This window comes from Rousettus aegyptiacus, unplaced genomic scaffold, assembly GCF_014176215.1.
Source record: "Rousettus aegyptiacus isolate mRouAeg1 unplaced genomic scaffold, mRouAeg1.p scaffold_m13_p_8, whole genome shotgun sequence".
Taxonomy (NCBI): Eukaryota; Metazoa; Chordata; class Mammalia; order Chiroptera; family Pteropodidae; genus Rousettus; species Rousettus aegyptiacus.
The window spans coordinates 30,606,209-30,750,387 of NW_023416311.1; the positions used below are offsets into that span (position 1 = coordinate 30,606,209).

The following is a 144,179-nucleotide window of genomic DNA, read 5'->3' on the forward strand; positions in this document are numbered from 1 at the left end:
AGTTCACATGCTGGTGACCCAGCAACTTAGGGAAACTTTGCAGGTTCCTTCACAAGCTGATACCCGCTGGGCGCCAAAAGTGCAATAAGGTGTCACCAAGCCAGCCAGCCAGCCAGGTCCCGCCCTCCCGCCCTTTGTGTCTTCAGTACAAAATGGGGGTGCTGGCCCCGGTCAGGAGTGCACAATGGTGCCCTGGCTGACTCTGGCTGGTCCAGCACCTTCTCTCAGTGCTGACTTCTTGGCCCTCAGTTGCACTGTGTCTGCTTCATTCCTTCGTTACTTGGCTGTGTGTTGCCTCCTGAATTTGGGTCTTGGGCCATGTAGTCCCCAGGAGTCTTTCCATCTCTACCTTCTGCCTCATCAATGGAGATGTGGTCCCAGGTGGCCTTGCAGATGGAGGAGCTCTGGTGAAAATCCTGCACGCTCTCAATTCACCAGGTTCCTCTCCCTAGGACTGACTCATCTTACCCAGATTCAGCCAGGCAGCAGGCAGCAGTAGCTGGGGGTGGGTGGCTTCCTGGGCACAGGAGGTCCAGAGCTAGACTTCACCCTGTCAAGTGTAGGGACTTTGACAGGTGCTGTTCTTCCTGCCTAGCACACTTTTCCCACCCTGTCCTTACCTGGCCAACTTCAGTTTATCCTGCAGGACATGGCTGAATATCTCAGATCACTTTGTCCCTGACCCCTTTCCGATTAGAGGTGTCCACTGGACTCTCAACAGGATCCTGTACTCACCGGTCCCAGCCCTTACTGGGTGGTTGGGAGGATTACATGTACCCAAACATGGGGAGCACTTCCAGTAGCAAGCACAGAGTGAGTACTCAGTAAACTTGAGCTAAGTTTTATATGATCCTGAGCCTTCCTGGCTCTGAGGAGACACTGAGGGGCTGTTACCAAGGCTAGATGGCTTTAGTCTAACCAGCAAAGTTTCAGATGGTCTGAATTGACAACCCCCTTTCTGTGGGGACAGGTACAGTTGTAGGGGGACACCATGGGATACCTGTTGTGTCCCTGGCTACTGTCTTACCCCTCCACAGCTTTGTATATGTCCAGGGAATGACCCCAGGTGGAACTGCCCCCCACCTCTGGTGTTGGCCCTGAATGCTCTAACCCAATCAGCGCCTAGTATCCACTGTCCTGGACTCGTGACCTTAGATGGCCAGGTCAAAGCAAAGCTCAGGACTTTGGATGATGGTGGAGGTGAAAGAAGCCCCTTCCGGAGGAGCTGCATGAATCTGAACGTGAAAGTTGAACAGCCACAAGGGAAGCCACCTGACCCAGTTAAAGCTCAGATGGAGAGAACGGCAGAGAAATGCCCAGAGCCCTGATCAACCTGACTGATTAGTCTGAGCCCAACCTGCCTCCAGAGGTTTCAGATACATGAGCCAAAGAGTCTACTTTTTAAGCTGGTTTGAGTTGGGTTTTTCTTTTACTCATCTCTAAAAGCATACTGACAAATATGCACACTTGAGGACTCCCTTTTCCTCATTGTGGAAACCAGCCTGATTTAATGAAAAGATGACTCCTAAGTTTAGTGTGAGCAGAAACCGTGTTTGTATTGCTTGCTGGTGCCTAGAATGGTGCCTGGCATATAGGAGGCACTGATTGCACATCTGTTCCATGTGTGAATAAATGAACACGTGGTGTTAGAAAATTGAACCCAATCTTGGCTCTGCCACTTCCACCTGTAGTGTAGCTTCAGGCAAGTCACTCTCCTACAGCACCAGTTTCTGCATCTGTAAAGGGAGGCTGGCTCATAACAGGCACTGCTGCCCCCTCACAGGCCTTCACTCCACTGTGGGAAGGAACCCCCAAAGGATGGGAAAGCACAGCTCAGACTGGGAATCAAGGGGGGTGTTATTTGAAATGGCTCCTTTGGGGGACAGTTTTCTAAGCGTAAGTGAAGCCACTCCTTGGGTGAGGGGAGCCTGGGGGTGGATGAATTTCATTTGCAGTTCCTGAGAATAACTTGAGAACTTTGTTCCTGGAATCTGTCTCTCTTTGTGGTGCATTGGGACAAAGATGCTGCATTCTCCCTTCTTTTCTGCCTTCTCAGGTACCCAAGAAATGCAGCCACACACCCTGGCTGCAGGGCTGGCTGACTTGAAGGAGGGCAGTCAGTGGGGAGGGCGGAGCAGGATAGGGGAGGTGCAAGGGGGAGGTGGAGTTGGTGGTTGCTGCACTGTCTCCAGATCATCAGGGTTCTTTGGCTTTCTGCTTTTCTCCTCACCACACTGGCCTTACTGCCTCCTGGTCGCAAGAGGGCAGCCAAGCTCCAGACGTCTGGACTCAGAATGTGCTGGGCTGGTCAAGGCAGTGGGACACTAGGGATGATAATGAGCACAGCATGATCTCCTTCTGCCTCAGCGTGTGACCACGCCTGAATGGGGATCATGGATCTCTTTCCCTCAGATTAGGGGATTGCTCCCTGATTCCCTGTGAGCAGGAGGGAAGAGGGGAAACCTTGTGCCTCCTTTCCCATGCCACAGGCAGGGAGGGCTCATGTCCACCAGGGCTGGGGCCCAGAACATGCTTAGCATTTCACATCCTCAGCTCTGCTCCAGGGGGCAGGCCTTCCAATAGGTTTGGCACCTTGTTGCACACTCTCTTCCAAGCCACACGCCTTTATGTGGCAGTTAAGAAATTTAGGTCTACAATGAAACTCCACAAGGTATGGTCAGAGGGTCCCCTCCCATAAGTTCCAGTGGTGTCACCCTGCTCCTCAGCCTGGGCAAACTGACTGGGCTTGACCACTGAAGCACCTCTATTTTTTGCTCCCCCTGGTAGGGAGCATCTCAGAAGTTACCGCTGGGGCTCTGAAGATTGTCATGTTTCCAACATAGGTTGTCACACTCTCACTCTGGACTTGAGTTTTGTCATCTTTAAAATATGGCAATGACAGTTCCAACACTACAGGGTTGTTAGCAGTTAATGCCTATCCATTGCTTACCTCGGTGACTGGCACAGGTAGCTATTCTTAAGGTCATGTATCAAGATGTGGCTAAAGTTTCCTTCCTCATGAGGCCCCTCAGGTGACTATCTATCTTGGTGGTTTTCAATTTTGTTCCTCACAACTCAGTGATATATATTGCGACCTAGTACAAACCCCCACGTGTATCTGAAACTTACGTATCATGAAACAATAATCTTTCTTACTATATGAAATGCAAAATATATTTTCTGCCTTGTTTTTTAAAATGCCAGTCATGACCCTACTGAAGTGATTTTAAAACCCTTAATGGGCTCTGACCCTCAATGTGAAAAATACTTTCTAGATTATACTTCCTTCCCTTCTGACCTAGCGTATTAGTTTCCTATTGCTGTTGTAGCAATTACCACAAACAGGGTGGCTGAAAACAACACAGATGGATTCTCTTACAGTTCCGGAAGTCAGGAGTCTGCAATGGGTCTCAGAGGGCAGACATGCGAGAACTTGTTTCCTTGCCTTAGACTCTGTCCGTATTCCTTGGCTCCAAGGCCTTGTAACACTTCAATCTGTAAGTCCATCATCATATCTGACTCTCATCTTCCTGTTTCCATCTTATAAGGATCCTTGTGATTATATTGGGCCCACCAGGATCATCCAGGATACTCTTCCAATCTCAAGATCTGTAATTTAATCCCATCTACAAAGTTCACCAGTTCTGGGGATAATTAAGATGTGGACATCTTTAGGGGACCATTCCTAGTACTTAAATTATACACGCACACAACTTAGCATAACCTTATAATTCACACTGATCTGTACTGACTCTTCCACATGGGATAGCTTCATGGCCTCAGCTACAGAGCAGGCACCTAGGGGAACTCTGGGCCTTCACATCATTGCCTCCAGGGTTGGGCACACATGGGGCTAAACCACTTGTGTGATGATTGTTGGGCCAAACTGAAGAATCATGTGTAAGCGATTAGTATGGGTTCTGAAGCCGACCTCAATTTCTTTAGCATAATATTCTGGAAAAAATTACTGAATTTTTTCTTGGTTAGCAGAATCCTTCACACACTGCTTCCCACCCTATCCCATGCTGTTATTAAGGGTATCTAGGCCTACTATAGGGCCAGTGCCAAGCCTGAAAGCAAATCTTGGTTTTACTGAATATCTAAAAGGAATTACCAATCTCGTATCCTTTATTACCCCCCAGTTTACAGGTGAGGATACTGAGGCTCAGGGATGTTAACTGTATTGCTCAAGGTCACACAACTTGGCAGAACTATATTCTGACACTGAAATCCAAAGCTTCAAGTCAAAGGGCTTTCGCAGTCACCCAAAACCCCTTCAGATGGGTACAATCACTGTGACCTTAGGCCTGGCCTGTGTCTCAAAGATGAGATGAGAGGAGGGCGCCTCCATAATTTCACAGGCCCCAGCACTGCAGTACAGCATGGAGGGTTCCCGGCTGCCATGACTAGGATGGGTGTTCTTCCATGGGTGAGAAATGGCCCAAATTAAAAAACGACAACAACAACAACAACAACAACAAAAACCGAAAGACCACTCTGGCTATTAAATTCTTGCAGGCAAAGTTCATAAATTTTGGGGTTTTCTTGTTGCTGTTTTCTGACATGGAATACATTGTTTCTCTAAAACTTAGCTTGCTGGCCAAACCATGTGATTTAGTGAAACTAAAAAAATTTTTAGCTAATTCCTATTTTTTGGCTGGCTTTTGTCTTTTCTCTGTGACAACAGCCTTGCCCAATGCACTTGTGCAAACGTGTACGCATAAAGAATCTCCTGCCGTCAGGTCCCAAGAGGACACTGAAGGAAACAGGGAAGATGACACCCCAGGCCATCTCTCCTGGAGGGGATTAATGCTTCTATGAGTCACCAAAAGGGCCAAGTGACACTTCTGAGACTATCATGATATTCTCCGTGAACACTTACCAGTGTCCTAAAACTAAAGTTGTGTTTGAATCACTGCTCTACTTCTCTTGGACCAGTGAGATCAAGAACATGGCCATGCTTGAGGCTACTAGTATTTACTTACTGTTCATTTATATTTGCACCTCTGAAGATTCTTAGGCTTGGAATGTCAAACTTCATGTTTAATTATGTTTGGGCACAATCATTTCTAAACCAAAATAACATGTCCCTTTCCTCTACCCACCTCACATTCCCTCACAATACACCTCTGGGGGTGCAGTACTGCGGTAGCTACCTCTCCTGTAGGCACAGGGCCCAGACCTTGGGGTCTCAGAGCAGGCTCCCATTCGGGCTTGGCTGCTTAGGGGTTGTGGGTGTCCCTGTTGTCTCATGTGTAATATGGGAACAGTACACCTACTTTGTAGAAGTGTTGCAATGCTAAAGGATAGCATTCAATAAGTGGTTCTTTTGGTTGAAAAAAAAAACCACATTTGTATTCAATTTAAGAAACTAAGGTTTTAACCTAAAAACAGGTCTAGTGAAGAACTGACTCAGATTTTCTAGTAAAAATGAAAATATTATAAGAAAACAAAACCAAAAGCACATTCAGTATTTTTATTTAATTATTTTAGCAATTTATACCTCCCCACCCTTTTCTTTAAGTTAGTGTGACAATTTTCCATAATAAACTACTAAAAGAGAAGCTTTGGTCAAGAATGGAATGAAATAGCAAAAAACCAAAAACCAAAAACCCAAAACACAAAAACCAACACCCTCCCCGCAAAAAAAAAAAAAAAAAAAAAAAAAAAAAATCTCACACCCAAAACCCAATAACTGCTGCTTTTAAAAAACCAACACTTTCACCAATTATATTCAAACAAAAATACACAAACAACATTTGTGTGATATTTGTCTTCAGTGTTTCCTTGTGGCTGGCTCTCCTCACCATCATGCAAATGGCGGAGCTGCCATCAGTTTGTCAGTCTGTCATGCTGGATGTGGGAGGCTCACTCAGCTTCACATTATCCGAAGGCCCTGGATGGAAGACTCTAGAGTCTTGAAAATGACAGGAAGAACACTGATGGTTACTGATGGCTGTCCATCCTGGCGTTTTCCCTACAGTGCTACATTACTCCCTCTTCTCCCTGGCTGAGGTGCAGGCCCCTGAACCCCTAAATCTAGCCTTACCACGTCTCTGAGACATGCTCCCCCAGGACTTGGCCCAGGAGAGACTCTCCAGGACTGCTGGCCCTTCCAGGTCATGTGCTCCCTTGTTCGTACCGCCTCAGCCCACAGGCTCTGGGCACACTTCTCTGTGACCTGGGGAACATGCCTCCCATCTGTGTCATTGGCCCTTACTGATGAGGGACATCTGTGCACATGTCCCTTTGCCTCTTTGGCACTTTAGATGTCCTAATGGCAGGCATTTCTGTTTCTGTATGCCACAAAGCAGCCAGCTTACTGCACAACACAGAGCAGGTACTCAAAGGTAGATGGATTGAAGAGAAAAGTGCACTGGGTCTTTCTACCTTACACAAGTGCAAAAAGAGAGAAAAAGACGTGGTCTGAGGGACCAAAGAAGAAACAGCGGAGCTGTAACTGCCCAGGTGGTGCTAATTAGACAGGGGCCCTGATGCCCATGACATAAAGACACGAGTTAAAAAGGGGAGAAGAGACTTTTAGAGAAAGATAGTTTGTTCCTCTAGTATATTCTGGAGGCTTTTCCATACTATGTATTTGACCCAAAAGGGGGGGAAAAAATCAAACATCATGGAACTTCACAATGGCAAATTCTGTGAACAATGGCCTGTTTTGGAGTTTCACAACCAGGAAAAGTAAATTCACAGATGTCCACATAGAAGGTATCTTCTCTTTCTCTCACCCCTGCCCTTCCTCCCTGGTTCCTTATCTCACCCACCATCTTCCCAATCCCCAAGTTGGAGTGTGCAGAGTCCTCCTGCATTTGTCCTTCACTGTCACTACACCCTTCCCCTGGGCCTCCTAAGTCTCTCTCCAGTCCAGAATCTCCTGGCCACACCCCTGCCACAGCTGGAGTTCACATCCTCATGCCTTGTTCACTGGACTCAATCCTGTTCTCAGAGCCCCCGGTTGCCCAGGCTACCCACACCTGACAGCCTGGTGCTCTTCTACTTCACTCCTGGAACAGCTCCTAGCAGGGTGCAGACAAAGACCAGTTCCCTCTCCCTGACCATGACATGGCTTTTTTTTTACTTTTCATCTTATGCTTCTGTAGGACCCACACCACAGCCCAAACAACCAGCAGTGCAGGATGCAGGATGTGTTCTCTGAGCTCCATGCCTGGTCTGCACATGCTACTTTCCTGTAACTTTGAATGCTTGCACACCCTTTTGTGTGCCAAAATCTCACTGCATCCAAGGATGCAGCTCAGGTGTAACCTCCTCTCTGTAGCACTGGCAGTCCACACATCCCCACAAATTCCTCAATGTACAAACAGAGGCACTGGCTTCTCTTTTGGAGTGCCACCTAATTCCCTCACCCTCCTCTCCCTTTCTACCAGATGAACACCTCAAAGGCTCCTTCACCTCAATACTCTCCATGCCTATCACCATGCCTAGCACCCAGCAAGTATTTAGTGAATGTTTATTAGATTAATTAGTGCAACCATAAAAATAATACCTAGATAGTTAAACTTAGACTAGTGCCCAACACAGGGCTTACTACAAAAACAGCACTAAACTTTTCCCTCAATGGACACTTAGAAAGAAGTATGTATTCCATCTCACTGGGAGAGTGTGGTTTTCTCCTATTAACAACTTTTAGATTTTAAAGACAGTTATTGTCTAATGTCCTCCATTTCTGATTTACATTAGCTTTGATATTTTGTTCCAAGAAATGAAAAACATTTTCCCACAGGGGGAGTTTTAACACAAATAAGATTCAATTCTGAAAGGTAGAAAATACCTTAAAATCCCAAATTGTCATGGCTCCATCAATGCCAGTAGTGCAAAATTTGCGACAATCTTGCTTGTCCACCTCATAAATAGATACTTGACTGAAAAAAAAGCAAAACAAGAGATTGTAAGGTATATGGTAGAACTGAACTCCTAATTTCCTAATAGTGTAAGGGCATTTTAAGGAGATAAATTACTTATTAACTCCTGAATATCAAGTTGTTTATCAATATTAAGCTGTAGCAATCTCACTCAGAAAATATAAAAATGCCTTTTATTAGCAAGTATCCAGAAAAGAAAAGATTGAGAAGAGGGAAATGTTACGAATTTGCATTAATCAACGATGTGGAGGAATAGGACAATGCAGCCGCACAGCACGCAAACTGCTCAGGAGCGGGGTGTGGGTAGGACTACAGCTAGGCTGAAATGGAAACTCTGAAACATGACCGAAATCCAACTGGCTCCAAACGAAAACTCCCAAATCACTCTCCAACAGCCAGAGCATAAAAGCCAAGAGCTCTCCTTGCATTTAAAATGAATCATTTTAAATGTTAGCAACAGTCAGACATGCCACAAGATTTCGATCAGGCAAAGCAGAGGAATAAATGAAACAACTTGTTTCAGCCTAATTATATGAAAAACTTTCAAGGAAATCAATTCTGTAGCTCTGATGATATTTTTCTTTCTCCTCTGAAATGTCTAGAACATTCCTTCTAGGAAAGGGGATGGTAAACTACGGCACACATCGCCTGTTTCTGTATAGTCTGAAAGCGAAGAATGTCTTTTACAATTTTAAATGGCTGGAAAAAAATAAGACTATCATCTCATGACATATGAAAATTATGTGAAATTCAAATTTCGGTGTCCATAAAGTTTTACTGAAACACATTCATGCTCATTATTTACATGCTGTCCACGGCAGCTTTTGTACTGCAATGGCAGAGTTGAATAGTTGCTATGAAGACTGCAGAATCCCTCAGAGTCTAAAATATTTACTATAGGGTGCCTTACGGAAAGTTTACTGACCCTGCTCTAGGGCAAAGAGGACTTAATATCTGCAAATAAAAGTAAACATGTCCATCTGCAAGTGTCTGTCATTTTATTTTTAACCTAAAAGTATCGAAGAGGCAACGAGAGATGTTTCCTTCCTGGCAGCAGAGTAGCTTAAGAAAAATTCATAAGAAATAATTTTGAAAGTCATTCAGAAAGATATTTGCACACCGATGGATGTTCACAGCAGCATTATTCACAGTGGCCAGGACGTGGAAGCAACCGATGTGTCCTATGATAGATGATAATTGGCTAAAAAAGCTGTGGTACATATATACAATGGAATATTACTCAGCCACAAGAAGAGATGAAGCCATTCACAACAACATTGATGGACCCTGAAATAATCATACTAAGCGAAACAAGCCAGACAGAGAAAGTTGAAAATTACATGATATCACTTACATGTGGGATATAAACCTAAAAGCAACAAATGAACAGGACAAACAGAGACTCATGGACATGGACAATGGACTAGTGATTACCAAAGGGCAGGAGGCAAGGGGAAAGGGGGAGTGAATTTAAATCATTTCTTCAATTTATTTAATTAATTAATTATAAAATAAAAAGTCATTCAAGACAGAGAAACTTGATGAGTATGGAGAGTTTTTTTCTATGTTTTCAAATTATTGCTTTTTATAGAGCGTAGACATTTTCAGCCTATTTTAACTCTAGTGGCCCTTTCCATTGAACATGATGAAAAGCACAACCTGAATTTAATAATTCTCTAAAAGAGAAAGTAAAGAAGTTTCCATTATTCTTCCTGTTACAATCACCACAATAGAAGTCTCTTAACACAAATGGGCTAGTCAAAAAGAAAATCTTATGGTACCTAACTCTGAACACGAAAATTTAAAATATCAAAAATATACTGTATTTCCCTTCGAGATTTAAAAAAAATCAAGCTTTTTGGACAAAACACAATTCTTATATAACTACATATGTCTGATGAAAAATAAGAAAAGAAACCCCTCAGCTTGTCATAATGATACTAAGAAATTCTGTTTCTCTAATTAAATAATCTTACTTGTATATATTACTTGAAATCCATGGTTTAAATAATAGCTAGAAGTACCTTTACAAGCAGGATATAACTAATCTTCCTGTTATTTGTTCACTACCAAAGGAATATGACATTCAGGAAGGTTTCCTTTCCTTTCATTCTCAATCAAGTCTGTGAGGAAGCAAGTCCTAGGAAGAGGCTGCACTGACAGGGCACACCAGCTCACAAGTCCACAAACAATAGGATCTGCACTCCTCACGTGGGGAGCCTGTACCATATGCACCTTGATGGACAGAATGATCAGGTGGGGGCACTGTACTCTCTATCATGAGCCAACAATGGAAACCTGTAGTTGGGAAGCTACAAACTTCTTCCTCTTGTCGATGAAGGGATGTCTGGGCTTGCAGTACATAGAACTTTCACAGAGACCTAGTCAGGAAACAGAGGGGAAGAAGGGCATCTTCGTCACCTAAAAACTTCTCTACAGATGGCCCTAGCTATAGGTGGTGTCTAGGAACTCAGATCCCAGTCCAGGGGGCGCCAGGTGGCTGGGTGGCACATACGTGATGCTATTCTGGTGTAGTGTCTCCAAGGCTGTATTGCGGTCCTCAGTCGTGGCCCTCTTGTCCATGTTGCGGAAGCGTTCCATGGCAGACATGTTGCGCTGGATGCTCTGTTTTGGAATGTCTAGCTTGGAGACGAAAGTCAAGCAGCCACGGTCATCGTAGTTAAAGAGCATTGGGCAGCAGTCATGGCCCTGAAACAAGATCTCAGTCAACCCCTGGAGGGTATGTTCCCCACCTACCAACCCCTCAGCAAAATGTTCACCATCAAAGGCATCTCTCACTCTTAAAGGCTAACTCTGTTTCTTCTAAAAGGCTATTCTACTTTGTGCTACTGCACAAAGTCACAAAGCATGCATTGTTCCTGTTCTGAAGAATCATATACAGTATGCTACAAGGAAAGATGAAGAGAAATACTTACGGCAGCTACAACGCTATTCTCAGAGACAAATGATACACTCAGGAGGGGCAGGAACTCCGTTTTCAGAGTTGAGACCCTGAACACAAGAATACTTGTTAAATGGAGATAAAGCAGACTACTCAGCCTCTTTATAGACACAGAGGATGACAAAGGACCCATTCTCACAGGGGCTTTGGCGATATAAATGACCACTTATGTTTATAAAGAGCTCCGTGACCTAGCTTTCCAGTAATCTCAAGCAGGAAATGACCCTGAGGCAACCTGCAGAAACTGGGGCCTTCAGCTCTCTCTAGCCTGTGCTCTACTCCCCTCTGAGGGCCCCCAACTCACAGCGAACTGGTCTACAGCTTTATTCCCAGTGGGCCCTTGTTCTTTCCCACCTCTGACTTTGCTCCTATGACCCTTTATGCACTTGCTGTCTCTGTTCCTCTTGCTTATCCAAAATTCACACTGGTTTTGAAGCTCAGCTCTAATTTGATCAACTCCATGAAGCTTTCCTGGACATCAGCCTAAAGTAGGTTCTCCTTTCCTTGACCTTCCAGAGTTCTTACTGTCACTCAACACTGAATGCCTTATTCTGCTATTCTCTCCTCACCTGTGCTCACTGTGGGCTAGGGCCACAAACAGTTACTAGAGCCTATTCTCTTTCCTCAACTAGGCTCTGGTTTAACAGATAGAGTTGCTGATGAATAAGACACAGTCTTAGCCAGCCAGGAGCTCACATGCAGTAGGTGTGTGTGCACATACATGCACACATAGTATATACCAAGTATACAACTTAGTAGTTATCTGCTCCAGCACCTGGCTGAGAAGTTACACAGATGTGGCAGGCAAACACCTTGGTTGATGAATTACGATCATATATGTTCATGTAGAAGATGATATGTTTTGAAAACTATGTCTTAAGATACCCCTCACCCCCTAAGACTATTGGTATTGAAGTCCTAATACCTCATCTTAAGGTCTCACTGTGGCACACTTGGCTTTTACTACGTGAAATATTTATCTTTGAGAAAGGGAAGGAAGGAGATCATATCTGACTTGTAGGACCATAAAAGCCAAATGCAAATTAATAAGAAGGTAGACAGGGGCTTGTAATAAGCATATGCTAAGAGCTTATTATGCATTATATAAGTTGCATACAAGTCAAATAACTATAACATCAAAACATTGAATGACAAAAGGCAAGTTACTATACAAAATGTATAGCATAATACCATTTATGTTAAAAATGAAAAGCTATATAAGTATCCATGTACAGAAATCTCCTAGAAGATTATATTATTTATATTTGGGAGTGTTTTTAAAAAATAAAATTAAAAAAAATTCAATCCATTAAGAAAATATCCTCTCTAAAGTCACTTTGTTGTCACAATGTGGCAGAGGGAGTCAGAGTCACCTGATGTGACCAGTTCTCAGCACATAGGTCGACAGGGTGGGTTTCCTTTAGCTGAAAACGATGCACCAGGAAAGAAGAAAGATTTGAAAGAGGAAAAAATTCCAATCATCTCTCTTCCTCCATCATTTGATGAATATGAATTCTGATGTCCGACAAAATGCCTAATGCTCTCCTGAAGGCTGAGCAACCACCTTACTCATAAATGAGTTATCGCGATTTGAGTTCTTCCAGCATACACCAGAGAAACTGGCTTCGAAGCTTTAAGTATTACTGAATAAAGTCCCAAATTAATGGAGTCATTGTTCACTAATTACACAGAGCAAGAACATACCACCTATTTAATTTAAGGCTGGTGGGTGACATTTACATGTTGTAAGGAATTCATAACAACAGACTAAACAGACTATTTGAAGGAAATCTTATCAGTAGGGTCCGTCAAAGGAATCACTATCAGCACTTCTATTAAAAAGTGTTTCTGGAAGTGAGACCTAACTCTTTAAAATTTCCCCAAATGGACAATCTAAATATGTGTCTCTGACTTTAAAGTCTGCCTTGCAGTTCTGGATGCTATGCTTTCTTCCTGTACTTATACCCAAGGAAGGGCAGACTTTGTCCAGCTGATAAGAGATCCTACCTGACTCTCTTACTGTAAACAAAAGGCAAATACTCACTGCACACTTTTTGAGGCATCGGCAACGGACACAGTGCTGTCGTGGCTGACCCAAGCCAGGCGGCTCCCACTAGCAGAGAAGCTAACCCCGTGCACCCAGCCACCAGTGCCACTGCCACCAAACTCTGACATCAGCTGACCAAAAGGCATCTTGCTGCCCCAGGGTGTACTGGCTGGCTTTTCGTCCACTTCTTTAATGTATGCAGAAAACACTCTGCAGGGAGAAAAGGAAAAAGTAAATGAAAATATATATATATGGAAACAGGCCACAAGCAGCTGTCGTAAGGTGTCCCAGAATATAAACAGACTGACTCATAAAGAGCAAAATATGATGGACAAGTTCAGATGCTCAAGACTCTTAAGACACAGAACAGGTCTCAGCTACCTATAGGCCAATTCAAGTTTGGCAAATCCATAATTAATGGATATTTATAGATCAGTTCTGATGTGTCAGGCACTATTCTAGGAATACGGTTCTAAAAGTAATGAACACAAAAATCCCTCCCTCCTGGAGTGTACATTCTGGGGGAGAATTGTGCTGTTGCGCCCTCCCTTGCCCGTGGGAGATCTGACTAAATGAGTACAGCATTCTTTCCTGTCTACTTCACCATCATTCTCAACACAGTATTCCAGGAAGCCCACACAGTCAAATGGTAGGAAAAAGGAAACTATTTGCCACCCTGCAATAAACCATTGGTATGAACGCAATTAAAGAAATAGGACCTCCAAGGAGAAAGCCCGAGGAAGCCATGGGAAGAGCGAGCAGACTTTCCTCAGAGCTGCCAGGCAGAGGGCCAGGTTCACTCTACCCTCAGGCCCAAAGTCCAGCCTTTTGGCAGGCATAGTCTGGGAGGAAAGTGGATCCTTTACAGCCTGTTGTCATCAGCCTCTTCCTCTTCCTCTTAATTCTTTGATACAGAGGCAGGAAGCAAAAAAGATAAAGAACAGCTGGGACTCTATCCTTTTATTCCCTTTTGCCCTCCAATGCGATGGACAGGTTCCCTAAACAATCTGGAATATTTCCCCCCAAAATGACAATGGCACCAGTAGCTCTGGAAAAGCTGAAGGGCTCAGTTGTCTGTAAGTTAGATACTATGTGACCTCAGAATCCCTTTAAGTCAGCATCATAATAGCTATTGCTTTAACCATCAGGGTCCAGGGAAGAACAGGTAATTCTCAGCTGCCAACTTAAGAGTGGATCAGACCCATACCCACAGGACCACAAGTCAAAGCAAAGTTACTTCTGAAAATTATTATCAACCAATGAATTGTAACCTATTTTTACAAACCAGATTTTTAGACAAAGATTGATGATCCAGGTGGTATGGATCAGTAGCACTTACTTCTACCTTCTAAGGGAACTAGAATGACTCTGGGTAACATCACAAACAAAACTCCTGAATAAGAAAAACTCTAGGTAATGTCTATGTATATTTACTGCTACACTGGTTCTTAAGTAAGAGAACCAATATTTTCCCCCAAAGTGGCTTGATATTATTGTATCTCTTTCCTACAGCCAAATTTCCACACACATATTTTTTTTAAAAAAGGACAAAAAACAAAATCCCTGGGATAGTCTGAAGATATAAATCATTAGCTAGGTTTTTCTGGAAATTCTCCACATAGCCTACTAAAGAAAGACACATCCTATTTCCCAACTGCCAACATGAAGCGACATTTATTTGTTTTTCTTTTTGTTGATAAAGAACAACTTTAAAAAACAATTATACTATATGATAATTAAAGTTCTTAGCAAAGTGGCTGTGTTTCTTCTAGTCTTGTGCTAAATGACAAAAGGCTTTAACTGAAAAAGAATAGCATGATAACAGCTCAGCAGAGCTACTATTGTTTTGTTGATCTTAGTTTCACTCTGGAATTTGCCAAGTCTGCTGCCTGGGTTATGAAATGAGAAATAATACTGGGGGGTGGGGAGATGGGGGGTAGGAGAGAACAATATACTCCCACTCTAAACCACAGATGCTCTGCCTGCTCTGCCGCTCTGCCTAAGGAAAACTTCCTGGCCCCACCCTTGCACCTCCCTCCTACCACACTTCCAACTCTACTTCTTTCTACCACAGTGATTTACATGCTCGCTTTAGCTCCTTTTCTAGATCACAAGCTCCTTTCATCTCTGAGTCCCTCACAGAGCCTAGCACAGTACCTTGCAAAGAAAAAGATCCTTAAAATATCTGTTGAAAGATGAACAATGAACAGCTCAAGTGTGTCCACCAATTCTCATTTGTTCTTACCGGCATTTGAAATCACATGATCCAGCTGCCAGCAAAACATTGTTGGGATGCCAATCCAAGCTGAGGACGGTGGACCGAATTGGCTTTTTAATGTGTTTGCTTACCCACCTACAAAAGGAGAAAATCCACTTTAGTTTATCCACACTAAAAACAATAGTCTCCAAATGACTTACAAACGTGTCAGGTGAAAACACCAATGCATGGTTCTTATGTGGTTACCGGGTCTCCTGTCAGAGAAGTTACATTTTTAAAGGATGAGAGGAAGAACCACAGTCTCTTCCGCTTTCCTGTCTTTTAAGCTTTGACACTATCACCGGGGCAGCCATTTCTGAACTTGCCTGGCTACCAGGGGATCCTTATTAGTGAGTACATTCACGGGTTAACTCTGGTATGCTCCATAGAATTCCAGATTACCTGTGACTTTAACCTCTGAAATACAATCTGAGGTTTGAAATAACTTGCATTTTTATTATAACTACGCATCGATTTGTTTTTTCATTTTGGGTAAAGTTTGGGTTTTAAGATAGCTTAATATTCCTAAGTTTCCAGAAGGTACAAATTCTTTTTAATACTCCCCCCCGCCCCGCCCCACCGAGAAATCACAACCAAATTAGCAGAACCTTGTGTTGGAGATTAGTTTCTAATTCTCTAGCTCCACTTAAGAGTTTATTTATGCCTAAAATCAGTCATTATTCTAGCTTAACTAAATCAATTTCTGCCCCCAAAGTACTAAAAACCAATCATGTTCTGCTGTTCAAGATGAGAGACTTAATACTGTGCCCAAAGGCCCTTCGTTGAATGCTAAATAATTTTTCTTAGGAATCTATATGAAAAATTTCATTCTGAAAAACAGACAATATTCTGATTGATAATGCAGCTATTTTAAAGGCTTTTAGAAGTTTAAAAGTACTCACATCATATCAATGAAATACTGTTCCACAGCTGAGAAGCTCTCCTGAACATATAGCTTGTTCAAATGACAATACTTTGTACTATAGTAAAGCCCAATTCACCTATATTTGAGACTATTTTAATGAATATAAATATGAAAAAATCACTGACATTGAAGGTTACCTAGGAAGAAAAGTTGTTTCTCATCTATTTGTTAGTGAGCCTTCTAAATGATTTTTAGCAAGCAACATTTTGTTAGCTTTAATTTTATAAAATTAAAAACATGCTTGAAAGAAAAACGCATGTTTTAAATTCTTAATTCAATCTTGCTCCAAATTCACTTTCTTTTCAAAGAATAAAAATTTCTGAGGTTTTACTAAATTACAAAATGTAATATAATGCCTTCCTTACATTGTTTCAACATAAAGCAAACAGTACACTAACACAAAGAATAATGTGTACTCTGCTGTTTTTAGTGCAAATCCATAGCCATTTACTAAATGACAATTCCATGTTGAAGGGTATTTACTGCCTTTTCTAAATGCATGCCAGGTAGAACAGAGTCATTTTCTTATCAAAGTATGCAGGAAGGAGTAAAGTAAGTTACTTAGCTAAAAAATAAACCTCTGAATTTGACTGGCTCATCTACAAGTGATTTATTAAAAAGGTACAACGGGCTGATTATATTTCCAAGATCCTGGTCAATTTTTATTTCCAATGGTTTAAACAAGCAAAACATTATACCAAGCACAGATTTGGTTAGCAAATAAACCTGAAAGAAAGAACACTGTTATCTGTAAGAATCCTAGATATTTTAAGTGGATAAAGATAGTGAAGAAAAAAAATTATTCCTCAGGACCCTGGAAATCTTTTTTTTTTTTAAATGCCTATAGCACCTCGTCTTATCCAAGTACTAACCAGGCCTGACCCTGCTTAGCTTCCAAGGTCAGACGAGATCAGGCACGTTCAGGGTGGCACGGCTGTAGACCCTGGAAATCTTTCAAGTTTATCATCAGGGTGAGAAAACAGCAATTTGGAAAGTACAGAGTCAGAAGAGTAGTAACATCTCACAGAACAAACAAGTTAGAAAAGAACATGGAAACCACAGCTCTATATTAACATAAGAAAGATGTGAGAGTTGACCCAATATGCGCAGAAGGAAAAATGTTCAATCACAGAGAATGGAGAATTTCGGAGGAAAGGAAATTTCCAGATGAAGAAAAACTGAAATTATATGTAAGCCTTCACTCAGTGACTCAAAAAGTCACCAAGAACACAATGGTCCAAATGTATGATTCTTTAGAGAGAAATAAAAAAAATACTCAGATGTTGCTCACCAGTCATTTTCGGACTCAAAATAACAAACAGAAATGAGTCGTGCTCCACTTCCCACAGCAAATTTATTCTCTAGCGGGGACCACTTGACAAAAGTGGCTGCACGATTAATTCTCAGGATCACCAGGGTTGGTTTCCAGACACCATCTTTCTGACTCCAGACATAGGCATTGCGGTCTGCCCCACAAGTGACGATGCGGTCGCTCTTGGGAGCCCAGTCAATACCTGCAAGTGAGACATGGAGACAACTGCTTTGCCTGGGCCAAAGACAACTAACATGGCACAGGCAGGTTGGCAATGGCATGGTGGGAACATATGTCGTCCTGATCATCACCTCCTACACAAAGGCCAGATGTTTTTCTGTAACTCAGGATCCTCCATGAGGCCAGGCAGAACAGAGCTATTTTAAAATCGCGGAGGTTACGAAACTAAGCAGGGACATTCTCTTTACTCATTCACAAGTTTCTAAAGCTATCTGGTCTAATGAGCCTTTACACACACACACACACACACACACGCGCGCGCGCGCATATACACACACATATATATGTATATGTATAGTTGTTGTTTGAAAGTACCTTTATTATTCATTCATTCATTAACACACTCCAATCAATATTAGCTGAAGGTCTGTTACGTGACATCCAAATAAAACAACATTCAGGGTAAATAAAAATAATCTTCAGTATATAAATAGGAAAATAAAAATTGTGATTCATTACACATTATTCTGAGGGTCACTGTCATTTAAATTAACCTAAATACCTTTTCGGTATGATGTAGGTTCTATGAAAGAATCCTGGAGTAGCTCTGTGTCTAAACTAGGAAGAGACCTATATATGTATCTAAATGTAAGGTTTAGTTTTCTTATTTGACCAGACTTACTTATTTGGTGCCTCAGTGAAGGATCCTAAAGTTAAGGTCAGTTTTAATATACCAAGAGTAAAAGCTGCTATGACTCGGTTATTTTATTTTTATATCTATTAATGACGTATTTTCTATAAAAAAATACATCAAAGGCACAGAAATATTACTAATAAATTTTTATCATAGATATCTTCCTAAAAATTAATAATTAACATTCTTAGCATTCTTATGGAAAAAAGTAAGATGAATATAAACTAAAGCCTGCATTAGTCGTAAACCATAGTGACTTAGCAGTATGAAGTTTATTCATTCATTCACCTATAGAAAATGTCAGCTCAATTTATTTTTGTACCGTCCAAAGGAAATGATATGGGAGAATGTGTTCTAAGTGATGTGTATTTTGATTTTAAAGCCATTTGTTACCGGATTGTTTTACAGCCCTCTTTATTAGATTTAAAATTTTATTTTTAACTACAAAAGCAATACCCACACATTGTTATAAGACAAACATCACAATGGGACGTGCAGAAAGTCAATAAAGCCCTGCCCCTGTTCTTTATGACCACACACATTTCTCTCCCCAAATATTACTATTATGGCAAACATTTTATCATGCTTTTAATATATTAGTAATTATACATTATTTCAGCATATAGATCTTATAATAATTTCCCCAAACATCCTATTGCTGAATGTTTTGTTAGTTTCTAATCACAGATAAAACTGGAGTAAACATTTCAGGCATGTACATTTTCGCTCTGGTTAAAATTATCTCTATGAGAAAGTCTCAGAAGTATGATGCAAAATACTGTTATTTTTATGAATGTCTTGTTTTCTAACTTGGCTACAAACTTCTTAACAATAGGAAGCAAACCTCTGAAACTACTGTGATGGGTGGTCCCTGTGATCCTACCTGTTGGTGTTCATGCCTCTGACATCCTATCCCCATGGGTGTAGGTAGGACCTGTAACTCAATTTTAACCAATGGAATACAAGAAAGGTGATGGGATATACATGATTACTATACAAGATTCCATAAGAAAGTGGCACTAGCACTTGCTAGAGATGATCACACTCTTTCTCCATTGTTGGCTTTGAAGAAGCAAGCTGCCATGAATCTTACAGTTGCAAGGAAATTAATTCCTCTACTAAAAACCTGAGCTTGGAAGTGAATCCTTCCCTGGTTGAATCTCTGATGAAAACACTTTAAATGACCCTTGTTTATAGCTTGTGAGACCCTAAGCAGAGTCCCAGACAAGCCGTGCCCAGTCTCTTGACCCTCAAAAACTGTGAGGTAATAAACATGTTTGGTTAAAGCTGCTAAGTTTATAGTATTTGCCACACACCAATAGAAAACAAATATATTTTCTACTATCTAGAATATTGCCTTGTACTGAGAAAGCTCAGTGATTCTGTAATGATTCTGACAATCTGAAATTTCACCCCTTATTCCACGAGACCACCATTCTAATTAAACACACACGTTTTATATGAATTCTTGAGGTGCTTAAACATGAGGTGCTTTAAAAAAAGTCAACAGATCCTCACTCTTTAAAATATAAGGAACTACTTTCAGCTTGGCTTTATAGTTCTAAGTCTACTTCTGCAGCTACATCTTTCATTTGAATACAGAAGCTGTTAAACCATAGCCATAGCCCCAAACTATTTTAGTTAACATTAGCTTTTAGTTATTCTTAAATGCATACTTGTTAAAAAGAGGAATGGAAAAAACAAATATTCAGTAAAAGGCAAATTTTCATCTCTTACTAATTAAGCTTTGTATTTTGTTATTGTTGTTTTTTTTCTGCCATCAGAAGACTTGAAAGGAGGGGAATCAAGCATCTAACCTATCTTTCCTGTACTAACTATATCTCAGGGTGACCAAACAGTAGATGAAAGTAAGTGTCTTTTATAAGTATATTCTAGCTAATTTTTAGAGAAGAAATGATAGATTTAGAATATTACCATGTTGCAGCCATTACTAAATTAATGGATATGGGGACTGATTATCAGCAATTGCTAACATCAGAAAGAAAGATGACTAGACATTATGTGCCTCCCTGATGAAAGAACATACCACTACCTAACTTCAACTAGCAATTTACAGGTAATACAGAGGACAGAGGAATATGTAAACCACCATGGGCTTCCAATTGGTAAAATCTAGGCTCTGGAAAACACTATAGGACAAAACAACCTGATTTCTCAATTTTCTTAAATAAATTGCAAAGACAAAGAAAGACAAGAAAGGGAACCTATAAACAAAAGATTTAAGAGATACGTCAACTAATCACAACTGTGTGTACCTTATTAAAATCCCAATTAAAACAGACTACTGTATTGGTTATTATTGAAGAGTCCTTACCTTTCAGAGATAAATGCTGAAATATGACATAATACAATGTCTGGGATGTGCTTCAAAATAGTACAGGGAGTTGAGAACAAGATAGGCTGTGAGTTGATAATTGTTGAATCTGGATGATGGGGACACAGGGGCTCATTACAATATTGTCTATTTTTGTTATCTGTTTAAAATTGTCCATACTAAAATGTTTTTTAAGAGACAGTGATTAAGCATGATACAAACTAATAAACTCACAGAAAAAAAATGCCAGGAATCTGATAACCCTTTCATGTTTATCATACTTTTTTCCCATACTACTTAGACTGACTAGTCTTTTCTTTAAGAAAGCTTCAGATGATAATTTTTTTTCTGCAGTTACTATCTTTCTGAGAAAATGTTTGATCCTTGGTCTCCTGCCAGAGTTATATTTAGATTTTTCCAACAACAGTTTTCCAGATATAAAAAAAATGGCATTTGAGCATTTGGACAGAAAATAGACCCAGGTTCAAAGGACTCCAGAAAGAAACAGGGGAGAAAAAGGACACAACTAATCATTTCACTTTTTTGACTATTTCCTTGGTCTTCCACCTTAATTAAAAGTATTTCCTAATGCTAAAATTCCAATTTAAAATGAGTGTTCTTATTTTTTAGGCTGTAAGGCCACTTGCAAAGGGACTTAAAGAAAATAGGCCAAACCTAATAGAAATAAGGTTGTGGGAAAGCAATAGCAACAAAAATAGAAATTATGTCTTTGGTGATGGTCTGGTAATACATAATTGTCTCACTAACATCACATACAAATCTTGGTAAAAGCAAGAAAGGATGGTCACAAGTTTTGCTGGTGTAAAATGCGCAGAAGGTCAAAACATGCTGTTTTTCTCTGATTTGGAGGAAGGATATTTTTAAGCTAATCAGTATATTAGAAGATTTGAGGCAAAATTCCACAGTCTCAATTAAAAAAAAAAAATCACTATTAGTCTCCTTTGCTGCCCACTTAAGTGCAAATTTCACTGTGAGATAAGGGGAAACCCAAGACCACAGTGAAAAATCTGTAATTAAATTATAGAGAATAAGTTTTTACGTGCTTGGCTAAATTAAAGCAAGAAGTTGAATCAACTGACAGAAAATAGGATAAAAAAGAAACTAAAATAGTAAAAATCAAAGAATAAGAGTTCTTTCTAAACAGAGCAATAAATGTTTGTTAAAAAAAAAAAAGCCAGACATAACAACAGAGCAATACATTCTCTTGAAATCTGGTATCAGGACATGGTTCACCAAATTCAGAAAACCACTGTAAAAATTCTTCGTTTTTCCATTTTCTCCTCCATAATTTGATACTTGCTAAATAAAACTCAGCATTGCCCTGTCACCACCTCTAACCCTCTAGTCACTGATAGTTTTTGCCAAAGACAAAAGTTAATGTATACTCAGGAAATCTGCCTCAGAGTCAATGCTTTAAGATTTGGTCTTCTACGAATCAACAAGAAAAAGATAAAAACTCAATGGAAAAATGGACAGAAATTACAAATACAAAAGTCACAAAAAAAGAAAACCCAGATAGCTAATAAGCATCTGAAACTATGCTCAACCTTTCACCCATCAGACAGTCTGACCATATCAATTTGTGTGGGATGTGGAAAAATAAAAGGCTAGTAGAACGAAGGTAATCTGAAGATACCTAGCAGATGTGAAGATGTGCATACCCCTGAGGTACAAGGCTACCATGTACGCACATTCATACATGTACAAAGAGATCTGCAGAGTAATGCTTGACTTAGCACTTCAATGTAATATGGAAAAACTGGAAACAACATAAATGTCTTTTAGTGAAGGAAAGGATAAATGAGGCATGAAACACCAAACAGCAATTAAAAGGAATAAACTTAATCTAGATACACCTATATAGATAGAGCTTAGTTAACAATGTGGAATGCAAAAGCAAGCTGTAAGAGATGTATGATATGATGCCATTTATACAGCATTTAAAAATACTAGCCAATAATACTAAAGATTGCTTATTTGAGAATGTCTTCCTGTCCCCAAACAATACAGGAAGCTTTTGGAAGACACTGAGTTCCCTCAGCACTTGGGAACACAGCTTGGCTTACATTTTCACACAGCTGACATGCTGTCTAGTTTTCGCTTTCACATCTCATCTCCCAATTTAAGTTCTTTAGTTCTCATAATAAGTAGGTTAGGGTTTCCATAATACTAGTAGAGTGCTGTGTACTAACTGGGCTAAAAGAAGAACTTAAAAATTGAGATCACTATTATGCTATTTTCCCAAACTTTCTAAAGAAATCTCAGTAAATGCTACACAATTTTAAATGTACGGTAGACTTACTTTATTAGGCTCTTTATTTAAATGGAAGAATGTTAAATTTGGAAATATTGTACTAATAAGCTCATGGTTATCTTCCCTTACCTGTGATGTGTCCATTGTGCTCCTTGAGTTCATGAGCTTTCACCCACTGGCTCCCGTTCTTCTTATAGATGTGGACTTCATGATTATTGGGGCTAAGGGCAATCTCTGGAGAAAAAAGTCAATAGTTAACACTTGAACTTGAAACTGTCACACAAAAAAAGTTATGTTACAGTTGGCATTTTAAAATAGACTGAAGGAACATAAAAGCTGTTTCAAAAAACTGTTCTCAATATTCACCTCTGAAGAATTCCTTTTATTATTTTTATCTCTACTCAGACCCCATTTTAAAAATGTTTTATAGAAAAACTAAATTTAAAAATCCAGTTTATCAGAGACATATACAACTATCAATTAAAGATTCTAGCCAGTAAAAAATAAAAATGTTACTGTACTTAGCAGATATACAGCTGACTCGTGAACAACACAGGTTTGAACTGAGCAGATACACTTATACCAGGATTTTTCCCAATAAAAAGACCTCCATATTCACGGGTTTCACATCCACATATTCAACCAACTGTGGACTGAAAATAATATTTTCAATCCACAGTAGGGAATCTGCAGATGCAGGGGGCCAACTGTATACATTGTTCTACGCCATTTTATAAAAGGGACTTGAGCATCTTCAAATTTTGGTATCAAAGAGGGGGTTCTGGAACCACTCCCCCTCACATACCAAGGGTTGACTTAACTATAGTTTTTGGGGAGCCAAAAGTTATACATGAATTTTCGACTGCACATGGGGTCAAGTGTCCCTAACCTTTGCATTGGTTCAAGGGTCAACTGTAATTTTAGCCTGTAGTAAAGATACTCAACATTTTAGCTCATCTATACAACATTATCGATAAATATTTAATTTGTTAGACTTTCTGAAATGCTGAAAACTATCTCATAGGCTCTCTTTACTGTTAGTCCCAGGATGGAACCACCATAGTTTATCAAAAAACTTGATTCTGCTGATAAAGCATATCAAAATTTTCCTTTATAAAAAAGCCAACATAAATTACAAAATATAATTCAACAAAAATCTCTTGGACCAATCTAAAATATTAAGAATATACACATCTACATGTTGAATTTTTTTGAAACATAACTGATTTTTTTTCCTTTCTAGGTCATCCTTTTTTTAAAAAACATTGATTTCTTAAAATTAAAATTAGGACCTATGACCTAAACTTTAGGTCAATCATTTAATAGTTTTCCCATCTATTATATCAGCTTTCCTCTCTTCTTTAGAAAAGCTACATCTTTTTCACAGATAAACCGTGGAATTAGATAAATATCTAGCTCTAAAATCCTAAGACTTTCAGTGCTTTCTGGAAAAGTTATAAATTTCTCTAAATTTCCAAGATGCATATAGGGATTTTGAAAGCCAAATCCACAGTTAAACCTGGAAAATGATATAAATAAGGACATTTATAACTTGCATTTCTATTAAAAATATCTTGGAAATACTCCAAAAACCTATTTTTAGATGGGAAAGAGAAGACAGAAGATATAGAAACTCAACTATGAGGCTCTAGATTCAGCATCTTACATGTTACATATTTTCGAATACCCAATGTAGAGGCTCTACCTAGGTTTTCACTTTACTCAAAAATCTGGAGTGTACTGTTTATGTACTAAGGATTTAAAAATAAGAGTGAACCAGTGTCTGAATTGCTTTTTAAAAAAACAGTGACTTATAGAGTCAAAGAAATCACTATCGAAATCTCAGTTGTCTTCTTTGCAGAAATTAGTTAAGCTGATCCTAAAATTCACATGGAAATGCAAGGGACCCAGAAAAGCCAAAACAATTTTGAGAAGGAAGTACAAAGTTGGAATTTACACGTCCCAATTTCTAAACTTATTACAAAGCTACAGTAAGCAAGACAGTGGTCCTAGCAAAAGGATAAACATAAAGATCAATGGAATAGAATTCAAAGTCCAATAAACCTTCACATTTTCACTCAAATGACTATCGACATAGGTGCCAAGATAATTCAATGAGGGAGAGAATACTGTAGTCTTCAACACCATACATAAAAATTAACTCAAAATGTTTCCAAGACCTAAAATAAGAGCTAAAACTATAAAACTCTTAGAGGGAAACAGGTATACATCTTTGTGACTTTAAACTAGACAATGGTTTCTTAGATATAACGTCGGATGAATAAGATCAAAAGAAAAAAATAAATTGGAAATTTTAAAAATTAAAGACTTTTGTGCTTCAAAGGGCACCATCAAGAAAAGAGAAAAGACATCCCACAGAATGGGAGATTTTTTAAATCATATATCTGATCAAGGACTTGTATCCAAAATATATAAAGAATTCTCACAACTCAACAATAAAAAGACAAATAACCCAATTTTAAAAATGGGCAAAGAATCTGAACAGACATTTCTCCAAAGAAGATATACAAATAGCCTATAAGTATATGAAAACATGCTCAACATCATTAGTTGTCAGGAAAATGCAAATCAAATCTGTAATGCTAATAGTGGGTATAGGGTTATAATCAAAGATGCAGATAATAACAAGTGTTGATGAGATTGTGGAGAAACTGGAACCCTCATATACTGCTATTTCCCTTTGGAAAATAGTCTGGCAGTTCCTCAAAATATTCAACATAGTTACCATATGACTTAGCAATTCAACTCTTAGATATATACTCAAGAGAAGCAAAAACATATGTCCACATGAAAACTTGTCTGTGAATGCTCAAAGCAGCAATATTCACAATAGTCAAAAACTGGAAACAACCTAAATGTCCACCAACAGATGAATAAACAAAATAAGGTACATCTATGCAAGATTATTCAGCTATAAAAAGGAATGGAGCACTGATACATGTTACAACATAGATGAACCTTGAAAACATTATGCTCAGTGAAAGAAGTGAGATGCAAAAAGCCACATATTGCATGATTCCATTTGTACAAAATGTTCAGAATAGGCAAATACATAATACAAAGAGTAGATTAGTAGTTGCTCAGAACTGGAAGTTTTGAGGAAAACTGGAAGTGACTACAAATGGGTATAGCATTTCTTTTTGGAGTGATGAAAATATTCTAAAACTAGATAGTGATGATTGTTGCATAACTCTGTGAATGTACTAACCACTGAATTGTACACTTTAAAAGAATGAATTTTGTTATTCAACTATATCTTAATATAGCTGTGATTTAAAAAAAAGATAGTGAATGTAATTCAAGTTTTTAAAATAACTCATGGGCATAATACTGCACTTCTGTTTCTAGACTTTTTTTTGCTTCTTCCTTGTCTTATGTCATTTTGTTTATTGTAATGTGCCTTCTTCTATGAGTCTCTTCCATTCCTCCCTGGTTTGCTGAAACCAGAAAACAAAAACTCAACCTTGTTATGAGAAATATAGTGAATAATCATTAGTACTGTTCTCAATACTTCAGGAATAAACCATATGTTTCTGAAATAGCTTATTTCTAGGTCCTAGAATTCTGACTAAAGGCTTGGATGAGTGTAGTGTTACTGTACAACCATTCCAAACACTGGGTTCTTAGGGCATGAAAGATGTCTCTGATATAAACTGTCCTTCAAATAATACTATAAAAAAAGAAATGGACAAGGAACCAGAAGGCTTGGGTGCTAACAATGGCTCTGACATTAACTTGGTGTGTGACCACTAGAAAGTCTTTCCAACAGTACAGGGATCAGTTTCTTTATCTGTAAACCAAAAGATTGACCTAGATACCTTCTAAACCCATACCGGTCCTGTTCACATGTGACAATGTAATATGATTCCTAAAAGTATCTAAATCTAAAAGTATCAAAATACCAAGATAAAGGCACAAAATTAATAGCATACTTACGGGTACGATCCCTGTTCCAGGCATGACAGGTAATTGGCTCTAGCAAAAACTGATGCAGGGACATTGTTCTTAGTGTTTTCAAAGGATAGAACGCTGCAATGAGCAAACAGAAAAAAAGCATTTAAAATGGCAGGCTACCAATATTTAAGTTGTCTGGGGGATCTTGAACACTATTCTCCTATTAAAGAAGAATCAATCTCAATGTCAAAACTTACTCATTTAAATACGACTAGTATTATAACCATCAATGCATAATTTATTCTGTTAAGGTCATCAAGAGACTCTAAAACCATGAGTTAAAGTGCACATTATTACTTATAGTGATCATTTAATTCACCATCCTGACCAGAATACTTTTAAGAAAGCAAAAAGGGATACTAGCAATAATTAGCTGTGACAACAGGTTAAAGCAGGGGTCCCCAAGTGCTGAACCACAGACCGGTACTGGTCCGTGGCCTCTTAGGAACCGGGCCACACAGCAGGAGGTGAGCAGCAGGTGAGCATGTGAAGCTTCATCTGTATTTGCAGCCACTCCCCAGTGCTAGCATTACCACCTCAGCTCCACCTCAGATCAGGTATTAGATTCTCATAGGAGAACCCATCTCTAGTGCCAAAAAGGTTAGGGAACGCTGCTAAAACAATTGGCTTGGATTATTTAAAACAGGCAATGAGTGGGGGGGCTGTGTTTAGATTAAAAAAGCTATGAAAACCAAATTTTATATAAAAACTTGATTGTAATCTATATTTTTAAAATAACCATAAAAGACATATTTTGTACAATAGGGAACATTTGAACTTGGGCTACATATTATATAATAATACACAATTATTTTCAATTTCTTAACTATGATAATGGTTTGCTCTTAGGTAGGACAATGTCCTAATTCTTGGAGGATAAAGATGATGAACTGCTTAGGGGTAAAGTGTCATGGTGTCTTCTGTAACTTATTTTCAGTCCTTCAGCACAACAAGTAGACAAAGAGTAAATGTGGCAAAATGTTAACAACTGGTGAATCTAGGCAAAGGGTATGCAAGTGTCATATTACTCTTTAAACTTTTTATTGTAACTAAATGAAAAGCAGGAATATATGAAACATCATTAATTTAAAAATCAAATAAAATTTTATAGACATTCAAATCTAGATCTACTGAAGAAGCAATCATTACCTGAAATTGGAGAAATTTTTTCAAAAAAAGCACTCCATTTAATCATTTCTAAGAGGCACTCTCACAACACTCTGAAGTTTCAATACACTCATGTTAACCTAGGGTGGAGACTGAAATGTGATATAGAAATTCTGATGCAAGCAGGAAATGAATGGAAGGTCCACCAGAAGGTTGTGAAGTGAACAATTACAGTTTAGCAGACAAAGTAGAAATCAATCTCAGTGGAAAGCAGATGAAATGTCTCTGCTAATTGTTGTAAAGGGACCCGAAAGTCAAAAAGAAATACATACACACTCAAATAAAAACAACTAATATCTTGAACTGAAAGAGAAACGTCTGTTTCACACATTATTCTAAGGGTGAAGATATTTAGGTCATTAATATTTTACTTTTGCTTGTTCTAGAAAGCAAATTGCAACTCACAAAGGAAAAAATCTTTCGTTGGAAGTTAAAAATATTTTAAATGAATTCAAATGAGGCTGCTTAATTTGTTTTTTAAAAAATAAAATTTCAGATGCTCATTTCATGATTTTCCTTATCTCTGATATCAGATGCTTACCCAGTACAACAGGTTTTATCCAGTTACTCAAAATAACATGTTGTGTCACAAATATCTTTTAATTAAAATAAATTTAGTTCAAAAGCCATACTTCATAAGCTCATTTGTTAACTGAAACAAAATTGGTCTGCAAATTAACAGTTTAATGCAAAAGCACATATTTCATCTATCATTACAAAGGAACAGCTGCAGACAAAGGCTTTCTTATTCTTCAACTCAGTTTTATAAGCAATGTAGCAAAGCCTTCAAAAGAGGTATAATTACTTCTAAAACTGCATTTCTAATTTTGTTATATAATTTAAACTCCATATTTGGACACGCGGACCTGTAATTCTTTTATAATCATGCGGCTATTGTAAGTCTGTAGGCCAAAACAATGCTCATATTTGTCAAATTTATAAGGCATCCAGTAAACATAGCCTGTATTCATCTAACTTAGTGAACACAGAAGAATAATAGCTTAAATTTAGTACCAAGAAAAAGATATCTTCTGTTATAGGGTGATAATTATAATTTCTAAACTGTGATTAATATTTAAGTGAAATCCGAAAACCTTTGTCTTAATGAAGGTAGTGAGAAAAAGAGACAGACAAAAAGGTAGTGACATTAAATTTAACAACTTCTACTGATGACCTTTTATTGTCCAGCCCTGAGAGAGAGATGATTTATAGCACACCATAATTCCGGGATCTCTCCCCATCCCAAACTTCCTTTTTTACCTATCACTTTGAGTACAGAGTCATTCCGAGGTTTGGTTAACTATAGGATCTGAAGCCAAGGCCACCTGGGTTTGAATCTTGGCTTTGACACACACTAGCTATGAGACCCTGGGCAGAGTACTCAGTCTCTCTATATCTTATTTTTTTTTCTTCTGTAAAATGGACATATTACTGACATCTCAAGGCTGCTGGTAGGAGGATTAACTGAGATAAAATGTAAAAGTATGTAGTGCAAAGCCTAGCCCAAAAGAGATGCTCACAAAGTTCCCTTTCTCCATCTGACCCAAGGCTTTTGAAGTATCTCAAGAAGTACACACCAGTTAGTATCCTCTGAAACCTGGAAATGTCTACATATGCTTTAAATTCTTGGCCCTGGAGCCTGAATGTATTTGCACAGTGGGAATTTCAGTTCCCTGTTCAGGGTCAGTTTTCAAGACTGTGATTCATCTAGCTTCTAATTGCTCTCACTACCCAACCCAGCAATACTAGGTACTCCAACAAGGTCACCACACCTTCCACAATGTTTGGAGACAGGTTCCAATTCCAGGCACCAGCCTCAAAGGCAGACCATTTTAAACCTCTTTATGCAGAATTTGTTTCAGTATAGGGTTAGTCAACTAGATCAAAATACTGTCACTCTCCCTCCAAGCAGTAGTTTAAATTTTTTCAAGATGATCCCCTCCTAAAATTGTGATAACTAGATGAATTAACCTCAGAAATTCTCTGAATACTTTGTGATAGGAAGCAGCCAGTCACAGCCACTCCTTAACAAGGCCAAAATATCCTCCTGTTAGCCTTTCCTGTTTTTATACACTTGAAAAACACAAGGCCAACATGAAACCAAAAGGTTAAGCAAAATTAATAAAACAGGAATTAGGATAATTTAGGTAATTTAGGCAATGAGCTGAGGTAGATAAAACCAGGTTCCAAAGCTGCAGTATGAGAACAGATGGCTTTATAATCAGAGTCTAAGCTACAATATTTAGTAAGTGCCCACCATGTTCCCAGAAGTGTAGTAAGTACCAAATTGGGGGCAGAAACATAAATCAATCTGACACTTTTCTGGTCCTCAAGTAAGAAGTGAAAGCATTTAGGAGAGGAAGGGAAGATAGATATGCATAGAATGCCCAGAAGCAGTAAGTACTAGCTGATATATATTGGGTACCTACCTTACTCTAGGTCACTAAAAACGATTCTAAACAATTTATTCAAATAAACTCCCTTGATTCTCCAGAAAGTCCTAAGAATCTTCTTACTGCAGGTAAAGGGGACTCAGAGAAGCAATCTTTTCAGAGTTATCCAACAAAGTGTCCGGTGCCGGGCTTGGAACTGTGGCAGTTCCATTGGAGGGATGGAAAGTGAAAGGTGCTACATCAAAGGTTCCACGGAGCCAGTATATACAGTTTTGACTTAAGAGACGGGATCACTCCAGAGAGGGAATCTTAAGGATCTCAGGGGAAGATTTTTTTAGCGTTCAGAAGGGTCCCCCAATAACTGCAGGGTTGAGGGTTGCCCCAGACAGAAGCCAATCTCCCACCAGTAACCACCGTGTGCAGGGACCTAGTCTACTGGGTAAAGAAAGAAACGACCGGTTTCTCTGACGCCTGATTATGGGGATTATCCCACTTACTAGTTTCACAGACTGTGATAAATGGCTAAAATAGAGATGAAATAGGGCTATAGAAGAGCACAAAGACCCGTTAATTTAGAGGAGCCCTGGAGCTCGAAAATTTTGAGAGAAATGATCTGTATGGGGGCCCAGGAGCTCAGTGGGTCCTATGGAGAACTGGAATATCCCGCCTCCTCCGGAGGCCGGTCAGGAAGACCCGGCTCGCCCTCAGCCTCCGGGCCCTAAGCCCCCGCCTCATCGCGCCCGCGGGTTCTAGTCCGGTGCAAGGCCACAAAGCCAGAAGCTCGTTCCTGCTGTCCCTTACCTGGAGTCGGGGAGTCTGGACCCGCGCGGAGCGGAGAATTCGCGGACTCTGGTCAGTCGACGCGAACAGGCTCCGGCGGCCGCGGGCGGAGGACGGAGGCCCAGAGGGAGCGGCTGACAGACCCCGGAAACGGCCACGGCGCCTGCGCAGCTCGGCCGCGCGAGCGTTCAGCGCACGCGCACAGCTTGAGCACGCCGCCGCTGCCCTGGGAGGGTGGGGCGGCGATGCAGGGTCTTCTGTCTGAACGAGTGTGCGGCCCCTCTGAAGCGGCTTCTCACACCAGCTGTAGTGTTGAAGCAGCGTGGATGTCTTACTCATTTCCTTGAAAATTTCCTCAGACTTGCAGACCGAAGTATGGTGCCTTGGCGGTTCACTAGCGATTTTGTCTGGAAGTCGATTGCTGAGAATTCAGGCTTTTCCAGCCACGGGGACCCGAGGAACGACTTTTTCTCCGTTAGGAGAGCCCCGGTTAGAGCCAATCGCCCAATCACTGCTCCTTGTTCCCAAGATGGCGCTACAGAACAGAGAAGTTGGAATTCAGCAGCTGCATTTTGCCTCTTAACACAACATGAAGACAGTGCTTGCTGTGCAGATGGGTCTCCTACTTGTAAACGAAAAGGGGCGACTTTGTTTGGGGACAAGCTTAGGGGAGCTACTTGGCATGCCTGGTAAGCTCAGTGATGGAAAGTAACCACACTGATGGTCTGATCATGAATTCCTAACTGGGCAGGTCATGGTGGGTAGTTTGTTCAGGCCTATAGTTTCCTTAGCGAAGGTCAAGCTTTACCTTAACTGAGACTTGTCCGTTGTCCTTATGCATTTAGATTAACATACGGTTGGAATGTTAGGGTAATTTTCTTTTTCAGACATACCCCTCCAGCACAGAGCTCTAGACTATGAAGCTCCTCATTGTTACCTTATTGCCAACATACCATCTCCACTGTAAATGGTTAATGTCAACTGCCCTGTACCCACCAATGTAAAAGAAGTGTGTTTCTCAATTTTGCTTGTTATCTAATCTTAGACATTCTCCTGCTTTGCTTACTGCTGCCTCCTTAATCTACCACCCATGTATTTCATGTAACCTTCCTTACATTTTCTCCTTTAATTACAAATGTATAAAATAAGTTGCAAAACTGCCTTGCTCCAGAGCCTTTTCTCAACCTGTTGAGATCTTGCTTCTGGGCATGTCCTCAAAATTTTGGCTCAAATTCATATAAAAATTTTCTAGAGATTTGGGTGTTTTTTCATTGATGTACAAAGTGTCCTGAACCCCACTTCCAGCTAGACTTGCTGCTCTTGAAGCCATAGAAATTCAGGAGCAGCACTCCTGTCCTCAGGGTCACTGCAAGTGGACAACCTGTTGCCTATTTCATTTCCTCTGGTGGTTTACAAGTGTGGCCCTAATTCTTCACTGTAAGGTGGTGGTCACAAAATATAATTTGTCAATTTCCTGATTTCAGAGCCACCTCGTTTTCTGGGATTAGTTAATCCAGCTGACCATGGAGCACTAATGCAATGGAAGTAATTGGTTTTACTTTGTCCCATTGTTACAAAGTCTTTGGTTCTAGGGAGATCAAGGACAGATTGAGAGACTGGAATGATTATTTTAAATTAATTACTCGCTCCCTGGGACATCTTGGCAAAGAAAGGATAGCATCAATGGAAGCAAAGATTTCTGCATCTGTGAGTTACATGAACCAATCTGGAAGTATGTAGAGTTGGTACCCAGAGTCAAAATACCAACAGTGTTTTTTTTAGATCCCATCTCTTTACAAAGGACAGTTCCTTTGAAGGAATTTATAACCCAAGTAGATGAAAATAACTACAAATCGATGATCCAGATTCTTTATAATAAATGACAGGAAAAGAAATAACTTTAGAAAAGAAACAGACATTCAATATTAATTTCTGGTTCAATCTTTTGAGTTAGTATTTTGCATTGCAGCCTAAACAGAACCTACCATTTTATGCATTATATTTCATATTTTATGAGTCATTCCAGATGGTAGAACCTTAGTTCTAAAGGAGCTCTTTAAGTGAAACCACCTTATTTTGTATTTTGAGGAAGCAGGACCAGAGGATTTTGAGAATTGAAAGTTTTGATACAAGCCAGTGGCAGGGCTGGCCTCTTGATGTCTATCCCAGAGCATTTCCCATTATGACATCATGCTCTTGTATAAGAGCCATTGGAGTTCCAGAGAGGGTGAATTATTTTCAGTGTTTGTTTTTAGACCTGTGTAATGACACTGATCTGGTATCCAAAATGGAGACTCTGTCTTTTAGAAAATTAGTTCCAGGGAAGGTGGTACTTAGAAATGAAAAATGGGAGGAAGAAATGGGTTGGACACTACCATAGGATGATTTTGTTGATTTTAGTAATTTGCTTGGAATTGGAATAGGATAGAATTGGAATCTGATCAATTTCAAGTCATCGAATACTTAGTACTTACCAAGTGCCAACTATTGTGTTAAGTATTTTATGCAGTGTACAGAAAGTTGGGTAAGATCTGTGTCCTCAAGGAACTTAGAAACAAGGATAAGATCAGTTCATAGGTAATTTTAAATATGAAGAAATGCACAGTACCTCAAACCAGGAAAGGCCTAGTTAATAGTATAGTTAGATGAAACTATGAGTGAATGAAAGATAGTCTGGAATTTCAGAGAACACAGAGGTTACCACCAGTTATGAATGGGAGTGAGGCTTGTACAGATAAATCAGAACATAACCAATTATAGGAAAAATTATGTGTTTGCAAAGGCCTAAGGAATTCCTTCTGCTCAGGAGAGCTTTGATTTAGTAACTGGAATGTGGAGAGTAAGATTGGTTCTTGCTTGTGCCAAAAAATGAATAACAGTTCATGCTTACTGCCCATCTGCCCTCATTTCTGTCTTCTTTTCCATGGGTTAATGCCTGCCACCTACTCATTAAAAAACTTTTGGAAACGTTATTTAACCAGTGCCCATAAAAGAAGTAAACAAAAGGACAAAAGCGTCAATGCATATTTTGTATTAATACTTAATAATCTTTATGCTTTCGATATTAACCTAATTACTGTCATATGGTCCTAAGGAGAGGTTTTTTTTTAGAAAGGGTCTTGTACTATTCAGTGCCAAAGGGACTGAAAATCTCATACAGATTTTTCCACTCTAGGCTTCTTCCCCAATTCATTTCCATTGTGCAGAGACTAGATCAGTTTATGGAGTATTTAGGGGCCTAAGGTAGTCTCAGATGGTATGTAAATAGCATACTATCAAAAATACCATACTTATAAGACAAGCACACAGCATACTTATGAATATCAGGCATTGTTTTCCTAATTTGATAAGTGAAATCTGTAGCCCACTAGCCTATAAATCTCCAGGAAACCAGGGCCACTTATACATTTTGTTTCTAACGCATTTTGGCATGCTGTAATGCAATCTTAGATTATTTTAATAAAAAGGCGGTATGATGGAGTGCTTAAGAGGGTTCATTGACTTTGGGTTCAAATACTGACTGTAGCCTACTGACTTTGGCAAATCAATTTCTCTAAGTTTATCTGTTAAATGAGGATAATAGTTCCACCTCTTAGGGTTGTTCTAAGGATTGAAGTAGACAATGCAAATAAAGTGCTTGACAGTTCTTGGCACATTAAAAACACTCTATAAATTGTGGCAAATATTATATAGACATACTATACCAAGTTGATTGTTAAAATTTATTACCTCATTATATTGTATTTCACTTTATTGCACTTCCCAGATACTGCATCTTTATTATATTGAGGCAAGGCCCTATACCAGCAAAAAGATTATGGCTTGTTCTAGGCTCAAGATAATGGTTAGCAATTTTTTTATTTTTTATTTTTTTAGCAGTAAAGTATCCTTTAATTGAGGTGTCCACATTGTTTTTTTAAACAATGCTATTGCATACATAATAGACTACACAATAGTGTAGATATAACTTATAAACCCTTGGGAATCAACAAAATAGTCTTTGTGGCTTGTTTTATTGCAATATTTGCTTTATTGTGGTCTGGAACACAGTATCTCCAAGGTATGCCTATAATCCCCAATTGTTTTTCTCCCGGTCTGTGGCTTCTCTTCATTCATTCTCTTAATGTCTACTAGCCTGTAAATCTGGAGGCTAGGGCTACTTCTTATACATTTCGTTTCTTTGTGCTGTAATTATGCATGAAGTAGAAGTTCCTAATTATGTGGATGGCAGTTTATCTGGTGTCATGTCTAAGAAATCTTTGCCTAATCCAAAGTTATAGAATTTCTTTCTCTCTTTTTTTTCTTAGAAGTTGTGTCATTTTTACATTGATTTTAGAGTGTTAAACTAAACTTGCATTGGTGGGAGAAGGCCTACTTGGTCTTGATGTATTATTCTTTTTATACACTATTCTATTCAGTGGCTAAAATTTTGTTGAGAATTTAACAATTTAAAATCTAATTTAAAATCTTTACATACAAAAGATGTTTTGTAGTTTATTTTTCTTGTAATTTCTTTTCTAGTTTTGGTATCAGTAATTCTGGCTTCCTAAAATGGATACAGAACTGCCTTTCTCTTCAATTTTCTGAGAGTTTGTGTAGAATTGGCATTTCTTAATTTCTCAACGTGGGGGTTTTAAGTTGTGTTTTAGTTATTGATTTATGCTTTAATTACATAATTTCTAGTGTACCGATTTTTTGCTTATTCTTTCAGTTATGAAAAATGATGTTAATATCTCCCAAATGATTATAAGTTTGTCTATTTCTACTCTATTTTATTATTTTTTTCTTTATAGTTCTGGTGTAATCAGCTTTCTTTTGATTAGGGTTTGCCTAGTATATATTTGTCTCTCTTTTTACTTTCAACTTTTCTATTACCTTATGTTTTTAGATGTTTTGCTCATAAACAACCTATAATTGTTTTTTTATAGTACGTTTCTTTTACCTGAAATATCCAGATCATTTACATTTAAAGTAATTGCATATATATTTGAGAGTTTAATTCTATCGTCTTTATGCTTTATTTTTGTCTTGACTATTCTGTTTCTTTTTCTCTCCTTTCTTGTCTTCTTTTGGATTGATTATTTAATTTTCTAGAACTCTTTCAGATGTATGCCAGAGCTGGCTCACAATGGCTCAGGAGAGCCATTTCTTTCCAATTCCATGTTCATTAACCTCTTCTTGGTAGCTTGCAATTGGCCGTGGTGGGAGCATTTACACAATAAAAAGAGCTTTCCTCCTGTGAAGAGCTAGTGGTTAAACATTTACCAGCACACCAATTATCATTACTTTCTCTTCCTGGATAATACAAAAGTCTTCCTCCACAGTTATATGCTATTCTTGTCATACATTTAAATTCTATACTAAATATCATATATTCATCATTTTTCTTAAGTTTCTGTGGGATCGGTTTTATTACCAACATGTTAAGACTGGTTCTTATTTATATTCTTGTCCTCTCATATGCTTGGTTATCAGTGTTGTGTCTAACATTTTATTTTTTAAATTGTGTAGGCATAATTTTATACCTAAAATGATTGTATCTTTGCTCAGACAAGATTTTTGTTTTCATTAGGCGTGGTGCCTGAATCTGTCAGCAGTCTGGGATCACCTTACCCTAATTTTAAGATTTGAGATTTTTCTAGGCCATCCAGATAACGCAAAGCTGAGCTCCAGTCCTTGGAAAGAATGTTCATCTTTTAATTCACCCCTACACCTAGTGTCCTAACCCAAAGCATAGGCATGATGGTTAATTTTATTTGTCATTTGATTGAGCCACAGGATGTCCAGATATTTGGTCAAGCATTATTCTGGGTGTTTCTGTGAGGGAATTTTTGGATGAGATTGATGTTTTAATCAGTAGATTGAATAAAGCAGTTGCCCTCCATAGTGTGGATGGCCCTCATTCGATCAGTTGAAGACTGGAATAGAACAAAAGGCTGACGTCCCCCAAGTAAGAGAGAATTCCTTCTGCCTGACAGCCTTTGAACACTGGCTCTTTCTGGTTCTACAGCAGCTCCTGGCCTTCAGACTTGAACTAGGACATCAGGTCTGCAGATTTTTTACTTGCTAGCATCCATAATCATGTGAGTCAATTCCTTACAATAAATCTCTTTATATCTATGTGTACAGCTATCTGTATATCTATATCTATATCGCTATATTTCTATGTCTATGTCTATATCTATCTCTATCTCTATCTCTCTATCTATGTCTATATATCTGTCTTCATTTATATATCTGTATCTATCTAATTTCCTTTTGGTTCTTTTTTTCTGAATAACCCTAATTTGTACAACAGACATTTACCAGGACCCTTGTCCTTGGAGGACCCTGGATTCCAAATTTTGTGTCTGTAGTTATGATAGGCTGTTAAAAGTACTACTCAGGCTCTTAATCACCTGTTCTGGAATCAGCAAATATCCCTTGAGGGTAAAGCAGTTCTAAAAAGCTGAGTTTACTTTCTGATGTTCTCTTTTCTCTTGGATATTGGCCTGGTATTTACTACCTTATTAGCTCTCTCTTATCTTTGAATACATGTGTTTTGTTCATTTTGTCCACTTTTCTAGTTATCATTAGTGGGAGGTTGTCTGTCACCCTTGTCCTCTATTACCAGAATCATTTGGTAAGTAACAATTTAATAAAATTACTGTGTTTATCTATTTTATTTTGCTAAATCCTATTACGTTAATTATATATCTGTAACACATTATTACAGTGTTTATTTGCTTTGTAGTACGTGTTTGTTGCAGGTTAAAGGGAATATTTAATTCTCATCCAATGTAGTCAAATCTCGTGTACTATGCACAGATGTATTCATTATGGAGTTCATTAAGTGTTAAATAACTAGGTAATTAGTGTTTAAAATGTTCATATCATACAGAAGTGTCTGGAAAATTGTTTTATAGGTTTTTAAGAGGATTTTAGTGATATTTAGAGAAATTGGAGTTTTTCAGCAGGTGGTGAATGCATTCTTATTTTCTCATTTAAAACAACATAATATAGGCTCCTTCAATCTTAGAATTGTCTTCAGAAATGGATTACCCTGGATGCCTATAGTTCTAATTGTAGCATATAACATTTGACATACCTCTGATTTGGTGTGCTTGTATTATATATATATATACACACACACATATACATTTACATGTATATTTATATCTGAAGAGCAAGGACCTTCTCTTATATAACCATAACACAATGATCAAATTCAGGACATTTAGCATTAATTTAATATTATTATTAACTATAATAATAATTATAAAAATTATATAACACATAATTATAAGTTCATTTTAAGTTTATATTCAAATTTCACTCATTGTTCTAATAATGTCCTGTTTGGCAATTTTTTTCTTCATCCCAGAGCCAATCCAAGACCATTTGTTGCATTTAGTTGTCATGCTCCTTTAGTCTAATCTGAAACAGTTGCTCAGTGTTTTCTTTGACTTTCGCAAATTGACAGTCTTAAAGAGCTTGCACCAATTATTTTATAGGATGTTCCTCAGTTGGGGTGGACACCAGCTAACTGAGTGATTAAAGTTAACATCACAAATAGTAGCACAAATTGACATTATACAGTGGGTCCAAAATGCATAACTTGAATCGAATCATGATGAATATCCCTTGCCCTCTGAATAAAGTCCATGCTCCATAACAAGTCATCAAGGTCTCTCTTGCTCTGTCACCTTTGTCTCTCACCATGTGTAATGCAAGAGCTCCAGGCCAGGACTTGCACCTGGGATATTCCAGAAAAACCACCAGGGAGAACCAGAAGGGTGTGACGTGTCATTTATTACTCATGGGACAGGGAAGCTTCAGTAGTGGCTGGTCAGAGCTGCAGGAAAAGGCACCCTGCCAAAGGCAAGCAATGTTTTTATGTATACAAGCAGAGGGAGGGATAATCTTATTGGGGGAACAGCTGCTTTCACAGGGCAATGGGAGCAAGATGTGCTTGGTTCTTGGTTATAGGAGCAGATAACGTCTAAGGGAGCAGCAGAAAATGTCCTTGGGAGCAGGCGCTGCTGAAAGCTTTTCATGTACTGCCTTCTTTGGCTCCTGGCTGGGCAGCCAACAGTCTTCTGAGTATGTGGAGGGGCTATATTCTGAATTAACTTCGTACCATGTCTTCTTTGTGCACTCTGGCTATCCACACATTGCCTTTCCCACCTTGATTTCCTCACTTTTGTTCAGGTGGCTCTTGGAGAAGCTGGGTTCTTCCCTAGTCCAGGGAATGGACCACAGTTGGTCCATGTCTTATGAGGCAACCCTGTTACCACTTGCTGCTAATTGGTTTACAGATGGGTTTGTGACCCATTCCTGACAATCAAGACACAAGAAGAGGTCTCCTAAGGAGTTTCTAGGAAAAAATATGCTCGCTGGTAAAAAGGGTGGCGAGGAAGTCTTTATCTGTTTTCTGTCTTGAACATGGTTGTGGGAAGATATGACGGTTAGAGCTGTGGCAGCTGTCTTGACAGACCTATGGGTAAAGCAGCGTGGAAAGGTGGAGACCTGGGTTCCTCACATTGTATGAATTCTGAAACCATTTGTAACTGCAGGGGTTGGTGTGTAAAATCATTTAATGTCTCTGTTGCTTGTGCCACTGTTGGCTCATATGTTGCTTCTTGCCACTAAGCACACTCTTAGTTGGTCCTTCCTACCCCCACCTTTCATTCTGGCATGCTCTCCCTTACTTTTTGTCTAACTCCTGCTCATCTTTAGGCTTCGGCAAGGCATGATTTCCTCTGTAACACCTTCCTTTATCTTCTAAGACTGGACCGAGTGCCTCTCCTTTAGCATCCTGTACCTACCCCCATAGTCGCCTTCCTAATCCCTAAACCTAATTCACGTAATACAGTTTTCCCCTTGGTCTAGATGTCTGGTTACTATTTGGTGCCTATATATAAAAGTTGGTTTTTTAAATGTCTGCAGAGAAAAGTTTTATGGGGTCAATGCTCCAAAGCCACAGGAAACATTTTTTCCTTAGACTAAGCCAAGGTTCAGGAAGTAGAGGAAAGAACAGTCCCTTATGATAGCCAGCATGTTCTCCTCTAGTCTTGTGATTCTACCACAATTTGGGGTTGGCCGTTTCACAACAGATCTCCAGCCCCAATTCCTGATAGCTTATAAGTGGAAAGGTTAGGGGTCTTTGTGATGATTTGGGGATATTTGGAAACACTTAAAGGTTTGCTCCATGGGGAAAACCAGGAACCTGCTGGCTTCCCTACAAGGACTAGGATTGGTTCATATGTGAAAGGAACGGGAAGCTAATTGGTGTTTTAAAGTGTACCTAGGGTTTGTTTTGATCAGGTATGGTAAGACACACAGACATGGAAATGATTGTCATGAAGGAAGAAATTTATATGCTTGACAGATGTTATCTCTAGAAGCAGGAGGCTTAACATGGCATGCCACTCAGGGCCACAGGAGGAAGCACAGGGTTGGTCAGGAGACAAAGTGTTGAGGGGAAAGCACAGGCATGAACCTTTATTGTGATTTCCATTGTAGGGAGTAGGGGAGGCAGGGTAATCAGGTTTAGGATTAGCTAATTTGAATAATTGTCACAGGCTGTGGGATATAGGGACTGTCCCTAGTTGTCTGTCTGGTATCTGGCTTTATGTGAATAGGGCAGGGGAATATTGCCTGCTAGAGCTAGATGGGATCCAGATTAGTTACTCTGTGTATGAAAGCTGTTTGCTATCTCTAAGAATTGGCTGTCCTTGGGAGAAGCAGTGTCTCTGCAGTCAGGGAGGTTCCAGATGCCAGAGCACCAAGGATACAGAAAATAAGAAAATATCACTCATTATATATATACAATCAGTGATACGAAATTTAGCAGCCTTGAAAGCTAGCCCAAAACATTTAGCAAAACCATTTAAATTGTCTTTGCTCCATTTACTTTGTAGAACATGATACCAGAACATAATTTCAATGATCATGGATACTAACTAATGTTATTATTTTGAAAAGCTATAGATTATATCATTTTAGGCCTTCAGGCTATTCTGAAATTACATGTCCTTAGTCAAAAACAGCATGTGTGACTAAATGAGAATTTGTAGCTCTGAATGGTCTTGGGCAAGTCAGTGAGCTGTCTACAAACCCCCCACCCCCACGCCGTTACCGCAAACTGAGAAGTTGCTCTGGAATTCTGAGTTTGGGGAGACTACAGGAGGGACTGTCCTTCAAGAAACAATGATGAAGTCTTAAACCTCATGGAATGCCCTTTGCATTTCTCTAGCAAGAGATCAAGTGTTGAGGTGCTTACAGAATGCTAGAAGAAACTTGGCAAGAGTCCAGGTGTCATGCATAATAGTCTCTGTGCCAAGTTATCTTGTATAAACATTCCTATGAGGCAGATGCTGTTATTATTCCTCATTTAATAGTTAAGTTAAATTGCTCAAGGTCATATTGCTGGGAAAGTGGTGTATCTGTCTGACTTTAAAGAGTAAGAATTAGATTTATTTTATGTAATTACAGAGGTGAATACTAGATCAAAATAAGGGCAAAATATAGGGAGACATATTCTGGTTCAATATTAGGTGAGACTTTTGAACCAGATTTGTCAATCAAAACTGCCATGGGCTGCCTTTTTTTATTGGAAGGGTTCAGGTTCAAATTGGATTACCATTTTTTCAGGGATGTTATAGAGGGGAATCCCAAATTGGCTGAGAGTGGGAGTAGACACCCTCTGAATGTCCCTTTGTGTCCTGAAATTCTAATATAAATCTAAGATTCTGGTATTTGGCATCTCCCAGGAAATTCACACAGAGCAGTTGGAGACCCTACCACCAGAGGGCAGTGTCTTCACACTTGGTCTGTTTGCACAGAAGGAACCAACCTTTATTCTCTCTGGAGCTGCCTAGAGAGAGCCAAGTTTAAAACCATCACAGGGTGATATGGGCCCGTGTGAAGATGGAGAAGGAGCCAACAACAGAATATCACTATCCCTTCCACTATCAGCCCAAACAATGGTTTCTGTCCGCCAATAGACTGGAGAGTGGTCAGAGTGCTCGTAGTCAAAGAGAAGACACCATTTACAGAGAGCTGAGGAAAAGTGTGTTCTGAGGGCTGTGAACTGGCAAAGAGCTCTCATAGTGCTGCCCATTCCGCCTCTGCACTCTAAAGACTAGGAAAATGAGGAGAGGAACAGGGTCAAGGAGTGTTAGGAGGTGACAGTGGAAACCCTGCCACACTTGTAAAAGTTGAATGACTCAGGAATATTTAGCCTAGAGAAGAGAAAACTGTCTTCCATTAAGGCTGTTCTACAGGGTCCCGGGTGTCAAAACCAGGGTTAGCAAGTGGGTCCCACCAGGGGGCAAGTCTCAGGTTGATTTAAGGAAGAACTTTTGGCAATGTTAGGAAGGACGACCTTGGGAGGCAACTCATTCTCCATCATTCATTTACTCCACACATACTTACCCTCTGCCTGCTTCAGGCCTGACACCTTCTAGTTGCTGAGGATATAGTAGTGAGTAAAATATACAAAACTGCCTGCCCTCATGGAGCTGACTTGCCTGTGTTGGGACATTCTGGAAGATGCTGAAGGGGATTACTCAGAGGCCTCATGGGTTGGTCGTTAACCTAGATGGATCTTAACATCCCTTCAGGGGATTCCATAACTTCTTGAGCTTTATGAAACCTAGATTATCTTTATATCGCTGGTATACCCTTTCAAAATTTGCAAAGAACTTTACCAAGACTGCATAGTTTTCATGGTTTCCAATAAAAACAAGCCTGTGAATTAGGAGATAGGGACACAACAGCACTCTGGTATATTGTAAAAATTTCCTTTGAATTTGGAATTCTAAGAAAAATAAAATTCTTCACTTAAAAATAATCTCCAGTCAGTGTATTTTTCATTTTTCATTTTTTTTTTTTTTAATTCAAGCTGCATGGGGACAAGGCATTAAAATGTCCACATGAGGAATATCTAGAGAACAGCCAGGTCACACAGACATTACATATTCCGTCCTTGACATGAACATGTAGGATCTCAACTAAAACAGACCCACTGCTACTGTTATGCAAGTGCTTACACAGCTTGATACAGTCTCGAGGAAGCCATGCTAATTTTAATTCCTCTAATGGTTGGGTATGTACATTCCCAAACTCATTACCCCCATAGCTATCTTTATTCTTTAGCACTTGTCTCTCTCTGGCTTGCACTTTTCTTTGCATAGTAAACATTCTCAGGATGGACCCAGTTTTCCATTTTCACATATTTTTCTTCTCAGTGGTATGCTGTTGAGATCTGTGTCATCCTACAAGGTAAGAGAGAGAGGATGAGAAAATACTTGTGGGCCAGAGCTGGGAGTTCTGACACCTCTGTTCTCTTCTTGCTAGAGAGACAGCACTTGGAGATGCCAGGGCTGCTTCTACACAGGCTTCCCGCTTTGTAAGGACACCATTGGGTCATACCTGGACCATTCTGTGTGAGGTTGTGAGCGTTTAAAGAAACTTTTCTTTAGGTTTGGCTTGCCCAAGTAGGCCTAAATTCTACTCAGGCTATTGAGAGAGCCAGAGTGCAATCCCCTGGGATGCAGTGCTAAGAGTCTTGTTTTGCTGTTGTTATATATCTTCTCAAGAAAGAAAAGCTGCTGCTCATCGCATCCTACAAATGGATTTTTTATTAGCAAGATTTCCTTATAGAGATTATGGAATACGTATACCCTACTGGGCTCTTGACAGTCTCACCCATGCCTATCCTACTAGCTTCATCTCTTACCCTGTCCATCACTCTCACCCTATCCTGGGCCTTCTCCTCCAGTCACACTGTACTCTTGTGTGAATCCCACCTCTGTACTTTTGCATGTGTTGGGCTTTCTATCTGGAATTCCCTTTTTAACTTCTCTACCTGGTGAGGGATCAGTTTTATTTATTCTTTTTACTTTCCATTATTTTTTATTTTCCTTTATTTTAATTAAAAAATACTTTTTCAAAAAACTACTTCTCAATTTCTATACCTCTCTTATCTTGGGCAGGTAACAAATAAGTACCACTGATTGAGTGGCATTGCTCTAGACTCCTGTATAAGGTCACATCCTCCATGGAGCTACTCCACCCATCCACCGTAGGTTGAGCCAGTTGCTCCTTCCCTGTGATTTCCTCCCATGAGATGCAAACACGTATCATGGAACATTTGCTCATAGCCTTGTAGTGATTGGTGTGTGCATCTACCTCTCCACTGGATTCTGAGCTCCCCAAGGAAGGATGTTCTTTCTTATTCATTTCTGCACCCCAGAATATAGGTCTAGCCCATATTCAGAGCTTCATCGATATTTGTAAACTGAATATAATGCCACTTTGGAAAAATAAACTCTGGGTTCTTGACTCAGCGCTGACCTGTGTACTAGTTTGCTTAAGACATCTTGTGGCTACTGCTAGCTTATCTCTGGCTCTGTGACCAACAAGGGGAAATGGAATAGAATGAGGATGGATCAAGACATGGAGAACAGACCCCAGGGACCCCAGCCCTTGTAACCTCTGTACTTGGCAGGACTGCAGCCCAGTGGTATGGAGAGAGAGCAATTGAACCAGGTCAGCGGACCCCAGGAATAAATAGTCACCAAACCAGGGCAGGGGATTTGCTTTACAAGGTGTCTAATCCTAGAGGCTAAGACTCAGCAGGTAGAAGGAGCTGAAACACCCACTGAGACTGGGTAGTACAGAAGCTTTACGGGTAACCTCTGACGAGGTGAGAGCTTAACAGAAGGGACTCTTTTCAGGTTTTCGCTCTGAAAAGAGATGGTTACACATTAATCATAGGACTCATCCAGAGACAAGCCTCTAGTTTCCTTAACTTCCTGTTAAGAGTTAGAGATTTAAGAAAAAGGTTCTGTGTCCTGTTTTTTGTTTCTTCCCTAAGGAAATGGTAAGAAAAGTCTCAGCTTGAATTCATGTGTCAACAGGATTATCACTTTTGGCTAAAACCTCAATTGAACCAGTCCTGAGAGATAGCTATAAATGAGTAGGGAACCTTATTCTCATTGAGGGTTGATTTATTCAGATGTTTGAATATGAGGCCAGAAAAACATTCCCAGAATCCATGGAAGTTGAACATTGGCACATTAGTGCCAAGACTTCAGCCTCCTTCCCCTCCCAGCCTAACCAAGTCCTTGATCTTGAGTTGTTCTGATTAATCCTAAATGGAGGTCATCTTTTTCAATCTTCACAGTAACTAAGACATGACATGGGGCTTGGATAACCATGGGCAAGTCACTGAATTTCTCTGAGCTTATTTTTCTCACCTGACAGGGAGATTTATACCTATCTCATAGGATAAATAAGTAGAGAAAAACTTGCCATGTGCCTGGCTCTTGTAGAAGTAAGAGAAACCTCTGTTTCCTGTCTCAGTAATTCTATAATGATTTCTGCTATAGCACTGATTCTCAAACTTGATCATACGTCTGAATCACCTGGAGGGCTGATTGGACCACAGATGCTGGGCCCACCCCAGAGCTGCTAATTTAGTAGGTCTGGAGTGAAGCCTAAGAATTTGTATTTCTAACTTCTCAGGTGATGCTGATTTTGCTGTTGGCCCAAAGGATCATGTTTTAGGGAACTCTGCTATAGAATAATGTTCTTTGTCTGTCTCCTCACCTCTCCCGTGGTCCTCTCATAGGAAGAGGAATGATTTATACTATGTTTGGAAGAAGGAACCAGGAAGGCAGGGATGAAGCCCATCTACCTGCAGGGTTGATAAGTTCTGGTCATTCCTCCCCTTCAAATAGGGGCTCCTCCTCAGAAAGCAGGGTGGTGGTTGTTCAGGTATCTTTAATTCTGGGGTGAAGTACAAGGGTGCCTGTGATGGATACCCATTGAATTCTCAATCTAGAATCATAACATAATAAAACTAGCATTTTGATTTTTATATATTTGTCTCCTGTGTTCTTTTTAATTGGTTCTGAATTAAGGAAAACAAAAAAGAACTATTTTAAATTGTCTCCTTAAAATCCCATCTGCCCTCAGTGCTCAAGAAATGGTAGCTGTGATTATTATTATTTCCTTAATGTTAGAAATCTGAATTCAACCAGTATTGATGAAATCCTTAGGAATAATGTCATTGTGTAGGATGTGAAAGATGAATACACACTGCCTATAAGCTTGCAAATGTCCCTAAGTTTCTCCAGTGAAAACAAGCATGTACTTAACACCTATCTGTCAGGCCTAGTATCAAGTGGTGTTGATATGGAACTTGCCTTTGACAAGCTTCTACTCAGATGGAGAAGCATCGTGGCCACCAATACCTGGTACAAGTGGTCAGCACCACATCTGAGAGCTTTGAGAATCTAGAGAGAGAGTGTTGCAACTGAAGGGACATGGGAAGCTTTAGGGTTCCCGTTTATGTGATCAGGGCATGGCAGAGAAGCATAGAAGTCAGAAGGAGGAAAGCAGGAACAGGGAAGGGGAACTTGGAGCATGGCAGTAAAGAGGAATCCACGTGTACCAGAATCTACAGCACACCTACCTGGGCTGGGACACAGGGAACCTCACTCCTCTGAAAGGGTTTTGGAGGAGCCTGTCTTGGACACCTGAATGATCTCCACAGAGGTGATGCCTTTGCCGGCCACACGGTGTCTGGTGCGCAGCTTGTTCAGAGCAGTTTCCGCCATGCCGGCCCGCTCCTCCGCATCATCCAGCTCATGGACTGTCTTCCTGTAGCGAGCCAAGGTCTGGTTGGCTTGCTCCTCCTGCAACAAAGGCACAGTGGAGAATGGGATGTGAACCTGACTTGTTCTGGGTAAATGTGCTTTGTTATCAGTTCTGCATGGACACCTAAGAGTGCAATTGTCCTATAAGGCTGGTTAAAAAATACAGCAGTCCTGGGTTGGGGCATCCTCCAACTCACCACAGACAACCACCTCAACACTTTTAGCTGATTGTTTTTGGCCTTCATATCTGTATTTCTAAATAAAATGTGTTTTATTATTGCTTCTATAATGTGGCTTTAGGCATTAGTTATTGGTGACTCACTATGGAAGATGTGGATTTAGTGCTTCCCTTACCCCCACTACACATTTCTGATCCCCTCGTCTTCCCAGTAGAGTTGTAGTATTGTTTGTTTAGACCATATTTACTGTATGCCTGGTCCTTGTTGAGCCTTTTAGGAAGGGCATTGGGTGCATGGATGGCTGATGGATTCAATGTAGTGGCCCCAGAACTAGCAGCAGATGATAGCAGAGCCAAATAGCTATGTCCTGAGTGGTGGTGGTTGTGGTGGTGGTGGTGGTGGTGGTGGTGGTGGTGGTGGTGGTAGGTGGTTGTATGGTGTAGGGTTGAGACTTGAAGCCACCATTTGCTAACCATTTGACTTTGACTTTAACATTTACTAATATAACATAGATGCCCCACTCTGGACTGTTTCCTCACCTGTGTAATGGACTAAGAATGTCAGCTTTCCTGCCTTGTGTTGGGAGGATAAAACAAGGGTGGGTCCTCGTGTTTGACAGTATGACCAGGAGAGAGAGGTTAACCTGGCAGAGGCCACTGGGGCAGTGGAAGCAGTACAGAGGCAGCTAAGACCTTCCCCAGTTTTAGAACACACCCTGCAGTGGGTGCTTTAGTTACCAGGGGTGTTCTTAGAGCATACTTTTGTTTTTAATACGTTCTATCGACACTGTGTAGTATCCAGTCCACTTTCTACAGATAGCAAGGATGAAGTGCCATGGACATGAGGTTCACAGGAGTCATCTTTTGGCCAATACGTGATTCCTTCCCTGTAGTTAATTCTAATCAAGACTTGAGACCTGCGTTGGGAACGATGGGAGAATTAGGGACACATGGCGAGTACCCACCGCCTCTTCGATTTGCCGCTTATAGACCTTCAGCTTGTTCTGCAGCTTCTCTACCAGTTCCTGCATGCGCTGGTTAGTCTTGTGGTCCTCCTCTGTCTGGAAGAACAGCTCTTTGAGGCGGCGCTCATTCTTCCGCAGTGTCTTGACCGTCTCCACGTGTCGTTTTTGCTCGCCGTCCAGCTCTGTCTCTAGTTCCTTGATCTGAGGAAGGAAGAGAGGAATATAGCTGAGGGAATGTATGTTTTTGAATTTTCAGAACTCAGTGGCCTTGAGTATGGGTGTAATGGCTACAGTGTCCACCTCCTACCCGGAGGTGAGCAGGTGAGCCCTGGACAGGAGGGTCAGGCAGGCTCTGCTTTTCACAGGCCCTGCTACGGTTGTCAGGTGGTCACTCTCCCTGAGACTCAAATTTCTTCCTCTGGGATATGGGGGAGGCAGAGGTCAAATAAGGTGACTGAAATTGGGCCCTTCCAGCTCCGACATTCCATGAGATAAAGACTAAGGCTTATTTTAAATCAGTAATAAGAAAGAAATAATGTAGGAAACCAAGACTAGGAACAAAGACAGAGGAAGAATATTGGCAACTGCTCTGCTTAGGGGCTAAGGACATTTTGGGGGAAAGATGACAAGAAGAGGAGGAGGAGAGGAGGCCTTTGTATAAATAAATTAGAGCCATAGTCTAATTTTCTTTCCTGGCACTGGGATAACCCAATTCCCTATCAAATGCTGGGCATGTTTTTTGGGAAAAGATGCTCCCACTCCCTGCTCTGGCCTTGCCATAGCTTTGCTTCCTCTCCTGTCTTAGCTCGATGTTGCCCTCACCCTGGTTTCCAGCTTCATGATCGTGCGCTTCCCTCCCTTTAGAGCCAGCTGCTCGGCCTCCTCCATCTTGGCCTGCAAGTCTTTGATGGTGATCTCATAGTTCTTCTTGATCTTCTCCAGGTGCATGCAGTGGTCCTGCTCTTGCCGGAGTTCTTCCGCCATGCGGGCGGCCTGCGGGAGGTGAAGAGAGCATGAGCTGGAGCTGGGTGGGTCCCCATCCAGGCTCAGAGTGGCTTTGAGAGATGAAGAACAGTGTCTTCAAGTCTCTGAGAAACCAAATGTTGATGCAAGGAACTGGCTGACAGGCAGCTGGGATTTTGTGGAAGGAGCCTCAGGCTCCCTTGTCCCTTGAATGAAAGGGGAGGAGGCAGGCTCATGTGCTTACAACCAGTCCTCCTAATCCTGTGGACTCTGCCAGGCTGGTGACCTCCAGCCAAACTCTTTGCTATCCCCTCCAAGGGGAACACAGCACCAAGGGTGGGAAAAGCATAGATCTGGAGTAGGAAGATGGTCTGACTCCTGCGTAACCTTCGGCAAGTTGTTCTACCCACTCATTCTTATATTCATTCCACAGATATTCATGGAGGGCCTACTGTGTGCTGATTATAGGTCTATATGCCAAATAAGGACATAGCACCAAATAAGACCAACCATGTTCCTGAGATCCTGGCCTTTCAATCAGGTGTGGGGAGCCTGACAAGAAAATCTGCCCTAAATGGGATACATTGTATCTACCACTCAAGGTCGGTCAGTGTGAGCACCCAAAGGAATACTGGGGTGAAAACACTTGGTGGTACATCTTGGTAACATCCACCCCTGAGCCCTTGGGCACAGCACCCGTCTTTGTAGGAACCCTCCCCTCAAGGCTGGCTTGATGCTCCTCCTTGCCAAAAAGTCTGCTCAGATGAACCCACGTTGATGGCACCTTTGCTATACGTTTCCAGGCCACATGCTCTAATCTCTCACACGATTGTCTGTAGCTTGTCAGTATTCCTTACTTTCATGTGTTTGGCTTTTCAGAAAAGTCTCTGGACTCTTTAGAGCAGGACCACATCTCCACTGGTAGGGTCTCATGACTCCATAGTGACTCACGAAGGGAGGGAATGGCTTTTCCTGCCTACGGTAGCCTGGTCCTCACAGGCAGCCTGGGCTAGGGTGCCCAGGCCTCCTCCCACCAGCAGCAGGCAGTGCACACACTTACATCAGTCATGGCTTTCTTGGCCCTCTCATCAGCTGAGCGGAACTCACTGATGAGCTCCTCATGCTCGTTGGAGATGCGCTGGACATCTGATTCCAGTTTGCGCTTGACCACCAGGAGGCTTTGGTTCTGGAGGAGGAAATGAAGATATCATTGTGAGCCGAGAGTCTGCACAGCCCTTCTGTGTCCTGGAAAGAAAACGATCTTCTCCCAGACATACCTGCCAGACCCCCAACAGGAAATGGCCCTGGCCCCCTGCTCGGGGTGAGGGTTTCACCCCTATATTCTTCTCTGGGTTTTAGAGTAGAACTTGCATCATGAGCAGCCCAGGAATAACATAATTTAGGCTGGGTGAGGATGACAGCTCTAGAACAATCCTGAACTCAGACCTGGGAAAACCCAGGTCCAAGATTGGGTACTTTCACCTATGTGGATAAATTCCTTACCTCTTGGCTTTGGTCTTCTTATCTTTAAATGAGATTGTAATTCCCATATGTCCCATGTACATTTTTTCTTTTGGTGTATTCATTCACATGAGATGATGAGTAAGCGGGGGATTAAGCCATGCTGGTAAAGGCCTGCACTGTGAGCAGTAAGCAGTACTGATGTTTCCACTAGTAGCAGACAGGATGCCCCAATACTGACCATAGACAAGCCACTCAACTCTCTGGGCCACAGTTTTTCATTTGTAAAATGAATGTCAGACTTTGGAAAATTCTAGATCCCTTCCAGTTCTAAAGTTCAAGCCTAAGCTACAGGGGTCCTTAAAATTGATCTAAATCATGAGAATATTCTAGGGAGTTTCTAAAAGTTTAGATTTCTGGGATTCCATCATAGATCCACTGGATCAGAATCCTCAGGGAGAGTCTAGGAGTATGTCTTTAAAGACATTGCATGTAGTTAACATACTGCACTGAAAAATTGCTGAGATGGTACATTTTGTGTTACGGGTTTTTTTTCCCACTACAAATAAAAGCTCTGTAGGTGAGTTCTGAGGCATTGACAAGTGGGGGCACTAGCTGCCTCTGAGTTTTGAGGGGAGCCCATAAGGTTTGGGCACCGTCCTGGGCTTACCCCTGTGCCCTGAGTGTGAGACCACATAGCGCCCCCCAGAGAGCCGCCATCATACCTGGATGTTGATCTCGTTGTGCCGCTCTGTGATCTCCACCACCTCCTGCTCCAGCAACTTTCGGGAGCGCTCGCTGCCCTCCAGGGCCGAGCGCACCTCTTCCAGCTCTGTCTGCAGCAAACTCAGGCGTCGCTCCTGCAGGTTGTACTGCTCCCGCAGCTCCTCGTGCTGCCTGGCGTCCTCATCCATTTGGACCTGCAGGTCCTAAGGTGCAAGAGGACATGGCCTGAGCCCATCTCACAGGCCCTGGCATAGCCTGGGGCTGGCCAGGCCTGAAGGTGCTGTGACCTTTGCAGACTGGGCTCAGGAGGGAGATGGGGTGGGATTGGAGAGGTGGAGGCCACAGAGGAAGAGAGTGCGAGGTGGAGACCTGCCCTCAGGGAGTTCACAGTCTGGTTGAGGCCTAGTTGGGCCAGGGCCCAGGTGTCCAGAGAATTTTTCTGATAGGTAGTCAGCATGATGCCAAGGCTTTACAATGACCATGATGCCAAGGCTTTACAATGACGGAGCACCTGAGGTTTCAGTAGGGCCTTCTCAAAGAAGCCTTCCTCAATGGCCTTTGATGATTACATCCTCAGTGGCTAATTCCCTTCTCCCTTTCTCTAGCTTGTTATTTCTCCATAGTACTAATCACCATTTTAAATACTACAGTTTTATTTATTTGTTGCTTATTTTCTTTCTGCAGGAATGTTTATTATTTCGTCTATTCTCATACCCCTAGTACCTAATACGGTGCCTGAGCAGGGCAGGTCTCCAATAAACACATGTAGAATTCATAAATCCATCTATGCATGCTTTAAAGACCAGCCTGATGATGAAGAGTGATAAAGGAGGACTTTGACTCTATGTTTATTTCTTAAGGTCAGTGAGTGTTGGGTACATGGGTATTTATATTCTTTATTTTTTTATGTCTGACATAATTTATAATAAGTCAAAAATGATTTTAAAAATCAAGACAGACCCAACTTCCTGTTTCCCTCCTTTTTTTTCCTTATTCTAGTGTCTAGGATATGGACTTTGGTTGTTGAGCTCTCTCATTTATACAGTCTCCAAGTATCCTGCTCCCCAGACTGAGAGCCACCCCACGTTCTTACTCTCATGCCTTTATCCTGGCTGAAAACATGCATGAAGTTAGCTCTCTATGAGCCTGCAGGCTCAGGGTTGGCTTGCTTTGTGATTAGTTCTACCTCCTTCCAGATTGCTACCTTGATTTGTTGCTGCAGCCTTTTCAGTGTCTTTACAAGTTCACTGTTGTTCTTGTTGGCATGGTCCAGCTGGATTTCCATCTCATTCAGGTCAGTCTCCATCTTCTTCTTGAGCCGAAGTGCCTCTGCCCGGCCCTTGGCCTCTGCCTCCAGACTGGCCTGCAAAGACTCAATTGCCCGCTGGTGGTTCTTCCTGCAAGTCCAAGCAGAGAAGGCCTTGGCATACTGGACCCACTGACCTGTGCTAAACGTCCCTAGATAAGAGGTCTCTGGACATCAATGTGAATGTGGCCACCATGTTGTGAAATTAAACCATTTTCCCTTAAAGCATTTAAGTGAGGGAGCATCGTGCTTTGGGAAAAGAAATAGAAGGTTAATGTTTACTACCTCAATTTATTTAACATACAAAAGAGGCCTACAAGGAAACTAAGCCTCCACAATGTTGAAAAATAGGCCAAAGGTCATCCATTTAGCCCATAATGAAGTCAGTATTCAAACCCAGATTCTGAGGTCCTTGTTTTTTGTTACAAAATGTGAGTTTTGGCTATGCAAGTTTATATATATATATAGCTCTCTTCAAAATAGCAGTCATTGATTGATTGTATTTAATATATATTAATTATATTGTAATCAACATGATAAACATTTCCATAAAGCCCTCATATAAGCTGTATTAATCTCCTTTTATAGAAGGGGACCAGAGGAGGTAATTTAGACATTCAAAAAACATTTGTTTCATTGAGGGAAATAAACGATTAGCATGTAATGATCCTGTCACCTGCCCCACACTACGTTCACCTCTGCTTCACCCCTGAACACCCACTATGTGCGGGCACATTGCTGGATTTGCAGCACCTTGAGATGTATTCAATTTCCAGATATAGGCAAGAGTATCGTGACATTCTCAAAAGTGAACAAAATTGGGATTCACTTTGACTTAAAAATAAATACAAGCAAAAACTACAAAATGTTGAAAGAAATTAAAGAAGATCTAAATAAATGGAAAGATATTTATATTCATGGATCAGGAGACAATATTGTTGGGGTGGAATTCAATGCCATGCATTCACAAAGGACCATGTACTATATGATTTCATTTATATGGAATGTCTAGAATAGGCAAATCCAAAGAAACAGAAAGTAGATTAGTGGTTGCCTAGAGCTGGGAGTGGTGGTGGTAGTAGTGGTGGGGAGAAATGGGCATGACTGCTACAGGATATGGGGTTCCTTTGGGGTTGATGAAAAGTTTCCAAAATTATAATGGTTGCACGACTAAAAACCATTGAATTTTTTCCTTAATATGGGTAAATTGTATGGTATATGAATTCCACCTCAATAAAGTTGTTGCAAACACACGCGTACCACATAGTGGCATAGCTGGATTTTAGGGTGAGAATCAGGTTTAGCCTGCTGGCTGTAGCATCATCAGGCTTATCCTTTCACTCTGCTTTCATATCTATAATTTCATTTAATCTTTACCACATCCCAGAGAGGTCATGAGGAACCAGTCATCATGATCACTTGTTAGATGGGAAAATTGCACCTGTCTCATAGGTGTTTTCTTTACATTTTTATTTTGGCAAAATACACATAACAAAATTTACTATCTTAATCATTTTTAAGTACATTTTCGTGGTATTAAATACATTCATAATGCTGTGCTATCATTACCACCATCCATCTCTAAAACTTTTTTCATCTTGTAAAACTGCACCCATTAAACAATAACTCCCCCATTTCCTCCCTCCTCCTCGGTCCCTGGCAACCACCATTCTACTTTCTGTCTCTATGATTTTGACTACTCTAAGTACTTCATATAAGTGGAATTACACAATATTGTCCTTTTTATTATAACTGGTTATTTCACTCAGCATAATGTCTTCAAATTTTATTTATGTTGCATCATGTCAGAATTTTCTTGCTTTTTAAGACTAAATAATATTCTATCATATGTATATATCACATTTTGTTTATCCATTCATTTGTCAGTGAACATTGGGTTGCTTCCATGTTTTAGCTATTAGGAATAATGCTGCTATGAACAGGGATGTACAAATATCTCTTTGAGACCCTGCTTTAAATTCTTTTATGTCCAGAAGTGAAATTTCTAGATCATATGGTAATTCTATTTTTTGAGGACTTTCCACACTGTTTTCCATAGCAGCTATACCATTTTATATTCCTGCCAACAGTGTACAAGGTTCCAATTTCTCCACATTCTCAATAACACTTATAATTTTCTATTTTTTTTCCTTTGGTTAGTAGTCGTCCTAATGGGAATGAGGTGATATCTCATTGTAGTTCTGATTTGCACTTCTCTAATGACTAGTGATGTTGAACATCTTTCTTTGGGCTTACCGAGCCATTTGTGTATCTTCTTTGGAGAAATGTAAATTCCAATCCTTTCTCCATTTTTGAATTGGGTTATTATCTCATGGGGTTTTGTGATGAATCACTAAAGTACTACATTTCAAAATGTTTTTAACCAGAGAGTGCCCCCATCAATATAAGGTACTATCATCATTCCCACTTAACAGATGAGGAGTGTGAGGTTCTGAGAGGTTCTCCTAAATTGCCCAGGGTCACTTACTAGTGGGTCTTACCCAGACTCCCGTTCTGTTAGCCCCCATACCTTGTAGCTTCAAATTCCTCCTCTTTCTCATGAATTCGCCGGTCGATGTCAGCTTTAACCTGAGCCAGTTCCAGCTGAATTCGAATCACCTTGCTTTCTTCAACCTGCCAGGAATGTAAACATCAGTCTTTCTGGCCAAGTAGGCATGTGGTCTCTGGCCAAGAATTTGGTCCCAAAGGAGATAGCCACAAGTTTACCTCCAAGGAAGACTCAGCTTCCTCCAGGGCCACCTGGAGTTCTTCCTTCTCAATCTCCAATTTTTTCTTCAACTTCTGCAGCTCGTGCACACTCCGCCCTCCCTCACCCAGTTGATCAATCAGTTCCTTTATCTCCTCTGAGAAAAAAATATTCTTGTTAATAAGGCACATGAGGACTACTAGCTTCTCAGGGTTGCGGCACATGGCACAGACATTCCTTTATCGGGGCCAGAAGCAGGTACGATTAGCCTCACTGTATCAAAAGAGAAGCGATATACTCCAAGTTGTAGATTCTTGGAGCATCAGGGCTTGGATGTTGGAGAACAGTGGGTCCAAGCTCCTTTTTTTGTAGATAAGAGGCAGAGTCCCAGAGAAGAGTAAGCAAGCACAGAGTAGCTTTAGAGCCAGTGCCCAGGACTCCCAGGGCCCGTCAGTTCTACATACGAGGCCTTCCTTTCTCAGAGACACCTCGCCCCCTCAACCCTGCCTCCCACATCTCAAATTCTAGCCCCAGACTCCAATATGTAAGAAATACATGCATATGTGTATTATTTATATATTACAGGTGTAAGGGCCCAAGTAAAATCTATTGAGCCCTTATTTGTGCCAGCTACTTTACTAAGTGAAGATACGTTTTACCTTATTTCATTGACACAACAACCTTACAAGGAAGGCAGTATTATTTCCTTATCTTATAGATGAGGAAACAGGCATGGAAGGTAACTCACCCGCCTGAAGTTATATTGCTGAATGCTCGAGTGCTACAAAGCGCTTGTCAGCCAGTCAACAAACACTGTGTACCCAGTGCTCAAACCCATGATGTGCCCAGAAGGGGGCCTAGCTGTGTCTTTGTACCCGTGGGCCCACTGCCTGCCCTCAGACTCACCCTGCAGGGTCTTGTTCTCTTTCTTCACTGACTCAAGGTGTTCCAGGGACTCCTCGTAGGCAGTCTTGATCTTGAAGCTCTCTGTCATGTACATGCGACACTCCTTTTGCGAACTGTCCACTTCCACCTGCAGCTCCTCACACTTCTGTTGCCACTCAGCCAGCATCTTGTCAAAGAGCCGCTGCTTCTTATCCAGGGCAGCAGCTGCAGCATTGGCCTAGGGAGAGGAGGGGATGGCCTCCAGGGGTCTGACTTCCTTGCCCCTCTCCCCTCCTTCTGCCTCCCTCCCTTTCTTTCTTCTCCAATACAGTGATACTGGTGACCACAGATTTCTTGGCAATTGGGATACAATTCAACATTTATATCACAAGAACAGAATAGGGATTCAGAAAAGAGCTACATTCCACTTCTAAAACTTCTGCTACTAGATGTGTGACCTTGGGCAGTCCGCCTTATCTTACTAGTCTGGAATTATCCCAGGTATTAAATGAGGAATCTGGGCTGTGTGTGATGTCCTTCCCAGACTTATGACTTTCACTTAACACCCCATTTCTTACTGTACTAATATACATTATACATCATTGTCCAACCAGAGTGGGTTTGGTACTATTTTTCTTGTGAATCAACGCTGATTATTTTTAGACGTTATTTTTTCATAGACCTTTTATCTTTTTCATAACATCCTGGCAACTGTATATTTGCTGCTATGCAATATTAGATTTTGTAAATTTCAACTTGATTCCTTAATTTTGGAGAAGAAAAACCTTTTAGGATTTTAGGACTATTTGCCTGAAATCTCTCACATGGACATGACCTTTTTCCTGTGTGTCCCTCACAGCTGGCATGAAGCGATGGTCCTATCTAGACCAAGACCAAGCTGCTGTGTGCCAGTGGAAATCTCATTTAATTCGATTGGAGACTGGTAAATCAGTCTGAACCAGAGATTCAAACAGAAATATTTAGCTACACAAAGTGTGTGGGACATGGTTTGTGTGAGAATAAAGGGAATAGGGATAATGTGTTATAGGACTTCCTGGGACAAAGTTTTATCCTTGTCACAGACCTATTTAAATAGTGGTTGTTGAGTGTTAAGATCTCAGAATTATGAATATATGTAAATATGTATTCAAGCAGGAGCTTGTGTCCAGTGAGTCTGTATACAAACCCTGTGTTCCATCCTCAGGGGCCACTGTCTCTTCTCACTCGCCCCAGACATGTGATAGTCTTATCCCACTCTCTGTGGTCCCTTAGACCTGGCATTTGATCCTCTGACCTTCTCTAAGTCGATGGTGAGGTCCTCAACTTCTGCCTGGAGTCTCTGTTTATTTTTCTCGAGGGACGCAGCCCGGGCCTGGGCAGCTTCAGCTGCCTCTTCTGCTTCCTGGAGCCTGGCGGCCAGTTTCCTCCTGTGGATAAGAGTAAAAGGGGCCATCAAGGAAACATAGGAGCCCACAGGCAGGGGCGCCCGGGGTGTGGCACTGAGCTCTGATGTCACGATGTAAACGATGCAAACAAAATAGAGAGTGTTTAGAAGAAGCAACCGCTGTTTATTTATTTATTCAGCAAATATTTATTGTTTCTATTCTGTGCCAAGTATTGTCCTAGGCGTTAGGGAAATAGCAGTGAATAAAACAGACTAGGATCTCTGCTTTCATGAGAGTTCTGTTCTGGCAATTCTGTTCAGATGATACACAACGAAATGACATATACAAGCTGAAGAAAATAAAGCAGGGAAGGGAACACATGACCAAAGGCCAGAGGGAGGGGAGGGCAAGGGCCGATGGTGTCTGGGGAAGAGGTTCCATGCAGAGGGATGTGAGGAACTGAGATTTAGGTTTAGCCTTGGAGTGGGAGCAGGCAGCTTCCAGCAGCAATTGTAGAAAATGGAAAAGGGCTGGAGGGAAGGAGGTGGAAGCTGCAGAAAGGCAGATTTAGGCTCAATGGACAAAGAGCTTTAGATAAAAGATCTGTGTCAGCCGGAAGGCACTGTGCTTTTTGCTGTCCTGTCACCACAAATTCCAGTGGGTGGAAGGCACAGCAAGCAGGCCGGGATACGCTCCGTGCCTGGCAGAGTGGCTCATGTGCAGGGCTTCCCTGGGTATGTGGACCCAGGGGTACCCAAACAGCCTCTTTTACGCTAGAGGGCAGCTCAGAGCCACATTCACTTGTCCACTTTTATTTCCTCAGGCCAGTCAAGCTGAGTATCTGTTAGGTTGGGGGTGGGGGTGGCTGGGTTGGGGCTGCCTAGAAGCTTCCCAGCTTGACATTGGAATTGGGACAAGGGCCCATCCTAAAGCCCTGGTGCCACAGTCCTAATCTGCCACCACCCTAATCTGGATGCTCAACTGACATTCCCCATTCTATACCCTACCCCTACATAACCCTATAGAAACTACACCCTTCTGTCCCAGGGCACGACTTCTCTGGCCCCTCTCCTCTCTGGACCAGAGAACCTCGCCTGGGAGCGCTCTCCCAACAAAGGCTTGCCTTTAAAACTTCTCTTGGCATGTCACGTGTTTACCTTACAGTATCCACTTCTCTAGTTGGTAAATGAGGAAGAAAGCTCAAAGGATATGGAGGCATTTACTATATAGATCTGGGAAAAGGCAGAGGGGAGACCTTGGCTACCAAGTGTGATCCGTGTCCAACCAACATCACTGGGAGGCGTTACCCCAGACCCAGCAGGCCTTTGGAGGCTTCCTGAGTACTTCAGAGGCAGAGAAGCACTGCCTGGAGGAGCCACTGCTCCTGACTCCCCTGTCTGAACATGTTCAGGCAGAGGATGTAGGTAAGAGAGCCCTCAAAGGTGGAACCTGAAGGCTGACCGTGCAGGCAGTGGGCTCCTCTGACCGCACACTCATCTTCCCTTTAAGAGATGCCAATCTTCTGGATGTGGCCCTGGTCTCAGCTGTGACTGGCAGTGGCAAGACTCCCAGCACCCACCCACCCTCTTGGCCTTTTCCTCTCTCCTGGCACAAGGTGAACTCACTTCGTCTCTTCCAGTTCCTCAGTCCTCTGGATGGCATCCGTCTCATACTTGGTCCTCCAGGTGGTCACCTCGGTGTTTAGTTTGGACACAAGGCGCTGCAGCTCCGACTTGCCTCCCTGTTCCTCCTCCAGCTGCTCCTTCAGCAGGTCCAGGTCATGCTTGGTGTTGGCGAGACTCACCACGGCTGTGCTGCGAGACTGGGGACCACATGAGCCTGTCAGGGGCCCATCGGTCTCTCCAAGGCCCCCCAGGGCCAGCAGTTAGATGTATGTTATGTTGGATCAACAGTGTAGCAAGGGGGAAAAGCACACATGATTCTATAAACCCTAACCATCATGGTTTATTTTCCTTGTTTTCTTCCAATTACTACCTACAAAGATATGTAATTTTACTTAGTCATACACATAGCATACTACAGTTTTATAGTGAACTTTAAGGAGTGAATCAAATATTTTTAAAAGTCTTTTAAAATAAATTTATTTATTTAAATTAGTTTCAAGTATATAGTATGTTGGTTAGACACCTATAATGTTCATAAAACTATTGTCCCAATTGCTCCCTCCCTCCCCTGGCCCTCCACTTAGCCATCACATTGATGCTAACTGCATTCCCTCTGCCATGCTCTCCATGCCCAACTGTCAACTACTAATTTGTACTTCTTTAACACTTCATCCCATTCTCCCAACCTCCTAACCCCCCTCCCCTCTGTCCGTTACCAAATTGTCCACTATATTTGTGAGTCCGTTTTTGGCGAATCAAATATTTTTAATGTTCCTTCTACATCTTAACCTATAATTTTCTTTAAGGAAGCAGCTCTGTCACCCCCACTTCACCCCCCAACAAACCTTGGACTCTTCATCCAGCTGCCTCTTGTAGTCATCCACCTGCGATGTCAGCGATGTCTTTATCCGCAGGATTTGATTGAGCCGGCTCTGGGATTCTTCATATTCCCTACTCAGTTCACTATTTTCAGCTGAGGGAGAAGGGAATGGGAAAAATACTGGATGAAGAACTGACTCCCTAGGCAGATTCTAAGCTCCCCCAGGGCATCACTCATGAAGCACCCATTAAATATGGCAGCATGGCTGACTGTACTGGAATGGGGAGCACAGTGACCACCACACCAGCTGCCCAAATTAAGTTGGTGTAGAAGAGGAGCAAGTGCCCAAGGTGACACCCAGTTGACTTACATGGGGTAAGGGCTTCATTCAGATAATGAAGGCCTGCCCCTGGCAGGAGATACAGCAAAGAAGTTTGGAAAAAACAGTGGATCGGAGTGTTTACTTTATAAACTGCATTTGTCACTGTTCCAGAGCCTACACTCCTGTCATCTGTGGACTGATTACCTGGGCCAGAGGCCAGGGAGAGGTGTATGAGCCAGAAAGGAAGATCAGTGTTTCTAGTTCTGCTGTGTAAGTCATTAATAAGTCATATGTAAGTCACTTCATCTCACTGAGCTTCACTTTTTTCATCAGTCAAATGAGGATATTGATTTTGAAAAGTATTCAGGATGTGAGAAATAGGGCCAAAGGATGCTTGCAGGTTCTCTGGTGTCTGTCACACTGGAGCTTCATCTAACTGGCCCACCTAAAAGGAGTGTTAACTTCTCTCAGGAAATGCACTTTTGTTTGGCTTACTGTTTAGCCAGGTTAGAACTCAGCCTATGCAAAGTTAGGTGTTAACTTGTTTAGTGATAAGTGGAAAATTATTTTTGTCCTAGAAATGTAAAGGAGTTCTTCTGACAGAAAAATAAAAATAAAACCAAACCCGTAGGTTGTAGTATTATCGTCCCATAGAGCATTAACCAATTTTGCATTTAATTTAGCAAAGTCACGTAAGCCTTCCTTTCCCTATTGACTATGTAAATCTGTGTCCCTTGTGCTCTTCAAAGGCAACATGACTGTTTTTTTCTGGTTTCCTTATTAGTGACCCATGTTCGCTTTATGTCATCATGAGGGTCATGTTTTATTTTATTTAATTTTATTATTTTCTTTAGAGTCAAAAGGAAGGTTTATTAGAAAAGGGGTAACACTCCACAGAGTGTGGTCTCCTCTCAGAGGCAGAGAGTGAGAGGGACAGTGAGAGAGACAATGAGAGACAGAATAAAGGCACTGAGAGGAAATGTTTTAAAATGTTTGAAAGGTGTCAGTATGACTGCTTCTCCTGCTGATCTCACAGGGTAGTTGAGAGAACCTATACAAAAATGCTTTGAATAGTGTTCCCTGTTTTACACTGTAAAGACGTGGCTTGGAATACTCAGTGGGTGGAATACAATTTCCTTGTCCCATCACAGGGCACGCGAATTTTCCAAGACCAAGAAAGCTCTGGGGAGAGAGCCCAGGTACTCTTTCAGTTTCCTTGTGGATTCCTGTTTCATTTCACGCACTGTTCTTTAGGAAGCTGCAGGGAGGAGTGAGCTCACCTTGGAGGCGGGTCCTGATGGCATTGATTTCTGCCTGGTTTCTCTCTAGCTCAGCCACCTTGGCATTGGCTTCCACTAAGCTGTCTTCCAGCTTTCGGACATGGGCTTCGGCATTTATCTGCTCAGGAAGAATGCACTCAGTGGGGAAATGGGGAGGCCCAGGCAAGCCCTCCCTGCTTCCCACCTGGGTTCTCCTAGTGCAGCCTCTCAGGCTACCCCCCTAGTTCTTCTAGAATGTTGTTGTCTCGGAAACCCCCCAATCCACAGGCTCTGGATTTATCAACATAAATCCAGAGCCTGTGGATTGGCGCAGCCCCTCACTCTGGCCCATCTCCCTTTCATAGCCACTCTGGATCCCTGCAGACCTCATCCAATAAGAAAGTACAGTGGGCCAATTTAAGGAAAAATACTGCAGATAAAACAGGAACTATGAAGATTCCTCATGAGTGTCTGAAGTGTGGAGACAGGAGTTGGCTGAGACGGGGACCCCTGAAGCTCCTTCCCTCACATCACAAAAAGGCCCTTCATGTAGCAGGCGCTCAGCTAATGCATGTTGAATGGCTTGCTTTTCTTTCTTGCAATATAACACCTTTTCATTGTGGCAATGTCTGCATTTATTTTGTCATTCAACTCCTTGAGAATATAATCATACTAATGTAATGATAATCTTAATAGCACACATTTATTGAGCTTTTCTTATGTGCCAGAGACTTTTGTAGCTCTCATAACAGTGCTGTGAGGTAGGGATATTATTATCCCCCCTTTACAGATGAGGCAACTGAAGCACAGTTAGGTTATGTAACTTGGCCAAGGTCATACGTACACCCAGCCGGTAGGGTCTGTGGTGGGTTCACGTTAGTTCCCTTCACAACATCTAGAATATGCCTTGGGCCTGCTGGGGGCTCAGGGAGTATCTGTGTAGGAGCCAATGCTGGGGCATTTTCCCGTGGCTCTGGGTGGCCTCCCTCACCTTGGACTTCTGCATGGTCTCCATGCTGGCGTTAAGGTCGTCGATCTCGACCTTCATGACCTGCTTGTCCTTCTCCAGCTTGGACTTGACCCTCTGTAGACTCTCCACGTGCTCTGTCAGCTCTGCCATGGAGTCCGTGTGCTTCTTGCGCAGCGTGGAGGCTGTTGCCTCACTCTGCAGGGCTGCCTCCTCCAGCTCCCGCCGCAGCTTCAGCAGCTCGGCCTCTCGCTTGCGATTCTGCTCAATCTAATGTAGAGGATAAGCAGGGGGTAGCAGAAGTGGCAGGTGCAGGCCTCCTTGGGCTAGACACTGTTTACCTGCTGAGTGGTCCCCTGATATTCCTGAACCTCATTAATATAATGTCCTTGTTGAAATATCAATCCTAAACCTCTGAATGGGTTACCCATAGGATTTGTTTAGATAGTGTTATGTGTTGAATTATGTTCCCCCCCCCCCCCCAAATATATTCAGATCTTAACCCTGATACCTGTGAATGCAACCTTATTTGGGAATAGGGTCTTTATAGATATAAACAAGTTAAAATATCATACTGGATTAGGGTGGCCCCTAATCCGATGACTTCTTGTCTTTATAAGAGGCAAATTTGGACCCAGAGAGACATATAAGAAAAAGGCCATATGACCCCGTGGCTGAGATTGGAGTGCTGTAGCTATAAGCAAGGACATCAAAGATTGCAAGCAAACCACCAGAAGCTGGGAGAGAGGCCTGGAACAGATTCTCCCTCAGAGCCTCCAGAGGAATCCACCAGGCAGCCCCTTTTCCATTGCTCCTGTTCTCTTGGCCCCTGTAGTTCTATTAACTCTCTTTGCACTGCTAGATGTAGTCCCTTTGTTAATAATGCTCATTCAAACCATCTGGGATGATTTTTTTTCCTTCTGGAACCCAATCACAGCTGCTTCAGTTCTGGGCATGCCCCACCAAGGAATGGACTGGACTGTGGCCAGGACGGTGAGGAATGGGACCCCATGGAGTCCAGAGGGCCACAGCGAAGGATGCCCAGCCTTCCAGTGTTCCTGCTCTCTACTCTGACCCAGGATCCACATTTGTAAGAGAGCTGGCTACATGGTATTAGAAGAGTTTTATATAGCGTCTACTGGTCTCCACGATGCCGTCATATGAGTTGGAGAAAGATGCATTCCACTCCAGGAGGTGTGGCTCAGATTCAAGCCCCAAATCACCTCTTAGTGGGGTGCTCTTGGAGTGTGGGGTCACCCTATTGTATTAACCTTGTCATTATTCTCTGTATTCTGGTGCTTTGACATCTGGGACTTTGCTGACCCTGAAAGAATGGCCCCTCCCAGGGTTAGCTAATTCCTAGAGAGTGAACAACTTGATTTTAAATGTAAATCACCCAATCTAGTGGCTCTTTTACTCTTGGCCACTATCTGCCTGCCCTAATCACCTAGGGCCAGGTACCAGACAACTAAGAACAGCCCTGTGCCCTAGGGCCCTCTGAAATTATCCAAACTAGCCAGTCCTAAACCTGCTCCCTATGCCTTGCTTGTTCCTTCCTTGGAAACCACAATAAAGCCTCTTGCTCACAATTCCCTCTCCTTCTGCCCTGTGACCAACTCTGGTGCTTCCTCGTGTGTCTCTGGAATGCCCTCTCCTGGGAATTGCAGTAAGCTACAGCTGAACCTTGAATAACACAGGTTTGGACTGTGCAGGTCAACTGAACTGTGGTCAACTGAAAAAAAATCACCTATAAGTAGACTCAAGCAATTCAAACCCAAGTTGTTAGAGTCAACTGTATCTCTTCAATGGCAACCTTCTCCTGATATTCTGGCATTACTCTACCTCAAATTTTCTATTAATACACTATATTTTAGAACACTTGCCCTCTGCATTCAATTCAAATCCTGCTTCCATCAGTGCCTCTGAACTAAGGAGCCCCAGAAGGCGGTGAACCAAACCTGTCTGTCCTGACTACTCTTTATTAATGTTTTCTCCTCAAACCAGCCTGAGAAATTCAGCAAAAATGAAGTGGTCTATAGCCCACTGTTCATTGTCCAGCATTTTTTCTCCCTGTAGACAGGAATGGATTGGAGTGCTTGGGTTCCCCTGAGGATGGTACCTGAGCAGATGTGGCTCCCCCAGCCTCTTCCAACCTGTCACTGAGGTCTTCAAGGTCCCGGGACAGGTCGCTGCGTTGTTTCTCCACCTGGAGTGAGATCAAATGACACTGACTGAAGCCATCCATGAACCCTTCTTTCTGCATGGTGCCTGTGAGGCCAGGGCCCTGCCCTTGTACTCTGCCTGCCGCCCACATGCTCAGTGAAGGATGTTGTCTGTCTCTGCATTGGATGGGCCTTAGTGCCCATCCTACACCTCTAGCACAGTTTGGCTGAATCTGGAGTTTAGGTGTCTTATGAGTCATCTCCCGCCAATTTTCTAGCTTTATCCCCTGTACAGTCCTTGCTCTCAACCCTTCCTCCATTCTTTGCTCTTTCTTTTACCCCTTTTATACAGGTACTATTTTATTCCCTCTGCCTAGAAATTCTTCTCTGCCGCAATTCGATCTTTTAGTCCCCAGGCTAGTATCACCTCCTCTACCTGCCCCAGGCAGAACTAGCCTCCTCTCTTTGGGCTCTCACTGCAAGCAGCATCTTTGCACCTTACATCATAATTAATGTGCACATGCAGCAAGTGTCTGACACATAGTAGGTGCTCAAGAAACAATGAGAGGTGATGGAAAGTATGCCTGCATAGTCATTCATTTTGTCTTTAACAATGTCCATCCCTCCTCTCTGTTGGTTTCCTGAGTGGGAGTTTTCGCTTATGGTTGGATTATAGCTGGCATTTGTCTTTTGACCAAGAAAGGTAGTAGTGTGTCATTTACCTTGGCTCTCATTGCCCTTTCAGCTTCCAGTTCCTCCTCCAGCTCCTCAATTCGGGCCTAGCAGATAAATAAGCAGATGAAATGGGGGTGGGAGGAGGGAATTTATCTCTCCTGTATGAAGTTCGAAACTTAACCAAGTGGCTTTTTAAAATAGAAACGATAGAAGGAAGCTAAACATGTGATGAATAATGTCAAAAGCAGAGGGAAACAAGGCACAGAGTATGTGCAATGGCCCTGAGGCAGGAAGGAGGCTTGGGTATGTGAGACCCAGCCAGGAACCAGCATGGGGAGGGAGCAGGGGCTAGATCACGGAGGGCCTTGTGATCATTGTAAGGACTTTGAATTTAACCCTGAGTGAGGTAAACATGAGTCAGTCTCCAAGGTGTCTGTGGCAGTTTTGCTCCTCAGGAAAATTCAGTAGCCAATCAGCTGATGTGAACAAAGGCCGCAGGGAAATGCTTCTCAAAAGTCGAGTTCGATCTTTTCAGTCCTGGACATACCTGGTGTTCCTTCAGTTTCCGCTGCAGAGTGGCATTCAGAGACTGCTCGTCCTCAAATTTAGAGTTGACAGAATTAATTTCCATATCCCTCCTGCAAGAGAAGGTTTGATCTCCAAAGGAAAAGTGCCGAGGGTGGACCAGTGAGCTGGCCGTGGAACAGAGCCTGGACTACTGGAGGTGGCCTTGAACCTGATGAGACCTGCTCATCTCCCTAACCCTTGGTCTTCGAGTGTGACAGCCCTAAAGGTTTCACTCTACAAAGCCCCAGAATCAGCTCCACAGGCCTTTCATTCACTTATTCTTTCACTCATTAGTTAACTCATGCATTTATTAATTTTATACATGTTTATTTAGTGCCTATTATGTGCAGACATTGTTTAGGGTTCCAGGGACACATTGGTGAACAAACCAGACAGAAATCATTGTTCTGATACCATTTATATCCCAGGGGCTCTAGAATCATACTGATGCTTTGCCTTTTTAGGGAAAATATTCCTCCAGAAACTTTCCACAAAAGGCCATCTCCTTCTGATGTATGAGTTCCATACATCAAGGAGCCACATATGAGAACTAAGATGCCAGAGACCAAGTGGATGAAGAGGATGGGCAAGATTGCATGCATCTTCTGTGTGTGCCACAGAAGAAATGTACTGAGATGCCAATTTTGCAGTCTGTGGTGCTTTAAAATGCCTTAGCAAAATATACTTCACGATGCATTGTTCAAATTCTACTCCCTAATAGCTTTTTCCTTATCTGACTCCTTATCACCATCTCTTCAGCCTCTTACCTAGTTCAGGTTTACCCCTGGGCTATTGCAGCAGCCTCCCTATGGTCTTCCTGTTCTATGTTTTCTCCACTCTACCCTTCCTCAACATTATTGCCAGAGTGATATTGATAAAATACCCTTTCAACTTTTTGTGATCTTTGAGAGACCTGTTTATAGGTTTCTGTGAACTTTCTGCCCTCTGGGGTGGAAATCTTGCTTAGTACCAGTCTCCTTTTCATCCGCCAACATGCCTTGTGTGAGGCTGGGAGCTCTCTGTGGACAGGGCAGCACCTGCTTCTTCCTCCTTTCGCCCTCTTTACTAGGCACAGTGCATGGCACATAGTGGGTGCTGGCAACAGCATTAATACATGTGAAGCCCTCAGCACAGTACCTGGCACCTGGTGCCATCCAGGAAGTACTAAATATTGCTAATATTGTTATGAAAAAAATGAATAAATGAATAACTGCATGGGCATACTTTTTCACCACTTCCTCAAGATCTATCTTGGACCGCTCCATCTCATTAAGATTATCAATCGTCATCTTCAAGTCACTCTCAGCTTTCCGACGAGCCTTTTCCACCTCTGCCCGGATTTTCTTTTCCTGTTCCCAGTTATCCTCCAGCTGTGGAGAAAAGAAAAGCAAGAGAAGTAGAGGAGGGGGTAGTCTCAGGCCAGAATGAAATAAGGAATAAGACTGGGCCTGGTTCCTTAGCTTTGGCATCAGAAAGGCTCTCACTTCCCCAGGGGATGTGTCAGTCTAGTTCCCAAAATGAATGTGAGGACCCTGTGCCTCAGGATGGACCTGGTCCTTGAGCTGTTGAATTGGCTCAGCCATGGGTCATTACCTCATGGATCTGGGTGCTGAGTTTGCTGTTGCTCTTGGTTAGGTGGTTCACCTTGTCCTCCTCAGCTTGTAGGTCATCTAGGGTTTTCTGAAAGGGAAGATACACACGTGTGCCCCTTGAGCCATGCAGGAACAGCTGAACAGACCTGGTTTTCTGCCATCACTTCTAGGCTGAGCTGAGTTGACTTCAGTGAACAGCTACTGAGCTCCTGCTTCTGGGTGCTGGGTCAGGCCATGGCAGACCTGAGTACCCATCAGCCACATGTGGGCCCTTGGGTCAGTAGCGGGGCTCTGGTTCTCCATGGGGCATATGGAAATCTGGGGTGGGGGAGAGGTCTTCTGGTTGTCACAATGATTGGGGGCTCCACTAGCACTTAGTGATTGGTTCCAGGGATGCTGGGCATCTTGCTTTGCTCTGCACAGTCTGGCACCATAAAGAATAATTCTACCATCCACATGCCTGACATCCCACCCAGGCATTCATGTAAGTAAAACCACCATTTATCATTTTCTGAACCTAGGACCCATTACCACTTTACATGTAACCGAAAATATTTTCATTTAGTATCCATTACATATTTAAAGAATGACCTACCATGAAAACTAAGAGAAGATTTGTTTGTTGTTGTCAAAATCTCTCCAAAGTTTATTCACCATTTGGTAAAACTGTATTACTGGCAGCAGCCATACTTTGCTATCTGAGTCACCAACGTACCCTCCTGTGCCCGTCTGCAGCCGTTATAGACAGGCTTGAGCAGGGAGCGAGTAGCTCACTTCTTCTAATTGATCTGCCTGAGATTTTACACATTGACAGCCCCATTATTTATTATAAATTACTTTCCATTAATTTATAAAGGTGCTCTATTGATTTTTTTAAAGTTATGTATTAGTCGTATCATTGTAATTTTTATTTCAGGATAGTAAGAGAAGCTTCCAAAATATAGTCAGTCCTCATCATTTGTGGATTATCTTTTTTGCCAGTTTACCTACTTGCTAAAATTTATTTGTAATCCTCAAATTAATACTTATGATGCTTTCATGGTCATTTGTGGACATGCACAGAGTGGTGAAAAATTTGGGTTGCTTGGGGTTTTCAGCTGAGGTTGAATGAGACGATGCTCTCTGCCTTCTTGTTTCAGCTCATACTCCAAACAAGTGTCCTTTTCACAGCATATTCACATTTTTACATTTTTGTACTTTTAGTTGGTGATTTCAATGTTTAAAATGGCACCTAAGCACAGTGTTGTCTAGTGCAAGAAAGCTTTGATGTGCCTTACAGAGAATTTTGTGTATTAGATAAGCTTCATTCAGGTGTGAGATGGAGTGCTGTTGACCGTGAGTTCAATGTTAAGGAATCAACAATATGCACTAAATGAATAATATGTACTAAACAGAAACACATATAAAACAACATAATGTATTCATCGTAATCATATGTGTTATGTATTGATTGGTTGACAAAAATTTTGTGACCAGAGGCTTGTAGGAGCCTAACCCTAAATTTTCCATAGGAGTAGAAGTTTAGTACTTGCTAATTCAGTGTGTGCAGTGACTTTATAGAACATAACTACCTTAAATGAGAATTGGCCATATTCATTATAAAAGGAGGCTCTGGGTTTGATATGGTTGAGAGTCACAGTCTAAGAGGAGGTATTTCCAGAGGCAGCTCAGGGGACGTGTTGTGGATTCATGGTGTCAGCAAACACAGGGGTGAGGGTCTATTCTCTGTTTTTGGGCTTCAGCTTGCTCTTTGCACCTGTGTCTTTAGAGCTAGGATGTGATCTGTGCCACAGTTAGCACTGTGCCTGAGCCTGTAACAATTGGGTCAGTCTCCACATGATCTCAAGCACTCATGCCTGTTGCAGTGATATGTGAGGTGCTTTGGAGTTCACAGGACACTTCCATATACACCAGTTCATCTTTATGACTCTGGGGACCATTCTCACTCCTGCCTGATACCCCCAGTTTACTGTCAAAACTATTCTAGTTTGGGTAATAAGTTATATGGTCACCCCACTTACAATAAACCTGGAAGGAAGGCAGTAAGACGTGACCATGCCCACTTCACTGACGAGGGCAAAGAGATTTAAGGATAGTCTGTGACTTCCGTAAGGACCCCTACCCAAAGGGTGGCAAAGCCAGGATTTGAACCAGGGTCTCCAGTTTCTGAGCTCTGCCTGCTCCGCCAAGGGGAGAAGTGGGTGGTGCCTACCTGGTGCAGCTCTTCCAGGGCCCTCTTCTCCTTCTGGAGCTTGGCAATAGAGTCTTCACGGAGCGAGAGGTCCCCGGTCAGGGTACGGACCTTGTGATCCAGGGCCTAGAAACCCAGGCAGGGGAGGGACAGGTCTTTAAGGCTGGGAAAACCCTCTAGTGGGAGGAGAAAAGGGGGCAGCAATTGCTCTGAGAGAGGGTCTTTGGCTTGACTATATGCTAGAGTCACCTGGGATCTTGAGAAATGCCAACACCCAGTGCACACCCCAACCAACTAAGTCGGAATCTTGGGGGTGAGGGGAGCAGCAAGAACCATTAGTTCAGGGCCTCACTACTCAAAGCCTGGTCCTCAGGCTTCAGCTGTGGCATTGACCAAGAGTGTGTTAGAGACGTAGGTCTTGAGGCCCCGCCAGATCTCCTGATCCAGAATCTACATCTTATCAGGATCCTGATGTTTAGTGTGCACATCAGAGTTTGAGAGGCATGGGTTTAGGCAGTGTCCACTTTCCCTTGCTCTTGGATCCCACTCGCTTGCAAGGGTAGGAAGGGGGCCCTGGGGCCAAGCCAGCCAGATAGTATCAGGAGACAGAGGGTCCCCTTTGAGGGGCCAGCAACTGCTTGTTTGGGCAGAAATCCAGCAGCTACAGGTGGCCCCATCATACTGATAGAATTGCCTCTTCTGAGAAGGGAGGAAGGGTATATATATGGTGCTGCAGAACATTCTTTGAGGGGCCCAGGGATGCTGAGGCTGAGTAGGCAGCAGGCTAGTGCAGATGCCTAGAATCCCAGGCTTGAGGAGAACCAGTTAGGCCTGAGTCCGGATGTAGCATGATGGAAAGAGCTGTTTCCTTAGTCAGCTGCTCTGTCTAGCAGAACTTTCTGCAACAAAGGACATAGTCTCAGTCTGCTTTGTCTAACATGATAGCACTAGCCATGTGTGGCTACTGAGCACCTGAAATATGGCTAGGCCAACTTGGGAACCACATTTTAAATTGTATCGAATTAAGTTAAAATAGCCCCATGTGGCTGGTGGCTAGGGCTCTAGGAAGCACTGCCGTGGGAGATCCAGGTGTGGAAGGTGAGCGAGCTGGGGGTTCTCCGGCCCTTAGAGGAGCATGGTTGGGCCCAGGGCATCCTCACCTGCTTCTCCTTCTCTGTCTTGGCCAGCGTGCTCTCAAGGCCCTCCAGGTCACGCTTCAGGTCACTCAGCTCCCCCTCTAGCCTGCGCTTAGAGGCGCTCAGGGAGGCAGCTGTGCCCTCCTCTTCCTCCAGCCGCTCCCGCATATCTGAGATCTGGCTCTCCAGCTCCATTTTGGTCTTCATCATCTGGGTCAGGCGCTCCTCGGCATCCATCAGGTTCTCTTGCTCCTGGTGGAAGAAAGGCAGGAGTCCAGGCACTTGCAAGGGACCAAGATGACAGACAATCCTTAGGCTGATGGGTCCCAAACAAATGTGTCCTGAAATGGTTGGACAGGGGGCTGGGCTAACTCCAAGCTCATTTGTGATGTTTGTGATAAAGCATAATCTAGGAATGTGGTCCCTAGATCAGCAGCAGCAGCAGGAGCAGCAGCAGCACCTGTGAGCTGGTGAGGATGCAAAACCTCAGGCCTTATGTGAGACCTACTACATCTAAATCTGCATTTTAATGAGATCCTAGGTAATCAGATGCACCTTAGGGTTTCAGCAGAGGTGGAACTGTCAAAAGTCACATGGGCATTAAGTAGCATAGGGATAACCTGGGTGTCCACTGGTGTCTCCCTAAGATGAGTAAGTAGTGCAAGGCAACAACTGGCCACAGAGTCAGAAGACTGAATCAGCTGAGTGACTTTTGGTTCATGGCATAACTTTACTGAAATTCAGTTCTTTGTCTGCAAAATAAGGGAAACAGCCACTGTGAGATATAAAGGGACGGTGCTTCTATAAATGGAAGATTCTTTTATTACTATGGTCTCGCTTGGCCTCAGTCTCCTCAAACATAAAACAAGGGTCTCAGCTTGAGCAACTTCTCAGGGGTATCGAAAAGATGTGGAGAAATGATGCCGGAGGCAACTTGGGGGAACCAGGCAGACAGCACAAGTACTGATGCTCTCATTGCCCCATGGACACAGCTCTGGCAGAGCAGGGAAGGACCCGAGATGGAACTGGACCCCTCCCGTTGTGGGTTTTCTACTGATGGTCTTGAGACCTTGATCAAGTCTCTAAATGTCACACAGGCATTAAGTAGCAGAGGGACAACCTGGGTATCCACTGGTGTCTCCCTAAGATGAGGTAAGTAAATGTCGGTCAAAATAAGTTTTCTACACTGTAGGTTACACGTAAAAATTGGGCGCCTTAAAGGGTGGTTGTGAGGGTCAGATCCAAGAAGGACCAGTGACTGCAGTCATAATATTGGAATGCAGGGATGGAGGCATTGAGTCAGGCACCCGTGATACCTAGGTCTTTTGGTCTCCTTGCTCTGTTTGCATTTGACAAAGAAAAGATGGCAAGTTCCTAAGGTCTCATGTAGAGCCAGGCTCACCTGCGGGGGTGTTCCTCCCATTACATCTTATGGCCCTCCCATTACATCTGGACAATCCCTACAGGCCCAGCACGTATATGTGTGCCCAGCCTGCTGCTGTGGGCAAGTACAATTTTGATGGAGAACTTTTGGTAACTGGAGCAAGAAAGACATTACAATTAAGAAAAGAGAAGGTTGGGAATTCCCTGTGGTCTGAAGGGACCATGGATTCTCAGTAGGTTCACTCTCCTTCCGTCCTTGGATATGACTCTTAGTGACCCTCGGAGTCTAGACAGTTGTCAAGACTCCTAGCTCCCATCCCCTCCCCGCCCCGTCAGAGGCCCACATACAGCCTGCAGCTGGATGGTGAGGTCTTTCTTCTCCTGGCTGAGCGTGACCATCTTTTCCTCCATTTCTTTGACCTTGGTTAGCAGCTCCTGTGTCTTGGACATGGCATTCCTCAGCTCTTCCTCTTTGGCCTTCATCTCTTCCTCTTGCCGTGCCACATTCAGGAGTGGCTTGACCTGGGTGGCCAGCAGCACCATACTATGTTAGGGGATGAGCTTTACCAGGGGGCAAGTAGGTGGGCTGTGGGGGCTCTGCCTCAGACTGGGCCTCACATCCCCCCCTGGGGTGGAAAGCAGCTCTTGCTGCAGCTGTTGAGGAGCCCTTCTCCACAGAGGCCATAAAACATCTCTGGCCTCTACAGAGGAGGCTCATCTTGCTTAGGATAAATCCTCAGGATACTCTTTGATTCTGGAGGACACAAAGTTAGATAATCTTCAGTATCTAGCAGTACCCAGAACTTACATCTGTTCTGTGAGTTGTGTGTGTTCAGAACCCTGGCTACGGCTTTGCTTTCTCTTGCCCTTTTCTCTTCTGAGTTCTTGTCTTCTCTCTCTCTCTCTCTCTCTCTCTCTCTCTCTCTCTCATCTCTGTCTGCATCTCTCTATTTCTCTGTCTTTTTCTGTCTTTCTCTCTTGTGCCTGTTCTCCAAAGTGGCAAAGTTTGCATAAAAAGGTTATAGCAAGCACCATAACTTGCAACTATATAACACTTTTTGTCCAGTGAAAGCCTTCTAAAAAGTGTCCCCCCCACCCCCCACCATTTATTCTTCCTATCTGGCTTAGTTAAATAAGATTAGAGCTCAGTCAATATACGAAGAGTAAAGGATTTTTTCTTTTTTGTTTTCACTCATTGGAATAGAACCTTGCCCTACCATGTTTAATTAGTGAATTTTTACTTTCTAGTTAAGAGCAAGGAAGTTTCCAGGCTCTGTCTCCATCTCATATGTGGCCATTCCTGTCCTGCTTCAAAGGATCTTAGAGGTTGTTGGTCTGGGACTTCCCAAAGGATAATATGTATACCAAGGGGGTAGGTGAGATGGAGTCAAGCATTGCATAGAAACCCTTTGATTTTTATTGTTCTACAGTCACAAAGTTACTTTAAAAATAATTGCTAACAATAATCAATAAATAATTTTGAAAAAAATTCTAAATGAAAAAGATCCACAATTTTTATGGATAATATTTGCTTAGGATGTCATTAAAGCATGTTAAGGATATGAAGTTTCCATTTAAAATAAAAATTTCAAAGTGAGTTGATGTAAAGAAAAAAGATCTGTCATGGAATAGGTGGGGGAAGGTGCCGATGACAACTGAACTTTGAGAAATACTCATCTAGAACTCTCTGCCATCTCAGGCCCTTGTGGGGGCTCCTTTGAGGATGTAGAACTTACTATCCTTCCATTTAAACTTGTGATCAGCACTGATTGTTAGAAAATTCTTTCCTACAGGAGGGGAAAGAAGTTTCTATATGAGCTGTTGGGGGCTCAGGGCTACTAGAGATAACCTGGAGCCTATCCTAATCTTTCACATGGCTGCCCCTTGACACAATCGTTCTGTCTCCAGTATGTGGCATCCCTGCATCTGGGCTCCTCTGGTGTCCAGTGGCATGTTCCCCCTAAATGGGAACCCTAGGTGGGACGCCGTGACCAAGTGCAATTCAACCTGTGTGCAGTAGGATGGTTCAGGGCCTTTTGCATTGGTTGAGGGCGGCCTGGCTGCTTGGGCAATTACAGCCCCACTACCTGGCGGACACACTGCTGTCATGGCTGTCTCAGAAGAACCTGGGAAGGGAGATGTCAGATCCCATGATTTTCTGAGGTCACTTTTGCTCTGAAGACAGGGAGTTCACTCAAAGAGTTAAAGATGCCTCAAACCCCAGGAATGAGGTGCTGATAACCAATCCCACTTTTGTGGGGAAGGGGGCTCTCTCCACCATAAGTGGATTTTATTTTGAGAGATGAGATGAAAGGTGGGAAGACACACGATGATTTTTCTTGGGAGGAATTGGGCCTTGTCTGGAAAAAGGCTTAGATTCCTCCTTTGTCTCCAAGGGCCTCTCATTTTGAGGCCATACTGAAGCATCCTGTAGCTTCCTACCCCCAAGAGCACCTCGGTCTGCCCAGGGCTGAGGCCCTTAGCAGTTCCAGTTGGCCTGGCCCCATAGGCCTCACCTTGTTGTACAGCTTCCACCAGCCCCAGAAACGCAGCTCCAGGAACTTGCGTGTATTCCGCTGGATGACTTTCAGGCCAAGTCTGCAAAAGATAATTCGGGGTTGCATGGGTTAAAATGCAGGTGTCAGGGCCTCGCCTCCCTAATTGAATCATCCCTCATAGGCAGCACAAGGCTGAGACAGACCCTCATTTCTTCCTGCATTTCCCCTCCTTCCACTTCGTCTTCAGAAATCACGCATTAGTCACTAAATCCTCTCCAGCTGCAGACTTTGGTATCCACCCCTCCTTATTTCTTGTGGCTTTATTCCATTGTCATTACTGAGGACCTCCTGTGCACCAAAGCCCTGGGCTGGATTGGGCTTCTGTCTCGCCACTCAGCCCCTAACTGGTGTCTGCGCCTTTAGCATGGGTCACAGAGGGCCTGCTGCTGGATAACAGGACTTCATTACTGTTATTATTTATTCGTCACTGTAATTATTACTAATACTAGGACTATAAAGAGCTAGAGTTAGCCATGGGCCAGCCAGGGCAGCCTGAGCTATTTTCTAATGACTGTTTTAGGGAGATGGCTGAAAAAAGGATTCCAAGGACGAGAGTTTAGAATGAGGGTTTCTGGGTTCTAATCCTGACTCTTTCTGCATGAACCTGGCTCAGTTCCTTAACCTCTCTGACCTCAGTTTCCACATCTGTAAAATGGGTGTGCTGGCCCTCCCGCATCCCTCTCACAGAATCATCATATGGATCAAGTAAGGAGAAGGCTATGAAAGTGGCTGGTATACTGTAGATAGAAGGGTTTATATTAGGGCCCTGTTATGAGTTGCATTGTGTCCCCTTCCAAAAATCATGCTGAAGTCTTAACCCCCAGTGCCTGTGAATATGACTTCATTTGGAAATATGCTCTTTGCAGTTGTAATTACTTAAGTATGAGGTCATACTGGAGTGGAGTGGAGATGATGTGAAGATACAGACATAGAAAGAGGAAGCCTTATGTAGACAGAGGCAGAGATTGAAATGATGCAGACTGGGGCTACAAGAACTGGAAGAGGCAAGAAAGTATCCTTTAGAGCCTTCAGAGGGAGCAAGGCCTGCCGACACTGTGATTTCAGACTGTTGGTCTCCAGAAGAGTGAGATAATAAGTTTCTGATATCTTAAGGCACACAATTTGTGGTGTTTTGTTACAGCAGCCCTAGAAAACTAATGCAGGCCCCAAGCAGGGTTCTTTGGGGCAGCAAAGACATTGTCACCCCTCCCCTCATCTCACGGCACCATGTCGCTAACGGAGCTGATCACTGTGTGTGTCGCAGGTCCCTGGTCATTCTGAGTAAACGTGTGTGACTTCTGTGGTCCTGCCCTATTGGTGTTCTTGTGTGCTACCTTCGTTCCAGCATCTTCTTGAACTCAACCCTCATGAGGAAACCCCGGAGCCGACACTGTAACATCGTCATGATCTTAGCCAGACGCTCATCCCGCATGTCCTCAAGCTTGGCCAGGATGCCTGCTCGGAAGAACACCTGGGGGAAAGACACACTTATATGAAAATAGCCCAGCTGTCACCAATGGCAGCCACTTGGGAGTGGGGCTTAAAATCAAAGCATTACAAGTTCAGAAGTATTCTTAAGAGTGAAGAGACTAAGTCTGGTGCAGGTGTTTGAGGCCCCTCAGAAACAGCTGGCCCTAGCCTGGACACTTCCAATAGCAGGGTCACTGTCAGCCTCAGCATCTATTTCCTCTTGCCCTTGGATTGTCCTATAGGCTCCAGACGTGGCCTGGCACTTACTAGCTGGGTCACCTTAGACATATCTTCTCACATCTCAGGTACTTAGTTCCTCATCTGTGAAATGGGAATGTTGATCACTCCTTAGAGGGTTGCTATAAGGATTAAATGAGATAACAGATGGAAAATTGCTTCTGTAAACTGGGAAGCTCTGAGTAAAATGTGAGATTGTTATAATCCTCACTGCTGTGATAATTGCCCAGCGGCCAGAGTGGCGAGGGGCCTTCCTTCTTTACTGCCATGCAAAGCAGCCTTTGGCTAGTCATGATCCCAAGGGATCTGGGAATTGGAAGAGGGGATAGTGATCAGCTCAGGGTGGTTGACTTTCTAGGAAGCAGACAGAATTGTACCAACGTTGCACAATATCAGGTATCCCTGGTATGTTAGTGGGACTCATCCCCAGGAAAACAAAGCCAGCTTCGCAATATGTATTAGAAAGAGCCAGGAACATACAACCTAAGGGAAATGCTAACTAAGGCCACAAGATACCATTCACCCCTCTCCTCACCCGTAACTGTCAGGACTTTTGAAAAAACAAGTGTTGGCGAAGATGTGGATCAAGGGGAATGCGAGTTGGTACAACAATTTTGGAAAACGGTTCGGCATTCCCTCATCAAGTCGGACGTTTGCACACGGGCAGGAGCACATATCTTAACCCTGGCTGTGTTGCCCCCAGCTGCAGGGCTTATGAAAGATGCTGATGACTGGGTATGGGTAATTTCAAACAATTTCTGGGGCAGGGCTCAGGTATTGGTGTTTTAAGAAATCTACCCCCAGATGATTCTAACATACAGTCAAGTTTGAGAACTTTGTTCTACAGAAACTCCTACACTGGACCGTGAGCAAGGGTGTTCACAGTAGCACTTTAAGGGTGATCGTAGTGTGGCTATTTCAGGCAATATGATATGGCAGTGACAGTGAATGGATGTCACACACCAACCAACAAGGATGAATCTTAGAAACATGATTAAGAGATAAAACCATGTCACAGAAGATTATAGCAAATATGATACTTCCGTGAAGCTCAAACCAGGTAAAACCTGGGGCCATATATGTATGTAATAAAACTATGTATAAAAAGGCAAAGGGAATGGCTGACATTCAAGATAAGGGTTACTGCTGGAGGTGGGAAGAAAAGAAAAGAGACACAAAGATTAAGCTCTGGGTTTATAGGTGGGCGTATGAGTGGTTGCTAGTTGTTAGTGTGTTTCATAATGTAATATCATTTTATAGGCTTCTAATAGGACATGATAGAAACTTTAGAAGGATAGAAGAGCTGGGCGACCTGCATCTAACTTCAGCCCGCCTTGGATGTGCATGTGACCTTGGTCAAGTCACTCTCCTTTGGGGAGCCTGAGTCTCCTCCTGTCCAGTGAGAGTGCAAGACCCTGATCCTTCCCAGCTCTGAGAGTTTTGGAGTCTCCATATGGGGGCAGGGGGGAGAGCCCCCGATTAAATCCTTTATGTGGACACTATGGACACTGACAGGAAAAAAATGGAAAAGAATATTCCTAGCCCTTGCTCCCCCACCCCCACTCCGTCCAATCCCAGAGAGCTAGTCATCAGGGAGTAAAATATTTGCAATTTTAAATTAACTGACATTGAGGTTTGGTTTTTGAGGGCCAGTAGAGGTAAGCATATGACTGGGGTCAGGGTAGGGCCCACATGAGCCAACACCAGGGATAAGGACATAGTCTATAGGCAGAATCACCCTGTTCTCTGTTCTGCCCCAGCCACCAGAGCCTGTATGGTCCTCAGGGAGTAAAGCTGTCCCCAGCAGCCCCAGCCCTTTACTTGGACTTGAGGTGTCCAATGCAACCCTTTAAAAACAGCAAGATGCAGTCTGTTTGCCCAGTTGGTAGCTGCGTCAGACTGTGTCGTACTGGTGATGTTAGCCCTATTTTCCCAGGCCATATCACCAGTGTCATAAGCCCTGAGGTCTGCTCTGTCCCACCTAATTCAATAAATTGGGGATGTCACCTTCATCCCCCCTCTAGGCTTTCTTAAGTTTCCCACTTGTTAATGGTGGGGTCAGGGAAGGAGCTGGTCTCTGAGGTTCTTTCCAGCTTGAGTATTCAATAATGCTGTGACAAACCTGAAATAGCCTTCTAAGCCAGTTTAGCTATATCTAGCACGTATTAATTGTAAAGGAGGCCAAAGCTAAGAGTTCTGGCATATTCTAGAGTGGTGTTACAATTCTGCTGTTACAATTCACCCGTTCTGTTCATAAGTGCAACCGAGCGCTAAGAACCATGCCTGGCACACAGGAGGCACTCCATGAGCTTACGCCTAGCAACCAGACATGTTGGATGCACATGAAAGTTGGAGCTTCCACATGCGTTGGGCCACACCAGGTCTGTGGAGAAGCTGCATCTGCCTTGTCTCTCATGAGAACTGGAGAGGCAAGTGACCTGCTCTGGGCCACATAGAGGTAGGCTTTGAACTTGACACTCCTGACTGCAAAGCCAGTGCTCCCCCTGTATTATCCTAGCTGTCATGTTGGGGTGCAGTCTGGTTGGGTAGCTATAGATGTACGCCTTGCACTGTCAGCCTGTTCAGTGCTTACAATCCTGATAGGACTCTGTAGGGCCAGGAAGTGAGACAAACAAAGGGCAGCCCAGGCTCTGTGGGTCAGGATCAGGTGGCTGCTCCCTCCTAGTCAGTCCTGACTTACCTACCAGCTCAGGACTGGGGCTCTTTGTGTGGGTGGGCTGGGATTATGATGCTTAACCTGAAGACCCCAACCACATGTATAGCTATGCCCCGGTCAAATCAGGGAACTTGATTCTGATTGGTTCCTTTTATTCTTAGAAATCTGGACTGTTTATACAGTCCTAAGAACTATACTACCATTTATTGAGTACCACTCTGTCTGAGCTGGATTTTCACGTATGTTATTGCTAATTACTCCCAAATCCCATGAGACTGGACTTAAGAGCCCTGATTTTTTAGAGGAGGAAACTGAGGCTATCATTAGCTGAGAAGATCGCCAAAGGCAGGCAACTGGCCAAGAGCAGGGCTGGAATTCGTACCTGAAGTCTACCTTCTGAAGACAAGGCTAAGTGATGTAGGGAGGGAGCACCACTGGAAGACCTTACCTTGGTATGTCCAATTTTGTATTCATTTGAATCCAGGTCAATGGCCGCAAGCAGCAGCTCTGAGGCCTTCTTGTTGTCTACAAACCCCTGAGGAATCACGTTGGGGTTCAGCACTTGGTACCTGTGGGGAGAGGGATGACGACGGTCATTGTCATCCCCAAGCTGGCAGCGTGAAAGCATGTTCACACAGTTATCCCTTGATATGTGACATGGCCCTCCAGTTAGGAAACAGACTTGTTTTACAGATGCTGCAGCAGGCAGAGGGGTGGGACTGACAGGAGACTTTGGGAAATGAATGTCAGTGTGGCTTAGGGGTTCAGGAGGCAGGTTTTCCTAGAAACGAAGACACTAAAATTTTTCTTTCCCGATCTTTTCTTCCAGGCATAAGAGAACGGCTTCTTTCCCTGACCTGCCGGCAGCCCCCTTTGTGATCCTGGACAAGTTTTTCCTCAATTAGAGACTTCATATGGCTTGGATAAGATGATCTCAGGTGACCCTTCCTACTCTGTCAATCTGTAGTCACAGGTTCTAGCAAGTAGGGAGAGGTTAGAAGTAAAATAATCCCTAAGATGGGGTCTTAATTTGGGTTCCTCCAGAAGAAAACCCTGAGACTAGAATTTAAGTGCAATTAGTTTATCTGGGAGGTGGCAGAGTTGGGGAAGTGGGGCAGGAAGCCAATAAAAGGCACGTCGTCAAGCCAGTTATCACAACAGGCAACTGGGTCTTAATCCTGCTGGGGACACTTGGGAGATGTGGTGTGCTGGAACTGGCTTCCACTGGCTCACAAGAGGTAATTATGCACATCTCTTCCAAACCCCACATTCAGTGATGCCATATTGGTAGCTCTAAATCAGCCACGGTGGGATTATTTACACTGCGGAAATAGGCAGACACTACAGATCAGGGCTTTTCTTTTCTTTTTTCTTTTTTCTTTCTTTTTTTTTAAACTGAAGAGCTTATTAAACACTTACCATCATGCTACTATTTGAGAGGTAGTATAGAACAGGCCTCATAGTTAGCCCACCAGAAGAGTGAGGGAGCTGAAATATTTATATGCCAACTGTCCTTAGCCATTAGTTGAGGTCTGCTTGGGGGGGCATTAATTCCTGATATTTTCAGCCTGCCAAGTAGCAAAGCAGGCTCTCCACAGCCAGTGAAAGCCCTCAGGCAAAGAAATGCAGCTGCTGGCAATTAAAAGTTGGGCCAGAGTGTACTGTAGTGACAGTGAGGCAGTATTCATCATCATACCCATAGTTTCTGCTACAATGGGACTATATTTATCAGTAGTCAGTCCCTGGAAACTGAGAAGTGTATTCACGGCATCAGGAAGATAACACTCACCTCTGTTTGAACTCTGGGTATTGCAGCCTGTTTGGGAAGCCCTTCCTGCAAATACGGATGCCTTCCAGGACTCCGTTACAAGCCAGCTGGTGCATGATCAGGTGGGCATCTACCACACCTGCCAAGAGGGAGGACACAGGACAGAGAGTCACTATCCTGTGGGACAGGCCATTTCTTGCCACTCAAGGAGGCTGAACTGAGTATCTACGTCTTCTCCCATTAGTGCCCAGGAATCCTTGGTCTCCCACAATTTAGCCAAGACCCAGAGGCTCTCATGAGTGCGACTTCTAGCTAGATGAGCACCACTCTGCCGTACAAAGCAACTAGAATGCAATTCTTAGACGATCCATTGTTGGTTATTCTTTCATAACCCATTTTGCTCCAATTATCCCTGGTGATTGACAGTGGACTTTGTTAGGAACAAACACCAACTTCATAGATCCTGAAGACTTCCAGTAGGGAGACATGTTCCCATGATGTACCTGATTGCTTGAACTCATTGGGGACAATACAGCGGACAAAATGAGGGGCAGTGCTGTGGAGGGTGGTCATCAGCTTGTTCAACTGCTCCTGGAGATGGGGAAAAGGAAAAAATGTAAATAAAGCTTGGTATTGGTGTTGTAGGACATCCAAACTCAGGAGAGGTATTTATTTAGAGTTTAATTAATTAAATTAAAATTAAAGTTAAACTTCAGTTTTTCAGTTACACCAGCCACTGTTTAAATATTTACTAGCCACAGAGGGCTAGTAGCTATCATATTCGACAGTGGCTGCCAATGGGAGGAAGAGAACATTTCTGTCCTCGTGAAAAGTTTTGTTGGATAGCATTGCTCTCAAAGGTTCAGTGACTTGCCCAAGGTGACATGGCTTACGAAAAACAGGGCCCCTTCTGATTCAGCGTTGGATCACTGTAGAATGTTTGTACTAGAAGTAAGAACTAGAACTGTAGTGCCTGTGTGCACAAACCCCTGTCCATTGTTATCCTCTCTACTGAACAGTCCCCCTTCCTCTGCCTTAGGAAAGCTTGATCCTTGGGAAGTATCTGAATCTTTGTGCAACATCTCCCCATTGGCTGTACTTCTATATTTTGAAACATGTTTTTAGTAAAGCCCAAACTTTTTGGAAGTTGAGACCAGCCCAGTCCTGTCAGACAACTCTAGAGAACAAGATCATAGGCATTGATATTTCCATTTTCATGCTGGACAAGTCCCATCATTCTCTGAAACAAGGCAATGGGACTGGACCACCTCTAAGGGTCTTTTCTGTCCTGGGGTCCTGTGGCTCTGTGATCCCTTCAGAAGGAAATAGACTCCTTGAATGAAAGAGGCAACTATAGGCATAGAAGTGAAATCATTTCTTGGCTCTGAGGTGGCAGCTAGACTACCATATCATTGAAAGGGAGGGTTGGATGAAGATGGCCTGTGGGGCAGCCCCTCCTCACCCTGTAGAAGTTGGAGACTGTCATGAAGGAGGACCCTCTCTTCTGCTTCTTGCTTCCAGCTGAGGAAGAGACAAGCATGTTTCACATTAGCACCCAGGATAGGGGGCAGGCAGACTCATCAATGAATGTCTCAAGGACATTCATTCTCTGGTTTTAAAAAGACTTTTGGGGGGGGCTAGTTGGAGTAGAGCCCTTCTATCAGGAAAATGAGATCGACTGGGGAGTGGGCGAATGGGCTGACTGTGGCATAATTGCTGTGCTCCCTGGAGAGTGTGCAGCCCTTTGTGATTCAGTGCTGGCACAAAGTGACAAACTGCTTCCATTACTTAGGGAAAAGGAAGAGTCTTCCGACCATCTTGTGGAATTGTATGTTAGTGGTAAAAATGTCTCTGAGCCAAAGGAGACTTGCAGGTCTTGCTCTGCTGAGTGGCAGCTCCATTGGGCAGTTCCCGCCTAGGGTGTTCTCCTAAGAGACACATGAGCTCGACTGGGTAGAGGCATGGCTGGGCTTGGCAGTTGCCATAGATAGAGGAAAGCAGGGAGTGGAGAATAAGCACAGAACTTTTGGGTGTCAACTTTTCCAAAGCAGTATTGTTACAACTAGAGGTGATATGGGACCAATGATCAATTCAGTTGTTGGGAGCAACCAGGATGCACTATACCCCTCTATTGCAGTATCCTCCATGGCCTGCATCAAGCACCTTGTCAAATCATAGCATCCATGAATTCATTCATAATTCATAATTCATTCATTCATTCATTCAATAAGAGTTGAATAAAAAGCTCTGTTTCTTTCTTCCCATTTTAGCCATTAAAGGGCATTAGCAAAAGGAGACTGGACCCAAGAAGGGGTCAGCCATACCTGGAGCCTCCTCTTCTTTGAAGAGAAGGGCCAGGATGCCCATGGTCGATTTCTGGAACAAACCCACCACTGTTTCATTCAGGGGGTCTTTGTTCTTCTCCAGCCAGCCTGTAATGTTGTAACCCACCTGGAGCAAGACAGATGCCAGTGGTTACATTTTGGGCCCAGCTTACCACAACCACAACCTCTGCTTATAGCTATGCCTGCTATCAGTTTCCAGGACCAATATCCCATCTCCTGGTGCTTCCATTTTTGTCCTGATGACTTCCCTGGAGTCCTGTGATGCTCCTGAATCCTATGGATTTCCCAGGCAGAGTCCCCATCATCTGTTTTCTTAAGCATTTGTAACTTTCCTATCTAGGATATCCTGCCTCTGGGCTTTTCCCACAAACCAGGATTCCCAAGCTGCCATGCCAGTCTGTGACTTTCTCTTGCATATCTTCATTGCTGGCCACACTGAGCCTCCCTGACCCCTGGGTCTTCTACACAAGTAAGCTGATCTTCCAGGCTTAGTCCTTGCGGTCAGTGACTGCCCTTGACCAGTGGACTCCTGAGCTACATAAAGAACTCTCTACAAGGAAATATGGTCTCTACTTGCTAAGGAGCACACATCCCCTGGGCCATTGCCCAGTGGAAGGGGGTGTTCTATCCATCCAGAACTAGGGGCTTCATGTGTGCAGGTAATTGGACACCCACAAATTTATGTTTCCCATTGTGCCACATGGCCCCAATTAGGAGGCAAAGAGGAATGAGCCTTTCAGATCCTTCCATTGAGCACACATTGTGGGAGCAGTTGAGAAGCCCAAATCTTTGGGTTTTCCATCTTCTATACAGATAGATGTTTGTCATCTCTGGGCCTTATTTTAGAGCCTTCTTTGAAGTTCAGAGCCCCCAGTTGACTTTGACTATTTCATTTCTATAAAAATGGAGCTCTTCTCATTTCAGTATGGGAGGTGAGGTTGAGCACTGCAATTTGGCCCCTGCTGTTTGCTCTAGGTATTGGTACAATAACTTTTGTGAGTAATTGGCATTGTTAAGGTTGATGAGATCATAAAACCTTAGACCCAACAGCCACTTTACTGATAGCTCTGTTAAGGCTCCTGTTTCCCTGTAGTTAAACCCAAACTCTGGTGATAATAGGAGCATTGACATTTATGGCAATACTGAAATCCCAGGGAAGCCAAACATGTTCTTATAAGCTGGCTGGACAAATGTTGTATTCCCTATCAATTCCTCAAATAGAATTTGAGTCTTGGCTGCACTTCATTTTCCCCTTCCCCAAGGACTGAATTTACCATGAGCGAAAAACCCATGCCACTCTATAGATTTGGTTTGGCAGCCACAAACTGTCATAGGGATAAGTTAATCACCTAGGAAATAATTAATGGGCTCACGAAAAATTTTTTTGCAAGAGTTTTCATTTCTGACCAGATCAAAGTTCATCTGTCAAACTGAATGTTGTAGACAATGGTGTGACCATGGTAGGTCTGAGGGCACAGATTGCTGGTTTCCTCCAATAGACATCCTTGGCTAGATTGTTTTTGAATTCTCACATGGAGAACTGATGAAAAGTATAAGCCAGAGTTCATTTTAATGAGCTGGTTACCCTGTTATATCATGGCTGTACTAGTTAACCTCTGGAAGGTTGTGTTAGGATGGACCTATAATAGCAGGAGGGAACAGCAGCCAGCAGGTGGCCACTGGGGGTGCAGAGGTGGTACTCACGGTGCCTGCATAGTGGATGAGCTCAAAGTGGGCCTCAGGACCCTTGCCCTTGCTTCCTCCCTTTGGTTTGAGGAAGTTGCTGGACTTTCCCAGGTGGTTGTCATACAGGGCTGCCTTGAATGTGGCATCAGTGGCCTTGGGGAAGACACACTGTTCTTCCAAGATGGAGAAGATTCCCATGGGCTACAAGAGAAGAGGATGGCATTAGAGCAGCCTACAGGATCCCATAGGGGACACTCTGATGTGGGAGGGGTGCCTCACTCGCCCATGTAGCCAGCTGGGAAGCAGAACTCTGGGTATGGTGCCTGGTTGCTCCATGATCTGGTCTTTGAATGCTGTGGCCATTTAGACTTGAAAGAGACTAGAATTCAAGTCCAACAGAAGGGAAGTCTGAAGTCTGAAGCAGGTAGATATCTCCCTCAACGTTAACCCCATCAAAACAGTGGTGCCAGGCACAGTTGGCCCTCAGAAAAATGTTGAAATCAATGACAACTGACCTTGCTGTGGGTACTTCTCTTTTATCTGCTCCTCTCCCTCAATGCCATTCCTGACTACCCGAGGGCCTCATGTTGTTTTAGGTCTCTTCTCACACACACAAAAGGGGGACTTCATAAATGCTGTTAGTGAATTAATATTCCCTATCTGTGGAGTGTCTGGATTTTTAAAGAAGACTTCTGGAAGAGGGCATTGCTTAACCTCAAAGCTCAAGCATGAAGGCATTCCAGGCTCTGTGACTGCTGGACTTGGGGGATATTTGTAGGTGTTGGTGGTTAGGTGGATCGTGCATGCAGCCTGATTTTGGAGATTCTGTTTTTTTGGTGGGTTAAAGTTAGGCCCACATCTGAGACCCCTGGCTGTCTTGATCATAAATTTTCTGTGATGGGCCCAAGGACAAACCTCAGAGACAAGATATGTTTGAAAAAAAATTTTTTTTTTAACTTTTCATTTTGTTGTAATGTCAGGCTTGCAAAAATAATGCAAAGCATTCCTAAGTACCCTTGATCCAACTTCTCTTAATGTTGACATAACCTCTGCACAATAACGAAAACCAGGAGATTAACACTGATATACTACTATGACCAAACTTTGTTCAGATTCAGTCATCTGTCCTGTTAATGTCTTTTCTATTCCTTTTCTGCATTTAATCAAACAATATCTATCCTTAAACTAGGCCATTTGCTAAAACATCCCTATGGTGTGATTAATGGGCAGACTATTAGATTGTCTGGATTAAAGCTTGACTCTGCCACTCATAGGTTATATGATCTTAAAGTGACTTCTCTTTGCTGTGCCTCAATGTTCCCATCTATGGAATGGTTATAATAAATTACCCTCTGCATATTGTAGCTTGTGATGATCCAGTGAGTTAAGGCATACAGTAGCCCAACTAAGTGTGGTCACTGCAGTCATTTATGTACCCATTTTGTAGAGAAGAAGCTATAGGTCAGACCAACCAAGGTCATCAGCAGTGGTACTGACTGCCCTGGATCCAGGTGCCGCCTCCCTGCAGACCCCAGCGAAATCTCCTCTTGAAGAGTGCCGTGGTCAGGGCCCCAGCCTCTCTCCAAGCCCCTCATTTGAGAAGCAGGCTACCTTTTCCAGCAGGTCGATGCAGGCCTGCAGGTCAAGGCCAAAGTCTATGAAGACCCATTCGATGCCCTCCCTCTTGTACTCCTCCTGCTCCAGCACGAACATATGGTGGTTGAAAAACTGCTGCAGCTTCTCGTTGGTGAAGTTGATACACAGTTGTTCGAAGCTGTTGAACTATGGCAGGAGGACAGAAAGAGTGGTCTCAGCTCAGACACCAAAAGAGCCTTTCCCAAGAGCAAGTCATGAGCCACAAACAGAGCTAAAATTTGCCAAGGGCCAACATGTGTCAGCCACTGCCCCAAATGCCTTAACACTGACCACCGCTTCAGTGCCCCCATCACCCCTGTGAGAAGCCATTCTCCATTACTCTCCTTGCAAAGACAGCAGTTTGAGCACATGCTTCTGGCCACACGCGGCTAATACTGGGGCCTGAATCCCAGGCAGCCAGACTCTGGTTCTATGTGGTTAACGAAAAAACTTTTCTTTTCAAGGATGGAAATTATTTGAGATGTTTGATGGATCTGAGTCCTGTTGTGTCTTTGCTCTGTGTAGTTTTTCTCACTGTCATCTGTAAGACGAAGGGGTTTGAGGGGTTTATAAACTCCTCTTTTTAAAAGTTAGAGACTACTTTTTTCCTAATGAAATCCCACAAAGAAGCCTCATATGAAAAATAAGTTTAAATAGAGGTGCTATTGAAATTGCAATGTAACATTCATGGAGTGCATGCATGTGTCAAACCTTGGGCTAAGCTGCATCTGCTCAGAAACTTTACAAGGCAAGACTTATTAGTGTTCCTACGTATAGATGGGGAAACAGAGGCACACACATGTTGGAAATGGCCGATCTGAGATATAACCCCTGTTTTTCCATTGTACACACTCTGCTGTTGGCACAGGGTGTCTGTCCTTCTTCTTCCCTAATCCCACCCCTGCTAGTCATCAATAGCTGCCCAGGACTCCAGGGAGCACAGTTTGGAAATTCTCTTGAAGGATCCTCCCATATTTTTAAATGAAATGATTTTATTATAGACAGTAGCCAAATTAGCCTTTTAGAGCCTGAAGAAATCGGGCTTAGCTATTTTTTTTTTTAAGTTCAGCTGCGGTTGGTGGAATATTAGAATAATAGGGTAGCAGAACTGAAATGGACCTTAGAGATCACCTCCTCCAGTCTGCTCATTTTAGAGTTGAGAAAACTGAGGCTCAAAGATGGGTAGCCACTTTCCTATGGCCACACAGCAGTTGATGGGCCAATCTAAGTCCAGAATCAGTCTACTGACTCCTAATCATGCGTCTTGCAACTATAAAGGTGAAATCTTCCTGACCCACAGTGCTAGTCTTGTGATGAGAACTTAGTCTTATTTGTATAGGCAAGAGTGGGAGGCTACCAATGTCGTGCTGATAAGTCAGCTCTCTCTCTCTCAAAGAAAGCTTAATTTGTAGTGTTGGCCATTTTCCATCATATAAATGCTCTCACCATGGCCTTGTATCAACATGATATCAACTGGCTCACAAAATTCCAGAAAATGTAATAAGCTTTGTGAGCCAGTATAGGCCGGTTCCACTAATTCTCTCCATTATCATTCTTTATTACTAGGTACCATACAAAAGAAGATGGAACTTTCTGGAGGCCAAAAGTCAGAGACACAGGAGCCCACTAAGATTGGCCCAACCCAGGTCTAAGGTGAGAAACAGGAGAACCATGCTGAAAAGTAGCTTATAAAAGGAAAATAGCCATCCTGAAGCAGAAACGAAGGCGAGGCCAAGCACACCTCAAAGATCTCAAAGCCGGCAATGTCCAGCACCCCGATGAAGAACTGCCTCTGCATCTTGGTGTCCAAGGTCTTGTTGATCCTGGCCACCAGCCACTTGAACATCTTGTCATAGACAGCCTTGCCCAGAGCCCCAATGGAGTTGTTGCACTGTTCCATGTTCTGACCCTTTTGCACGAACTCGTTGCCTACTTTGACCCGGGGCCTGGTGATGCCCTTCTGGAGTTCCCCGGAATTGAGACCCATGAGATGGGCGACTTTGTCAGCCACTAAGCAGGGATGGAAAAAGCAGGTGAGTATAAGAAAGACGGTGCCCTGATCAAGAAAAATCTAGCACAGTCTATTATGGTGGGGGAGGGGGTAAGGGGAGGACAGAGGAGACCACATGTTGCCAGTGAGAAAACAGAAGTCTGAGATGGTTTCTGCATTCAATCAAGGTCAAGTGGCAAAGCAGAGTATAGAAACCCAAATCATCTCTAACTCTCGCTCATGCCTCTCTGAGAGTATTGACATCTGGGCATCCAAAGAATATTCTTAGTTTACGTCATGTATCTAAAATGTGCATGAAGCTCTGGAGAGCAAGGAACCCCTGCCGCTGGCTACCTCCTCTCTGAATGGCCCCAGCCCAACACCTACCCTCGGTGGTGTCCACTTCAGCTTGCTCCTCTCTGGGCTTCTGCTTGAACTTCATATTGCCAAAGTGCATGATGCCCCCAGTCAGCTTGTAAACAGCAGTCTTCTCCTCGGGGCTGAAGCCCAGTACGTCAAAGGCGACCTACAAGGCCACAGGAAAGAGAAAGCTGAGAACCTCCTGGCTTCTCATTCCAGAGTGGAGGGCACAGCACTGCCACTGTGGGGTGGCACCAATGAGCCACTGCAGCATGGTGTGGACTCGGGATCAGACACATCCTGAACAGGGAGGTCTGTTTTTCTCCAAGGAGCCCAGACCAGATGCTCTGCAATATAGTCATTATATTTGTTTAATCTCTTTGACCTCCATTTAGTCATCTTTAAACTGGGGATAGTAGGAAGTCATAGGATAAATCAGAATGATCTATAAATGTTTAGTCTAGCACTTGACACATAAAAATAAGTTGGAAGTAGAATTATTATCACCATTATTATTATTGCTAAGGCTTCATGCTAGGTGTTAGGAGAAGAGAAGGCAAAGATGCATCAGGAATCAATTGTGTTGTCAAAGATGAAAGATTATAGAAATACTTCTAGTAGCATTCACAGGTGCTCAGTGTTACAAAAGCAGGAGAAAGAGAGGGTACAGTAGACATGTCTGGCTGGACTGGAAAGGCAAAACAAATACATGGAAGACACGGCCCCCTTAAGTCTCTTTGGAATTCTAGTTTACTTCTGCAAAGACAAACTCTGCTTGCTATGATGGCTTGGAAGAAATGCCACCTGCAACCCCAGAAACCTCAAGAGGAGAATCTGGGCTGCCGCCTGACAGTTGTGAGGGAGACCCTGCCCCAATTCTGATGGCAGCATATGCAGGGTCCTAAAGTTTCCGTCTTGGCTCTCCCGTCTTTTGCCAGCCATGCCCGCCCACTTACGTCTGTGATCTGCAGCTCTTCCCCGTCGTCCATGTTATCCACCATGGTGACACCTTGGCTCACCCAGTGATATTCCTTAGGGTTGGGAACCAGCAGCAAACTCTCTGCCAAGAGCAGGAGAGTGGGTTAACAGTTTGGTGATATGTGTCTTGTTTCATTTCTAATCGATATCTCTAAATGCCTCTCATGTGCCAAATGCGATGGTGGGCACCATCACACAGCTGAATAAGACATGATTCCTTCCCTCTGAGGTCACCCAGAGTCATGGAGGGACTTCAACAGTGTCACATGAGACACTTTAGAGTGGCAGGAGTGTCTTAGCAACTTGGTTGTGTCTTCTGTCACTTGGCCTAGTACCTGGTACCTATTAGGCACCTAACAGATATTTTAGGAATAAATGAATTCAAATCTTTCTCCTACCTCTCTCCTATAAAGAGCAGGCTAGGTAACACATGATTGCAGTGGGCAATAATAATCACTTGCATATGATATGCACGAGACATCATCACTTTTACAAATAAATATGCTCACTTTTATTTTTCTTCGAATGTGTGTCTCTTTTGGTCTATCTTTGTTTTTTCACTTTTGGAAGAGACATGGATGGGTGTAAGAAGTACTTTGTTTTCCTTTTATCTCTACTGTTGAGGAAACTACATCTCAAGAAGAAAGATAAATAGAAGCTGCCACTCTGCTACAGAGAGGCAATAGGGCTTTGTGGGGAGTGTGGTAAACAGTTTTATCCAAAGGGGCCACCACCACTTAGCTTCTCTAATTAGTGACATATAGGAGAGCACACCTATAGCTACCAGATCTTCTGCTACTCCAGAGGAAACAGGAAATTGGGTTTCTATGTGAAGTCTCCCAATTTTAGAAAGTCATCCATTAATTAATTTGTTTGCTGTGTCAAACAAATAAAGCCCACTACAAGTGGGGATGGTGTCCAATGCCATAGTGTCTGGCTGGGTTAAGGAGGTATGTATATGGAAGATTGAGTCTTCATCGCTCCCCCGACCTTACATCCTGAGCAGGTCTTCCATAGACAGTTAAGTATGCTGGTGCCTACACAAGGGCATCCAGCTGAGTGAATGTGTGCATTTTGCTTGCTGAGTTGTGCACTCAGTGTGAGCTGTGCCCCCCAGAGAAGCCTGTTGTCATTTCACACACAAGCACTGGTAGAGCTAACTGTGGTCCTGGGCTGACCCCTCTGCTGCTGTCTGAGCACTGGGCCCAGAGGCAGCATGTCCAAGACAGTGGAGGAAGGGTTCTAAAGCCCCATATCCCAGGTCTATGTATTAGCCATGAGTTTCAGGCATCCCGAAGCCCATCTGAGAAATAGGCCAAGAATGGTATTAAGCCTCATAAGGCTGTTGTGAAGATGAGATGTTATTAAAATTTAAAGAAAGTTCCCTATAACCTACTCGCATAACCCTAAACTAAAGGGATTCATGCAGAACCACAGGGGTGAATTTTTTCATTATTGAAGAAAGAGGAAAAACAAGTTAAGGGGCAGGCAGACAGGCATAAAGATCTTTACCAACAAGTTCAGGCTTCTTGTTAGAGAGAATCTGGTAGAAAATATGGTAACCTCTCTCGGCTGCTTGCTGTGAGATGACGCGAGATTTCTCTAAGAGATCTGGAAAAGAATAAGCAAAAATGCCTGTAAGTTCAGCCCGTTCTGCCTGAAGTGCAGGGTTCCACAGAAAGCAAGGCTCCTCTGTCCATAAAGCCCAGTGCCATAGCCAGTCATGGGTTCATTCTACTCTCTCTCTGGGACACACAGTTTCAAGGGGCCTGGCTGCTGATGGAGGGGAGATGGGCTGGGTGTGAGACAGGGCTGCATTCAGAAGGGCCCCGCCCTCGGCTTAATCTTCCTCTGTTGCTGTTTTAAAATTCTCCGTACTCTTTGAACAAGGGATCCCTCATTTTTATTTTTCACTAGGCCCCACACATTGTGGAGGTGGCCCTGCCTGGAAGAATCCTCCGAAAGGGTCTGACTCACAGCTCTCGATGTCAGCTCCAGCCAGTTTGCCTGTAGTTCCGAAGTGGATCCGGATGAACTTGCCCTAAGCAGGGAGGAGAGGAGAGGGCTGTGAGAAAGGACACATGTAGTTCCAGAGCAACACGGGGCCCAGGTTCGGTGGAGGTCACTCATTGACAGTTCCCTGAATTTAAAGGGCTCTTAGAGTATGTAATGGGGCCAGATGTGGCTGTATGCAGAATTGTGGGTGTCCCATGCAGGTCAGAGGTCAATCTAGGGTCTGTGACAGAGCCTATAGGATTGTGGAGCGAGTCCGCAGCTTCCGGCCATTTGCAAATATAGGGCTCCCCTGTCTGACGTCTCAGCCCCTCTCACTGTGTTCCTATGTTTCTGTATTCAAGCTCCTTGGTTTAAATACTGACTTGGGCTCTGTTTGATATAGAACCTGACTGACAACAGTCTCTGGAAAGGAGTTGCCATGACTGGACTAATCCCACTGACATGTTTAAATCAGCCCCAATTTCCTTGGCTGGAATGGGGTGAGGATACCTGTCCTGCCACCCCCAGGGCCGGCTGTCGCCACTGCTCACACTTACAAAGCGAGAGGAATTGTTGTTCCTGGTGGTCTTGGCGTTCCCAAAAGCCTCCAGCACAGGGTTTGCCTGGATGATTTGATCCTCCAGGGACCCCTGACCCAGAGAGAAACACAAGGTGTGGTGGCCAGTCAGCTACTGCCTGGGGACCCAGGGGTGTCAAATGAAAGTGGCTCATGTGCCAGGAGCCAGGAGGGGAACAGCCTTAGGGAGGCTGGGAAATCAGAACTGGAGGGGACCTGGGAGGAGGGCCATTCATTGCCTGATGACTGTCCCCATGCAGCCCTTGGAGAGGCACCTGGTAGATGATAGGCCTTGATTCTTAGCTATTGTTTCCTCACTTTGCTCTTGGTAGAGAGACCCCTGAGGGAGCTGAACACCCTGGTTATCCCTGGTCTCTCTCTCAACCTTCCTTTTCTTTGTTGGCTTTTGACTGCTGCCACTGGCCCAGCTAATCCTCCTTGCACCTCAGGGTCACTAGGGTCTGCATGTAAGATGTGGCCTGGGGCATAGAGTCCATCCTGTGGGAGGAGATCCAGGTTTGCAGCCACCTTCTCCCTGTGTGACCCCCTCAAGTTGCTTCTCTCTAAGCCTCAGTCTTCTAGTTTGTAAAATGGCCCTAACCTACAGAACAGCTGTGAGGGTTACGTGGGCACTGCCGTGTGGGCCCGAAGACAGAGCAGGCTGGGGATGGCAGATCCGCGAGCCTGCCCAGTCGGCCCTACCTTCTTATCCGAGGACTGTTTGCCAGTTCCTCCGATATTGGCAAAGTACTGGATGACCTTCTTTGTGTTCTCAGTCTTGCCAGCACCCGATTCTCCACTGCAGGTGGAAAACGAGAATAGTACGTGAAGCATGAAAATGGGAATGGCCGCGGAAAAGTAGAGCAATAAAAAGTGCAGGCTGAGCATGGTCACATTTCACTCTTCAGATGGGACAGATAGGTTTAGGGTGCTTGGGGACACGGAGGCTCCCTTCCGTTTAGTAGACGCAGACTTACTCGTCCCATCAAGCCCACACGCTGCCTTCAGATTTCCATATAAGTTCTCACCAATTAAGAAGGCTTAATTACTCATGTAAGATACAGATCTAATTATATATATATATAGACTGAGGGACAGAAGGGACACTTACGTGATTAGCATAGACTGATTTTCACGGTCTGCAGGGAAGAAAACATTACCGGAAGATGTAATTAGGAAATACTTAGAAACTAGACATTTAACATCACCCTCACCAATAGTCTGGTTCTCCCTGTATCCCACCCAACTTGGAGAGTAACTAGGGGTCCAAAATCCCAGGATCCTGTGGGGTCCAAGGTGATATACCTGCCTCTGCAGTGTACATCTTTGCAAAAAGGGCCCAGAATTGACCAGTTACCTGTATCTACAAGCTCCATCCCATAAAGCTACCTAGTCATTGGCAAAATAAAAAGAAGTGGTAATAAAAATCACTTCATGGGGCCTCTAAATTGTATGGCAGAGATCATATAAGGAATCGTTAAATGCTGACTTGAGTTCTGGCCAAGTTACTTAACTTGGCACCCTGGTTTTTGTGATGCTTAAATGAGATAAAGTGTGAGGTAGGGCTGGTCCTTAGCAAGTGCCCAGTGCTCCTGATATTAATATCACATGCTGCTGCTACTCAACATTTAGCCAAGAACTTCAGCAGGTGGTGTGGGGTCAGTGCTGGTATTGAGTAACATGTGGTTCTAATGCATTTGGAGCTACAATGGCAAAGAAATTTCTGTCACCCACCAAGAGAGCCCCAATAGGCCACGCCTCACTCACCCATGAGCATGTCGTGGTAGGCATTGTCTGAGATGGAGAAGAGGTGGGGTGGCATCTCTGTGCGCTTCTTGCCTTTGTACATGTTGGCCACTCGGGCCCCGTAGATGGGCAGCCACCTGTAGGGGTTGACTGTCACGCAGAACAAGCCCGAGTAGGTCTGGTGAGAGAGAAAGAAGATGGTTAGCTGGCCTTTCCTCCTGTTGTCCTTTGTGCTCCATGCCCTAGCCTGTCACAGAGCAGTCTGGCTGGAGGTCACTGCCAACCTAGAGAGACACAATGATGTCTTATCTGGGGGCAAAATCTATGTCTGAGTCTTTACTCAGTGAACAAAATAAGTCTTCTCTTTAATATATATTTGTTTCATTTTCTTGTAGTTTAATTATTTGAACAGATAACATGGTCACCGTAAGAACAAATATGCAGCAAAAAGTTCTCCCAACTGCTCAGTGCCCCCCACCCATTCCTCCCATAGGTAAATGCTGTAGTCCTTTCTAATACCTACTTCCATAGTTTCTGATGCACGTACAAACTAATCCAGATACATGTTCTTATGCCCCACCTGTTTTTACAACTAAAGATAGTATTTTATAATACTGTTTTATATCTGGCTTTTCTTCTTAATATATTTGGGAGATTTTCCATGAGAGTTCACAGAGAGATTTCTGTGGTGTTTTAACAGCTGTGGAGTCCTCATTGGGTGGCCACAATTCCCTACTGGTGGGCAGCTGAGTTTAATTTATCCTTAAGAAGAGACACTAGCTTCTCTTTTTACCCCAATGCAATTCTGTAAAAAATTAACCCATTTAAAAAATCAGAATAAGCAACAAAGTAGTAAAAGAAATTATCTGAGGGGGGAGTAAGTGAGGGCAGGAAATGGCCAAATCCATTGGTCCCCATGCACAGGTTCCAAACTTTCCCTTTTCCTTGTTGGATACTCATATCGATCTGTCACCTCTGTTCTGTGCCTCTTTTCAGTCCAACTTAAGACCTTCTACTTTGGTCCAAGTGGGAATAACCCTCCCCCCAGGCCCTAGTTTCTCCATAGCATAGTTATGATATATTGAGTTTTAAAAGGAATCTTATTAAGAGTTGAGAGAATAATACACAGTTTCTCATTTTGAGATTCCAGCCATTGAATCACTCCCTCTAGCCCTGTCTCAGTGGGCAGACTACAGCCTGGAGGCAGTTATATTCCTGTTTCAGTCAGAATGAAAAGAAGAGGTCCCCCATGCCCCCACCCTTGCAGAAGGGACATGGGAGGGAAGCAATTGGGACTGTGGAGCAGAGCCTGCCTGCCAGTTATTCAACTGACAGGAGACTCCTCAGCCTGGCTCCTCAGGCCATACTCTGCAGATCCTGCAGTTGCTTAGCCCAAAGACATGGTGTAGCCACCCATTGGCAGAAAGGGTTTGGCTGTATAGTGGCTCTGAGTAAGGCCTAGGCCTGAGCTTGGGAATCGAGCCCACACAGACATTTCAGCCCAAACTCCAGGCTCAGCCAGGGGTGAATGTAGTTCTTTCCAGACCTGAGGTCCAGTGATGACCAACTAGCCTCTAGGCCAGCAAATATCCTTAAAATATTCAGGCCCAACGAATATCCTCAAGAGATTTCTAGAATCTTACAGCACTGCCTGGGGCTATGGTGTTGTTGGGGGCCTGAATCTGGAACTAAAATAGTATCGAAGTAGGCTGAGGGGAGGAAGCATGCAGCAGCCATCTTGATTATCGCTGTAAATCACTAGAAATTCTCAGTGCCTTTGACCTCGAAGTCAGGCCCTACCTCATCTATTCCAACCAGATAAACACCTTTCTGTTATAGTAGACATATAGAGAGGCAAACACCAAAATTTGCTTGCATCCTCTGTTGAGTTCAGTCACCAGCACCTTCAGGAAATCATACTCCTACCTTAGGATTTCCAAGGTGGTTGAGGGACTGATGGCAACTGAGTTTGCTCATCCTAGCATAGTGCTCAATGTTTGTTGAATGAATGGTTGGATGGATGGATAGAGGGAAGGAAGAAAAAAAGGGAGGCAAGGATAAGGGAAGCAAAAAAAGAGGGAGGGAAGGAAGGGAGGAGGGAGGAAGGATAAACGGATGGATGGACAGGGAGGGACTTCTAATCAAGTCATATGAAATCGCTAGGGGGAAAATGATGTTTTGATTGGAGAGTTTGTAGGGATGGGTGGGGAGGAAGACTTCTGGGTGACAGCTTCAGCAAAAGGTACTTTTTAACTGCCCATGGAGATGGTGCTATCACTGAGATGTTAAAGGCTTGAAGTGGGAGTTCTTACGTGTCAAAAACATGGTCTCTGTGACCTTGCCTTTGTTACAATGTGCATTGGTTGCTGGAGAAGGTACAGTAGCTGCTCCTTCCATTAGGAGAAGGGCAGAAGATCTGCAGTACCCCTTTCCTCCTCACCCTCAGCCCTGGGCACTCACATAGATCCTCATATTGACGTAGCGCTGGCGCAGGTTGTTCAGGACACTGGCCTCATTCAAGAAAGTCATGTCCGCCATGTCGCTGGCTTGGTAGAATTTGGGTGGGTTCATCTGCTGGATATCATCCTTCTTTACGGTGAGAGTCTAGAAGGCGATGTCAAGACACGGCAGTGCATGAATTAGGAAATAGTACTGTCACAGCCACAGCAGTATCCAGCACAGGTTGCCACACATGATCTGGTGTTCTGGCTGCAGCCAGAAGTCTAGTGGGCTCAACTCCTGGTCCAACCACATCCCACTGTGAGATTTGGGATGTGGAGGGACTTCTGAGGCCATATAAGTCCTAACTCCCTCCACTCTGATGGAGGGATGACAAGAGCCTTCATGGCTGGTTTCTGGGAGGATGCAGCTTGGTTTTCATGTTCAAACCCACTTTAATCCAGCTAAAATTCATCTCTCTCCTGCCACTCCCCTCAAAGGGTGTGTGTGTGTGTGTGTGTGCAAAGTAAAGCTTACCTGTTGCAAGTTCTGATTGTGGAAAAGATCAACCTCACACTCCCCCTTTGCAGCCTACCAAGGGCAGATGGTGAGGTGATGTACAGGAGGCATGAGCATTTGAGCCAGACACAGCTGGCTTTGGATCTGAGTTCATCATTGTGACTGTGGGCAAGTGATTTAAAGTCACTTTGATCTTACTGCAAGATGGAGTTAGTAAGTCCTACTCCTACTACACAAGGTTGTTGAAGTATTAAATAAAATGTCCAGTGCCCCACCAGGAGCTTGCAATAGGATAGGGATTTAATAAACCCAATTTTCTATCTCTCATAGTAAGACAGTGTGGACTAGCAGAGATAGCGGTGTGCTGGTAAACCATCTGTATGGAAAAGAAAATAAAATCCCTGATTTATACCACTTATCAATTCCCATGGTATAAGTATTTCCACCATGGCTGACGTTAAGCTGTCAAAGTTTTAATAACTGGCTGCAAAGCTCCTGAATGTTTAGTGTTGTGTCCTCGCAAGCCAAGATACCACTACTATGCAGCAAGGGGCTTCGGAGCCAACATCTGTTGCTCATACAGCTGAAGTGCTCACCCATGTTGGCCAGAGTATCTGGGCCCTGTCTCGCATTCCTCACGCCATCATAGGCACGCAGTACAACAGCTGACGGGTGGAATGCTCACTCTCACTCTTAGAAAACAGATTCCACATGAGAACTGTCTGGGACTTTAAAGAAGAGTAACTCTCGTGGTAAGTTCTTACACACATGTACTGTTTTAGAGCATACAAAGTACTTTCGTATGTCCTATCATGTTGGAATCTCTATTGTGAGAGAGCCAAAGTTCAGAGAGAGGAAGTATCTTTCCCAGGGCCACACAGCTTGAATCTGAACTTGTTGTTGCATCTGAACTTGATCCCAGCATATGGGATCTGCTCTTCTGGCCACCCTGCTTCTTGAGCAGAAACACGGACAACAGACCCTGGGCATTTGCCACTCTCAAAGCTTGGTTTCATCCTAGAGATTACTCCCTACTTACCTGGTTGGTGATCGTCTTCACAGTGACTTGGTCACCCTGTTCAGACTGGATCTCCCCAGCAACGAAGCCTTCCTTCTCGTCTTTGACCCAGCAGGACTTCTTGATGTCATAGGGCTTGTTCATGGCTTCAATTCTCTCCTTTTCAGGAGGTGCCAGAAAGGGCATTGGGTCCACATCATCCCCACATTCGCCTTTGTATCCACCAGGCATTGTGGCTTAGTTGAGGGAGGAACAGGAAAGAACCAAGGGTAGGAACCAGGACTTCCGTGGGTGCTGTAGGGGAAAGCAAGGATAGTTGGCCAAGACTGATGTAAGGGCTGGGGCAAATGTCCTGAGAGAGACAGGGGGTTGCTTTTCTTGTGTCACTTTGGATGTTTAGGTGCCATTAAGTCTTAATAACCTAGAATAAGAATAAGCTAATAACTCCTCAGAGTTGTACACCCCCTACCAACTACAAAAGCCTTCTATTGTCTCATATGTCCCTCACACTAAGGCCATGAAGTAGGGATTGGAAAGATCGTTTTATGCAGGAGAAGATGAGGTCCAAGAAAGTTAAAGCAAGAACTTTTAATGGTGAAATGGATTGGGAAAACAACAACCACTTGGCTTGAACTTTCCCTTAAGGTATGGGCAGAGGCCACAAGTCACAGTAGTACCAGAACTGCTGCGACTTGTGCCTAACAGAAATCACAGCTATTCTCCTTTTATATTACTGTGGTTTCAGATATTTCAAAATACTGATTACCCTTGTCTTAATTTTGAAATAATGGTCTAATTAGATCTTCATTTAGATGTTATTATTTCAATCTACTAACAAAAATGTATACTTTTAATTACTATACCACGAATTGATTTTTTAAGATTTTGATAATTGCATTTTAATACTATTGGTTTCCTTTGTAACCCTATATAGTTTAGTTTATGCATTTAAAAATCCTAATTTGAGCAGAGGTCCACAGGCTTTACCAGGTGCTAAGTGAGTCCTGGGCACAGAATAATTGCCCAGTTTCAGTAGTTACCTCTCTTAAGATGAAGTCAGCCTGAAGTCAGTCCTGGGTCTTTTGGTTTTCAAACCCGGACAATTTCACCAAACTACCAGGAAGGAGAAGAACCGGGATCTCATGGGAGCAAAGAGAGAAGTCAGGGGCATCCCAGTTTGTCTTGGGAGTGAAGAAACTTCTTGAAGTTTTGGGGATGATGTGATTTTGAGCCCCTTTGCCAGCAGTGCTGTTCTTGAGGCCAAGAGTCCAGCTTCCACCTTTAACTAACTCAAATGGTGATGGAGAATCTCACTACTATGCCCGGGACCCCTGCTACACCCAGCTGTCCTTGAGAAAGCACCGGATTTTTCTGCGAGGGGCCCTGGTGTTTCCAAAAGAGGCTGAGCCAGGACAGGCAAACAGATGGAGGCAGTCAGATACTTTCTCCTCTTCTCATCTCTCTGTGGAATTTGGCCGAGAGAGTTCTGACTGGAGCCTTGGTTCTCCAACCTCAGAGATGGTCTATTTCATAGAAAATATGAATTGGAGGAAGACAGTAGGGGTCCTGTGCCATCTGGTGATGTCTGGAGTACCACCGGACAAAATGTTTTAAATTCGGGCAATAAAGTATATAGGGTCACTAAGAAAAAAGATGCCACTAAAATAAAATTAACAAAATATTAAATATGCATGATATGGTAATACATGTTCTTCTTTACAAACACATCATATAATACAACCTAAAGGCAGGTCTCATAAACACTGTTTTGAATTAACAGTGAGAATCAACAATCTTTTGAGTTCTCTGTACAATTATAATACAATATGAAAATATCGGTGGCTTCCATTGTTGACAAAGTCACAGTTATTGCTAATATGACTGTGATTTGTTGCCTATCTTAAGAAGGGGAGGAGATTGTACATTTCAAGTTAGAGGCAGTGAAAATAATGATGGGATTGTTTTCCCATCAAAGATCCCAGAGCCCAGGGTAAGAACCTTGCCTAATCCCCCCTGAGACCCATCACTGAGGAGCACTGGGTTGAGAGTCTTTGGTTTCTACTGAAAGCTTCTAGCAATCTTTATCCAGCATCTGGGAGAATCATGTCTCACTCAACTCTGCCTCAAGTCACCTTGGGCAGCCCAGTGGCCTCCTTGGGCTTCCCTCACCCGCTGTACGAAGAAATGATTGCTTAACATAAACTTCTTGTTGTCCCTGCTGGCTCCACTGCATTGTCTTTTTGCTGTCTCATTTTCCTGGTCTGTTTAACATAAATGGAAGTCACCAGGGAGATGAGACCAAAATCCACATGAAAAGAAAATGCAGGTCTCAGCTAGGTCAGATTAAAATGCATTACACTTGTCATTAAAACAACTGCTTCTGAGGGCTGGGTTCCTTTTTAATTGTTCTAACGGGGAAAGAAAGGTCAGAAATTTTTCTTTGTTTATTCCAGTTAGGCTATTTGTATTTTTTCAATGGTGGTTTTGCTGTGAACAACAAGCTAAGATGTCACTGCATTTGTCCTGGCCTGGTGGCCTGAGACCACGCACCCTTGGGACCGGGCACTGTCCCAAGGGCTAGATAGGCCTCTGACACCAGATTCCAGTCCTCCCAGTAGCCACCAGCCTCCTTCTCAGTTATGACCCTAACTCAGCCCCCTAAATATAGTCATTCTTGTCCTCCCAGGAAAACAGCTTTTTCTGGGTTTCTCTGATAACCAAGATCCATTTTTAAAAGTCATGAACCACAAGACATGTAACTCACACAACACAAAACATTGCTCATGGAATACAAAGGCTTTCAGAGTCCCTAGGGGAAAGAGATACATTACAAAGTATGGGAAACACAGGGCTAGGATTGAATCCAGTGAGAATCCAGCACCCCTTCCATCCCTTTGTGGAAGGCAAGTGGTACAGTGAAGTGAGGCTGATCTGGGTTTGAATCCCACTGCTCCTGCCTCACTGTGGAATGCAGCTCGAGTTCTGTAGGTTGAGGTCCCTTGGAACATTAAACGACAGGCCCACTCTGTAGCCCCTAGGTTAGGCAGGTGCTCGAGAAATCCTTATCCCTTGCTTCCCTAGATTGTCTCTCATAATTTCATCTACTTTCCTCAAATGGCTCCTCCACAAACCCCCCTCCCCATTTCCCATCTCCCCCAGCATCCCCTATGGTACCCACCTGAGGCCACACTGGTAGAGACTGGGTGCCCAGCAGAGGCTGGCCCTTTCTTTTTATACCTGCCCAACAGGTCTGAGCCAGCAAAACCTTAAAAAAGAAAAGAATCCCTTAAGGCTCCAGTGGCTCATCTGGCCTCGCCTTCCAGGGCCTGACTGGTTGCTCCCGGGTCCCTCAGGGGGGATCAGTGAATGTCCTAATTCTAGGACATTTGCTTTCCTCCCATTTCCCCTGTGGGGAAACTGATGACTTCAGCCCAGGGTTGCAGGCTGTGGGCAGAAATAGAACAGCCGGCTAATGAGTTTTCCTCTTAAAGTTGTAACTGCACTCATGAAGGAGGCTGACTCTCAAGGAGGAGGACCTGGGTTGACTCCTCCAAGGTCTTTGGCATGGATGAGCCCAGATTGCCAGCGGGTTGATGATTTTGTCCCTTTCACATGCTCAGGCTAGAAGGCCTTTGTGAGCTTTGACTTCACTCATCTAATCACAGCCATGGGCCCCCTCCAACCCACCATGGCCAGCAGAGGCCATGTGGCACCATGGTGCAGTGCCAGCTCTGAGTTCTAAAGCCAGCTTTGAGATCGAAATGCTTCCCATGCATTTCGTGGCCTTGAGCAAGTCCTTGACCTCTCTGGGCTTGCCTTTCCCATCTGTAAACTGGGATGAACTGGATCATTTGGTAATTCTATGTTTAGTTTTTTGGGAAACCACCAAACTGTTTTTGACAGTAGTGTTACATTCCCTCCAGCAATTTACAATTCCGGTTTCTTTATATCTTTACTGGCACTTGCTATTTTTCATGTATTTAATTATGGCCATCCTGGTGGATGTGAAGTGGTATCTCATTGTGGTTTTTATTTCAATTTCCCTAATGATTGATGATGTTGAGCAATTTTTTAGTGCTTGTTGATCATTTGCATATCTTTGGAAAAATGTTTTTTCAAGTCCTTTGCCCATTTTTAATTGGGTTGTTTGTCTTTCTATTGTTGAGCTGTAAGAGTTCATTGTATATCTTAGATAATATATAATTTATCAAATATGTAATTTGCAAATATTTTTCCCCATTCTGTAAGCTTTTTCAGTTTCTTGATAATGTCCTTTGATGCACAAAAGTTAATTTTAATGAAGTCCAATTTATCAATATTTTTCTTTTGTTGCCTGTACTTTTGGTGTTATATTTTAGAAACCATTACCAAATTCAGGGTCTTGAAGATTTACCCCTGTATTTTCTTCTAAGAGTTGTATGGTTTTGGCTTCTATATGTAGGTTGTAGAGGACTCAATTCACTCTTAAGGGATAAAGGAACCCACCTGAGCTGATTTCTTATCTCTCTGGGGTTGGGCCTGGGACACAGCTACTTTACACCCCAAAAACCTTTGATTTGTCACATATTAATGTTTTCTAGATGCTCCCTCTTATCATCTGATTTCTACAGCATGTTATTGTATTCTGACAACTAGAATCGGCAGTGAAGAATTGTATAAACCAAGCAATTATGACGCTGACCTTTATTAGCACCTGTTCTACCTGAATACTTCACATCCAAGATGAACCTCGATTCTCCCATGCTGAGCCTCGGTTTTCCCAAAGGGAAAATAAGATTTTGGCTGAGATGTCTCCAAGAATGGTTGTTGAGGTTCCATTCTCCCCAGCTTACTGCTCCCAAAATTTGGATCACCTGACAGGGTTGTTTTTAATTTCTTTAGCAGCAGGACTTTTAATGGGCAGATCCTTGCATTGCAGTCTGGGTTGTAAACAGACAAAACTGGAGCTTCTTTGGGTAGAAAAGGGAGGAGGCAGCGCCCAGATACCCAAGAGAGGCTCTCGAGAGAGCCCTCCTCTGGCAGCCAGGTGCAGAGTCCTTCCTCAGCATGTGGCACCTGAAGCCTGGGCCGCGGGGTGCTCCAGCTTACTCTCATGTGATTTTTATCCTCTGATTAATGAGAGCAGAGCCAGTGAGAAGAAACGGGACACTGTTCCATGATGATCCTGAGAGGAGTCCCCTTGAACAGGGTTTCCATCTGGGCTCCAGCAGGAAAGAGCACCCTCTGATGGGGTCACTGCCTAGCATTTAATGGGGCAGGGTTAAGGGAAACCAACAGGAATGGTGAGGCACCCTCACCCCTCACCTCCAGAGAGGCAACAGGAAAGCTGCTGCACCCCAGATATGCCTGTAGGGAAAGTATGGCCCTCAGGGGTATGACACAGCTATTGCCCAACCAGACCCAGCAGGGCCAGAGGCTTGCTTGCCTCTCCTGCCTGCTTGCCCATCTACTCTCCTCCCCATATCTCTTGTAGCCAAATCCTACCAGAAGCTAGAGAGCAGCTGGTGAGGTCAGCCTCCTGGGACAGAAGACAGGGTAGCAAATGGAGCTGGAGCAAATGTTGGATATCCAGCATCTACCCCTTTGTCTCTGGTGGTTTGAACTTCTCACAGGGGAGTTTTTAATAGTTAGCATTCTAGAAAGTTCCATTTCAGTAAGTGTGCTTGGTCTGGGGAAGGGCATCAAAGTAACTACTTCCCAAGAGTAGGTACGTACACTCAATGCTCTCTGCCTTTAAAAATGCAGTAAGAATCACACTGGACTTAGAATCATCTGGCTTATAAAAATATCTGGGAGAAGTTTCTTGATGTCTTTTTGTAGAAAGCAAGGGGACTTAAATCCCTTAGGGGGAAAAATTTCCCAGAATCATGAGTTGCTGTTTGTACAAAAAATAAAAACTAAGGGCTCCTGTGTCTATTAGCTCATTTCGATCCTTCCAACAGTCTGAGCAGGTGGGTGGGACAGATGGATAATGACCTGCTTTAGCAGATAAGAAAACAGAGGCTCAGAGGGGTGAAGCAACTTGCCTATAGACACAAAGTAAGTCGACATCTAAGACATAGCTTCGTTTTTTTTTTTTTCTAGCACTTAACACTATCTGGCAACGCACTGCAGATCTACTAGGTGATTCTGGACTCTTCACCGCACAGTGAGGTCAGGGACTTGACCTGGTCGCTTTACTGGGAGGTAGTAGAGTATGGCAGTCAAGAACTTGGACCTGAAATCAGATTCTCTAAGTTTGACTTTTATTAGCTCTGTGACCTCTCCATGCTTAAATTTTCTTGGCTGTAAAATGGAGACAATAGTGATACTTACAAATCGGCTTGTAATGAGAATTAAATGAGTTTACGTATGTAAAGTATCTGGCATCTATTAGATGATCAATAGGTTATTTGTTGAATAAATAAAAGCCAGAACTGTATGATGGGAACAATGACTCCAAACACAGTAATCTATTCAGGTAGTAGCTGAAATGGGAATTATTTTCAGCATCTACATCCAGAAAGCCCTGTATTTGGCATACATGGTAGCTGGGCCCTGCCCCCAAACAGCTGGCTTTGAAAATAGGCCTGCTAGCTCTTACGATCAATCTCTCTCCCCCGCTCCCACTCTTCCTTTCTCCAGTTCCTTAAACTCTGTGCCAAGTTCTTTGCTAGACCCTAGAAAATATATACAATTAACTAGACACTTTCTCTGCCTTCCAGGGCTTTGCAGCATTGCTTCTTGGTCTCTGGTGGGAAAATATGGTGCTGAGTGCTATAATGGGAGATGGACTGGGAGGGCAGAGGAGATGTAAGAGGTGAAGATGGAGGGTGGCACCGTGAGCAAGCCTGTGCTCTCTTTTCCAACTGAGGTCCCCCACACTCTGCCCTTGGAGGGCCCTGTAGTGCCAGGACCAGGGCCAAGACCCTCAGCTGAAACTGAGTTCTTAGTTAAGGTGTGTTGAAATACTTCAGACCCCTGTCTAGATCTAGATCTAGGAAGCCAAAGCTACAGATTTCTTGCTGTGTCATGACCTGGGCTTGGACCAGTTGCTCCTGGAACAGGTTCGCTTTCTCCACAGAGCAGGCCTTTCCCAGCTTATGAGAGCTCCTGCTATTGGATGCTCAATAGTCACTCCACACTTTATAGGCACCCATAGGTGCAGGCCCTGTGCTAGATCCTATTGCTCATGAGGTTGGTCAGGATGGTGGGGGGCACATGTGTGGGTCATGGTCTTCTCTCCTTGCTTAAAATGAGATGTGTTGCCTTGTCCAATTGGATACTAAGTGTTGGCTTCTAGAACATTCTAGAAACCTTCCAAGTGGAAAGAGTTCCATCGGTTTCGAGTTTCAATTCTGACCTTGGGTAAATCACTTAACCTTCATAAGCCTCATTTTTTAAAAATTATAAAATGATAACAACAATGACAACCTCACAGAATTGATGAAATGATCAAACAGGATTATGACTTGAAAATACTTTTGAAATTTTTTTGTAAATCACCATTAACTGATGACGAGCACCTTGTCACATTGGTGAAGTATCCATTCAGTTCTTTTTTCCCATTTTTATCATCAGGTAGTTTGTTTTTTTATTATTAAAATTTGAGAGTTCTTTATATATTCTAGATAAAAGGCTATTGTTGGATATGTGCTTTGAAATATTTTCTCCTAGTCTGTGGCTTGTCTTGAAAACGCTTTTAAGTGGTAATATGCTACCTACATATTAAGGGTGCCCCCAAATGACTCAGAATGGAGACCCCAAGAAATTCCATTCTCGTCTACTGTGCTCCTCTATGGGGTTGCTTCTCTGGAGCATTTTGTGCTACTCTGAGCAAGGTCAGAGTTGGAGCCATGTGTTCTGATAACTTGGCTCGGGGGTGGTGGTAGGAGGGGAGGGAACAGAATCAGAACATATTTATCAGGCTTTGGTATTTCTCAGCTGGGTTCTGCAAGTGTCTGCAGGGTCATGTCCTCAGCAGCCTGATCCCTGGTCCCCCCATGGGAGCATCTCATTGCTGCTTCTCTAACCATTTTAGCTCCACATTCTATACAGTTTGGATGTGTAGGACAGCCCAGACCTACGTTTCTAGGGTATTCAGACTCTGGAACCCTCTGATCTGGAGAAGGGCAGCTGAGACAAGCCTGAGGCTTCTTGCCTCCACCTTCACCTTGTGCTTGTTGCAGCCCCTCACCAGGCGCTGCCTACCCCAGGCTCCCACCTCAGCTCCTTGGGGGACCTTTTCAGAAGCCTAAAGATGGTCCTTCCTCCTATCCTCCCTCTCAGCTCTCTACCTCTCTCCTCTCCTTCCCTCCTTCCTTTAGGTAGTTCTGAGCTAGCTTTCCATAAAAAAGAGTAGGAGGGGAAATTCTTCAGGAAACTGTTATTGGGTAAGCAAACAAATTCTGAGAATGAAAAGTTGGAAACAACATGAATATCCATCCATAGGGGATTAGTTAATAAAGTAAAATAAAAAATTAAGTAAAGGTACATGGATATTTTTCAAACCGACAATGTAAATTCATATTCATTGGTACAAAGCAAGGCCCGCAGCATACTGGTTATAGAAACTGGTTATAAAACAAGGTTATAGAACAACTTGAGCCTATTTTTACTAAATGACACCTGTATAAATAGCTGTATCAAGAATTTATCTGAAAGGCTGTTCGACTAGGCGATTATATCCATTAGTTCTGAGTAGTGAGATTTCAAGTGATTTTTTTGGTTAAACTTTAAGTTTATCAGTGTTGCCTGAAGTTTTTTTCAATGAGAAGAACTATTTTTAGGACCTGAAATTATTTTTAGGAAAAAAAGGAAACATGTCAGTTGGATGTATCTCAAGAGACTCCCTTCAGTTTTTCACCCTGTGGTGGTTGGAGGGTCCTTCCCGGTGCCTTCCAGAAGCCGCATTCTCAGCTGTTGTTTGCCATCTTGGAGGAAGAGGGATCAGTGCCTTCCCAGGAGGGTTGCAGGATGAAGACTTGGCAGGTGGAAGAAAGTTCACAGTGTGCTCCTTGAAGACCAAACATGGACACCGAGCCTGGGCCCAGAAATAGCCCCTTGCCCTAGAGACCCTTGGAATTCTGCAGGGTCATTACAGGAAGGGTAGAGCCCAAGCAGGCCACTGCCGGAAGCTTCCTCATAGGAAGATGGGGCCTGGGACAGGCTTCTCTGGACACAATGCTTTAGAATTGGTGCAGAGACGACCTAAGACCTGGATTAGGAGTTCTCTAAACTCAGCCCAGTTAGACAACTCTCTGATTCCAAGTCAACTGGAGATTTCCTAATTAATCGTGAATTCTGTGGGATCCCAGAAATATGGTGGTCAAGTTTGCTGAAAAGATATTTCTCCAGCTGCATTTCTCTCTTTTTAATACTACATTTAGACTTATAGCCCGATTTTATATTTGATATTATTTGGCACTAAAGTGCTGTTTTCATTTTATCTTGAAAATATCTAAAAATCTTTTCAATTTTCATCCCCCCCCCAGTATTATTACTTTTTTTTTTTCTAGGTGAGGCAACCCTTGGTTGACCTCACAGATTGCAAGAACTTTGTCAGCTTACAATCCCTTATTTTTTATTATTTTTATTTATTTTTATTTTTTATACCTACAGCACCTGGTCTTCCTAGGTGGTCTCCCATCCAAGTACTAACCAGACCCAACCCTGCTTAGCTTGCATCATTCCTCTCAATCAAAAAATATTTATTCTTTTTCCAAAAGGAAATTTTCCAAAGGAGAGAGTCTCTTTACTTTCTGTGAATCTCCTAAGGTCAAATAAAGCCTGGCGTTTGAAGAGCTAGGTGGATTCAAATCCCAGCTCAGCTGGATGATCTTTCATTCATTCATCCATGTTTCTGTCATCTGTTCCTTCATTATCCATCATCTAGCCATCCCTCTGTCAGTTCATCCATTCATCTCATTATTGTTATCATTCATCCATTGATTCAGCACATACTTATGGTATTCCCTCTGTTCCAAGGAACCTAGCTGGGGCGAACCTTGTGCATTCTGTGAGGGAAGCAGGCCCCCCCACACCTCCCCGCCCCATGGAGCCATCACAGGGAGTGAGAGAATCATACTAGACACACAGTGCAGTCTTTGAATACTTATCTCATTTCCTCATCTATATCAACGGGTTGTTATATGGGTGAGGTGATAACAATTGTCAAAAAGGCCCTGTATGATTATTAGAGACTAGGTACTAAAGTGATGACAGCTGTGAGTTCTAAGTGCCTTGGCAGCAAGGACCCTGTCTGGTTCACTCTGCACCTCTTAGAGGCCAGCACAGAGTAGGTGCTCAGTAGATGTTCTTGGATAGAGCCTTGTCCACAGCCTGGCTCCTGAGGTCACATGGTATCAGAAAACACATGTAACTCTGCACTCTGGGTTCAACTTATGCTTCTGCTATTCAGAGGCCCCAGTGAGGAGAACATTCTGTCAACTGCCCCCCACATCCCCAGAAAAGAAATTGCTTAGGACAATCAGGTAAATGAAAAGACTAGGAGTGATGGTGTCGAATCAGCCCATGAAATGGAACACGTATTTGGAAAAACACTGCTGTACTGAAGGATTCAGATTCTGATTTTACCATAGAGCCCTCAGACCTGATAAATAATTACCCTTCAGTTTCCTTTGCTGTCTTCCCACTCGAGCTTTTTCTTTCCTTAATATGCCCTTTCCTCTTCATCCCTTGGATCTAGACCAAATAGTATCCACCAAGAGTCTAAAATTAGCTCCTTAAGGGTCAGCATGTGGGAAGTTAAAGTTCCCCCAGACCCTGAGGACTCTCTGACACATGTGCACACACAGAGACACACAGACACACATGGAGATGACACACACACAGATGACATAAACATGCACAGTCATGTACACACAAGCTCATACATGCAGAGGCCAAGGACGTTGACAGCTGCATTTGTCAGGAGCCAGTGGATTCCCAAAGTCTGATCTCAATTGTAAAACCTTCTCTGAATCCTCTAAGGAATTATGATATCAACTCTCCATTTCTGGGGTTCCTTTTTTCTTAATCTTTTTTTTATATTAATAATATAATGAATGGCCATTTATAAATAACCACTGATGTACCAAGTTGGGCGATGGTGGGAGCAGTTGTCCAGGGATATGGGCAACAAGAGGGGCATTGACTGTAGACAGTATAAAAATAATAATGAAAACTGTAGGAACCAGTTTGCTTTTGTTACCACCCTGCGCTGGCCATTACCAACAATGTCAATGATAAATATTCCTCTCTTCTTGGGGGGCCATTCCCCCCAACCCTGTACTTGGGATGCCACCCAAAATAACAGTACGAATGATGCTATAAATACATGAAAAACATGTTCTTGTTTTTACAGAAATAACTCAGCAGGAAGGGAATTCTGATATGCTACAACATGAACCTCGAGGACATTGTGCTAAGTGAAATACGCCTGACACAAAAGGACAAATCCTATATGACTCCACTTATTCGTGGTACCTAGACTAGTCAAATTCAGAGACAGAAAGTAGAATGACGGGTTTCCGAGGCTGGGGGAGGGGAGAAGGGGAATTATTGTTTAACGGGTGCAGAATTTTAGTTTTGCAAAATGAGAAGAGTTCTGGAGATGGATGGTAGTGATGGTTGCACAATAATATGAATGCACTTAATACCACTGAACTGCACACTCAAAAATGGCGAAAATGGTAAATTTATTTGGAACTTTGCATAATAAAAAAGTAAAAGCAATGCAAATAGGACATAACCCTGCTGAAACCTTCAGGGGCCCCTGCTGCCCTTGGGACAAAGTCCAAGGGCTTTCAGAGAGTGAGTAGCAAGGTGGGTGCAGCTCACTGACACTCTTCAGAATTCCTGGCTTACGATGATAATAAAAAGCAAACAGACTTGTAGTCAGTTTTATCATTGGTTTAAAACTTCCTATAGAGAGTACAGCCCCTTACTTACTGGACCAGTTTGAATAGCTCCCACTGTCCCCTTCCCTGTACACCAGCTCATCTTTTTCCTGGCACCTGATCCCATTGTCACTCTGGCAATCTGAACAGCCTCTGTTCCTAGGGAAACCATGCAGTTCCTTTTCCTATGCTGTTCCCTCTGCCTGGAGCATCTTTCTCAGTTTTTTTATCTGCTAACTTCTGCTTTTCCCAAGGACTTGGCTCTCATATCACCTCTTCCAGGAAGCCCTCCCTGACCACCCCTACCTTGTGTCATACCAGTTGCTATCCTGCTCCCACTCTATTGGGAGGCCCCATCTTTGATCCTGACAAGAGGGTAGGGACCAGGTCATCTTGTTCACTTTTGCATGTCAGGGCCTGGCACACAGTGGGGACTCAATAAATATTTGTTGAATACATGAAATTTTGTTATTTCCATTTCAACACAGAGCAGACCCATTCTCATCACCACCCAGTTCTCTTGCCTGCCTTGAGAATAAACATTTGTTAACTGTTCAACAGCAGCTTTAAACTTAACACTCCAGTTTTAGGCTGAGGCCTCTCAATCTAGGCAGATCCCAGAAACCTTAAACACCCAGAATGCAAACCCTGCCTTGGAAGAAGATGACCCCGCCTTCAGCTTTTGCTAGTTAATCCGAGGGTCTCAAAAGACTGCAGTGACAGAGCCTGAAGGTTAGAGTCTCCCACTTACACATCGATGTGACTTGAGAATCAGCTGGAGACCTGGCCTCCCCCTAGACCAACTCAGTTTCTGGGCCGGGACCCAGGCACAGAGTATTCAGAACTTCTTACGTGATTCCAATGTACATTCAGGGCTAAAAACGTTGACTGTGGTTAGAAATTAGCCACGTGGGGGAAAGGCCAAATGCCAAGAAGCATCTGCACCTCCTAAAGGCATTAAAAGTCAACCATGGGTTTTGGAGGCCGCTGGACCCTGCCAGGTGAGAGAGGAACAGGTGGCAGTCCATGTTCGTTCATGAGGGTGCCAGGGGCCCCTTGTGTGGCTGTGTCCTTCCCCATCCCTCTGTCTGAGTACTGACCAGACACCTTGCTGTTGTTTGGGTAGCAAGCCACGTTACTGTTTGGGCCCCCAGTGAGGCTGCTGTGGTCTTGCCCTCCCCAGACCTAGAGGGGCAGCTCCCAGACAACCTCAGCTGGGTCTCTCCTTGTTGAATTCTAGCTCAGTTTACAGAAACTATGATCAGTGGCTTTTGGCTTGTTTCCAGGATGGGTAAGGAGAATATGGCAGATGATGGGTATCTGTTCATTTTGCAGAGCCCATTTGGGGGCTTGCAGGGTATGTGAAGCCGGGTCTGACCACACAGCAGCCTGTGGATATGTATGCCATATGCCTTGGCTTGTGTTCCCTCTCCTTGAAATATCCCTTTGGACATTTTCATCTGTGAGAATTGTCCATGAAATTCTGCCCCCTCCCACAAAGCCTGGTCTTCTGCCTCCTTCCTTGCTGTGACACCTGCCTCCCCTCTGGGCCAGTGTGAGACCTGGAGGGAGGACTGGCTATGTGTCTCCCTGCATCAAATGTGTCTGGACATGTCCTCGTTGATTCTTCAGGGAGCTGAAGAATGCCAAGGTGGGAGCCCGTTCCTGTGGTCTATGACCCACCTCCCTGGGGTTCCACCTCAGCCCCGGGGGTGCCTACTTGCTGACCTATGCACCTTGGGGCAGAGGTTAGCTCAGTCCTTCCTGGAGAATAAACCTCACTCACTTCAACCACATGTGTAATTTTAGCTTAAGACAAATTCCATTTTGTTTGAAGTAGCTGTTATTGATGTAGGTCTGCACTTACTGACAACAAAAGATGTCCATAGTATAGGCAAAGTGGAGAAATTTGTCTTAAAACCATGTATTGAGCAGCTGAATCATTGTACATTCTGGCATTCTTATAACACTTGTTATTGCCCATTTTTGAATTACAGCTATCTAAAGGGCTATGTTGTTGTAATTTTGATGTTTTCCTAATGATTAATGATAATGAACATTTTTTTTAAGTTTATTGGGTAACATTGGTTAGTACAGTTATATAATTTTCAGGTGTACATTATCATTTGACATCTGTATATTCTATTGTGTATTTATGACCCAAAGTGCATTTTCCTTCAGCTACCATATATTTGATCCCCTTTACCCACTTCACCCTCCCCCAAACCCTAATATTTGACCCCTTTTACCCCATCTACCTTCCCCCCGCCACTAGTCTATAGTCCTCTGGTAAACACTAGCTTATAGTCCATGTCCATGAGTCTCTGTTTATTTGTCCTACTCATTCGTTGCTTTTAGGTTTATATCCCACTTATAAGTGATATCATGTGATTTTCAACTTTTTCTGTCTGGCTTATTTCGCTTAGCATGATTATCTCAAGTCCCATCCATGTTGTCGCAAATGGCAGTACTTCATCTCTCCTTATGGCTGAGTAATATTCCATTGTATATATGTACCACAGCTTCTTTAGCCAATCATCTATCTTAGGACACTTTGGTTGCTTCCATGTCCTGGCTACCGTGAATAATACTGCTATGAACATTGGTGTGCAAATATCTTTTTGGATATGGGTTTTCAAATCTTTGGGGTAAATACCCAGTAGAGGGATTGCTGGATCCTATGGTAGATCAATTCTTAATTTTTGAGGAACCTCCATACTGTTTTCCACAGTGGATTTTTGAATGTTAATTTTTGTATCCTGAGACTACTTTATTTGCTTATTGTTTCTAGTAGTGTTCTGTGGAGTCTTTAGGGTTTTCTGTATAGAGAATCATGTCATCCACGAATAGTGACAGTTTGACTTCTTTGTTTCCTATTTGGATGACTTTTATATCTTTCTCTATCCTGCTTGCACTTGCTAGGACCTCCAATGTTATATTAAGTAAGAGTGGCAATAGTAGACAGCCTTACCTTGTTTCTGATCTTAGAAGGAAGGTTTTTAATTTTTCACCATTAAGTATAATGTTGGCTGAGGTTTTGTCTTATATGGCCTCTATTATGTTAAGGTACTTTCCTTCTATACTGATTTGTTTAAGTGTTTTGATAATAAACGGATGCTGTATCTTGTCAAAGGTTTTTTGTGCATCTATTAACATGATCATATGATTCTTTTTAATTTGTTTATGTGGTATATCACATTAATCAATTTGTGTATGTTGAACCATCCTTGAGCCTCTGGAAGGAAGCCCACTCAGTTGTGGTGTATAATCTTTTTAATATGGTGCTGTATTCGGTTTGCTAGTATCTTATTTAGGATTTTTGTATCTGAGAGATATTGGTCTGCAGTTTTTTGTGTGTGCGTTATCGTTACCAGGCTTTATTATCAGAATAATATGTGCCTCATAAAATGAGTTGGGAAATATTGCCTCCTCTTCAATTTTTTGGAAGAGTTTGAGGAGAATAGGTATTAAATCTTCTTTGAACGTTTGGTAGAACGCACTGGTGAAGCCATCTGGTCCTGGACTTTTGCTTTTTGGTAGGTTTTTGATGATTCTTTCGATTTCCATACTACTGATCAGTCTATTCAGATTTTCCTGTTCTTGATTCAGTCTAGGAAGGTTGTATTTTTCTAAGTACTTGTCCATTTCTTCTAGGTTATTAAATTTGGTGTTACATACTTTTTCATAGTATTCTTGTATGGTCCTTTGTATTTCTGAGATGTCAGTTGTCATTTCCCCTCTTTCATCTCTGATTTTTTTATTCATGTCCTTTCTCTTTTTTCTTCAGTGAGTCTAGCCAGGGGTTTGCCAATTTTTTTAACCTTCTGAAAGAACCAGCTCCTTATTGTATTTATTTTTTCTATTGTTTTTATTTTTTCAATTTGATTATTTCTGCTCTAATTTTGATTATTTCTTTCCTTCTGCTGACTTTAGTCTTCATTAGTTCTTCCTCTTCTAGTTTTTTAAGATGAATGTTAGGTTGTTTATTTGGGATTTCTTGTTTTTGGATATAGGCCTATAATGATATGAACTTTCCTCTTATGACCGCTTTTGCCGTGTCTCAAAAGTTTTGATATGTTGTACTATCATTATCATTCATTTCTATGTATCTCTTGATCTCCTTTTATTTCTTCCCTGACACAGTTATTCTTCAGTAGTATGTTGTTTAATCTCCATGTATTTGTGGTTCTTCCCACTTTCTTTTTACAGTTGATCTCCAGCTTCAAAGCATTATGACCAGAGAATATGGTTGGTATGATTTCAACTCTCTTATATTTGTTGAAGCTATCTCTGTGTCCCAGTATGTGGTCAATCCTTGAGAATGTTCCATGAGTAGTAGAGAAGAATGTAAAAGCAGCCGTTTTGGGATGGAAGGCTCTGTAAATGTCCTTGTGTCCAGTTGGCCTAATGTGTCATTTAAGGATGTTATTTCCTTGTTGATTTTCTGTTTTGATGATCTGTCCATATCTGACAGCGGGGTTTTAGGTTCCATACGGTGAGAGAGTTTTGATCTGTTTCTTCCTTTAGTTCTGTTAGGAATTGCTTTACACATTTTGAGGCTCCCTGATTGGGAGCTCAGATATTAATAAGTGTTATGTCTTGTTGGTGCATGATTCCTTTTATCATTATGAAGTGTCCCTCAGTATCTTTCTTGACCTTTTTTATTTTGAAGTCTATTTCCCCTGATGTTAGTATCACTACTCCCGCTTTACTCTAAATGCCATTTGCTTTCAGAGAATTATCATTTTCCACCCTTTACTTTGAGTCTGTATTTGTCTTTGGAGCTGAGATGTGTCTCCTGGAGGCAGCATGTGGTTGGGTTTTGTTTTTTGATCCAACTCTGTGCCTTTTTATTGGTGAGTTTAATCCATTTATATTTAGGGTGATTATTGAAATATGAGGTCTTCTTATAGTCATTTTATCTTTTGCCTTCTGGTAGGTTGGCATTTTCATTGCTTCCTTGTCCTTGTGCTTCTGTTTCCTTTATTTTGGTTGGATTTTGTGGATTTTGCCTCTGGTCCTTCTTGTTTTATGTTATATACAGTGGTTCTGATTCTTTGGCATGTAGTTACCATTATGAATATGTAAAGGATAGTTCTATATATGCAGTCGTCCATATCCTTCTGCGCATGTCTTATCTCCATTCCCCTTTGGAAATCGGTCTTTTAATCCCCTCCTTTTCAGTCACTGTTATGTCAATTTGTTCCTATGTATGCTGAATGTTCGTTAGTATCTTGTTATAGCAATTCTCTTCTTATTAGTTAAGCTTATAATGTCCTGTTCTTAGTAAGGGTTGCACTCCTCTGCTTCTATTTGTCCGATAGTCACTTTACACCTATTTTTTTTTTTTTAATATCATTTTGTTTTAGGTGAACTGATCCCTTTCAGTATTTCCTGTAGTGCAGGCCTCATAGTGGATACTTCCCTCATTTTTTGTATGTCTGGAAAAGTCTTAATTTCTCCTTCATATCTAAAGTAGAGCTTAGCTGGATATTTATTCTAGGCTGGTAGGTCCTTTCACTTACTAGTTTGAATATTTGATTCCATTTCTTTCTGGCTTGTAAGGTTTGTGCTGAGAAGTCCGATGATAACCTAATGGGTTTTCCTTTATATGTTACTGTCTTCTTTTCCTTGCTGCTCTGAGAATTCTGTCTTTGTCATTGATTTTTGATAACTTTAGATCAATGTGTCTTGGTGAAGGCCTTTTTGGGTTGTGATAATTGGGTGTTCTGTTGACTTCTTGAATGCCAAGCTCCAGCTCATTCCTTAGATTTGGGAAATTCTCGTCCACCTTTTGTTTGAAAATGCTTTCTAGCCTCTGCTCCTTTTCCTCACCTTCGGTAATGTTATTATTTATGTTTTCTCTCCTGATGGTATCAACTAGTTGTATTTCTCTTGCATTCTTTTTCATTCTTCATTTTCTTCCTTCTAATTTGTTTTTAGATTTCTGTCTTCGATATCACTGATCCTTTCCTCCATTTGGTCGACTCTATTTCCTAAGTTTGCTATTTCATTTTTCAACTCTTGCAGTGTGTTCTTCATCTCCAGTTCTATTTGGTTCCTTTTGAGGGTTCCGATCTCCTTGCTCTGCTCATCTAGTTGTTTTTTCCATTCCTGAAATTGTTGATTTGAGTTGTTTTGGAACTCATTGAGTTTTTTCAGAAGTACCATCCTGAATTCTCTGTCATTTAAGTAGCATATTTCTATGTCTGTAAGCTTATTTTCTGGAGATTTTTCTCTTTCTTTCTGAGATGCCTTGTTGCCTTGGTTGTTCATGGTGTTTAATGGACTATTTCTGTGCCTGGGCATTAATGGAAGTGTATTCTGCTGTTTTTCCAGAAAGATTTATTATATAAGGTCTCTCTTTAGCCTGCTGCAAAGAAAGTGCTTTTTCTTTTGGTTTCCAGTAGGTGGAAATCAAAACTATGCCTCTTGGATTCTTGCTTTATATAATGTCTTAATAATGCTTTTAAAATTTTCTTGTAGATATTGAATCATGCCCACTACCCTTAGTTTCAGTCTCTGTCAGTGTCAGTGACAGTCTCAGCTGCCTTTGCTCAGATTCCCCTGGGGCTCCGTGGTGATTAGTCTTGAGGGTATGGGGTTAGGGGATCTCTGAGTTGGAGGTTGGGGGCTGCGGATTAGCCTCAGTTTTGCAACTGCAGCCGACAAAAATCAACTGTTGTTCATCTGAAGTCCTGTCCTACTTTTCTCCTTTCTGCCCTGATGACTGGGCCCTGCAGCCAGCCAGCCAGCTACGGGGAGCTCAGAGCTATTCCAGGCAGGAAAGGTCAGGGAACTTGCCACATGAACTCACTGCTCCTTCTCCCCCACCCCACTTCTGCAAGGAGCTCTGGTGACTGCAAAAGGGAGCTTCTTTATTTTTCCCAGTCCACTATCAGACACCCGGGGTTCTGACCTGTAGTAGCTCTCATGCGCAGATTCCATGCTCAGATGTGTTAGTGTGCAATTTGGGTGTTTTTTGTTGAGTTTTAGATGTTCAGTTTATTGTTATTTCAAGGAGAGATATCTGGGGACATCTCTCACTCTGCCATGTTTCCAAAGATCTACATAACGAACTTTTTTTCATGTGTTTGTTGGCTGTTTGTGTATCTTCTTTGAAGAAATGTATTCTAACCCTTGCCCCCCTTTTTTAAAGCAAATAATTTGTCTTTTTACTGTTGAGTTGTGGAATTTTATACATATTCTGGATACTAGATCCTTCTCAGCTGTATGATTTTCTACCTTTCTGTGGGTTGTCTTTTTTACTTCTTGATAGAACTGTGAAAGTACATAATTTTAAATTTTGAATTGACACACAATATTTTTTTTTCTTTTTTCTTCCTGGCTTTACTGAAATATCATATTTACATTGTACAGTTCAAGAGTTTTTTCAGTTATAGTTGGCACAAAATGATATATTCGTTTTAGTTGTACGGCATAGCAATTAGAGATCCATGTAACTCATGAAATGGTCATCCCATGAAATCTAGTCCCCATCTTCCCTCTTAGATGTTTATTACAACATTATTAACTATTTTCCTTATGCTACACTTATAACTCCATGTCTGTTTGTAACTATCCCTTTGCCCTTTTTTGTCATTCCCTCAAGCCCCATTCCCATCTAGTGGCCCTGAAAATATTCTCTGTATCTATGAGTTTATTTCTGTTTTTGTTGTTATTTTGTTCTTTAGATTTCACATGTATGTGAAATCATGCAATATTTGTCTTTCTCTATCTGACTTATTTCATTCACTGCAACACTCTCTAGGTCCATCAAGGCAATATCCTTTTCCATCTCCTTCCTTTTAGTTTGTATATGTCTTTTAATCTGAAGCGAATCTCTTGTAGGAAGCATATGTAAGGTTTTTGTTTCCTTATCCATTCAGACACTCTATCTTTTGGTTGGAACACTTAATTCTTTTCCATTTGAGGTACTTGTTGATAGGAATCTAGTTATTACCATTCTTTATTCTTGTTTTTGATACATGTTTTTTCTTCTTAAAGAAGTCCCTCCGACATTTCCTGTAATACTGGTTTGGTGTTGATAAATTCCTTTAGTTTATTTTTGTATGGGAAGCTTTTTATCTGTCTTTCAACTCTGAATGATACCTTGCTGGGTAAAGTATTCTTGATTGTAGATCCTGGGTTTTCATCACATTGAATATTTTTTGCCAAGCCCTTCTGTCCTGCATAGTTTCTTTTGAGAAATCAGCTGCTACTCTTATGGAAGCTCCTTTGTAGGTAATTAATTGCTTTTCTCTTTCTGCTTTTAAGATTCTCTCTTTGTATTTAACTTTGGCATTTTAATTATGTCTAGGTGTGGGCCACTCAGCTGCTCAGGACCTGGCAGCCTTGCATTTTCACCCCATCCTACTTTCTACTGTTGCAGATTGATTAATTATTTCTCTCCCTAGTTGTAGTGTTTCCATTCATCTAGATCCCAGGTGACTTTGCTTGCTATTTGTTTTGTGTTTCTGTCACAACTTTGATTTGGTTGCAAAAGAGATGAACAAAGCTTCTATCATCTACACCATTTTTTCCAAGATGATATACAACATTATATTAGTTTCAAGTGCACAACATTGTGATTAGATATTCATATACCTTGCTGAGTGATTACTTTGATAAATCTAGTACCCATCTGGCAAGATACGTAAGTATTATGTTGTTGGCTATATTCCCTATGCTGTACTTTACATTCCCATGACTGTTTTTATATCTGTCAATTTGTACTTAATCTTTTTTTAATCTTTTTTACCCATCTCCCTATCTCCCCTCCCATCTGTCTTCTCTATTTGTTTTCTGTATTTGAGTCTGTTCAGTTTTGTTCATTTATTTTGTTTTTTAGATTTCACATATAAGCGAAATCATATATTTGTCTTTCTATGTCTGACTTATTTTATATAGCATAACACCTTCTAGGTTCATCCATGTTGTCAAATGGTCAGATTTAATTTTTTTTTATGGTTGAATAATATTCCATTGTATATATGTACCACTTCTTTATCCATTTGTCTTTTGATGCACACTTTGGTTGACACCATATCTTGGCTATTGTAAATAATGCTGAATTGAACATAGGGTTGCATATATCCTTTTTATTTTTATTATTTATACCTACGACACCTGGTCTTCCTAGGTGGTCTCCCATCCAAGTACTAACCAGGCTCGACTCTGCTTAGCTTCTGAGATCAGACATTGGGCTTGTTCAGTGTGGCGTGGCCCTAGACCATGGACTGTGGCTCCACTGGGGTGTGAATCCAGGACCTTCTGGATGGAAAGCAGATGTGCTAACTGCTACACTATGGAACCATGTCCAACATATATCTTTTTGAATTAGTGTTTTTGATTTCTTAAATAAATACCTAGAAGTGAAGTTGCTGGGTCATATGGTAGTTCTATTTTTAATTTTTTTGGGAAACTCCATATTGTTTTTCACAGTGTTTGCACCAGCTTGCAACACCACTATCAATGCTTGAGGTTTCCCCTTTCTCCACATCCTTGCTAACATTTGCTGTTTGTTAATTTATTAATGATAGCCATTATGACAGGCGATATCTCATTGTGGTCTTAATTTGCATTTCCCTGATGATTAGTGATGTTGAGCATCTTTTTATATGTCTGTTGGCCATCTGTATATCCTCTTTGGAGAAATGTCTATTAAGGTTCTCTACCCATTTTTTTAATTGAATCATTTTTTTTTGGTATTAAGTTATATGAATTCCTTATATATTTTGGATATTAATCCCTTAGAGAATGTACCATCGGTGAATATATTCCATTCAGTAGGTTGTCTTTTTGTTTTGTTGGTTTCCTTCTCTTTAAAAAAACCAAAAAAACAAAAAACAACTTTTTAGTTTGATATAGTTGCATTTGTTTACTTTTTCTTTTGTTACCGTTGCCCTAGAAGACACATTCAAAAAAATATTGCTAAAAGTGATGTCAGACTTTAGTGCCTGTGTTTTCTTCAAGGAATTTTATAGGTGTGGATCTTACATTTAAGTCTTTAATCCATTTTAAATTTATTTTTGTGTGTAGTGTAAGAAAGTAGTTGTTTAATTTTATTTGCATTATCTGTCCAGTTTTCCCGACATTATTGAAGAACTTTCTTCAACCTATCATATATTCTTGCTTCCTCTGTCATAATTTAACTGACCATATAGGTGTGGGTTTACTTCTGGGTTCTCTATTTTGTTCTATTGATCTATGTGTCTGTTTTTGTGCCAGTACTATGCTATTTTGACTATAATAGCTTTGTTGTACAGTTCGATATCAGGTAGAATGATGCCTCCAACTTTGCTTGGCTATTTGGGGTCTATTGTAGTTCTATACAAATTCTAGGATTATTTTATTTCTGTGAAAAACACCATTGATATTTTGATAGGGATTGCATTGAATCTGTAAACTGCTTTGGGTAGTATGGACATTTCAACAATGTTAATTCTTCCTATTCATGGGCATAGTGTATCCTTCCATTTATTTGTCTTCTTCAGCTTCTTTCTTCAATGTCTTGTAGTTTTCAGAATACATATCTTTTACATCCTTGGTTAAATTCATTCCTAGAAATTTTATTCTTTTGATGTAGTTGTAAATAGGATTGTTTTCTTAATTTCTCTTTCTAATAATTATTAGTGTATAAAAATTGAACCAATTTCTGAATATTAATCTTGTATCCTGCAGTTTTACTGAATTTATCAGTTCTAATAGTTTTTTGGTAGAATCTTTAGAGTATCATATAGTATCATGTCATCTGAAAATAATGACAATTTTATTCCTTCCCTTTCAACTTGGATGGCTTTTATTTCTCTTTCTTGTCTGATTGCTGTAGCTAGAACTTCTAATATTATGTTGAATAAAAGTCATGAGAGTAGGTATCCTTGTCTTGTTCCCAATCTTAGAGGTAAAGCTTTCAGCTTTTCATCATTGAATATAATGTTAGCTATGGGTTTGTTAAATATGGCCTTTATCAAATTGAGGTGAATTCCTTCTATACAACTTTGTTGAGAGTTTTTATCATAAATGGATGTTGAATTTTATCAAATGCTTTTTCTGTATCTATGGAGGTAATTGTATGATTTTTATTCTTGGTTTTGTTGATGTGATAAATCATATTGTTTTGTGGATTATGAATCACCTTTACATCTTTTTAATGTACTGTTGACTTTGTATTTTGTTGAGAATTTTGGCATCCATATTCATTGGGGATATTGGCTTGTCTTTTTTTTTTTTTTTATAGTGTCTCTGTATCAAAATTATGCTAGCTTCATAGCATGAGTTTGGAAGAGTTCCTTTTCAACTTTTTGGAATAGTTGAGAAAAAGTGGTACTAATTCTTTAAATGTTTGGTAGAATGCACTGTGAAACTGTGTTGTTCTGGGCTTTTGTTTGTTGGGAGTTTTTTGATTACTGCTTCAATTTCATTAATTGGTCTGTTCAGATTCTCTGTTTCTTCCTGATTAATTCTTGGAAGGTTATATATTTCTAGGAATTTAATCATTTCTTCTAGATTGTCCAATTTATTGGCAAATAATTGTTTATAGTATTCTTTAACAATTTTTTGTATTCCTGTGGTGTCAGTCGTAAAGTCCTCTTTCACTTCCGATTTATTTTGTGTTCTCTTTTTTGCTTGATGAGTCTTACTAGAGGCTTGTCAATTTTATTTATCCTTTCTTGGGGGAGAGTGAAGTGGGTAAAGGGGGTCAAATATATGGTAGGTGAAAGAAACTGGACCCTGGGTGGTAATCACACAATAGAATATATAGATGTCAAATTATAATGTATACCTGAATATTGTATAATTGTATTAACCATTGTTACCCCAATAAACTTAAAAAAAGTAAATTTACAAAAAAATATTTTATCTTTTCAAAGAATCAGCCATTAGTTTCATTAATCTTTTCTATTGTTTTTCTATTTTCTATTTCGTTTACTTCTATTCTGATCTGTATTATTTCCTTCTTTTTACTTACTTTGTTTTTTGCTCTTTTTCTATTTTCTTGAGGTGTAAATTTAGATTGTTTATTTGGGATTTTTCCTGCTTCTTGAGGTAGTAGGCCTGTATAGCTATAAATTTTCATCTTATCACTGTTTTTGGTGAATCCCATACATTTTCTAAGGTTGTGTTTTTATTTTCATTTGTCTCAAGATAGGTTATGATTTCCTGATTGATTTCCTTTTTGATCCATTGGTTATTTAGAAGCATGTTATTTAATCTCCACATATTTGTGTGTTTTCAATTTTTTTTTTCCATATAATTTCTAGTTTCATGTCCTTGTGGACAGAAAATATGCTTGATGTGATTTAAATATTCTTGAAATTGAGGCTTGTTTTATAGCCTAGGATGTGATCTGTTATAGAAAATGTTCCATGTGCACTTGAGAAAAATGTAAATTCTACAGTTTTTTTTTTTTTAAGTCTACAGCACCCAGTCTGCCTAGGTGGTCTCCCACTCAAGTACTAACCAGGCTCAACCCTGCTTAGCTTCCGAGATGAGATGGGATTGGGCGTGTTCAGGGTTGAAATCTACAGATTTTGGATGAAATGCTCCATAAATGTCTATCAAGTTGAACTGGTCTAGTGTGGTATTTAAGAATATTGTTTATTAATTTTCTGTCTGAGTGATCATCTATCCATTGAAGTAAGTGAATTGTTAAAGCCCCCAGGTATAATACTATTACTGTTAATCTCTGTCTTTATGTCCATTAACATTTGCTTTATATACTTGGGTGTTGGATGCGTAGATATTTACATTTGTTATATTTTCTTCTTTGACTAACCCCTCTCATATTACGTCATGTGCTTTTTTTTTTTTTTTTTGGTTTGTTGTGAGGTCTATTTTGTCTAAATATTGCCCCCACATTCTTTTCATTTCTATTCGTGTAGAATATCTTTTGCCATCCCTTCACTTCCCTTCACTTTCAGTCTGTATGTGATTTTGGATCTAACGTGAGTCTCCTGTAAGCAGCGTATAGATGTCATTTTTAAAATCCATTCTGCTATCCTATGTCTTTTGATTGGAGCATTTAGTCCATATACATTTAGAGTAATTATTGATACGTGCTTATTTCCATTTTGTTAATTGCTTTTGTTTGTTTTTGTTCTTCACTGTTCCTTTCTTTTTTTGATCTGTTTTGTTTGACTTGTTGGCTTTCTTTAGTGTTTTAATAGGAGTCCCTTCTCTTATTTTGTGTGTATTTTTTGTATATGTTTGGTTTATGGTTACCATGAGTTTCACATATATCTATTTTAAGCTGATAGGCATTTAAGTTGAATCACATTCTAAAAGCACATTTTTACTACCCCCTTTATGCTTTGTTTTTGACACCATGTTTTATATATTTTTGTTTTGCGTATCCCCTGATTATTTATTGTAGCTATCGTTAATTCTGCTACTATTGTCTTTTGACTTTCATATTAGCTTTTAAGTGGTTGATTATTGTATATTTGCCTTTACTAGTAAGTTTTTTTTCTTATATTTTTCTATTTCAGATTATGGCCTTCCCTTTTATGCATAAAGAAGATCCTTTAACATTTCTTGTAAGGTTGGTTTAGTGATTGTGGACTCCTTTATTTTTTGCTTGTCTCAGAAACTCTTTATCTCCAGTTCTGAATGATAAACCTTACTGGATGTAGTATACTAGGATGTAGATTACTTTTTTTCAGCACTTTAAATATTTCCTGCCACTCCTTTCTGAACTGTAAAGTTACTTCCAAGAAATCAGCTGATAGTTTTATGAGGTTTCTTATATGTGACTTGATGTTTCATTCTTGCTACCTTTAAGATTGTCACCAGGTTCTGGAGTCTTTTTGGAGGGGTTCTGCTGCAGGCCAAGGTCAGCTACTGCTTGTGTCAGGTTTGGGGCTTCTTGGTAGGAGTTACAAGGTGATCTGTGGTTTGCTGTCAATTGTGATGGGCTTGGAGGTGCTTGGGAGAGGTTATGCTGCAAACCAAATCTGGCTGTCACTTGTATCGGGCTTGGGACCTTTTGATGGGCACCATGATGTGAATTGAGACCAGCTATCACTTGTCCCAAACTTGTGGCCTCTTCATTGAAACTATGTTCTAGGTCAAGATCAACCACCTCCTATGCAAGGCTTGGGGGCACATAATGGGAGTTATAATGCAAGTTGAGACTGATTATTATGTGTGCTGAGTTTGGGGCCACTTAGCAAGAGATCCAAAGCATAGTCAAGCTGGCTTCTGCTTGTTTGGGGTATATGAACTTTTGGGAAATTCTGCAGAATGAGCTGAGGCAAGGCTACTTGTTTGGGGAAGCCACTGGAAGAAGGCTGGGCAAGGTTGGCAAATTGAGTGGAACAAGGTCTCAGGGAATCACCAGGGTGGGGCCAATGGTGTTAGATTAAAGGAAACTTCAGATTTGGTGCCTACATGGGCCGGGCTTTGTTGGTGAGAAAAGAGTTCAACAAAGGAACAATGATGTCTCCCAGTGCTTCTGTCTCTGGAGGGAGTTAATCTGACCCCTGCTCCTTTAGCCCTGAAGTTAGTCAATTTGGTTCCTTCCAATTTGTCCCTGGCACTTTTGGAGCTGCTGCCTCTGTGCTGGAGTTTAGCGTGAGTGAATTTGTGAGTGAGTCTTCACATGGTCCCTTTAAGACCTGCAACACCTTTGTCTCTAGCAGTCTATTGTCTTTTTTTAGATACAGTCCACGCTGGTTTTCACAGCCAGATAGTATGCAGATTCCTATTCCTCTTCCCAGCACTGATGCTCTGGGGTGGAGAATTCAGTGTGGTGTTGGGAACCCTTATTCCTCAGGGCTCCTTCCGCAACTAAGATCTTCCCTCCCAACGCTTAACTCCCACATGTGGGTGTAGGACCTGTCTGTCCTTCATCTCCGCCCCTCCTACCAGTCTCAGCATGTCTTCTTTATATCCTTAGTTATAGGATTTCTGTTCAGCTAGTCTTCATGGGGTTCTCAATGATGATTTTTTTTTTATATTTTAGTTATAATCTTGCTGTGATCATCTCCCTTGCCGGGAGATGGTGAGTGCAGTGTTTACCTACCTTGACTGCAAATCTGACATTTTTCTTGAATAAATCCTTTTGGGCTTGAATAAAATAAATTGCTGCAAGCCTTTGGTCAGTTTCTATAGTTCTGAAACAGTTGATTCTGACTATTCTGGTCAGTTTTCTTGTTGCTTTTATGGAGAAGCGAGGTCCTTAACCTGACATTTTTGCTGACATTCACTAGCATGTTCTTACGGCATTAAATAAAAAAGTACTGAGGATTCAAATGATAATAGGAATTCTCTCTCCCTCAGAGCATGTAGAGTAGCCACATATCTGTGAGACCTATGAGACTACCAAATGTTCTTCCCTCCCCTAATATAAACCAGCATGCAGATTGAGACATGCTGTTCAAGCCAGCCTGTTCTAATCAGATAGATGGCTAGACTAGATGACCTTCATGGTTCCTTTTGGCAGAGACTCTAAATGTGTCTCTCCTTGCAGGTCAGCCTCACAATGCAAGAAATAATCAAAAGTGTTAATACTTCAGATCCAGATCTGTTTTCAGGCCACCCAGATATCACCAAACAGACTTCTGCTATTTACAGTTTCATAGCTAGAAATGAGGACAAGTGGCCTTTTTGGTTTCTTGGCAGTGACAAAATGCCCATACAATATAAGAAAAGACTAGATCGTCCCAAAGCGAGACTAAGTGTCTTTTCTACACTGTCCTTGAACAACTTAAGATATCCGAGTATTGTTAGAAATAAATTGTTTGATTTAAATTGGCTTCTTCAGGAATCTCAGTGATAGATAATACTTGAAGGGAAAAATGTTGCCTTATCATTGCAAAGCAATATAGACTAAACTCTAGGATATTAAGTAACTCTGGCCCAGCTGCATCTCATTTGATAGGAATGCAACCTTAGTCATCATTTATTCCAAGATTAGCATAGTGTTACTCAGGCATCAAGGTTAGTTCAGGGATAATGGTGGGGGAATAGAGGGTATGAAGAGAATATAAGAAGTTGCTTATCCAGGGGGTTTGGGGTCAAATTGTTGATTCTGGCAATGGGCTCTGATTGGCCTACAGCACTATTTCTACCTCTCACTTGAGTGGTAGATACCTAGCATAATAGACTAAGAAAACTCTAGAACTGATGGGCCACCGCTACAGTGCAGAGAAACCAAAATAAATTCAGTCAGCCCTCCTGGGACAGTTGTCTTGAGCTCAATCTTAGACCCATTCTGGGGACTTTCAGTGTTACTGAGAGAGCATATACTAACATGCCATCGGGATCTCATCAGCTCCAATTAAATGTACAGTAGAAGCTTGACACTAGTACTAAACATAAATTCAGTAGACATTATTGCATTATAAATACTACAATTACCTTAGCAGTTCTCCGATGTAAGGATATAAAAGTGACAGCATTATTTCTTGACAAAGGTATACCTGGACCTCTATTCCACTTGAGGCAGAATTATTGGGAGGCTGGCAAATATCTTTAAGCTATATAAACAGCCATGGAGCTGCTGAATTAATAAGAATCATGGATGTAATCATAGTTCACTGGTTTCCAGAGAGCCATCAGTATAACATAACTGATGTTTGGGAGGGCACAGATCTAAGTGTGATTATTACCTTCCACTTTGATAAACTTGCAATACTTGGTTATACTTCTAGCCTTGTTCTTCCAGAGACTCCCTCTCTCTGCACTGTGGGGAACATCATCACAGGAATGTATCACCAGATCCAGCTGGCCATTGATGCAGGTATGCTGAGTGTGCTGCCCCAGGTCCTGATGCACCCCAAGTCCTCCATCCAAAAGGAGAGAGCCTGGGCCCTTGTTCATACATGCAAACTTAGGGAAAAACCTAAAGACTGAAAATCTCTCTCTCTAGACTGAAGAAATAGGCTGGCCACTCCCATCTGATAAGTAATGGAGTTTATTAAGGGAAGTTTACATTTGAGGCATTGTCTTGGATGACTGCAAGACAAAATGAATTCCTGTGCTGCTTGATAGGTGCCAAAGAATTATGTAGGGTAAAGGGGAGAATAGGCATGGCTACTAATATCTGAATGCTACCAGGTACAGAAAATTACTGTTCCAGGAACTAGCACATAGCGGAAGGGAAGAGTGCTGATTTGTCAGAATGAATATCAATCATGATCAGACAGTCTGTAATGGGGGTTTACGGAAAGCAATCTCTCTTCTGGCCCAGGTCCAGTTTGCGGTCACTCCTCTCTTCATGACTGGCTCTTAGAATCTCACAGCCCCTCCTCTTCCATGAGGTGCTCTGAGTGGTCAGCAAGGGACTTCTAGCACAAAAGTAGGTTGCTTAGCTGCCAAGTGACCACATTGGAGACAGAGTCTGCAGGAACAACACAGACATGAGAGAGAAATTTAAAGAGCAGTCCAAGTTTTTTTAATGATTTTTTTCATCATGCTGGTGGTTTAGTAGGTGGCCTAAGTCTGGAGTCAGGTCACTTAAGGCCTTTACTTGAGTTTTCATATATGCTAACAAAGGAGAAATATTAGCATATTTCTATGTGAATACAACATTCAATTTGGATATGGCACAAGTGTCTTTCCCTACCCACCCAAAAACTTAATGCCACTGGAACAGCAGAAGTCTGAGATCAGATAGACAAACATTTAGTAGGGTCTATGGGAATTATACTTGTAGCCTGATCTTTAGATAAAGTGGCTGCAGCCATGGGACTCTGGCCAGAGAAGGTGGTTCTTGCTGGTGTGGGCTGGTAAAGAGGGAGAGGAATATGCCACAACAGGACCCTTACCTTTTCCCCTGTTTTAATGGTGTGTGTCCTGGTCCCTGTATCGCGTGTCTGCATAGGCCCCAACTGCATTAAGATGACTGTGTCCCACAGAGACTGAGCAGTCCTTCACGCAGGTGCATGAAGTACCTGACCCATCCCATCAGAATGTCATTGCAGGATCAAGTACATGGTTCCTGTTCCAGGGACAAGAGGGCTTGGTGACCACATCATCACAGCTTGTTGACCCTTGGCAATCACTGAGACTATTGCTGTGTCCTTAGTTTTCCACATCTTTACTGTATTGGGTGCCTTAGCCTGAGTTCTCAGCCTGGCATATGGAGCAATAGGCCCCACGGGTTGGTCATGTAAATGTATTAATGCTTGGAGGTTTTCCAGTTAATAACTTTGTTGTTATTTTTCTGTTCTACCAACCCATCTGCCTGTGGGTTATAGGGAGATGGAACCTCATTCAATAACTTTAGTGACCAAGTCACTGTATTTTAAAGGCAGCCTGCCTCCTTAGCTATGTGCCATCCTATTTGGACCCTACTGTGCCCACTCTTCCATTGTACCTAATCTGTAGTGACAACTGACAGGTTAGTTACTTAAATTTGCATTTTTGCCAAGGCATATGTCTCCTGGTTACCTGGAGGTGTAGACGCCTTATGGGCAGGGACATGGAAAACAAGATAGGCTCTTGTGAGCCCAAATTTCTTTTCATAGCTCTTGTCCCCATAAAGATTTGTTCATAGTTATTCACCCCCCATTTCCATTGTTCAAGCCATAAAGTTGATTTTTTAAAACTACCCAATATACAAGATCAGTAGCCAAAGCTCATGGGTGATCACCAAGCAGGCAACTCTTAATTCAGCCCACTGACCACTGTGTTTTTTTCCTATTTCCAACCAGATAGTTTCAGTGGATGGTTGGATGACAACTGCTGTCCAGGTAGATGGCTAGAGCTATTGGTGTACCAGGTTCCAGCTGGTAGTTTCCCTCTTTCATTGCAAGGGCTGATGCAGGGATAGGAGCAGCAGCATTTGGAAGGTGTACCCCGCTGCTGCAGGTAAGTATGTCCTTTAGTCAGGGCAGGAATCTGAGCCATGGCAGAGGCAGGTCGGTGGAAGATGTTTGTCAATCCGCTCTTTGATGGGAAGGGAAATTCTTACTGTAACTGGCTGTTCTTTGATAAGAAGCTCCACCTGCAGGAGCGCTGAATACACTGTTCCATTGGAGTGTATCCGACTTCTGGCCCCTTCCACAACTGGGATCAAAAGTCAAGGGGTATTGTCCTTTGACGCTTTTTTTTTTTTTTTTGCCATAATGCCCAGCCCATGCCTTCTAGGGTTACTGAAACATCTGGCCCTTTTTAACTAGGCAATATAATGGGGAAAGGCATCGTACTTAATGGGGTATAAATGAATTCCCAGTTTTCTAGGCAGAAAACTTGTTAGAATATCAGGAACAGACCTACTTACATAATTAAATCCATTTTTAATCTTAGCCACCTTTACCACACATTTAAAAATTTTTCCAAAGATTTCTTTTCACAAACATTCTGAAATTATTGCTAAAAGTTTCACCTAAAGACCTTTTATTCTACTTAAATCTATTTTTAACAGCTATGCTTAGGTTACCCACAAAAATTTCATGAGATTTTAGACAAAATTGCCATCATTTTATTTTTGCTGATAACGCTATAGAAACGTCCAAATTGCAGGACTATCATCTTGGTAAACTATTAACATGGTATTAACATGATTTCTAGTTGCTTTGCTAATATTGCTCTTTCTGTTTTCCACTTTTCTCAGAACAGTGAAGGAACTTTAAACATTCTGTAATATTTTAGTCTTTATAGGAGGAAAAGTTATCTAAATTGCTTCAGAGAATTCCATGAAAAGTAATCATTTTTCATCTTTGATATGTGATTTTATTAATAATTATATTTCCCCTTCCTAGGAAAAGTGTAGCAGCTTTTGGCTTGGTTTTCTAATTACTTAAAACCACAACAAAAGCTTTGTATATAGTATGGTGAAAATAAGGTACATACTGAATGTCAACACTAAGTACTGTGAATTGATGAATTTAATAATGGGTGATGAATATGATACTATCATATAATAGTGACTTCATTATGTTTTACAATCTGCTTCCTATGTATCCTTGAGCATTTTCATTTATATTATACCTCAGTTGAAAAAGGATTTGAGGTTTTGAGCAGTCTTGACCCATTAAAATATTTTGCAATGTTAAGAAGCCATTGTTTAACTGGTGATTACCAGAGGGTTGAGGGGCTGAATGAAAAAAATGAGGGATGAAGAAGTATAAATTAGTAGTTACAAATTGGTCAATGGGATAGGGAATACAGTATAAGGAATATAGTCAATATTGTAATGGCTATATATAGTGCCAGAGGGGAACTAGAATGACTGAGGAGATTGCTTCATAAATTATATAAATGTCTTACCATTGTACTGAAACTAATATAGACAAAAGAGACTTTAACTTTATAATTTAAAAAAATTTTTAAATCTTTTAATATTATAAAGGATCTTAAAACAGGATTAAATGAGAAAATGAATGAAAATATTAACTGTACAGTGTTACATTAATATAAAGTTTTAATAAGAAATACAAAAATATTACATTTGATATATATGGAGGAAAAGATAATGCATTTAATCAAAGTTATTCCTGATTCTTAGCTGATAATATTGCAATGAAATATTTTAAAATTACTAAGAACCAGAGGACTTTTTAGGATAACTTGAAATTTCTACTCAAATGAGAAACCAAAATACTGGTTTATGATGGCTCCAGGACACAGTCACTTTAAAAGGAAGCAGGAGATGAGTCTTTAAATAAAAACTAGTGTAAAGTATATTATTTGCTTTTGATTGTACAATGGGTTTGCCTTTGGAAAGTTTCCATTCCCACTTCATATAATTTTGAAAGAATGCCAATCACAAGTTTCTATACTTCTGATTACAGGGATGAGAATGTGGTCTAAGCTAGGCCAAACTCCTGGGAATTTAATTTTTTGATGTAAAATCTACCAAAGACCTCAATAAGAAAAAGCGCAAGAATATATTTAAATACTTCGCAAAGTATTTAAAATACTTAAACAGGTACTTTACAAAGGAGATCTAATTATTTAGTGAGCATAGGAAAAGAAAGTGTTTACCATTGTTAGTTATCAAGGAAATGTACACAATGAGATGATACTACCAAGCACTGGCGAGGATGTGGAGCAATTGGAACTCTAATCCTCTGCTGGTAGGAATGTAAATTGGCATAGTTTGTTTGAAAAGCTATTTGGCAATATTTCCTAAATCTGAGTACATCCTATTGTTAAATTCGGGAAAGTGAGTTTTCCTTTGTTCAAACTTTTTTCCAAGCAATTTGTCAAGTAGTGGTTTCAAAGTGTGTTTCCTGTAGGTTCTGAAGGTCAAACTATTTTAAAATAACAACTGAGATGTTATTTGCCTTTTCTACTTTCTTTCTAAGTGTACAGTGAAATTTTCCATAGGCCAGCTAGCTTTGGTTGCCATTATTATTCTTATAGCTAATGGAATACATGCTTGTGGATCCTTGTGTCTTCTAAAACCTTCCAAAATAAGTTCTTTGGAGTCTTTATTAACTTTTAAGAGTGTAAAGAGGTCCTGAGACCAAACGTTTGACAATCAATGGCATAGTAGATAATAGATGCAAAATCACCTTTTAAACCATAGATTGATCCACTGCTGGTGGATCTTTAGGTATATCACAAATGCTAAGTTTTACAATGACAACTTTTCCTTTCCTTGAGCGTATCAAATATCTGACTTGGATGTTCTTCCACACAATTTTTTTCTAAACAGAGCTAGCAGTATAATTTTTTGTTAGCCCAGTACTGGGATTTTTTATTTTCTCTGATCTCTGAAGTTGAGACTTTCTTCCCCTAAGACGTATCTCTATATCTAAATATTGTATATAGCTTCAAAATAAATATGCATATATTATATAGAAAGTTTTTGAATCAGGAATTTTGTAGATGTAATCTCTGTAATAGATAAGCATTTATACTATACAAAATGATAGCTGGTCTAAGGACATATAAACCTAGCTCTTTAATTATTAGAGAAATAAATGAAAACAAATATGATTTTAATTGCATTTATTATTTATCCAGAATGAGCTTAATAGGTAACTACTGAGAAACTAATAGGGCTGCCATTTGCCATGAAGTTTGAGAACAAACAACCAGTCAACATTGACTGTCCAATTATAGTTTACTAGTGAAAAATTTTTTAGTTCTGAATTTCTATTGGCTTCCTTATATTCTAGCCACTTTAAAAACAGGAGAAAGAAAAAAGGCAAAACTATATCGATAAGCTAAAATTTATCTGCAAAGTTGATTTCTGACATTTCTATTCCATATGGCTTCTTAGTGTACTGAGAAGTTTACTGTTATTTACTTAGAAAGCAATTCTCTCCTTGACTACAGGACTTAGCTATTATTTTATCCCAGATCCTCAGAGGCAAAGCATAGCTCAAGAACTTATAAAACCAAGCTTCTAATTCATAGACTCTTTACCAATTTAGAAGTTACCTTCTGGTATCATATGTACTGAGAAACTGCTAAAAGTGGCTCACAACCAAAAATAATGGATCAATACAAAGAACTTTAGGAATTATGGAAAAAATAATCTCTATTTTATGACTACTTTAAATTTATTTTTAAAAATCAGCTCTGTTTTAAGATCATTCAAGCATTATAAAACCTAATTCTAAGTTACTTCAAAGTCCTTTTGTTCTGGGTTTTCATTTTGTTAGTGTTAATACACAAAATAGAAATAACGGGCATGATTTAGAACTCAGAACAAACCCCAGAACCTATACAATTACTAAACGCCTATTTTTTGGGGAAAAAAATAGAAATATCAATTACTCCCTAGTTTATTTTTTATTTTTACCTAAGCACAATAGTTAAAAGAAGCTACTAGGTATACCTGCATTGTGAAATGCCTCAGTCTTTACTGTTGTTATAGACATATTTAAAGTGCTAGCCAAGCCAAAACACCCAATTCTTTAGAACTGGTCTTTCATAAACATTTTCTATTGAACTGTTGAGTCCATGTGTCAAATTTATGCCTTCTTGATTACATCTGACCTAGAGAGTTCTGTAAGTGGGTCTGGGCCAATCAGTTATAATTTTTCAAGAATTTTAACTAAGAAGCACAGATAAACTGACAGACAACAAGCTGGGGAATAGTAGGCCCCCCTCCTACACACACTCATATTCACACTAGATTGCATACATAAGCCTCAGTTGAAGCACATGTCTTGCAAGAAAATGTCCTCCTCAAAATCTACTCCACCTCTCCTCTTGGCTGGTATAACAACTTGTATTAAAGTATGAGCATAGCCCAACTTGGAAATTACTGACCTTACTAAAAGATAAAGGAATTATTCACATAAGAATCTGCAGAACCTGGCAAGTAGGTTCCACCAGGAACTCAGAGAATATGCCTGGGAATGAGACCTGAGAGTACTAAACCAGAGTAGGATATATAGCTAAATAATGGAGTTCACTGATTGGGAATGGTTTCCCACGACTTAGAAACAATACACTTGTAACAACTCCTCAAGGAGGTCCTAATGTGGTGAAGGTACTAGAACTGCCTTGGCATTGTTGGCAAATGGAATGAAAGGCTCACAGATATAGCGTACAGAATGGATCTATTATGTAAGACTCGAGAACATCGAATGACTGTGTTCACCAGGAGGACAAGTAGAACACGCCTTGCACTAACACCTAAAGAAATGTGCCAGTAAAGAGGTCACAACATCATTGAGAAGCTCAGTAATAGCTGTCTTCTGCTGGACAGAATTGATGGCAGGGATGGTGTTAAAGAACTGGGATCTCTACTGACAATTGATATGATAGGATTCTGGAATAGAAGAGGCCACATAAGGAATCAGTAAGGAAGTTTCAGCCTTTAATGGCACATTAGACCAAATGAACATAATCAATATTTATAGGGCTTTCCATCCCCCACCCCCACCCCCCCAAACAGAATATATTTTATTCTCTAATGCACATGAAACATTCTCAAGGGTAAAACATATTTTGGGGCACAAAACTAGTCTCTATAAATTTAAGAAGACTGAAATCGTACTAAGCATATTCTCTGACTACAATGGTATGAAACTGAAAATTAACTGCAAAACGAATCTTGAAAAAACCACAAAATGTGGAGCTTAAACAACATGCTACTGAGCAACTACGGAGTCAAAGAAGAAATAATAGATCAAAAGATACATAGAGACAAATGAGAATGACAATATGACATATCAAAATTTTTAGGATACATCAAAAGCAGTACTAAAAGAGGAAAGGTTATAGCATTACAGGTCTACCTCAAGAAACAAGAAAAATTTCAAATAAATAATCTAACATTTCACCTTAAAGAACTAGAAAAAAAACAAATGAAGGCCAAAGTCGGTAGAAGAAAATAATAAAAATTAGAGAACTAAATTCAAAAGAGAACAAAAAGATAACAGAAAAAAAATTAATTAAACAAATAGCTTTTTTGAAGAGATAAATAAAATTGACAGCACTGATTAGTCTCACTAAGGAAAGAAGACAAAAGACTCAATCACAAATGAAAGAGAAGTTACAACAGAAGCCACAGATATACAAAAGATTATACAAGAATACTATGAAAGTCTAAATGCCACCGAATTTGATAACCTAAAAGAAATAAATGAATTCTTAGAAACATATAACCTTCCTACACTGAACAATGAAGAACTGGAAAACTTAACAGACAAAATGAACAGTAAGGAAACTGAAACGGTCATTAAAAACCTCAGCTAAAACAAAAGTCCAGGACCAGATGGCTTCACTTGTGAATTCTACCAAAGAAGATTTAATACTTAACCTTCTCAAACTCTTCCAAAAATATTGAAGAAGAGGGAATACTTCTTAACTCATTTTATGAGTCCAACATTATCCTTATACCAAAACCTGGCAAAGACGATGCAAAAAAAGAAAATTACAACCAATATCGCTGATTGGGAAAAGATATTCACTAATGATACATCTGATAAGAGGCTAATATCCAAAATATATAAAGAACTTATAGAACTCAACAACAAAAACACAAAAAATTCAATTAAAAAACGGGCAAAAATCCTGAACAGATACTTCTCCAAAAAACAAATACAGATGGCCAATAGACATATGAAAAAGATGTTCAAGGTTACTAATTGTTAGAGAAATGCAAATTAAAACCACAGTGTGATATCACTGCATACCTGTCAGAATGACTATCATTGATAAATCAAAAACAAGTGTTGGCAAGGATGTGGAGAAAAGAGAACCCTTCCCCACTATTGATGAGATTGCAAATTGGTACAGCCACTATAGAAAATAGTCTGGAGATTTCTCAAAAAATTAAAATGGATTTACCCTTGACCCAGCAATTGTACTTCTGGGTATTTATCCAAAGAAAACCAAAACGATAATTCATAAAGATCTATGCACCCCTATGTTCACAGCAGCACAATTTATAATAGTCAAGATATGGAAACAACTTAAATGCCCATCAACAGACAATTGGATAAAGGAGTTCTGGTTTATATATACAATGGAATATTCCTTGGCCATAAAAAAAGAAAACCTACCATTTGTAATGACATGGATGAACCTAGAGTTTATTATGCTGAGTGAAATAAGTCATATACAGAAAGATAAATACCATATGATTTCACTTATATGTGGACTCTAAGAAAAAAAAGGAGAAACTAATCAAAAACAGACTTACAAATATAGAGGCCAAAAGGGAGGGAGATTGGGGGACCGAGAGAATGGGGTGAAGGGTTAAAGAAGTACAAATTAGTAGTTAATAGATGGTCATGGCATAGGGAATGCACTTAGCATTAATGTACTGGCTAGGTGGAGAGCCAGAGGAGAGAAAGTGCAATTAGGGGGATCCCTTTATAAACTATATAAATGTGTAACCAATGTATCGTATAATTGAAACTAAAAAAAAAAAAAAGTAGGGCTACCATATTACCTAGTAATCCCTCTTCTGGTTATCTATCCAAAAATTTGAAAACATTTATTCATAAAGATATATGTACCCCAATGTTCATTGCAGTATTATTCACAATAGCCAAGACATGGAAACAACCTAAGAGTACTTCAATGGATGACTGGATAAAGAAGATATGGTACATATATACAATGAAATACTACTCAGCCTTAAAAAGAAATATCGCTATTTGTAAAAACATGGATGGATCTTAAAGGTATCATGCTAAGTGAAATAAGTCAGATGAAAAGGAAAAGAACCATATCGCTTCACTCAGATGTGGAATATAAAACAGAAAATAATAAACAAAAACAACAGACAAACTTATAGGCACAGATGACAGTATGGTGGTTAGCAGAGGTAAAAGGAAGGTGGGTAAAGAGTGTCAAATATATAGTGACAAAAGGGGACTAGACTTTGGGAGGTGAGTACATAATGCAATATACAGATGATATGTTATAGAATTGTGTACAAATTGGGCAATCTGAAGAAATGGATAAATTCCAAGAAATTTACAATTTTCAAAGACTGAATCAAGATGAAACAGAAAATCTGAACAGACAACTTATTACTGACAAAATCAAATCAGTAATCAAAAATCTCCCAAAAACAAAAGTCCTGGACTAGAACACTTCATAGATGAATTTTACCAAACATTCAAAGAAGAATTGATACCTATCCTTACCAAACTATTCCAAAAAATTCAAGAGAATAGAAGGCTCCTAAGCTCATTTTACTACTATCGTAGCATATCCACTGTTGGATATGCACAGATCATCCAAACAGAAAATAAATAAGGAAATAACGTCCTTAAATGACACATTAGGCCAACTGGACATAATGACATTGACAGAGCTTTCCATCCCAAAATGGCTGCTTACACATTCTTCTCTACTGCACATGGAACATTCTCAAGGATTGACCACATACTGGGACACAGAGATAGCCTCAACAAATATAAGAGGGTTAAAATCATACCAACAATATTCTCTGGTCATAATGCTTTGAAGCTGGAGATCAACTGTAAAAAGAAAGTGGGAAGAACCACAAATACATGGAGATTAAACAACATACTACTGAAGAATAACTGAGTCAGGGAAGAAATAAAAAGAGAGATCATGAGATACATAGAAACGAATGACAGTGGTAGTACAACATATCAAAACTTTTGAGACACAACGAAAAGGAAAGTTCACATCATAAGCCCATCACAGAAGAAAACAAGAACGAGCTCAAACGACCTAACACTTCATATTTAAAAACTAGAAGAGGAAGAACTAATGAAGCCTAAAAAAGGAGAAGGAAAGAAATAATCAAAATTAGACCAGAAATAAATCAAATTGAAAAAAAAACGATAGACAAAATAAATGCAACAAGGAGCTGGTTCTTTGAGAAGGCTAGTAAAAGTGATAAACCCCTGGCTAGACTCATAAGGAAAAAGGGGAAAGACACAAATAAACAAAATCAGAGATTAAAGAGAGGAAATTACAACTGACATTGCAGAAATACAAAGGTTCATTCAAGGATACTATGAAAAAGTATGTAACACCAAATTTAATAACATAGAAGAAATGGACCAGTACTTAGAAAAATACAACCTTCCCAGACTGTGATTCAGTCTTCTTGACTAAAAGAACTGGAAAATCTAAATCGGCCGATCAGCAATATGGAAATCGAAACAATCTTCAAAAACCTACCCAAAGTAAAAGTCCAGGACCAGATGGCTTCACCAGTGCATTCTACCAAACATTCAAAGATTTAAGACCTATTCTCCTTAAACTCTTTCCAAATTCGAAGAGGAGGCAATACTTCCCAACGCATTTTATGAAGCCAATATCACTCTGATACTAAAACCTGGTAAAGATAACACAAAAAGAGAAAACTACAGGCCAATATCTCTCATGAGCACAGATGCAAAAATCCTAAATAAGATACTAGCAAACCGAACACAGCAACATATTAAAAAGATTGTACACCACGATCAAGTGGGCTTCATCCCAAAGTCACAGGGATGGTTCAACATACGCAAATCGATTAATGTGATACACCACATAAACAAGTTACAAAATAAGACTCAGATAATCACATCAATAGATGCACAAAAAGCCTTCGACAAGATACGGCATCCATTTATGACTGAACTACTTAAGAAAATTGGTATAGAAGAAAAATACCTTAACATGATAAAGGCCATATACGACAAACCCTCAGCCAACACTATGCATAATGGGGAAAACTAAAAACCTTCCCTCTAAGATCAGGACCAAGACAAGACTGTCTACTATGGCCACTCTTATTCAGTATAACACTGGAGGTCCTAGCCAGTGCTATCAGGCAAGAGAAAGATATAAAAGGCATCCAAATAGGAAATAAGGAAGTCAAGCTGTCACTCTTTGTGGATGACATGATCCTCTCTGTAGAGAAAACCCTAAAGATTCCACAAGAACACCACTAGAAACAATAAGCAAATACAGTAAAGTCTCTGGATACAAGAATCAATGTTCAAAAATCCACAGCGTTCTTATACTCTAATAATGAAGTGTCAGAAAAAGAAGTGGAAGAAATAATTTCTTTTGCAACTATAACAAAAAGAATAAAAACCTAGGAATAAATGTAACAAAACATGTGAACAACCTATATAATGGAAACTACAAGACCCCATTAAAAGAAATCAAAGAAGCTACAAAGAAATGGAAAGATGTTCCGTGTTCATGGACTGGAAGAATCAACAAAGTTAAAATGACTATATTACTTAAAGCATTATACAGATATAATGTAATCTCATTGACTTTTTTTTTTAAAAGAAATAGAACAAAAAATCATCAGATTTGTATGGGAGCACTAAAGACCCCAAATCATCAGAGCCATTCTGAGAAAAAAGAACAAGGCTGGAGGCATCACTCTGCCCGACTGCAAACTATACTACAAAGTGACAGCAACCAAAATGACATGGTACTGACAGCAAAACAGACACACGGACCAGTGGAACAGAATCGAGAGTCCAGAAGTAAATCCATATTTATATGAGCAAATAAAGGCATACAGTGGAGAAAGGAAAGCCTCTTCAATAAATGGTGCTGAGAAAACTGGAAAGCCATCTGCAAAAGAATGAAACTAGACTTGTTATCTATCACTACACACCAAAATTAACTCAAAATTGATTAAGAACTTGAATATAAGAGCTGAAACAATAAAGTGCACAGAAGAAAACAAAGGAACTAAATGCAAGGACCTTGGACTTAAAGAGGATTTTATGAATTTGACCTCAAAAGTAAGAGAAGTAAAAGCTAAAATAAATGAATGGGACTACACCAAACTAAAAAGCTTCTGCTCAGCAAAAGAAATTGTCAACAAGGTAAAGAGGCAATCACCCGAGTGGGAAAATGTATTTGCAAGCAATGCCTATGATAAAAGCCTAATATCCAAAATATAAAAAGAGCTCATACAACTCAATATCAACAAAAAAAACAAATGATCCAATCAAGAAATGGGCAGAGGACCTGAACGGACACTTCTCCCTAGAGGACATACAAATGGCCAAGATATATTTGAAAACATGCTCAACATCGCTAGCTATTAGGGGAATGCAAATCAAAACCACGATGAGATACCATCTCACGCCTGTTAGGATAGCTATAATCAACAAGACAAGTAATAACAATTGTTGAAGAGGATGCAGAGAAAAAGAACCCCCATACACTACTGGTGGGACCTCAAATTGGTATAGCCACTGTGGAAAACAGTATGGAGGTTCCTCAGAAAACTAAGAATTGATCGACCATAGGTTTCAGCAATCTTTCTACTGGGTTTTTACCCCAAAGATTTGAAAACCCATATCGAAAAAGATAGTTGCACACCGATGTTCATAGCAGCATTATTCATGGTGGCCAGGACATGGAAGCAACCAAAGTGTCCTACGATAGATGATTGGCTAAAGAAGCTGTGGTACATATATACAATGGAATATTACTCAGCCATATGAAGAGATGAAATGCTGCCATTTGCGACAACATGGATGGACCTTGAGTTAATCATGCTAAGCGAAATAAGCCAGACAGAAAGGGTTGAAAATCACATGATATCACTTACATTGGGATATAAACCTAAAAGCAACAAACAGTGGACAACAGATAGAAGACAAACAGAGACTCAGGGGTATGGACAACGGACTACTGGTTACCAGACATTAGGGGATTTGGGAGGAGGGAAGCAGTAGACAGGTTAAAGGGGGTCAAATACAGTGGCTTTAGAAAAGGGTGAAATGGGTAAAGGCTATCATATACGGTACCTGAAGGAAACTGGGCTCTGGGTGGTAATCATACAATAGAATATATAGCTGTCAAATTATGATGTTAACCCGAAAATTATATAATTGTATTAATGAATGTTACCCCTAATAAACTTATTTTTTTAAGTATAATTTGTTCAACTAATGCAAATAAATCTGAAAACCTCGTTTTTTTTCTAATAATAAAATATCAAAATTGACCCCCCAAAGATAGCAAATTTTAGGTTTCAGCAATCTTTCTACTGGGTTTTTACCTCAAAGACTTGAAAACCCATGTTCTCATGTCATGAACAGCAAAACGGCCCAAAGGAGGATAGTCAGAGAAACTCTCAACACACATAGGAACCATATCAACAATGGCAGCATCATCAGATTTCAAAAACTGAGCCATCTTCTAGCTTTTTCCCAGATGATAATCAATCTTCTCCTTCAGCTCAGCAAATTTTCAAGCAGCATGAGCTGTGTGAAAATCCAGCACAGGTGCATATCCAGCATTGACTTGGCTTGGATGGTTCGGGATAATCCCCTGAGCTGTGAAGCCAGATGCTTCCATTGGTGGGTCATTTTTGCTGTCACCAGCCACACTGCCATGATGAACATCTGCAAGACACATTCTTGACATTGAAGCTCACATTGTCCCCAGGAAAAGTTTCACTCAAAACTTCATGGTGTATTTCAACAGACTTTACCTTAGTTGTTCTGTTGACTGGAGCAAAGGTGACCATCATGCCAGGTTTGAGAACACCAGTCTCCACTTGGCCCAAAGGGTCAGTACCAATACCACCAATTTTCTAGACATCTTGGAGTGGAAGATGCAAATGCTTATCAGTTGGACGAATTGGTGGCAGAATGCAATCCAGAATTTCAAGCTGTGTGGTTCCACTGGCATTGTAATCTTTACAGGTGACTTTCTGTCCTTTGAACCAAGGCATGTTAGCACTTGACTCCAGCATGTTGTCATCATTCCACTCAGAAATTCACAGAAGTGTTACTGTGTCAGGGTTGTAGCCAATTTTATTAATGTAGGTACTGATTTCCTTAATGATTTCCTCATATCTCTTCCGGCTATACGATGGCTCAGTGAAATCCATCTTGTTAACACCAACAATCAGTTGTTTTACACCCAGTATGTGAACTAGAAGGGTATGCTCATGGGTCTCCCCTTTCTTGGAGATACCAGCTTCAAATTCACCAACACCAGCAGTGTTGCAACAGTCAGGACAGCACAGTTAGCCCAAGATGTGCCTGTACCCATGTTTTTCATTAAGTCTCTGTGTCCTGGGGCATCAACATAGTACTTGCTGGTCTTAAAATTCCACAGGAGAATATCAATGGTGATATCACTCTGACTGACGTTCAGCTTTCAGTTGATTCAAGACCTAGGCATACGTGAAGGAGCCCTTCCCATCTTAGCAGCCTCTTTCTTAAAATTTTCGATGGTTCTTTTGTCAATTCCAGCACATTTGTAGGTCAGATGACCAGTTGTGGTAGACTGGCCAGCATCTATGTGTCCAGTGATAATGATGTTGATATGAATCTTTTCCTTTCCCATTTTGGCTTAGATTTAGTGGTAGTTTTCACGATACCTTTGTTCTGGTGGCAAACCCAGAGCAAAAATGTAAGATCTTTTAAAGATCACTGGGTTTCCACTATGAAATAAGCTTTAACCAATGTTCGCAAAGAAGAAATAAAGAAGATGCCACTTTTATGCTTTACAATTACAACGAATTACTAATATCTTTAAGACTAGGAGAATATCCTTCCAATGAAAATGAAAAACAATTAGAGAACATAAATGTGAAAAAGAAGAATTTTAAAGGCTCTAGAAGAAAGCAAAGGAAATTCTGCAAAGAATAAAAGACATTGAAGGCTTATGTTTTTTCAAAAAAATTTTTTCAAGTACTTGTAATATTGCTTAGAAGGTGGAAATTTTGTTGTTTATGTTACTGTCCTTATATAGTTTTAAAGAAATTACTTGAGAAATTATTCTTGAATGTAGAATATTTTGTAGATGATTTTACATCTTGACTGCTAGCAATTCATAGCTGCACCCTTCTCCTGTGATTTAACTTTGGCCTGAGTTATCACTGAGTTAGCAAGAAACTGCCTGACAAAGGGGCACAAAAACTGGCCCTTTTGCATCAGAGTGCCTCTATGATGCCATTCATGCATGGAGCTCACCATGGTATTAGCCAAGGCCAGGCTTCAGCTGAACCTTTATCTTTGCCTCACTTCTTCCCCTGTCTTATTCAGCTTTGCTCACTTCCTTATAGATTTCTTTGGAGAACTCTTCCTTAGTAAGTGCCAGTAGGAGAGGCCCTGTCTCAAGCTTGGCTTCCAGGGAACCAAACCAAAACATAAGAAGAAAGTAAAGAAATGGAAAATGAAGTAGATATAGAAGAGGAAGGCCAAGAGACATAATATTTGAATGATAAGAGGTCTAGAAAGAAAGACTAGAGGAGGAAATATTATAAAAATAAAATAAAATTTTCTGAGTTGAAGAATATCTTGAGTTTTGATTCAAAGCATTCACCAGATAACAGTAATATTCAAAATTTGCCATGATCATTAACTTATTTGGAGATTCTAGTCATTGCATAAAGAAAAAGCAAGAACAACAATGAGGAAAAAACAAAGTCATCATTATTTACAGATGATTTGACTATAAACCTAGAACATCAGAAGAACTGAACTAGGAAATTATTGGAACTAATAAGAACTCTAAAAGATGATCAGAGACAAACTATGTGTACTCAACAAAAAGAAATTGATAGCTTTCTTTTTACATTAGTCATAACCACTTCGAAAATGTGGGGAAAATAAGTCCATTCATAGTAGCATCAAAAATTATAAAGTTCATAGAAATAAGATCAGGAAGAAATGAACTAGATCTGTTCCAAAAAAAATTTATAAAGCTTCACTAAAGGAAAAAACACAAGACCTAATAGACAAATAAAGGTTTCTGCATGAGAAGACTATAAGGATTTCAATCATTCCAAATTAAGATAAAAATACAATGCAATACAAATATGAGTGTCAATCTTAGGTTGGGGAGATTAGCTTTGTGGTGTGTACAGAGTCATAAGAAACTAAAAATGAAGCTCATCTGGGAAAATAAATTTATGATCCTGGCCAAGAAAAAGATTATCTTCTACAAGTTATTCTCTTAGGAAGTTCTACACAAGCAAAGATACATTTTCTATACAAAGGAATTAAATTTTTTGCAGTGTTGAATTATAGAAGCAAACTGCAGTTTTATTAAAGTTGTCTGGATTGTTTATGGATAGTGTGACTATATAATTTGTTATCTACATTCGAGAGACCGAAAGAAAGAATTATGAATAATTATAGTAGAACAACAGGTGTTACCAGGCAAACCAAGATGCACATACTATTAATGGGCCATATTTTATTAGAAAACAGCTTAGCATCATGAACCTTGAATGAAAAGTTAGGAGGCCCGTTATCTCCATTGATAATTTAAAGTATGCCATTAAAATCAAAACCCAGTTAAGTTCATTAAACTCATTTTAGCTACCTCAAAGAATCAAATTGTACTACTACTCTATCAGCATAAAGTGTTGAAAAATTGTTTACATAATTTACCAGTTCACTACCCTGTGGGATAACAAAGATAGAAATTTACCCATGTGTTCCTTTTCCCAAACCAATAATAATGCACAATAGTAATGTTTTATTTAAATACTGTAGATACCTGAGTGCATAAGTTATTTTAACAATAATTGTGTATGGCCAATGTGGAGGCATTCTCTATAAGAATATATATATATATAAATTTGTACCTAAATTGCACTTGAATTAAAAGTGACTGGTATAATTCACTCTGGTTTGTCTATACGGGAAATTCAGACAGGGGTTCTGAAGCTCTTAAATTAATGGCTATAGAGCATTAACATGACAACTTTGAAAATTTTTAAAACTCTTCAAAGTTTTCACTGTGTTACTTCATTGACAATATCAAAGTCCAGAAGACAAGCATCATATCTGTGATTAAAACAGAGTAACTTTTAGGGTTCTACTGGCTCAAACTTTAGAGATGT

General features: G+C 41.6%; 2 protein-coding genes, 2 long non-coding RNA genes and 1 pseudogene across 6 annotated transcripts; 2 read left to right on the forward strand and 3 right to left on the reverse strand.

The window, feature by feature from the left end:
- Positions 1 to 5,461: 5,461 nt before the first annotated feature.
- ARPC1A (actin related protein 2/3 complex subunit 1A) lies at positions 5,462 to 31,358 on the reverse strand. The gene is made up of 10 exons (XM_016159005.2): positions 31,219 to 31,358; positions 26,840 to 26,932; positions 23,012 to 23,116; positions 17,378 to 17,600; positions 15,150 to 15,257; positions 12,902 to 13,114; positions 10,832 to 10,907; positions 10,411 to 10,604; positions 7,805 to 7,895; positions 5,462 to 5,917 (listed from the first exon to the last, which is right to left on the reverse strand). Exons 2-10 carry the CDS (start codon positions 26,901 to 26,903, stop codon positions 5,879 to 5,881), a joined length of 1,113 nt encoding a protein of 370 aa, XP_016014491.2. The 5' UTR covers positions 26,904 to 26,932; positions 31,219 to 31,358; the 3' UTR covers positions 5,462 to 5,878.
- Positions 31,359 to 31,449: 91 nt separating this feature from the next.
- Positions 31,450 to 46,066, forward strand: LOC107517868. Of its 2 annotated transcripts, XR_001598675.2 has the most exons (3): positions 31,450 to 31,886; positions 37,208 to 37,280; positions 37,764 to 46,066. It is a non-coding gene; the product is annotated as an uncharacterized LOC107517868 (long non-coding RNA). The 2 variants fall into 2 exon arrangements; XR_004952542.1 differs by having other exon boundaries at positions 31,450 to 37,280.
- LOC107517867 (myosin-16) lies at positions 43,346 to 103,345 on the reverse strand. Of its 2 annotated transcripts, XM_016159022.2 has the most exons (45): positions 102,802 to 103,345; positions 101,299 to 101,385; positions 98,142 to 98,414; positions 96,605 to 96,748; positions 94,166 to 94,322; positions 93,510 to 93,537; positions 93,101 to 93,197; positions 92,379 to 92,471; positions 91,804 to 91,867; positions 91,339 to 91,437; positions 89,805 to 89,908; positions 88,876 to 89,014; positions 88,240 to 88,508; positions 86,475 to 86,645; positions 84,882 to 85,064; positions 83,157 to 83,283; positions 82,295 to 82,353; positions 81,336 to 81,423; positions 80,854 to 80,971; positions 79,513 to 79,633; positions 76,015 to 76,151; positions 74,639 to 74,720; positions 72,471 to 72,644; positions 70,764 to 70,991; positions 69,625 to 69,729; positions 67,414 to 67,500; positions 67,045 to 67,190; positions 65,801 to 65,891; positions 65,301 to 65,357; positions 64,536 to 64,622; positions 62,441 to 62,686; positions 61,471 to 61,588; positions 59,894 to 60,021; positions 59,049 to 59,245; positions 57,333 to 57,465; positions 56,060 to 56,276; positions 55,174 to 55,310; positions 54,977 to 55,080; positions 52,345 to 52,537; positions 51,140 to 51,343; positions 50,014 to 50,139; positions 48,813 to 48,983; positions 47,991 to 48,191; positions 46,664 to 46,886; positions 43,346 to 43,457 (listed from the first exon to the last, which is right to left on the reverse strand). In XM_016159022.2, exons 3-44 carry the CDS (start codon positions 98,349 to 98,351, stop codon positions 46,686 to 46,688), a joined length of 5,841 nt encoding a protein of 1,946 aa, XP_016014508.1. In that variant the 5' UTR covers positions 98,352 to 98,414; positions 101,299 to 101,385; positions 102,802 to 103,345; the 3' UTR covers positions 43,346 to 43,457; positions 46,664 to 46,685. The 2 variants fall into 2 exon arrangements, with proteins under 2 accessions (XP_016014508.1, XP_016014509.1); XM_016159023.2 differs by lacking the exon at positions 101,299 to 101,385.
- LOC107517869 lies at positions 78,664 to 88,233 on the forward strand. Its single transcript, XR_001598676.2, has 3 exons — positions 78,664 to 78,845; positions 79,894 to 80,002; positions 88,065 to 88,233. It is a non-coding gene; the product is annotated as an uncharacterized LOC107517869 (long non-coding RNA).
- Positions 103,346 to 140,368: 37,023 nt separating the features above from the next.
- LOC107517851 lies at positions 140,369 to 141,670 on the reverse strand (annotated as a pseudogene).
- Between the last annotated feature and the right edge of the window lie 2,509 nt (positions 141,671 to 144,179).

Coding starts and splice junctions, on each gene's coding strand:
- ARPC1A (XM_016159005.2), bottom strand. CDS start 26,903: ATGTCCCTGCATCAGTTTTTGCTAGAGCCAATTACCTGTCATGCCTGG. Junction 15,258..17,377: donor TTTGAGTCCGAAAATGACTG/GTGAGCAACATC, acceptor CTCCTTTTGTAG/GTGGGTAAGCAAACACATTA. Junction 10,908..12,901: donor GATGCCTCAAAAAGTGTGCA/GTGAGTATTTGC, acceptor TCTTGTGTTCAG/GGTCTCAACTCTGAAAACGG.
- LOC107517867 (XM_016159023.2), bottom strand. CDS start 98,351: ATGCCTGGTGGATACAAAGGCGAATGTGGGGATGATGTGGACCCAATG. Junction 76,152..79,512: donor ACAAAATTGGACATACCAAG/GTAAGGTCTTCC, acceptor TCTTTCCCCCAG/GTGTTCTTCCGAGCAGGCAT. Junction 51,344..52,344: donor GGCTGCAGCAACAAATCAAG/GTAGCAATCTGG, acceptor CTTGCACCTTAG/GACCTGCAGGTCCAAATGGA.